Source organism: Lepeophtheirus salmonis, chromosome 6 (assembly GCF_016086655.4).
Source record: "Lepeophtheirus salmonis chromosome 6, UVic_Lsal_1.4, whole genome shotgun sequence".
NCBI classification, from domain to species: Eukaryota; Metazoa; Arthropoda; class Copepoda; order Siphonostomatoida; family Caligidae; genus Lepeophtheirus; species Lepeophtheirus salmonis.
The window spans coordinates 39,983,400-40,127,578 of NC_052136.2; the positions used below are offsets into that span (position 1 = coordinate 39,983,400).

The 144,179-nt window shown below is 31.1% G+C and overlaps 3 protein-coding genes and 1 long non-coding RNA gene across 6 annotated transcripts in view; 3 read left to right on the top strand and 1 right to left on the bottom strand.

Annotated features, from left to right (window-relative positions):
- LOC121120517 (uncharacterized) overlaps positions 1–366 on the top strand; it is a 3,464-nt gene extending 3,098 nt beyond the window's left edge. For both annotated transcript variants that reach the window (XM_040715400.2, XM_071889426.1), the window contains exon 3: positions 1–366. This exon is cut by the window's left edge and continues 553 nt beyond it. The gene's annotated coding sequence lies outside the window, so the exon portion shown is untranslated.
- Positions 367–58,570: 58,204 nt separating this feature from the next.
- Positions 58,571–88,829, top strand: LOC121120311 (uncharacterized). The gene is made up of 3 exons (XR_005865003.2): positions 58,571–58,780; positions 66,312–66,615; positions 88,636–88,829. It is a non-coding gene; the product is annotated as an uncharacterized lncRNA (long non-coding RNA).
- Positions 88,830–89,258: 429 nt separating this feature from the next.
- LOC121120314 (uncharacterized) lies at positions 89,259–89,791 on the top strand. Its single transcript, XM_040715169.2, has 2 exons — positions 89,259–89,571; positions 89,632–89,791. The coding sequence occupies exons 1-2, from the start codon at positions 89,284–89,286 to the stop codon at positions 89,701–89,703; spliced, it is 360 nt and encodes a 119-aa protein (XP_040571103.1). The 5' UTR covers positions 89,259–89,283; the 3' UTR covers positions 89,704–89,791.
- On the bottom strand, positions 89,720–110,594 carry LOC121120313 (UDP-glucosyltransferase 2). 2 transcript variants are annotated; one of them, XR_011780796.1, is made up of 5 exons: positions 109,541–110,585; positions 97,435–97,666; positions 97,079–97,325; positions 96,430–96,649; positions 89,720–90,264 (listed from the first exon to the last, which is right to left on the bottom strand). XR_011780796.1 is itself a non-coding variant. In XM_040715167.2 (4 exons), exons 1-4 carry the CDS (start codon positions 110,420–110,422, stop codon positions 89,958–89,960), a joined length of 1,641 nt encoding a protein of 546 aa, XP_040571101.1. In that variant the 5' UTR covers positions 110,423–110,594; the 3' UTR covers positions 89,720–89,957. The 2 variants fall into 2 exon arrangements, 1 of the variants encoding a protein (XP_040571101.1); XM_040715167.2 differs by lacking the exon at positions 97,079–97,325 and having other exon boundaries at positions 109,541–110,594.
- Positions 110,595–144,179: the final 33,585 nt, after the last annotated feature.

Sequence of the window (144,179 nt, forward strand, 5' to 3'; positions counted from 1 at the left end):
TTTTTTAAATGGATCCTGATATTTATTTTTTTTTAAATCCATTCTGTTTCTTAATATTTGTTGCAATACCCACTTAATATTTCACAAGCTTTAATACTTTAGCTTCCAATGTAAGTCATTAGAATAGTATCTGTGAGTTAAAATAACTTACTGTGGCCGAATATTACATAAATGATCTAAGCGTCAACTCTTTCGTAATTTCTTTATTATATATATGTTTTGTCAGTGTTTTTTTTAAGCAATATATTAAATAGTATTCTTTGTAAATGAAAGAGTTGAGACGTTTTATTCAATACACGTCATATTATATAATGATATATATCTATATTTATATTGATTTTTCGTCAAATAAAAATGTTGAACGTACATAGACTTAGACTTATTCTTTTAAAATTTGGTTTGCGACTAATATCCCATTTTTCACAACTAGCATATCTGTAGGTCGCTAGGAACATACATATTGAGACTTTTAATGTAACATCAGAATTTTCCATGTCAGGCATTTTTTCGGGGTCTAAAAAATAAAATTTACAAGAATAAAAACCTATTAAAATTTAAGAAAATGTTGAATTACTGTCATATATCTGAATGTTAAATGGGATCCGCAAATATAATTTAAGAAACATAAACCTTAATTATCTATCAAAAATCTATTTATCTAATGTCTAATTAACTATATATAAGACCCTTAAATGTATGTTATTATATCTTTATATAATCTTATTTACATAATATATCCAATTAGTTAACTGTTAAATTTGCAAGGATATGACAGTTTTAGTTAATTAATTATTCTACTTTTCTCGTCTCTAACCAATCAAAAAAAAAAATCTAGTAATTTTGTATGGATTTAAGTACCTATTAATTTGATTTAATCCAAATATCTCTGTCTATCATTAACATCATGCTGAGTCATTCCTAGGTGTTTTTTGTTGGTGTTTTTTTTTGAGAGGGTTTGATGTGTAAAAAACTTTTAAATATGGTTGAAATTATATCATATACTGTTGTGTAAGAAAATAAGACATATTTTTTTACTTTTATTAATAAAAAGGACATATTTTCGACATCCTTTCACTAATAAAGACTTTTTTGTAGTTACGTATTTTAAATTTTGAAGACAACTCCTGTCTTTTGCACAAAATATAACTAATTTTACATACAATAAATCTAATTCCCCGACTGATATGCCCTGAATATAGGGATTAAGACATTAATACATTCGTAGAGACATTTGATGAATTTTACTCAAGACACTTCTTGTTTTTTAAAGAAATTATATATGTAGAAAATTGACAATACTCATATAACGGGACCTTTAATGAATTAATAATAATGTTCCCAAGCAGAAGGTAAAAAAAAGAACACCTCTCGCTAAAAGAGGACTGTTGTTCATCCTAAATATCCAATCTTTGCTAGGCCCTAAACATGGCTTCGTTTTGTTTTATGTTGCAATATGTAAAGGCCAATATTTCTTTGATATCCCTTATTGGCTTTATATTCAAATTTGTGGGATAAAGTAAGATATCCAAGAGTTTTAAATATAGTTTAAAACTTTTATTGGATTTAAGAGGCATAAATATAATATGGCATTTTAAATTTAAAAAAAAAAAAATCAATTTCTCATTCTTTTATTGGGATTTGGAGCCATTCATTTTGGCTATTTTGAGTGCAATTTGCGGGTTCTCCCACATGTTGAATAAGAATAATTCGAAGATAGAAATTGACGATAAGGTGTTGAAGAATACAATTGTAATGTACACTCCATTTTGAGAAAACCATTTTAGCTTACTTTTGTGTTGACGGGCCACAGATACTAAGTTGCTCTACAGTCTACACTACTACAGGAAGGGATTTACCTAATTGTATTTTACTCTTTCCTTGCTTACTGCTTAATTAAAATATTGTTAATCACTAGCTCAGGTAGGTAATCATTATTAAAGCTCTTTCCGTAGAGCAATATTATTATTGTAGATCCACCTCATCACTAATTACTATACAACCTGGTAATGAAAAGTTTTTATTGTACTTATTCAGTAATTTATTATTCAGTGTCATAAATTGCGCCACCTTCTGTTGAAACACAAAAATAAAAAGGAAATTTATAACTTCCACTGAAGAATAATCATACGGGAGGGTTGAAGATTCAAGAAGCATTTCTACCACAAATCAAATGGTTGTCTAATATAATATTAGAACACGGTTATACCGATATTAAGATTTCATCGCTGTATATATACATCTAGATTCGTATTTATAGAGTCAATAAGTTAATAGACGAACGCGGGAGGACAACACAAATCTGTCAAATTGGACTATAAAGAATTAGATGAAATTTTTAATCCCTTGTCGGCTGACTTTATAAATAATTAATTCATTTATAGAACAAACACGAGAAATAATTTTACTTTAAGATGACCATATTTAGATTTCTAAAAAAGAGAACAACACGTGGCTCCATCAGTGACATTTTTAGGGGTTTAGGGGGAGGATGTTAATATTTCATTGTTCTTATTTATTTTGGATCTTGTTTTGTTTTTTCTTGAGTTTTTTAAAACCTATATCATTAATAAATACAGGAACATTCAAGCTTTTAAAAGCCCTTTTGGAACACTTATTGTTTTTGAAGTAAACCCGACAGTATCACCAGACACCCTATGAAAAGTAGTATCGAAACTTTGCCAGAAAAAAACGCAAGACAAGGCAGTAATTACATCAACCAAGTTGAATCCCTCAGTAATTACCGAAAACCAACTTGGAGCTCATTGAACAAAGCAACAATTTAATATACGTTATTGGAGCTGGAATTACCACAGCGGTTGGCATCAATACCCTTCAATTGTTTCTCGTTAAACGATTTAAAGTGTTATCATTCCGATAATTGGGCTTCTAACGAGTCCGGCTTTGTTTTTGATTTGTATAGTAAAGTATGTACTAGTTTCTCTCCCCTCGAGATCCTGTTTTACTAAATATACTAAATATATTTATATAAGTAATTATGTAACAGTGTAAAATCTTTTGGGGCTAAGCCTCACTCCCCCTCCCAATTATGAAAGCTAGCAACTGTGCACTCTTAGTGATAATGATAAACATACATTAATGGCGAGCTTATATTTGATTATTTCTTCTTCAAAAAATATATGAAGAAATAGTCTTAAATTTCAACACTCCAAAAAATCCACTTAACCCACAAAAAAACCGGAGATATCTTAAATGTACAAAAAAAAAAGTCCTCGAACACTCAAGAAAAGAGGACGGGTTTATAACAAAATACGCAAGATATCTTCATCACCTTTATAATTTTAAGTTGTACATAGAATCCATTATTAAAGAAATGTCTTTATTCAAGTATTCATATTCCTACCATGAAATCATTATATTGCTCCTACCAACTACCTATGTAGGCTTATAAATGTATTTAATTCGCTCTAGGCCATCCGTGTTTTAATGACTGCATGAGTATATTGTGTTAATATTTGATATAAAATATTATGTATTCATATATTAACATGTTATATAGCATTAAATTAGCCACGAATAAATTTTAAGTACTTAATTGTTGTAATCACAATGATATGCACTAAACACAAATCAAGTTTACCAATTGTAAACTGTCATCAGGATTTTCTAATAAAGTACATAGTTGTGCTGCCACGATACCAATACTTTAGTACCTTTTCCTGCACAAGAGTGAGCATCTTTGAAACTTAGTCAACGGAAAATATAAATTTTGTTAAATGGCATAGGACATGAGTGTATTATACTAGTTTGTAAGCAAAGACAAAATAGCACTGTCAAGCGGCAAATACACCTACTTCCTGAATGACAATCCTGTTTAATATAAAATTTAGGTATATGTTACTTACATACAGACTCAAGACTCAAAACTAAGAGTGGCATGACTAAATTATTTTTATGGAATTAAGAAGAGACAACTCAATTCTGATATGTTTAGTTCATTAAATTCTAGACACATGGAATCCTAACTCATTTTCCATGTTTAAAATACTATATTTTTTTATTCAATGTGTCCTCCTTCAGAAGCAATATCAGCCTTCACACGTCGGCGAACAGATTGGCAGCTCTAAACAATGAAGGTCTTGGCCATGTCGTACCACGCTGTCATGACGGCTGATTAGAGCGAATCCTTATTTAGATGAAAGCTGAAGCACCATTCTTCTCTAAGACGCTCTGAGCTGCAAGGTCGAGGAAGGTCACAACGTGGCAGGCCAGAAGTCTGCTATATCTTTTTGGTATAATAGGAGGGGGCGCTCCTTAATAGACTTTCTTGATTTTGTTGGCAGTACGAATGGAGATGCGAACGGTACCTGAAGAAATCGCACACACGTTACACCGATATTTTTATATTTAGAGACATAGGATAAAACAAAACTAGTTTATTTTAGTTTCAAATGCCGCTTGGTTACATAATAAAATTTCGTAATAAAACATAACGGGAATATAATCATATTTAATGGCTAATCCAATTTTTGGGGTACACTCTGTAGGAGGCACTGTGAAAATTATTTTCAGCTTGCACTATTTTTGAAAATCAATAAGTTTGAGCAACAGGCTACAGACTGTTGCATATAATACATTTTTTTGTTTTGCTCATGCCTTATTAACATTAACTTACAGGGGCGCCCGTAGGGTAGGGGACTAACTTAGAAACTAGAAGACGCAATAATACACTAAAACAAACATTGACTATGTATTTTCTTCTCAGCTGTAGATGCGTCTGTCTCCAATGAGTGTTCTTAACATTGATTGTTTGAATTCGAATGAACTGTTATTGAGCTTTGAACAATTTTGAACAATTATGGGATGGTAATTCCATAGTTTGGAAGAATTGGCAATCTATTACGCAATGATTTTGGGCCTTTTTTCTGTTTCTTTTCGGAGGAAAGGCTGCGAGATACAATAGAGGTAACCACATAATAAAATATCATTTTCATTCTTGCTTTGTGTTATAAACTACAATTTTTTGTTAACTCAGAAATTGGGGAGGGGTGAATTTATTTTTTGCCTTTTTAAAAACGTCTGTAGCCCCGTATCACTATATTACCGGACTAGAATTGTACTTACATACTGTAAGTTGCCTGAACAATTATGATTTTTAACTTCAAAATAATATTAAACTAACTCGTAGGTATCCCCACCTCGTTAAAAAAAAAAAGAAGATAATAGATGTTTGATGACAATTATTTCGAAGGGTTCCACAATTAAGTAGATAATAATATTACTAATAATATTTGCCTTATTATATGTAATTATCATAAATGTAATTATTTTTGTTTTATAAATTATAAAGAGGACATGAAGAAAGAAAAATTTCATAATAATGGATATTATGATCCAGAAAATCTTAGTTTCATCTCCACTTGACGGATCAGAGTTAGTTTTAAAATATGATGGATCCTTGTTTTATTATCGAGATGACATTTTATAATAATTGAATGACTTTATTTATTACTTTTTTTAAGAATAAAATACACTCTTGATTTTTCCCCATTGACATTTCTGTATTTTTGAAATTTTTCCCGATGATAATTTACAATGTACAATACCCTTATAATATTTCTTGAATGAAGGGTAGGGCCTAAGGAATGTTCCCTCAGAGCTCCTTCCCATAAAACGAATATTGACCAGAGTTGTCATAGAAGGAGATTGCTTACATAGGCCCCGAGCCCATATGATTTATGTAGAAGATTGAAAATTGTTAGCTGCACGACGGAGCACTTCATAATATTCTGAAACCGTCTATCCCTTGGACCCCGGATTTATTTTTTATTACGGAAATGCGTCGGACCTAGGGCAACTGTAACAATGTCCTACTTTAAAACCGGCAATTCAAGGAGCAAGACTTTGAAAAATCAAAATCAAAACAAGACGCAAAGCTGTCAAAAAAATTCACTGCGTATAATTTAAAAAAAATACTTCATAAATAATATTTTCAAATGTAACCCTAAGGATTTATGATTAATTTTTCAAAATAAATACATTAATGTCTTAGGGCCTTTCCACAGAATCAAAAGGATATTTCATTTGAATAATATGTACAGACACGTGGCTGTGGTTCACATGACATCACAATCCATAATTCATATTCAAGGATTATGATTCATAAACACATGGATAAGAATACGATCCTCTCTTAATCTGAATATTTGGAATAACATTGAGTAAACTTGACTCTCACTTCCTCCCTCCCTCCGATCCCATTTGACTCATTTAATCCGAATGATCCACACACGTCAATTACACAATATGGCATTATGATAAGTTGAATATCAAGAAGGTATTTGTTATTTTGCCGAATTCTATAGAGGATTTTTTTTACTAAATAACAGATGGGAGTATGTGCGTGTATAAAAAATGGGTTGTTTATACTACCTAAAGGGATCTTTCTCTCTCATTGAATACCCAAAAAATTCAAGTTTTACATTAACGACGACAAGGTGGATCTGAGAATGTTCTCAGAGGACACAGGATATAATATATTATTATTAGTTGTACTTATTATTATGATGTGGTAATTTTCATTAGTGGTGAATCATATAAAATAATATCTCCTCACGTAATTTGACGCGTTTTTAATTTAAATTTTATGGCACGAATGATGGTTTGTTCATCAATATAATGTATGTTTTATTACAATTACGTTGCAGTATTTGATACATCTTCAATGCCTTCTAAAAGAGTCTGGAAATTTTTTCTTCATAAAATTGAATTATGTACATATGTACCCCGTCAACATAAAGAACAAATATAGATCATTTGTCTCAAAAATAACTATAGAACTAATTAAATATTTTCCATTTATATTAATAAATTATTCTAATTAATCCATAGGGGCTGGAACAGTAAGGACGTCCGCAGGGAAGGGTTGGAGAGATTGTGGGACCTTCTCGAGAATAATTATGGATTTTTGAGAAAAAATATCCAAAAAACTTAATCTTTTGATAGAAGCTACGGCTTTTTGATTTTTTTTTTCCAAAAAACTTAATGTTTTGTTAGCAGTTGTAAATTTTTGAAATTATTTTTTCAAAAATTTAATATTTTAAATTTAATTTTTGAGAGAATAGGTATGGATTTTGGAATTTTTTTGCCAAAAAAATTAATTTTCAAATTTTAATTTTTGGATTTTCTTAAAAAAAGATTCAAAAAACTAAGCCTAACCTCCCTCAAAAAAAAAAATGCTCTTGCGAACGCCTTTCAACAGGGAAGAAGCAAAAAACCATTGGCCCACTACTTTTTGAAAGACAATAGTGCGTTTTAACGTGACGTCGCAATTTTGATGTCGTCCATTTTGGGAGACTAAACAGCTAAGTTTTATAACAAGGTATGGCAAACTAGGACCCACAAATAAAATGACATAAACCTTACTGTTAATATAAATGTTATTGCATATTTGCCTTGTTTTATTATATATATGACCCTAAAATATATTAAAAATATTTTATGACATCGTTATACAATCTTATTTCTATATTGTAGATAAAAATCCACTATTACTATTGAAATAATTATACAGTTTTCTCTAATTAGCCATCTTTTCTTGTCTCTAATTGATCAAATTGTACAAATCTTGCCATTTTTATTTATTTTTAGTATATCATATTTTGATTTAATGCAATCATCATTGTGATCCTTTGCATCCAGTAGTATTTAATGCAGTTATTAAGTCTATTTTTATTCTTAAAGCCATTTGATGTAGTTCAATCCAGATTTATTTTAAATTTGTCTATTTTATTCGGTAAAAAAAAAGGATTCTAAATATTTTTTTTTTTTGAAGAAAGATATATTCGAAATTTGTTTTCTAAATAAATAAAAAACAAATTAATTCATTTAATAAAGCTCACTACAATAGCCTTGGATTCATTGTCACAATTGAAGGTAAATAATATCAAAGATTATAGTTGAACGGTCATATCAGAGCTAAATAAAGTATCATATTTTACAGAAAGGTTATTAGCTACATCTAATAGTCCTGAGCAGAGATGCCAATCCTTGGGATTTATAACAAGATCTTGGCTTATTGACGTTACGTTATTTATGTCAACTGTGGAAATCTTTTGAATTTATACATGCAACAATAATTGATTAATTTCGTTTGTTTATATTAATTATATATTCAAATTGTGTTTATCTAAAGCGTAAAAAGTTTAGTACTCGTTTAGTCTTATTCAACTCTTTCTCATTTTCTTTGATTTTAACTACAATAAAATAACCTCATAAAAATGACGATGTAGAAACTGACAGTCTCCTACATCCATAATAATAAAACATGCACAAGATTATATGCTTGAACTGTGCAAAGATAGGCTTAAGAAGCATAAAAAGATTTATACACTTATCAGCGGATATTATTAAAGATAAAGAAATATGATTTTGGTGTCAAATTATGATATGAGGGTGATGAGCTTGAGTTTGATGGTATAATCAGTGTAAAACTAAGTGACAGTGATTCTCAATGTTTTTATGATAAATTAAAATTAAATTTGTATGGTCAAATTAAAGTTGAAGGAAGCAACTAACCTAAATTCATTTTTTTAGTAGAATATGGAACTCTCGAAGAAATCAAAACTATTTCAATTTTTTTTGCTATCCTTCATCCTCAAATTGGGCCCCAAAGAATATTGAAAATAATTGTTTTCCTTTAGTTTTACACTGATTATAGATTCAAGCCACTTTCCCCAAAAACATATAATTTGATAACAAAATCATACATTTATCATAAGTATGACCTCTAAAATTAGTGATTAAAGTTTTTCAAAATGTGAACGCCATCTAGTGATTAAGATTTTAAAAAGGGCCATATCTCACTAACTGGTTGGCCAATTTTAAAATTATTTTTTTAGGTAGTCATATTTAATGACATTCTATGCAACAGTGTAGTTGAAATAAATTTTCATTGTAGTGGGAATAAAATTGTTTGAAATATAATGGAGCTACCCATAACTGATTCAAGGTGAGAGTCAAATTATATTGATATTCTGTAAACTATAATTATTTTCTTGGAATTTTAGTGTTGATTCTTGGGATTTTAGGGGGGAATCTAGGGATATTATAAAGTTATGAGTGACATCCTTGGTTCTGGAAATCCCAACCCATTCCAGAAATTTGAATATAAAGCATGAAATTGACCAATATTTATAGATTTGTAAATATTGCCATGTTTTTATTCATGAAGTTTTATAAAAGGATTTGGGTATATTTTCTCATTTTCTTTATTTTTGCACAAGATTGTTTTTGTGTTGACGAAGATCATCCATGTTCGAAGTAAGTGAGATTTAAATAAGAACCGTTAGAGAATGGATGACTGAGAATGGAAGGGGGAAAAAATTCCATAAAGGCTTAGTAAATGCAAAAACAGCTTATTGAAACCCTATTATTTTTTATTGTTTGTACGTTTTTTACCCATCCCAACAAATTGCGGTTAGTATTTTCTTCAAAATATACAATGACAGTTTTGTTTCTTATGCGAGTGGTTATTTGAATTTTATATTTTATTATAGGTATGGGTGGAAATGTAAATTAATTATTAATCGCAAAATATCATTCGTAATGTTTTTTTTATTTATATTTTTTAAAAACCATTAAATTATCACAAGTATTGCAGAAATTCAGAAATAGTCATACATTGTATGACTATTGACTAGTTAATAAATCTATTTACATACTTCAAAAATGTTCCTCTTGATAAATAATGGAAAAAAAAAAAAGTTTGCGCCTTATTTGGAAGTTGTAATTGAAAAAAATAGAATTCATATCTAAAATTTGTGAAATGAGAGAATCTCATTAATAATAACTATTGTAGATATATAAACCATCTTTTAAAAGTTAACTTATATTTTGTACCAAAAAAAACTTATTTTTTATACAAAAATGATAAATAAAGTATTCCTATACCACGTATGCGCGTACTATTTTTGGTCTTTTTTCGTAAATAATATTAGGATTTAAGCATTTTTTCAAAAGTGTTTCTCTAACAGTAAAAAAACTGTTTAAATTATATATATTGTGTACAAGTTGCAACCGAAAATTGAGATGCCTCATTTTAAATGAAGGATTTACAGTGCTTGAGGTTGGAGAATTATGCAATAATTAAATATTTCATAGATGGTCGATATATTAGTCATCTAAATTTTGACTATTTTAACACAAAGGACTAAAATATAAGTATTTTGTGGGGCATCATAAAGTGCCAATGCCAACACAGCTATATTAATCATAAATACATAACAGCCCTGTAATTTTAATAGATCAAAATGAAACGATAGGTTGAATTAATAGTAGGTAATTAGAATGAATGATGTTGTAATTAAATGTTGGATTTTAAGATGAAAAAATTGCTTATACAAGTTGTAACATGTATAGACATCGAAACTTGTTCACAACATATAGATAAAAACGTTAAAATACTAATATTGAAGGACTTGCAACAATGGGGAAGGACTTGCATTATAAGGTATAAGGTACCCACCTCTATGATAATGATTGGTCTAAACACAAATTGATTATTAGTTACAAATTATTATATGTATATATTTTTCATATGCGTTACAATCCCTTTGTTCATATTGTGGAAATCCGGATATAGTTGTCATAAAATATACGTTATACCAAATTTTAATTTGATTAAACTATTTTTGCTTTCCGGTCATAATTTTTGTCTTCATTAAGTCATATTGTATTGTAGGTAACACAACTATTATATAAGCATGAATTTTTATGATCCCCAGGGTAGTGAGTAATGTTCTACTCATATTTATGTTACACAGGATATACTTGTTATTACAATATAAAAACTTATTAAAATCCGGGGAAGAGGGTTAAACGTCATAAATTTGTTATGTAGTAGGGAATAAAAGGACCCATGCACGTAAAACGTGTCAAACCTTACAATCCCTTGACGTCCACATTCCATATCAACTCCCCATTGTTCTTTTTGAACAATCATCTTCTCTTATCCCAATACGATTTCGCGGTTTTCATTTGACAAAAAAGAATTCTATTATGAAACACAAATGAGATGGAAAGTGGATACCAATTTTTTTTAGGTATTGTTATTATTAAGGCTACCTATGATTTGGTTTTGGTTCAAAGAATTTTATTTACATACACAAAATCCTTTTTTTTTTTTTTTTGTTCAACATGAAATTCCATTCTATGACTGTTTTCTATTTGAATTAAAATTATGATCTTACATGTTGTAAGCTGATGGGTTTTTTAGACTTATCTACCTTGTATCTTGTTCCATGACATCCTTTGTTGAATACAATTAGAGAAAAATAGTAGACGAATAATTTCCTATTTGCGGTACGTCAACCCAAAAACGATATTAGACGCAAATAAGGGCAATAAAAAACCCCAACTTATTGTTTTACATTTTAAATATGAGCAAAGAAACACCCCATAATTTAATAGACTTATTTTGGTAAATTTCTGGGATGGATTGAAATATCCAAGAGTATTGGCTATAATTTAATGCATTTATTCTATATTAAAAACTTTGTTTAGCTCCAATATAACCTCTTTAAATATAATCATTTTTCTATAACTGTTCAGGGAATATTTATGAACTTTATGTTGAATTTCGTAAGTATCTATCAAAATAACTTATCAACTTAAGTACAATATAACTGCACTCAGAATACCAATGTAATACAGATTCACTTTTGAAGAAAAATATAATCATACAAGCTTGTATTTGTGTTGACAGGCTACAAATATAAATTATTAAATAAAAAATGACGGAAAAATATTTAGTTTCATATTCTGCATAGAGTAGTAATGTTGTAATATACAGAACTATTTGAAACTTCAAGAAATCTTATTTTTACTAATGGATCCAACTTCTATTTTTTTCTTCCTTTTTTTTACTAAGAAAAGATCAGAGGTTAAAAATACTTGAGAACTAAATCATTTTAAGGTCTCCCACGCATATTCTAATACGATATACATAAAATGTTTATTCAATCATATTTGCCATTTTTGAATATATATTTGGGCATAGTTAGTAGAAACTATTTTAAGATTTAAAAACATTTATGTGAAGGAGGAAAAAAATAATATTATTTTTATTGTGTACACCACATAAATTAAATATTGACATTTTTTGAAACTATAATTCACTTTTTTGCTGCCATTTTTCGCAAAAATATGATTTTTATATTTTCTAACCAATATTTGTTAATCTATAAAATATATTTTTACACGCATTCAAGAAGTCAAAAATATGTTTAACACATTTTTTAATACGATTTTGTATGCAAGGTAAGTATTAATAAACTTGAATGAAATTACACAGATATGTTCAGAAGGTTGAAAAAGGTTAAGCGATATTCGACAAAGTTTAGGAATTTTTTGTTGGTAGGATTGTGAATAAGATTTTTCTTTAAAGAGGGAGGGGACCCAAAATCTTAGTCGATTTCTTCCTTTTTTTATCAAGGTAATATTTATAATTTTTTTCTTTTGTCATTTGGAATGATTTTTTTTTTAATTTACAAATAGACAAAATTAATTAAGTTTGACAAAGTTTAAAAAAAAAAATATATATAAATATTGATTCAACAAAAAAACAGGAATGAAAATCATCTTTAATAAAAAAAAATATCATCAAGTTTTTCAATCCTTCTAGTGTTGTGTTAGTTCTTATTTATTCAATCTAGTCATAGGATCGGTCCAATTAGTTCTTGAGACTGTCAATGCTAGAACTGATTAAAATAAGAAGAAATAAAATCGAATGGCGTCATCAGAGACAGAACTTTATAGGTTTTAGGACTGAACTGCAACCAAACAAAAATCCTCCGGTTGTTCCTATAAATGCATCCCCTAAACGCCCTTAACGGCATTTTTATATATTTTAAGTCAAAAGAGTATCAAAATAACCCATACCAATTTGAGTACGGGCACCAAAAACAAACAAAAAAAACACTAATTTTTAGAATTTTTTTTCATTATTAGTTTTTTTACGAATGAAAAACGTTTTCTGAAACCAGAAACTAATGGTCTGGTGCTCGTATTTGTAATAAAAACTATGGAATTTTTATTAGGATTATTAGAAGAGAACCAGGTGAAAGAGTTGAGTAATATGAATATTATTGCCTTATGAATGATTAACTAGTGGCCTCCGGAGTTGTATGTCGTTGTAATAAAGATATTGGTCCCTGACTGAATCATAATGGTAATAATCATAATATTAACCTTCTATAGAAAGAAGGAAGGAAGGAAAGAACGAAACTTTGAATAGAACAATAAATGAATATTTATTGTTCCTATTAACATAAGACAACGATGGGAAATAATGGAGTACGTAGTACAATATTGTCTTTGGTAGTAGTCGCGGTGGTATGGACCTTGGTATTATTATTACTTAACGAATGTCTCAATACGTGGGAGTGTGTAGAACTTACATTTGTATTCATTTTACGATTTCTAAGAACCTTTTCATTCAATTATATTATTATATCTATACATAATAATATATTATGTATAGATATTGACAAACATTGATGAATACGATAGTTCCTTATTGCTAGAACTGTGTCCCTCTTTATTTAGAACTGAAGATTGCAGTCCCTTCCGTTTCAGTCTCGTCCCGGTCTAGTTCAGTTCTATAAACTTATCAAGTTAAGTCCATGATACCCCACTGAATTTTATTTCTTCTTTGTTTAATCCGTTCGAGTACAAACAGTCTTAAGGACTAGTTAAAAAGACCGATAGGATCAGTCCTAAGACTGGATTGAGTGCATAAGAACAAACACAGCAATACTTATACCTAGTTTTGATTCAGATAACATTCTATCGTATAAAAAGTTAAATGGTACTTAATTGATATTAAAGGTAATATTTAAAATAAATGTTTTTTTGTATTTTGAAAGTAGGAATGCCCAATCTTGGGCTCGTAGGCTCCTTAATGTTTTTTTGGGTCCCACTGCTAATCTAGGCTTCACGCACTGTTTATGAAGTGGGGAGCCAGTAACTATAGTTTCAAAGAACACACATTTTTTTCCTACTAAATGGGGAACTTGATCCTCTGGACCGGTTGTTGCTCGATCCCTATTGCTCAACTTATATTTATGTATACGTACATATATTTTCATTTTATGAGTCAAATTATCAATTTTTGTTTTCGAAGTAATACACCAAAAAGTTTCAGTAATTTAAATCTTGTTTAAAGCGGATTTTTTTTAGATTGTGGGTGTTAAAAATTCACATGTATTTCTTTTTGCATGTAAATGGTGAATTTTATCAAAAGGACCGTACAATGAAAATATCTAACGTAGGCAAAGCAGCACTGATCAGATCCGTATTAAACCGAGTATTGATGTGAATTTTCATTCAAAATTTAGACAACTTTTCAAAATTTGAAAAAAAAATTATAATTTGTCCTATTGCGAAAAAAATATCGGATATTCCTGGTCTATGTAAAGTCTCTTGGTTTATTAAGAAAAGTCCGCAGAAATATATAGGGGGTCAGTTTTAAATAAAAATTTTACCTCGGCCCTAAATTTGATCAAATTATCTTTTTTTTAATCAGTCCTGTTTTCCAATTATTTTTTACAAACCTAAAAATTCTGTCGTGATCTTTAATCTGTGGACGCCATGAGAATGCATTGAGTAGTAGAACTTTTTATTCAATGTTAATCTTGGCCTAGTCTATTAAACTTTATGACTGATGTATATGTACCATACAATCAATTAGTCACATAGGGACATATTTTGATTCAATGAACTGAAAACTTCCTTCTGCACATATACTCTAATTAAAAGTACTACCAATCATTTGATTTGATTTTTTAAATCAACATCAACATACAGATGCGAGTCTTGTTTCTTTTTTCATTTACATTTGTTTAAAACGTATTTGATTTTATTACCTCTTTGTCACATTATCATGTATTGTATTCATTCATGTGTCGTTGTCGTCACTCGTCTCTATCTTGTCACGTAGAATGAAACTTTTGATATCAAATAATTATCTAGATAATACAATAAAAATTATGGTAATAATAAGAAAACCGTTGAAGATGCATGTATTTGGAAATCCCGTAATATCTCGGGGTTTTACACCTTCGAGAAATTCCTGAGGCATATCAAGCGTGTCTGTAAAGAGAGAGCTGGATAGAATTTTTTTAATTTTTGAAATTTTTTTTTCCAAAAATATTTCTTTCTGTGAAAACTATAGATTTTTGAAAAATTTTATCATGTTCGAAATTTAAAAAAAAATTCTAAAAAGTTTAGTTTTTTTGTGAACAGCTGTAGATCAAGGGAATTTTTTGTCTATAAATTTAATATCAAAAATTTAATTTTAAAATATTTTCTTGTTTGAAAAAATATTTGAGTTTTTGAAATTTTTTCCGAAAAAATCAAAAACCAAGCCTTTCCAAAAATATAATACTGCGGACGCCTCTAGATATCTGGTATTTTATTTTTCCATGCTCCATTTAATTATACATACTCCATAAATAAGATGTTAATCTTACATCGGAAATTCAACTTCGGTATAGGATCAACGTTCTTTTCACTTTTTTAACAAATTTAGGGTCAAGTCAGGATTGGAAATGGATCAATCGAAAACCCCCATCCTTTCCTTTGGGTCTTGAAATTTCATGGATGATCGATGATATAATCATGGTGTCATTTTTGGCTATTTTAATACAAATGACTAAAATACAAGTATTATGTGGCACATTATAAAGTTCAAATGTCCACAATTTTTCTACTTATAAATACATAATAACCATGTAATTGGAACATATATAGATGAATTGATGGTATCAAAGAATAATTGGTAATTAGAATGACTAATGTGTAATTAAATAAATTGCAACTTGTTCACAATATATAGATCGAAAATAAAGGATGCTGAAGGAAGCACCAGAATGTTTCGAATGATGGAACTTTACTAAAAGAACAAATCTTATTTGAAAAATGTTTGAGAGGAGAGTAGTAGCTTTGCTATCATGATTTTTCATTAGACTAGCTACTCGTAGTAGCTACGAAAGTATGGAAATAAATATAAATCCCGCTTCGTATCTAGCAAGGACATACAAAAGAATCACTCGGATGTCGATCCTTAATTCTACTCTGAGTTCAAAAAAGACTTTAAAAACAAGAACCACATAAGCCTCAGAGGCGTTTGCATGGGGGTAGGATAGAGGGGCTTCATAATTTTGTCGTTAACACGTTAAAATGATCATTTTCTTCAAAAAATAATTGAAATGCTGGCGGAAATATATTTTCCTAATAAAAGGTCATTTGGACAAATTCAGGGCCGACCCAAAAATTTTAAGATTAAACTTTTCAAAACATTAAACCCTTCCCCTCAAAAAAAATAATATTGTGTATGCCCCTGGGCCTGTACTATGCCAAAAATGATCTGAGAGGCCTCACACAGTGCCAAAGTCAGGATTTGATTGTTTCTTTCAGAAAAGGAATTTGTGTGGAGAAAAAAAGTATGAATCCAGAAACGGAACAGTCTACTATAGAGTGTAGGTATATGGGAATGACCACCCTTACTTCTTTATTGTTCCCATCATCATAAATCCTTATCTAGCTATTCGAAATACTTATTATTATGTATAATATGTACGAGTACAAAAGTACATTGAATATACATACATCATATTCGTGGATGTTGTTAAGTTATCATTTGTGAAGTGGGTTCGTAAAATTTTCTTGAAAATCGAGATGTTGTTTGTTCTTTTTTTATTTGGTTGTTGTATTCAAAGTAACGTTATAGTCAAGGATTAGAGAAAATATTTCAAAGAGTTATCTTTATTTATCAAGATTGTTTTATTGGGGAGGGAAAGGTTGTTTGTTAAAGGAATCAAAGAGTAGAGAGCAACTCTTGAGTCCTCTTATCCCTAAAAGGAACGAATGAAGGGAAAAAGTGTGGAAGACAAAAGTATCTTAGGAAAAACTTCATTCAACATACAAACGGAAAATCTATTTGGTGTTTTTATTTCGAAAAAAATAAATTAACACAAAAACAAATTGAATACAACAATGTTCGAAAAGGTCTGAACTATTCATTGGTTCCGGGGATATACAAACTGTTTGTAGGGGGAGTCCACAGGATTATGGTTTAGGAGGGGGGCTTGGTTTTTGGATTTTTTTTCCAGAAAAAATTAAATTTTTTGTAAAACAAATTTTTTAAATCCACAGCTGCTCACAAAAAAATTGAAAAATTAAATTTCAAATACAACATTTTCTGGGTACAAGCAAAAATGCCTTAGTTATTGGGAAGGGGGCTATAACCCCTATAGCCCACCCCCTGCGGACACCCCTGATTTGACACTTTTATATTATTGTACATAAAAAAAAAAGAGGTGTCATGACCAAGATTAATCTCAAAAACCAAATCTCTACAGATCCAATCCTGACTAAGCAATACTTCATTAAAATTCAATATTAGCTTTATTCAAGATTGAAGCAGGGTTATCGGAATCGATTCATAAACAGATGAACAGGGAGGAGGGTGCAGGGGAGGGGGTGATAAAAATGTTTATTATATTTAGATGATATCATAATCAAGCCAATTTTCTTGGTTGGTGTTCTTCAAAAATAGAGTTATGTATTTGAATTTATCTGACTTACTAATTAGATTATATACTCGTCGCTAAAACTGTCGAAAACTAAGAATACGGAGAGGCTCAGTGAGAAACTTAAATTGAGGCTGGAACAAGAAGCAAAGGACTACAGAGAAATTAAGATGTTAAAATAAGTTCCAAAGGCAAGTCCCTAGCATTTTAATTCGGTGGAATTATACACTTTTAAAAATTCTGTTGATTTTTTTTTTGTGGAATATACTTTTTTTTTTTATAACCCTTCTTTTTTGAAGAAATTTTTAGGCATAAAATACATTGCATTTTTTTCCCCCAGTGAATAAATATTCTAAATTTTGAACCACAACTGTGATTTTTTTCCAAATAATATTACATACATTCCAACTGATTTTCTACTTTTTGCGGAATGGGATATCTAGGGGCGTGGTGGGGGGCGGGGGTATCACAATACCTCTCAGATTTCCGTTGCAATGAGCCTAAATAAACCAATAAACGTATCTTTTTTTTTAATTGTAATGGAATTTGCTTTAATTTTTGTTTCCCTGACAGATGTAATACTATATATTTTTGATTGCATTTCATGTACATTGCAGGCAAGTTAAAATATTCAGCAATCTTAATTTATTCATTCTATATAATATATAATAGGAAGTAGAAAGTGAGTAATTCGTTGTAAAATTAACATTTATTACAATTACAACTTCCGGAAATTAGGTTCATTAGAAAAGAGAAAAAAATTTTTTGCTCAACTTATTAAATAAATATAGGATTTTGTTCAATACTCATAAGTAAGTTTTAGGATCTTTTTCATTAAAATGTTTAGCAGGAAATAAATTACTCCTATAAAGAGAAAACCCCTTTATTTTTAAAATAACATTAATGCATTAAAAATTATAATTATATTTAGTTTGTTATGCTTTCTAAAAACAATATACATCAAATTATGGAATGAATTCTCTTCTGTTTTGGGAGGGGGAAGGGCTTATTTTTTGGAATATTTTTGGAAAAAAATAATTGATATATTGGGAAAAAATTTAAAATATTAAATTTTTTTCGAAAAAAAATTCAAATTTTTGGGAATAAAAATTCACTAATCTACCGATGTTCACAAAAAAATTACTTTTTCCCTACAAATTTCAAAAATTAATTAATTTTTTTTGGGAAAAAAATTATACCTTATTTTGCGTATTACAGCAACATCTACAGAAAATTCCTACAAATGGCTAGATTTGTACATTTTGCTATAGATCAATTAGAAACGAGAAAAGTAGCATAATTAATTCACGGGAGATATTTTATTATTTCCATTGTAATAGTTAGTTTATTGTTTATACTATGGAAATAAGATTGTATAACGATGTTTTAACTTAGTTTTTATATATTTATTTTAGGGTCATATACATATAATCAAACTAGGCAAAAGGGGGAAATATTTTTGAGAGAGTGTGAATGTAAAAGTTCTTTTTTTTATTGCTCCGATTTTGACATCCAATAGTTGACTATTTTTCTTAATATCAATGTTGTATGTTCTTAGTTTTTTAGGCCCAAAAATGGTTGAGGCTAACAATAGTGACGTCACATGAAACGCTCTTTGAGATACATGATAGTACAATTCAATTATGTTATGTGAGTACTTAAAAACAAGCCCCGACAACTCACTCAATAATAACTGCTTTGTTGTTTCCTATATGACAAAATAAATCATTGATGAATCATAATTATGACAATTCATTTTCTTCCTTTAAAAGCAGGAAAGCCATTCATGTTGTACACATTTTATTGTTATTTTTCGCCAATCAATAAAAGATAATTGTATCCTTGACAGTAACTATCATTGTTTGTAAGTACATAATATATTTACGACACTTTTCCTATAATACTCAAGGGTTGGATTTCGCTCAACACATGACGTTCGTTTTTATACACAATGTATAAAGGGAGAAATGGTTAATGGCTATAAATTAGCTGCAGTAATAGAGCGTTTCCACAAACGTCATAAACTGCATCATAATTGAAGGTGATGACGTCATTATTGTTGATGTCAGCCATTTTGGAGCCTCAAAAATCAAGTTTTATAACAATCAAAGCGCTCTTTTGATATATAAATCAAGGAAAAAAGTGAACTATTAGATGTCAAAATGATACCAACAAATAAACGGAATAATAAGACTGTCTCATGTCCGTTATTTAAATTGCACTACACAGAAATGGAGGAGAAAGACGGAAAATAAAAACTCTTAAATATTTTTTGATCTTTAAAAAGTATTTAGGACGTAGTAGGTAGAGTTTTATTGGAAAAACCAAGGAGGAAAGGCTGTGTTCCTTTAAATGTGGTGGAATCAACACGCAACTTCAAATATTTATACAAAGTGTGAAATGAAGAAATCTTGCATCTGAAATCCTCGCGAATTTTCGGACCAATGTAAGGAAGCAAAGAGGCGGCCATAGCAAGAAACTTATTAGTTTTATTAAAAAATCATTAATGATTGACAAAAGGGATGTATGTACTAAGCCTTTGGAGCCGTTGAATATCGCCTGGCTTTTTATCCCATATCAATTGGATATTTTAATGAAGGAATATGGCTTCTACTTAACAAATCGTTCTTACAAAGCTTCTTAAAAAACTGATAATTTTGTTCAAAGAATTACAGAACAAGCAGAGAATCATCCCAATGAGGAAGTTTGAAAGCTTCTTGTTTTGTTTAAAGCTATTTTATGTGCCATTAATTATTAATCATTTGTTTGTTTGCTTTCTTTTGTTAAATTTATATATTTCTTGGCTGAAACATTGGGGTGAAAAATAAAAAAAAACGAAAATAACACAAAAATAAAAGGACCTAAATCTTACAATTTAAATACATTTCATCCTAATTTTGCTTAGTTTTATTATACTATCTGACTCTAAAATGTTTTAAAAATATACTATTAGATCGTTATAGAATATTGTTTCCATATTGCAGATAAAAATTAAATATTAGAATGCAAAAAGTAAGACACTTTTCTCTAATTATTATACTTTTACAATTAGCCATTTCTAGATATATTTAGTACATATTAATTTGACATAAGTTAAATATAAGTGTTTATCCTTGGCATCAAGTAGTATTAAATGCAAGTCTATTATTAAACTAATATTTCATCAAGATCTATTGGAAATGTGACCATTTTATGTTGTAAAAATATCAACTTTGAACCCCAAAATGTTGCTATTCTCAAAAAAAAAAAAAAAAAAAAAATTGAAATATACTTGGCTGGAACGTCCATCAAAGGCAAGCTTGTGAGATTAATTCTAACTGAATGTCAAAAAATGGAAAGGCGATGCATTATAAAAAATATTGAGTTTAATTACTTCTTTATTGCTTTAAGTATAGAGTTGTCACTAATACGCTTACGACGGGAAGTATTTATGGAAATTGCCAGGAAGAAAGACTTTGTTTTTATTGTAACGCCCGTTTAGAGACACCGGTTTATTTTTTGTCAGAATGTGAAGGCAACAGAGATATAAGAAACAAGATATCTCCCATTATTTTATATCAAACGATACTTTTCTTTCATATAATTGGGTCACCATCAAGATGAAATTAATGTTTTTATTACGAAAGTTTTCATCATTTTTGTACAAACTTAGATGTACTCGACCTCCAATAACATATAATTTTACTCAATATATAGAAGCAATTTTTACACCACCGAAGACAAACACAAACGACGATTAGTTCAAGGATGATTCAATGTTTATGTCTAATTTTTTGAGTATGACCTTTATTAATTGTTTAGAGTTTGATACTGTATTGTATTATGGTTTTATTTTTTCTTTCAAATTGTTTTTAGGATGACCTACATGTAGGTAAAATAGATTGTAAATTAAGTAGTACGCGTGTACAAAAAAAAAAAATAGAGTTATTTGTATAATGCGTCATTTAATTAGGCTCTTAGGTCATAATTATAGTTTAAAATCTCAATCATCGTCGTGCCGGACGTTAAAAAATCCCTATACAGTGGCGTCCGAATAATTATATTTCGAGGGGGCTTGGTTTTTAGATTTATTTTTGAAAAAAAATCAAATAATGAAATTTTGGGAAAAAATTTGAAAAATTAAATTTCACATATTAATTTTTAATTCAATTTCAAGTCTTAAATTTTTTGGAATTTTTTTTTCAAAGATTTATTTCTAACCTCCAGCACCACTTGGTTGTAGATGCAGAGTGTTAATATTGGAGTAAAAAAAAACTTCGATAGAATTCTATATGATATTTATATCTGAAAATATTATGAAACTTTAGCAATCCGAGCTCAAAGCAACGATTATATCAGAAGAAAATGATGCCACAAAGTCATTTAAATTTTTTGACTTCCTCTTAGTGATTAAAATTAGAGATCCTGTCAGGTTTTAATTAGATAGAAGGCGCCCTATTGACATTTCATGTTCATCAAACAGTTTTTCTAAGGACTTCCTTTCCTTGACGTACACCGATTTTATGTATACTGTTGATGATAAATATATATTCAAAGAATCATAATACCTAACAAATAACGATAGATTTTGAAGGTATTTTTCTTCAAAAATTCAACAAGTCATTACCCTCCTTCACACTCCCATCCGCCTAGTTTAACCCTCTGTTGCTCTTCGTGGAAAACGACAACACACACACAGATTGAAAATAATAATAACAGCAAAAAGGGAGTAAGGATGAAAATAAGGATTTTTTTTACCTGCTGCATTTGGAGAATGCAGCAATGGAATATACACTACTATATCCTACACGAGGTCTATTAATTCCAATGATGGAACAAATACATAAGTATACATAGACTGAAGAGGAATTGTCATTTTTTTGACAGTTTTTGTTGTCCCGAGATTTCGTGGGGAAAAGGATTTTTACATCAGGATCCTGGGAGAACCTCGAGAAAGCATAACTATCTTAACAAACGATGGTTTTTGTATGAAAAATGGCATATTATCCCATGGTAATAGGCTGTGACACAGATTATTAGACATAGGTGAATAATATATCTACAAATTAAATACATAATAAATATATAGATCTAAATAATTTTGAATAAAAAAGCTATTTTTACAAAATAAACGTATAATAACTTTTGTGTGTGTGTTCCTTTAATTTTTAAGATGGAGCTGCACTGATTAGTTATAAGTAAATATTATAGTATTGTATTTACTCCATCATCTTTGAATTACATATCCATTAAGTATATTTCCTTTTCGATGAACGGCCGAGACGCTAACCTACGCACATAGACTTCATTAGAATAATTTTCCCCGAGCGCGTTGTTCATTGATCTTTGTTGCTCCATATGTAATCATTTTGAAATCAAGTGTTGCAAAATTCTTGATAGATCTAAAAATATTAGGTATATCACATCCTATTTAGACAAAAAATAAACCCTTAAAAAGATTGAATGATCAACACTTTTATCGGTTGAACGAGTTATCATTCTCAAGATAAATACACTGAACAAGCTCTCTCTGATTCCACAAATCAAGGCCGTAGAAACAAGGGCACACGCTCACGTTAAAAATTCAATGATATAATATTATAACTAAAGAAGGGATCAGTGTAAAGAAAAAACTAAGATTAGAAAAGGAAAAACGGTTGCTGCATGCGCTCTTTTTTCTTTTTTGTCCATTGTCCAGTTGTAGAGGTTTTAATATTTCCCTCTAAAAGATTAATTCTCGCTATCTTTGGTTTAAATTGATTGAAAAATGCAAAATAATGAAATTTCATATATTTGAATTTAAAGGAATTATAATATTTTCCCTACACTACTAATGCTATTTTAAATGAGAATGGTTCTCTTCTTTATAGAACTAATTAACTTTCTTTCTCAAAAATCATATAGCAGGCAGCTGATATTAAGAAGGATCTTAATTCAGTAATATCATATATCTTGCTCCCGCCTGCTCCTCGCACTCTTACACAAATCCCATCTCTTAACATGATTATAGTCACACCTCAGACCAAAAAAATTGTATAATCCCAACCTCTGCACAAGATTTTTGCACCTCCCCCCCTCCTAGCTAAAACTAGCTTCCCTACGGCCCTAATTAAAGGAATATTTATTGTTTATAATTAGGTAAAGGTAAATATTAGTTTTAATATATAAAAAAGTAAAAATATTTCATCTTTAATAAATCGGGATTTCCAGGATAAAAATAAATTATTTAGAATTTTCTTGCTAGATGTTAGGATCCTTAGCAAGGAGTACATTGATATAGCTACAGAACATACGGTTGATCACTGACCAATCGTTTTCTTTTCCCCTGATATACCTTTTTTTACATCCTGTTGAAGTCGTTTTAAAGTATTTTTTTATACATTCATGATATGTCCAGTTTTTGTTAGTTACGTCAATTTTCATTTGAATTAAAATAAAATAAGGAAAGACGCAAGTGCCAATTGGTACATCTTAAATACCTTAAATAATTACAGAAGCAATCAGTTTAATAATAACAACGTGACGATGGCAGCACTCGTCAATAAAACTCGTCACATCTATATAGCATCATTTTGCTTGTTATTCACCAAAGTTTCAGCATTTTGCCTCGCATTTGCTATAGAACAGTCGTTTGAGTGAGTTTTAAGGACGGGACGGATGACAGAGATGGGACATCGCTGGGATAAGTGTGTAGAGTTACAAGGATACGCTGTCAATAGATGTGACTAACTTTTATGCAGCTATATTTCACATTATGTTCAGAAACTTTTCAGTTTGATATAATAATTTACTTAGCTATTGTGTATTTAGGAGTAATATAACTATGAGTATTTTAATTTTATAATTTATCACGGAATAGTAAGTTGAAATTATCATACAAAAGTCCAAAATTTGACCATTCATATATTAACTATAATATTCAATTATTGTACTAGCCTCATCACAAATATACTGTAATTTTTGTATCTCATTTTTTAGGTTTTATTTGATTAATATATTTATACAAATTGCAACATGTACACTACATATACACATGTATTTTTATTGATAAAGCAAAGATGATCGGTATGAATGTCTGACGTTAAGGAAAACAGTCCCAGAGGGAATTGTATATAGTGCTCCCTGATGTATATATTATACCAATACAGTATAAAGAAAGAAAAGGGAGTATAATATAAAGGGAGCACTGTATAAAATGAATTAAGTTTTGCAGGTGTTTAGTTCCACTCATGTAAAAAAAAAAAAAAAAAAGGGATGTACTTTATATAAATTTAAAAAAAAATAATGGTCCTTTGGTGAGACTTAAAAATGAACCTAAGTACTCCCCCCCCCCCTCCTTGGCTCATCAAATCATATGAAGAAAAAAAAAATCTCTAGCTAATATTATTGTTTTTTTATTCATGAGGAGAGAACGTTTAAGATCTGAGCAGGTAATGCCGGGCACTACCGCTATTTTATTATAAAGTATTTTTTGTTACTCTGCTAATAACCCATGAGGAATCTTACATTATTGAGTATAGTTAATTAACATATGGATTATAGGCAGTTGATTAAATTACTACGGAACTTTATAAGTAATAGATTCTGTATAGACCCAAAAGCTTAGATCCGCTGAAAAAAATATACTTCTTCAATCCAACATTGTATTTTCACCAAAGGATATTTTTTTCGGGAATCATTAAGAACATAATAATTTCCGCTTTTTGAAATTATACATAGTGAGTCCATTGACCTTTGCAGTCTTTAAACTGTAGTCTATGTTTGTAAATATATGACTATTATTATTGTGGAGAGATACTAAAGTCCTGTTATATAAAACCAGTACTTTGTTTTGATCTATTTGCTGAGGATAAACAGAGAGTTAGTTGTACAATGTACATAACAAGGGGGAAAGATATAGGTTTTTTACCTTCATACATAGGTACAGATTCGGGTTATAATATTTTCTTGTTATTTTTGTGATTATTTTACCTGAGATTGTTGTTGCATTTTATAGAATGCAAGAGAACAGAAAATATATATTTTATGGAGTAAGAAACAAATAATACATAGCCTCATAGGTATATATTAGTGATGGGGTTGGGTATGAAAATCCTAGAACCCTCCGAGTTATTTTTGTTGGACTCAATCAATTCTACAAATAAGTTCAATCTGCACATGGTCGGTCTTAAGCCAATGCAACCACTGCAGTGAAATGCAGCCGGAATATTTTTGCAAGTGTGTACCACATTATATAATGATGACGTCATCAGGGAGGATGCATGATTTTCTTTGGATGGGGAGGGAGGTGGGGAAGGAATATTGTCTTTTTTTTTGTCAATTTTGAGAGGATGTTTTTTTATAAATGCCAAATTTGACAAGCAACATTTAGGGTTAAAATTTCTACTAACCATTAAAAAAAAGAAAAAAAAAGAAACAATGGCAAATTATTTACCAGAATTATGGCACTTAAATTTATTGTCATAACTATAAAGTTCTGCAAAAGTGAGGGGAGAGGGGTCTAAATGGTCTGTGTGTCCCACATTTTGGAAATAAGATTCGAACTTAAATTCATTTATTTCTCCAAGAAATGATACCCGCACATTTATTTTTACCGCCGTTTACGCCGTACAGTACATATCTTAGACCACTGCAATCACTACAGCGTGGTCTATATTTCCAATAGCGCAGGAAGTTTATGAAAAAAAAATAATAAGATTCGAAATTTAGTTCGTTTTTTTTTGAAGAGACCACATTCATCTTTGTCCCAGCTCACGCTAACAATACGTACCTGACCTCAATTGTTATCTATATCCCTAGTCAGATATGGATTTGGGCAGCTATTTGGATACTATAGGCCTTTATAATAGTTAAAATTATTTAGCATCCCAAAATTGGCTCAAGATTGACCTCATTTAAAATTGTTTTGAATTGTTGATAACATCATGCTTACTATTTGTAAATATCGGTACATCAAAGACGTTATACAAGGGTGTTATGAAGGGGGTGGGATTTTCGTTAGGAAATTTAATTTATATTTTACATTTTACTTTTTGTGAATAGCTATAGATTTTTGGGGGAAAAAATATATTTGAAGGGTAATTTTTGAATTTTTTTCCCCAAAAAATTTAATTTTTCAAATTTTTTCAATTTTTTTTGAATAACCAAGAAAAATATTTATATAATCCTATTGACACCCCTGTCATAAGAAGTTTAAAATGTTTCATCTTATGTGTACAACATGTATAATTGGGCCGATGCATGTGCATAAAATTGGTACATAGAGGGAGACTGAAAAATTTGGTCCACGATTTGGAAATAATTAAATTTCAGTTCACGGTATGAAACACCGATCCCCACCAAAATATCGGTTCAAATTGGTATAGAAAAAACAACTTAACACCGAATTGCAAAAAGTCGGTTTCGGACCGGGTCTCAACACTAGTTTAAATCAATGTATGTATTATTTCTATTCCTTGTTGTTTGTGCTTCGTTTTACCTTTTTTCCCCTTCAATCTTGCTAGCATATCCTTGTTTGTTGCACTGCTCCTCTGGAAGGCGTAACAGGCGATTCTATGCTTTTCAAAAATAGGACACAGTCAAATCCCTTCATTTTTTCATAAAAAAAAAAAAAAAAAGAAAGATCAGAAGAAAAAGTAAACAAAATTGTTATTTGTTGAATGTTGAATAAATATAGGAGTGAAGAAATTACTGGTTATTTTCATTTTTTCTTCCAGGAGAGATAAACGGTAAATAATTCAATATGTAAGGCATTGAGCAAGATTTGAAGAGTTCATGTTAAGGGATGAGATTCACTACTCGAGCTTGGTTCATTTAAAAAATATATATGTTTATGTATCGCAAGCATATTTCACTTATATATAATCTATACTGTATATTTTCTCTTCTCCTTATCCGTGTTATGAAAGTTGATTTGTTTCTTTATTTAATTAGCCTCTGGATAAGCTGTCAATACTTACCAGCGATTATTTAATATTAATTCAATATTGGGGAAGAATTGGCTAATTACGAGTTAATTTTTGCCGCATATGGTTACGGCGCAGCTGATTACATGCCCATAGAGTTGCTTTTTGGAGTGGGGACTAACTCAGAAATTTGATGACTTTTTAAAATGATTTCTATGAAGAAACAATATTTTTTTGCCTGAGTGAGATACTTTTCAAAATTTGAGGGATTACATCATCGGCAAGCCAATTTATTTATGACGCAGTGTAGCTGCAAGTGCTCATTCCAGTATCACTTACATATATTTACGTTTTATATGTGTTATTAGGTGGGTACTACTATAGTATTGGTCATGGAATTCTAGAGACTTTGAATAATTACAAATAATTTTAATTCCCACATGAAGGAAAATAAAAGGAGTGGTCGTATGAATAAAAGAAAAAAAAAGTAGAAGTCATCTATTACTCCCTTGCAAAAAAGAATCAAAGCTGCATACGGGATTCATCGACATGTCTAGAATTCCATGGTGCTAGGTACTTTTGCCTTTAACAATTTTTCCCTCAGGATATTTTTCCTTAAACCATTTGCCTTAAAACAATTCGCCTTAAAGTCATTTTGCCAAAACGATATTTCGCCTTAAAATATAAATAAATGAGGTTTATACGTTATTATTGTTTATTTATGTCCCTTTGAATTTTTTTAATCAAAATATGGTACTATAAAATGCATTAGATGGTTGTTTTCTAATGGAATTATGTTCTTTCCTCATATTATGCTTGTTCGTGAATCCATGAGTCTTTTCATAATAATCAATCATGTTTAATGATAATTAATAGCGGAGTATTGATTATTTCTTCTTCCGTTAGAATCATTATCCTGTTTGTTTACTTTTCTTTTTCTTATGATACTAATTTTATAAACTATATTTTGTCTCTGGTCATATTGCAATTTCGATAGTATCCATATATTGAAATTTAGGGTCTTAATTATTTCATTATTTATTTATACTTTAAGGCAAGGTGTCCTAAGGCAAAATAGTTAAAGTCGAATGTACCTAGTACACATTCCATGTTTTGGTATAGCGAACAACACTAGTCCATGGTGACAAGGGTTGATAACCACTGATCTAAAATGTAGTTCCTTCTATTAATAAAGTAAATGAATATATATAATTCTTTATTTGATCCGTTTAAAAGTACAAATTTACAAAACAAACCTTTGGAGACGTTTGTTTTGTTTTTTTAACTAAAGTTTTTACAATCATATTTTTTTTTTTTTTTTTACAAAGGATTGAACTTATTTTTATACCAACGTACACACTTTTTTGTTTATCTTATTAACTTCTTATCGGGCAATAAATACTTTCTTAAGTACCTACAAATAGTTATTTGTCTCAAAATAAATTGATAACCCCCTTTTCAGGCTTGGAGATTGAGGGGACACTGAACATTCTTCATTATTGAGCACCTAAATTGGAAAAAATTAAACGAGTAAGGAAAAAAATATTTCAACGAATATTCATTTAGCTGTTGATTTCTTGATAGTTATACAGAGATATATTTTATCCTCGAGTAAATCAAGTGGTGAATCCACGATCACGTAATCTAGTTTTGTCAAATTTGTTTGGCTCAGGTAATACTTTTGATCCGTAAGGTGTGTTGAGAGTGTCAGAATAAACAGAATATTAGCCACAATAGTTTCGTACTGATTCCTGGTGACTCGGTATTTCAGTACTTTTCAATACTTTTTGACCAAAAATATACTTATACCATATTGGATTATTTTTTATACACCACAATTTACCGTAATATTTATTGTTTTGTTAGTAAATAACATAATCATTTTGTGCAATAATATATTCTGTGTGTCTGCTTCAGGACAATAATAATAATGGTTTGAAGAAAGGAGGAATCCTCTTCTTCTTATCCTCTAACCCTCTTCGTTAGCTTCTTCCCTCCCCCCTTGCTTCTTTTGCTTCCTCCTCTTTCTTCGCTATTAAGCTGAGGAAAGAAACAGTTATACCAATCGAGACGTCATGAACATAATAAGAATAATAAAAACTATTGAAGGATTGTTGCATGAAAATAATTTTTCTTTTCTGGGTCGCGGTCATTTACCCTAATTTTTTTACCACAACTACTGTACACATAATGATATCTATAATGTTAAATGTATTTTCCTACCTATGGTTATTTTTCTCCCTTAGTTTTTGAACAAAAAATCATGATAAAAATATTGTTATTCTGTACCTACATATGTAGGATCCATCCAATTATGGAATAACCTCTTAGGAGTACATACAAATAGTTATATCTACTATCTCTGAAAACACACACATCCTCATGGGCCTCCACAAGATGATATTTTGCAGGGACTTGAAAAATTAAATTTTCTGGAAAAAAACATTTGAAAAATTTAATTTCATATAATGAATTTTTTGAAAAAAAAATTTCAAATATCAATTTTTTTCAAAAATCCACAGCCATTCACAAAAAGTATATTTTTTCGTCTTGCACTTGAAATATTATTTTTTTGGAAAACAAATCAAAACCCCACAGCTATAAATTAAAAAATTAACTTTTTTGAAAAAAATCTATATTCTCAATATAAATTGGGGGCTACATAATTTTTGTCGAAAAAATTTAATGTCTCAATTTCATTTTTTGAAATTATTTTCCTTAAAATAATTTTTGGAAAAAATATTTTATATTTAATTTTTTGCGAACAGCTGTGGATTTTTAAAATTTTGTTTTTGGATTTAAAAGTTCCAAAAATCAAGTCCCCCAAAATATATTCCTGTGTGCGCCCCTGACTTCATTTTATTTTTTAGCATGTCGTTATTTTTATTGAATCTTGCAACCCCTTCAATAAACAGAAACCGAGAAAACCCAATATTAGTTGGAAACAGTTAGTCAATTCTTCCCAACAACGACACAATTCTTTTCAATAATTGTTCAAAATTGTTGAGAGCTTAAAATGAGGTAATTTTAATATCTGCATGCCCAAGCTCAGAAAATTCATTAGAAGAAAAGAAATGGAAACATCGACAGCTGACAACAAAATAAAGTTTTTATACTAGAGCCGTGTAATATGAATGACGTCACATATGACATAAATAAATAACTAATACGTAATCGGAGCTTGGCGGTATAGTAATCCGTTAATTTCTGAACACGTTCTAGTTGAGAAATTAATGAGTAATTCTAGAGGAGTTTCATTATTGTAACGTCATCATTATTGATATTGGCCGTTTGAAAAAGTGTTAAACTGCCATTTTGAGTATTTTTTGAGATAATTAAGAAAATAAAAATTAATTGAGAACCATCCCTCTAGCAAAATACACCTGATAACATAATATAGTGTGAATTCTTATTTTAGCAGGGTAACGTGTGCTAGACAAAAAAAAAAAAAAAAAAAAAATATTTTTGTTCCATAAACCTGGGATACTTGGATGGATGGATGAAAAATCCTCTGATTGTAAATCTATATTATATGTTATTTTAATACACCAATAATTGTCATATTCCTATATAAATACCATATCTGCAAAGATCTCTTGTTGTTGAAAAAGTAAGGTTTATAAATACAGATGTCACATCTGAATTGCATTATTCACCATAAGAGTTGAACACTTATATCAGACCAATAAATCTACTATATAAAACAATATTTATATGAACCATTTCACTTAAAACAATAACTAGAGCATAAAGTGAACTTTATAATAGTTACAAATCCTTTCACAGGACCTCTCAATCTCTCTTTTGTTCAATAATTATATGATTAATTCATTCTCTAGGGAGGAGGTGGCTATAAAAGGTTCATCTCTATTTGAATCAGTTGGATTATCTAAGATTGATCGAATGTATGGGAAATCATTCTATGTACTGTGAACGGTATTCTCATTGATGGAGAAAAAACATCAATAGTTAACATAAAGGGTAAATTTTATTATGTACTTTTGATGGTTTCACAATAAAATAAGGAGCATCAAAAAGTGTTATTCAAGTCTAGGGAAATGAGAAAAACGAATTAACGATCAGAAAACTTTTTTTTTTCTGTACATATACAATATTTAACCTAAAAAGAAATATGATAATAGAAGAATTGAGAGTATCCCGCAGTTTCCCGAGACTCTTTTCACATGATTTTGATGATAAAAACCATTAAAATATAAGGTTATCATGCAATTATATTGAGCTTATTTGAATTTAGAAAAAATGGCTCACGGTTGGACGCAACGCATTGACGAACTATTTTTCTTTTTCCCTTCCCCGTTAGCTATTAGATAATAAATAAATATATCTTTCCTTGTATGAATGGTTTATTTTTACACGAACACACAACTAAATAATAATATTAAGGGAGGCGTTTTAACTATTATTACGGTTGAGAGGAACCACGATGGATTACGCAATGGTATAGTAAAAGGTTGTGTGTCTTATAAATAAAAATTGTTCCGTTTTAGCGGTGAACAGACTACTTCCTGGCTTATAAAAACAAGGTTGTGTGTCCGATAAATAAATAAAAAGTTCCGTTATTTTATAGAAAAGTCCACTTATACGATTATCATTTGAAATAAACAAGGAGGTTGTTTATCATTGCCATTGGATATAAAATATTGGGAGTGGTATTAGCTCTAACTATGCAACCTCATCGGTTGGATATTTTTTATTTATTCAGTGCTGTATTTGATTGTATTTAAGGAGTTATCCACAAATCCTATCCGAGATATTTATTATAATATGATATACAGGCTCCTTCGAAAATCGATCCCAACCCTCATGTTGTCTTTACTTTTTCTGCACACCCGTTCTCCTAAGATTATTTAGAAATCTTTATTGAAGATTATGTGCCATGCATAGGTCGAAACAATCAGTATCTATAATTAATTGATTATTTTAATATTTTTGATTAAAATTTTTGATAGTTTGGTGTAGATACACGTTATGACACGTGAATTATAAATTATGTTTGCAAGAAAAAAAACTGATGAGGTCGCACAGTTACAGCTGGTGCCACTCCAGATATATATAGAGTTCATTGTATGAATGTATTTTTCTATATTCTTGGTTTTGATTAATTGAGTCTCGTATGATTTAAAGTAGTGGGTTTTACTAAATATAATTCAAAAAATGCAGAATTACTTACATAAATTCTATATTTATAAGAGGGTGTATTAAATTTAAAATAAATAATATCATATGATGTAAATGCTATGGCTTTAACATTTTGTATAACTCAAGTTGATATAAAAATTATTATTGCAAACTTTGGTTTTTTATTTTTATTTTAAGATAAATCAAGAAGCTTCGTTTAGAATTCTCGTGATTTCATACGCAGTCATTGATTTTTATACAAATAAAATTAACTATTTTATTTGTATATATTGATTAATATCTTAATAATTAATACCTGATAACAAGAAATATACATGAATAGATAAAAAAGCTCGTGTTCCAAATAAACTAAAAACAAGGTTGCGTGTTTGATAAAAAATATATTCCGTCCTTTCCATGGACAGTCCACTTCCTGATTAATTAAGATCCCTTATTTGTGACCTATGTCCCCAATTAGGAACAAGATAAAAATATTTTTCACCAAAATATATCTTTTCGGGAATATATTATAACATCATGTAAATATTTCTTAAAAACCAATCCCTAAAACCATCCTAAATATAATCACTTAAAACTCATTGCTTAGCTAATTATTTTTCATGTAGAATAATCTAAAAATACTTAGTAAAGATTATATACAGGGGCATTTGCAGAGTGTTGGCTGGAGGGGCTGTAGCTCTCTCAAAAAAAATTATTTAGTGTCAACACAATAAATTAACTATTGTATTCCATAAAAATATTTAAATGTTAAAAATCTCTTTAAAAAATTCTAAAAAAAATTGTCCCCTCTTACAAAACAACAATCCATAAATAAATTCCTACAGATCTAGATCAGGCAAATTATCCATTTTAATTCAAAAATATACTTATTTCAGTATGAAATTTTTGGATATATGTGCAGATACGAGGTTGTTAACCGTTCAACTTTTTCCTTTCAATCGTTCATTTTGTAAAAATTATCCGTTCCCCGTTCAATCGACCATTTTTGAATTTTTATTTATACTTTTACTATTTATCTAGTATAAAAAGTCCGAGCTAAAAAAATACTCATTAATATATTCTGTCCTTTTTGTTTCGTAATACATAAAAATGAGCCTGGAGGGCGTAGCTTACTAAAATCAAAATAGGCAATCCTAGGGGTCCTAAAATTATACTCTCAATTTTTATAAAGTGGTATCCAATTTCTTCAAATTGTTTTTCTAATAGCCTCAAACTAGAGGTAGTACTTTAATTCGGTAATAGGTAACTTCGTATAAAACATATTCGTATTAGGATCATTTCTATAAAACATTTTCTTAACATTGCTCTTAGTAGTTATTTAAGTATCACCGGTAACCGAAAACAACCCCAACATTTGGGGGTATAAAATGACAATTCATAAAGTCTTTGACCCGTTTCCTCATAAATTTATACGAAATTTTTTTTGTACGAAATGTCCTTATATGAAAATGTTTTATACGAAGTTACTGTACACCCTTTTATTCATACCAACCTCCAATGTATTTTTCAACATCCTTTACATTCCTTTAAAAAATAGCTGAACCGATATATTTTTTCTGAGTTACCTTATTTACTGGAAAGGTTTACCCGTGGCATAGACATTGTAGGCAAATGCTAAATCTGCTGTTCATTCAGTGGGGGCCATAATGGGTGCGAAAAAAAGGTGCCCCTGAACCTAACCCGAATTTTGGGCCGGGCTCAATTTTTCCAACATTATAGTTGGGCCAAGTTGCGCCCATAAAATGAGGGTGAGGTGGGTCTTTAATTATCGAGCCCAGTCAGGTTTCATTTTTTTATTTTCTGGCTGATTTTTTAGGGAGAGGCTTCCGATTGGTTTTGAACTGCTTTGCTGATTTTTTCAAAAGATTGTAAATTCCTACTGTGAATCATCTCTGATATACTCAGAGTGGTCTTAGTTTGTCTATAGTGTTAACCTCTCCAGACAGGTGGGTTCTGTTTTATTATTATTATTGTTAGAGTAGCGTCAAACTTCATCTATTCGACTCTTTTTGATGTTTCATCTGGCTTGGACTGAGGCCCACAAATGAGTAACTAAATCTAACCAACTCGAAGATAAAGCTATAAAATCGAATAGAATTATGTACTCAAAGACTCGCAACTGCGAATTATAGTTTAAGACAAATTATTTGAATGTAATATTGCAATAATAAATCCTCCGCGGCTGGCTAGGCCCATTCATTAAGCTGTGTATGCTACCAGGCCTTACAAACATATGTCTCTCTCTATGTTTGTTAAATAATTATTGTTGGACAACTTCTCAAATATGTAAAGGTTTGATTTAATAGTGTTTTGGAGCTTCAGTAAATTATTAACCTTGGATTGGAGTTCACGATCAAATCTATATGTAAGAGTAAGTTAGCTTTCCCATAAATAGAGCAAAAAAATTAAGTATGTTACAAAATGCCAATTTACGGAGAGAAAATTCATACACCAAAATCTGTGATGTAATAAAATACTTTTTAAATATCAATAGAATTGAATTACATTTTCAGGAATTACAGTAATGTGCAAAAGTTGATATTTTAAATACCTTCAATTGATTTTGTATAATATGAAATTCGAGTATACGAATATCTTCCCACACTCCTCAGACAATTAATGATAGATATTGGAAAAAAAGGAGAGGTTAAAAAATTAAGACAAAGTACATACTTTCACATTGCACAGTAATAAAGATTGAAAGTGTTAATGTAGGGTTAAAATTTATGTACTTTGCATGGACAGATTAGATAAATAAATGCATTAACGTCCATTATACCTTTTATTTTTATTTAATTCGTAACACCCTATTTGTGAGTTTGAAGGCTATCTTGAATGGACTCATTGAATGGTGTAATTAAACGAAGCAACGGATTGAAAATAAAATAAAAAAAATAGTCTAAATTAACCATATTTTTTTGCAACATCAAATATAATAATTATAATTATACCCATAATCAAGAAAAGAAGATGTAGTAATCTTCGAAATAAATAGTCAAGAGCCATCTATTATGGATAATAAAAAAATGAACGTTAAAATGAACGCCGTTTATATTTTTTCCCCGTTCATTGTCCTTTTTTTTTCGTTCGTCGTTCATTCGTTCAAAAAATGAACGGAAAGAGTGAACGCTGTTCGTTTTTCTGTTCCATGTCCAAGCCTAGGAGATACACATTATGCCACGTGGCTTAAAGATATAGGTGAGACAATAATGTATTGAAGAACAAAATATATTGTACATAATGATTAAGAACCTGCCACTTTTTTCCCCTTTAAAATGGTATTAAACCCACTGATGAGGTTGTACAGTAGATTTGGCACCACTCCAGATATTTATAGAACTAATTGAAAATATAATACATCTTTAATAAGATTTACCCCTTGATAGACGCCCGCACACACCTATGTCAAGTCTGGTTGCTGCCATGATGGAGTACTTTGCATTTATGCCTAGGGACCTCGTCATCAAGCCCTGTTTCCACTCTAGAGATTTTATCTAGTCGGTGATCGACACTCAAGGCAATTAAATCAAGTAAGCCTAGAGACACATGACCTACAATGACTTTTTTTTTTAAATAACTAATTTGATGTCGTTTTTTGTAAATAAGAGACAGGACTTGAATTTCATCTTGGAGCCCTGTACATAAGATCGTAGTAAACGTTCATTCTAGGGTTATAAATATATAATTTTTTTCAGCATTATTATATTCCATATGTCAAATGTTTTGAACATTTACCTATGAAAATGTAAATAGAATTTGAAGTGCCGAATGAAAGAAGTGAGCAACAGAAAAGAGAAGAAGAAATTAAATTATGAAATTAAGATTCACTCCTTTAATAGATCATGGACTCGCATAAAAAACATCAAACTGACATTGGGAGAGATCGTAGCATGACGTGTTTTTTAATAGTAGGATTTGGTTGTAGATACATAAACAGAGTGGGTACCTAAAACTTGGAGTAGCACAACTAAATTACAAAAATGGGATTTTTATGAAATCAAGATTAGATAACTCAAAATCAATATGTTAAACATGTAAATATGCTACAACATCTATCGTAAGTATACGTGTATATAAAATTTATTTCTAAAAAAAACCGTTGCAAATTATAATCTTCCGATCTAAAAAACTCACCTTATTAAAATGAAGAGGTTGTCTGATTTGAAATGTATCTTCTTTGTAGTAGTGAAGTTAAAATGATTAATTAAATTTATAAAGCACAAAAATTAATAACGAGCATTTTAAATCACATAACATTTTATATTCTTGTTGAGGTTTGAAGATTAAAATGTGGAAAGTCTTAAAAACAATTCAGGTGATAGGTGTGTTAACCCAAAGGGAACAGAAATTCAAAATAGTCTTGCCTTACATATGTCAAATTATTTCACGCATAACTGGTGATGGAGTTATCGGAATCGGTATTATAATTAATTCCAATTTAAGTTTTTTGGTTTCAGCCATGAAATCAAAACAAACTTCATTAACAACATATATTCCAAATTTCCCTTTAATAAAAAACAAAAACAATCAGTTTCTTCTTTTTATGAATATTCAAAGTCTTATTCTTGGATGATTCCGCTAAAATATCCATAACTTTTTTTAATTAAGTTCCAACGATAATCTGTGAATTAACAAGCTTGGACCCTTTCATATTTTCTCCGTTCAGTCGTTCATTTTTTTTAAACAAAAAAACAGTCGTCTGATCAATTTTTGTAGAATTCTCTTGGCTATAAAGAAAACATTTTGAGATACCACACATGACGTCACATCTCATTTTTCCTCGTAATGTTTCCAATTTTGACGTGATTCATGATACTCTCTTAGCGCACAAATTATTTTTTTTAACGTAGTTGTCATTTCGCCACTTGGTTTTAGCTTTGTCTCGGTCCATTTAAATTCGTTATCCAAAAAAAAAAATACACCAATTTTTCTCCTTTGATAACGATTCTTAGACAAGTTAGGAAAATATCAATCTTTTGTTTTAACTTAACTGCAGCATCAAGTTATGAGTCAGACGTTTCTTTTAGTAGAGTTATCTAACGAAACTTTTACTCCTTCATATGGATCAACGATTGGAAATATAAACTGAGCTGGGTTAACGTCATTTACCCCCACCACTTTTGTTTTGTAATCAGGCTGTCTCTATCTGTACCAAGAACTTCTCTTGTAACCATCTCTTTGATTATATCACCTGCATCACACCCCTTAGGACTGAAAAAAAAGAAATATATATATACATATATTCTGTGCCCTACTGCTTAGGAAAATGTACTCTGTTACCAATGACGAAAATAATTACATAATGGAAGAGGGCCGCCTGTTTGTAGTTACTACATGAATATATCTTCTTCTTTTTTTCTAAATCTGTTCTCATTATTTTTTCATTCTTGAGGAGATAATGAATATATACTTATCAATTGTATCTACGAATATTTTTGTTTATGAATGACAAAAAGTAACGCTGAGGAGTTGTATGTGTAAGTCCTTGCTGGACTCAGAAGAGAATTGCGGATCCACATTCAAGTATTTCCTGCCTATGTTATTGCGTTATACTGAGTAGGATTTGTCTTTATTTCCATTATCTCATGGCTGGATGCAGCTAATTTAATAAAACGCCATGACAGCTAAACTGCTCTCCACCATGACTTTTTTTTTAAATTATCGGGTGACCAATGACCACGTTAATTTACCAGTGGATTGTATTATTTTCATCTATGATCATTACTAGCGATGAAAATCCAGTGTATTTTACGCGCAAACTAAAATGGATTTTTTTCTTAACTGCACTGATTGTTATTTAATTTCTGAGTAGTGAGCTTCCTTTTCTAGTACATTCAATTACATTTAAAACATGATTGAACATTTGTGTGTGCTCATAAAGGAAGGAGAGTAACCTTGAGGATTTGTTGCGTAGTTATACTTGGTAAAAACCTTGTTAGGCTCCAAGTAGAATACAGGATCGAGATTGGAGTCATTCTTGCCTATGCCCTTTTTTATATCCTTCCCCTCTCCCCCTTCGTTACACCTGCTTGTAGCTTATCTAATAATTCATTCTTGACAGCTAAGCCGCTCTTCTCTAAAACATTATTCAAATTGTCAGGCTTAACATGTTGATTTTTTTTTTTTTTAACATGCCCAAATTAAACACCATTTCCATCACGAATCATTACCATCTTAACAAAAGTTTGTTTGTGAAAATCAAACAATCTAATAATATGTTAATAGCATGTGGCCTATGTTATAAAAATTATATTTTTATTTTAATATATGTAAAAAAATATACACAAAATCTAATAAATAGATAAATCATATTAATTATTAAATATAATACCAACTATAAAAAAATATAATCATTCTTCTATCAAGTATTATATGCCAGATTATATCAAGTATATCAGATATACATATGAATAGCTACTGATTTTTGATTTTTTTTTTCCAAAAATATAATATGTGATTTTTTTGTAAATAGCTGTGGATTTTTCAAGTTTTTCTCGAAAAAAATTAATATTTATTTTATTTTTTTAAAATTAAATTAAGAATTCAAAAAAAAAAATCTATATTTTTTTTTGTCTAAAAATTAATATCGAATATTTCATTTTTTAAATTTTTTCGAAAAATTTAATATTTGAAATTCTTTTTCAAAAAATTTAATTTTTTGTAAAGCGCTGTGGATTTTCGAAATTTTTTGTGAATCAGTATGAATTTTGAAATTTTTTTCTAACAAATTAAATATTTTATTCACAGCAATGGATTTTTGAATTTTTTGTTCAAAAAAAAAAATCCAAAAACTAATATTATTTTGAAGACGCCCTTGAACTGCCGAATAAGATCTTTCGGAATCCACAGATGTTGAGGGTAGAATAAAATTGCAAATTCTGACAAAATTGATAACTTGGTCGTCGTTTCGTCACTTGATTTAGCTTTGGTCTTGGGTTAAAATATGACTTTGGATACAAAGGAAGCCAAGATTTATTTTATTAATTGTTGATCACTCATGTTCTTCTTAATCTTTAAGTCTGCCATTAACTTTCATTTTTGCCGTCTCTAAGTGAGTTTCAATCATATATTCAGTTTTTTTAAATGCTCCTCTAATTGTTAAGATGGAGTTGCATTGATTAAGAATAGGTAAACATTATAGTATTACATTTACTCCATTTGAACTAGTAATCTTTTGGTTAAGTCCATATACATAAAGTATATACAGGGAGCGGGGATCAAATTATCGCCTACTTTAACCCTTGATAACTTGAAGACGACATTATCAAATAAAAAACCGGTTACCAAATAGGAAAGCTATTCTCGTCAGCTGACAATACGTAGTTCAGTTAGCATCATGCCGTCATCATATGAGGCGATAAAGAGCTATAAGTGGAACGAGGAGCTTTCGAAGTCCGCCGTAGTCATGGCCTTGGTTAATAATGTAGGTGAAATCTCCAATTCAACGATTGCTTCAACCTTAGGAGTGAATTTACGGACTGTTCAGCATATCCGTAAGAAGCTAGAGGACACCTGGATGTTGATGCCACCATAAAGAGGGCACCCAAGGAGGAGGGCGCCGACAGGAAGGTCAGGGACACCGACTTTGTCGACAAGGTGAAGAAGATGGTTGAAGATGACCCTACCAGGTCCATGAAGGCCATGGCGAGGGATCTGGGCTGCCATGAGAAAACAATAAGGGACTGTGTATCTGAGGATTTAAGGTGCAGGAGCTACAAGATGCAGGTGGGCCAGATCTTGACCCAGAAGGCAAAGGACAACAGGCTAATGAAGTCAACAAAATTGATCAACTAGCTCAAGCACCCAAAGCAGCCCGAGATGCTGTGGTTTTTCTCTGATGAAAAGAATTTCTGTCAAGATCAGAAGGTCAACAAACAGAACAACAGGTGGATAGCCACCTGCACCAGCTATGTGAGGAAGGTAATGAAGACCAAGTTCCCTGCAATGGTCATGGTGTTCGGGGTAGTCAGCAGTGAAGGTCATGCTATGCCTCCCCACATGTTTGAAACGGATCTAAAGGTCAATACAGAGGTCTACCTGGATCTTATGGAGAAGGTGGTTCTGCCCTGGATCCAAGGGGTGGCCGGAGACAGGTCCTTGGTGTGGCAACAGGACTCAGCACCCTGCCATGTGTCCAAAATCTCCATGCAGTGGTTAACCGAGAACTGTTATGACGTCGTAAACAAGGATTTGTGGCCCCCTAACTCTCCCGACCTTAATCCTTTGGACTATTTTGTCTGAGGCTATGTCGAGAGACATACCAACAGACATCCCCATAGCACCAAGGTCAGCCTGATGGACTCCATCAAGGAAGTATTCTGCAAAATGGATAATGAGATGGTCAGAAGAGCCTGCAGCCGGTTCAGAGGCCGTATTGAGGCCGTTATTGATGCCAACGGTGATTATATGGAATGAATGGCTACTCTATACCTATATGTTCGTCATAGTTTTGATTTTCAATAAAAAAGTTAAAAAAGGTATATTTTGTGTTGTTTTTTGTAGAAAAATATTTTGGCAAAAATTTGATCCCCGCTCCCTGTATAATCTTTCTCTAGGAATCGCCTAGGCACAAACGCACATTAAATTCAAGAGAATAACTTCTCCTGAGCGCGTTGTCCATGAGCTATGGCGATTCATATTCAATTTTAAGTTAAATATTTTTCAAAATTGAGTGGGAATTATATTAGTATTCTTTAAAGCTTCCAAAATTGATCGTCAAAATAGAAGAAATTCGAAATGAATAGGTTTGCTCTGAAAGACTACATGAGTTTCTTAAATCAAATATAGGTTTTAAATTATAACTAAAGTTATTTGGTATCTTAATACGTTCCACGAATTTGAAAATGAGACATTAATTGGTATGTTTTTTGTTACTTGATTTTTGTTCAAGATTGTCTCCATATTGACGCAACATACCTGTAATATTACAACATTATATTTGTATTACAAAAAAAAAATAATTGTTAATTAATTATCGTGTAGAAGTTAAAATTGAAATAGCGTAAATTAATGTTTTACTAGTAAATGCACAAAATGTATTATTGTAGTGTTCATTTTATGCTATTTCCATTCAAACGAGTGCTTTAAAACAAAAACAAAAAATCCCAATTTTTAGTTTGTATCGGACTTTTGTTTGTGGTGTATTAAAAAATAGTTCCATATATTAGAGTCCATATTGATGATACTATAAACAAATTCGGAGATTGAGCGAGAAATGAGCGCCGTTCACACTTTCCGTTCCCTTTGAGCAAGACCAAGTGGCAAAGCAAGAATCATCTTATCAATTGTTGTTCAAATATAGTAGGGTACAAAAATACTAGTGGATGCTGAAGGTAGCATGAATTTTTTTATAAACTCCATGAAATCACAAGGTTAATTCTGTGAATGGGAAGAAAAAACGAGGAAAAATAATAACATGATGTTATCTATGATACCTCAAAAGAGACATCTCTTGATGAAAAAATGTCATGATGTCATTCTTCCAGGCTCTCAAATTTCTGACAAATTAAAAATAATACATAAAAAATGTATTTACAACAGATAAAACATTTAACGGAACTTGTGGCTTGTTTTGATGCCTTTATGACAGGGCTGGGTGGTTTCCATTAATAAATCTTTTTTTGATATCATGATTTATTTTGCTGCTACCATTTTAATCGCCTACATTTTTTGAAATTTGGAATCAAGGAGATTTGGCCACATGACATATTCGCCGCCTTCTTATGTTTTTTTCTATTATCGGTTCGAACTTTACTGTTGTATCTCCATCAGATTAGCTATATAGCTAACATGTCGTTACCTTTATTGTATCATACAATTTTTCCTCCAAAAAGAAACAAAAAAAAAGCCCGAAATCATCAGGCCCAATTAGTCAATCACTCCAACTCCTATTTATTTCTTATATACTTCAAGACAATTACTGTCATATTATTTCTTCATCATTTTTAAAATGAATTACATATGATTAAAATGCGCATAGTATTTTAATCAATACTTTATTATAATATTGCTTAGTAATATTTTATTTAAAGTGAAGTTATACATTAGTAATTTTGTATGATGGCCAAACTTTCTTCATAGAAATAATAAAATGTCCAATATATATATTATAAACGACGACGGATCAACTAGAAATTGTGTTCATGTTCTCTTGGAAAAGCAGAATAAGTATCGAATAACTTATTATTTTGTGTATTTATCGCAATTGCGTGTTTATTCGAATAAATTATGACAAATCGAGGGACAAGAGGAAATCGACGACTGACAACAAAATACATAGTGTATTTTTGTGTTAGCTTGGTAACACCGTGCTAAGATAAGAAAAGAAAAAAGGAAAATAGTGATTAAATTATTTAATAATAATGGTGAAAAAGTAATCTGTAATCATGTACTGTTTAATCCTTTTCTGGAGAAAGGAATCATGGACCTGGAATGATGAGTCTATTTCGAAAGGACTCATTGACTTGTGGCACGTTAACGAATCATAGTCGTGGTATTAGTTGAGGCTTGAAGAAAAAAAAAAAAAAAAAGGAAATTTATTGATGAATCATAGCTCTGGCCCGTAGATCTTTCCTTCATGGCGAGTAACCTCTTATTTATCTACTGTAGTTTAACTATCAACGAGATTAAATAGCTCAAGAAGCTGCATCTCTTTTCTTGATTCATATCTCATTGTGGTATATTATTTATATCTTATTCATATTAGTTTTTAGAATATTATTACTGATTCTTTAATTCTTTGTAGACATCGCCTCGACTTCCCTCTTAAGCTGGAAATCCCAAAGGAATCTCCTAGGGAAAAACTAAATTAAACTATCTCTATTCCAGATGGTTGGTCAAATCCTCAAACTGGACTATCTCTTAATAGGTATATTAACAAAAAATCAAGAAATCCTAATTTTGTGTTTTTTATATAATACCTATATAAATGTTAACTGTAAAATGCAATGATGCCAAAAACATGTTACCTGGTTCGATATTGACGGAGTAATTGCAATCATTCTTTACAAAAAATAAAACTTTTTATCACCCGCAATCATCACACTTTTTATGAAAATTTGTTTGCTAAGTCTATTTCAATATTAGATGACACATCAAATTTGGAAATATCGTCGTAACAAACATGACAACGCATACTTATTAATATTAAATAATTTATCTTGCACTTGAAATTATGATTATTACCATTAATTGTAGCATGATAAAATTTGAATTCTGAATAGATAAAAGACTATGGTTTACATCAGATATATTCAAATATTCCTCAGATCAACCAAAGAGACTAAGAATTAGTACTCTGGAGCAGGGTTTCATCCAAATATATATATATGAATTGTAATTGATATCTCTAATTAAAACAGATCTTGAATGAAGATCGACTGTGTATAATTATACTATATATTATTGAACTATGCTTTGCTCTGACCTATGGAACAGTCTTTTGGAGTCTATTTTTTAAACTTGGGCAACTTTACAAAGAATTATAGCATGCGAATCATGTCTTTGATAATACATAAACAGTGGATATCGTGAGACAAAATGAATGCAAAATATATTTTTAGAATATATAAAATCCTAGGGACTTACAATTGGAAACAGTAAATGATAATGTAATTACTCTTCATGAGCTGAACCCCACCACAAACTCCGTGTTAAATAATGGAATATATCGGTTCCTTTTAACAAATTCTGCAAGAAATCATTAACATCCAGGGCCTGGTACTTAAAGATGAGAATTTTGCCATCATGATATGTCAAAATTTCGTAAGAAAATTGAAACTGCCGGAGTTTTGCTAACAAGATAGGGAATTCTTTGTGTGGAGTTGTGAAAGCAAAAAAAAAAAAAAAAAAAAAAAAAAAAAAAAAAAAAAAATGGAGTTGATGCGCATCGGAAGTAAAAAAACCGTACTAATTCGATTTTAAATGTATAAATAAGCCTATTAAATGCCATGTTTTTTTTTGGAAATGTATTAAGCACTAAGCAAGAAGATGCAATTTCTAAATGTGATGAAAAACTTTATTTTAAACCCCTTTCAAAATCGTTTTTCAATTTTTTGAAGCTTCTGATCGCCATATGATTATATATTTTTTCAAATATTATGATCTTATCTTATAGATATCACTCTCGGCTCTCAGAGTTGATATAAAAACAAACATTTAGTATGATTTTCACACACTCAGATATATGGATCAATAAACTATCTCTTGCAATTTTATGCTGAGTGCTCAATTTTATTATCGTTTCTATTATCCTTATTTTTATGTTATAACTTTTAACAAATTTTAAACATATTGGGAATATTTTATTTTTACTGAGTATCCTAAAACTATTGATTACAAATATTTAATGACTAGTAGAAACATCTTAACAGATTCTGGCTGTTGTACTTTGCTTTTATAAACCCTATTCAAGTATTCCGAGTGACCTTCCTCTCTCTTAACTCTGCTGAAGATGTGAGTGAATGCATCATGAGATGACTCACAAGCCTGTTCACCGAAGTAGCCGAGCCCCTTCCCTTCTTCACACAGAAATCACCAACATGGCTCAAGATCATATGGATTTTTGGAGTGATATCCAGTCCAAGCTGTGTGTAGCCTCTCCCAAAACTCTTAATATCCTTCCGAAAGGTGGGGAGGAGTCTTTATCTAAAGTAAGAGCTTGTCACGGCATTCAGGAGTGCCATGGCCTCAGCATAACCATTCAGGCTATCAAGCAGCTCTGAAGTCATAAATGAAGCCTTTTTCAACAGCTTCTTGACCTGGGTTCCTTCCATACTGTCACCTTGATAACTGACCCTAACAACTCCGTGCTTGCCAGGGAGTACTTCTCCTCAAGCCATTTTCAGTGCATCAAGCAACTTGTTTCCCGCACCCAGAAGGAGGTAAAGCTCTCGAAGAACAAGGACATCCTCTGTTAGAGTATCAGAGGGAAGATCAAAGAGAGGCTCATGGACGCAGTTCTTGAAGTCTTTGGCTTTAGAGAGAACAGAACCTCGCTCCTTGAACTTCATTACCAGCTCCTTGATACGACCATGAGTCCTTGGAAGCTCGGTATTTTTGAAAGGATTGGAAGCCTCACAGACTTTGCAAGAATGCTAGGAACGGCAAGGCTGAAGCCAAGGACCATGTTGCACAGGTTCAAGTCCATTGAGGAAATTAAGTCCAAATAAGAGAGGCTTAAGGCAGAAATGAGGGTATGGACTTCTTTGTAAGTTTCTACGGGGTAGGGGAGTACCACAATGAAAAACAAGCGCTTCATTCCCAAGTCTTTGAAGCCCCTGGATGGCCCTGCTGGAGAATTGTATTTCTGTATTACATTGAAGCAAACCTTGAGGAAACTTCCCCCTCCATCTAGTCCCAGCTTGATGTATAGTCTCCATTAATGTTCCTAATACTGACAATGACCTGAATGTCGCTATTGACATCCTTGCAGATTGGAACAAGCCTTTTCACAAGCTCAGTAGATCCATCCTTCAGGAAGAAACAGCAGGAATTGCAGATCGTTGATGGAAGACAATCCTGATGTTCCATGAAGCCACTAAAAACGAAATCGTTGGCTTTTATCTTTTGTTCCTCTGAGAGATACTTCAAGATAGCTTTTCTCCAATATGCCACACAAACCTTGGCACAATGTGCCTTGTGATCTCCTCTTGAAGACAACTTCTTGCTTAGTCCTTTCTACGTTTACAAAAAACAAAACCAATAACATGTGGTGTAATACACCTATTTACGTATTTAAAACTGAGTTAGCACGTTCTTTTACTTCGGGTACGCATCAACCATGCAATTACATGGGTGAAGATGACATTGTTAATTAATAACGTAATAACAAAGGAACTAAATATGCAGATTAAGTATCCCTTGTTTTGTTTTGTTTTGAATTGATATAGAACCCAGTATGTGAAATTTTAGTCCGACCATAGAAGATAAGAATGGATCTTTAGGAGAGTGTTCTCAAAAGTATCTAAGATGACCTTAATGAGACAAGCACCCATTAAAACTCCTGAAACTTCCAAGCAAGCCAAACTTTTACGAGCTGATTGGGTTGAAGTCTTTGCCCATTTAAGAGACAGTCATTGAACGAAATTCTGCGATGATGAGGAACAAAATACTGAGGACCATTTATAAATTCTTGAAGTTCTTCGTGAGTGGCCTTCCTGGAAAATTCCAACTCCTCTAAGGGTGCCAAACACATTTCACATCGTGGGCCACATACGAGCGTTATGTTTTCGTTCAGGGCCGGGCTATTAAAATTATAGGATACTTGGTTCTAAATAACAAAAACATCATGTATTTTCTTTTTTCTTTTGTAAAAAAGAGAAGGTACACTGTTAATTTAACTAAAATTTTATCTAATATCACTTTTACGATAAATTTTACTTAATTTGATAAAATTTTAATTGAAAAAGTAAAAAAATTAAAAAAACACTTTACATGAGATTTTATAAAGATAAGGAAAAAATAAGGACATTAAATTACACATTTTAATGAATTAAACAATTAGTAGATATTCTTAAAGAGCTGCAATCTTTTTATCTGAACATTATCTGCAAATTCAAATAGCAAGGCATGATTTTAAAAACTTGAATCTATTCTGGACTAGTTTTTGCTCCTGTAACTTGGCATATTTTTGCCTGAACGAGTGTATCAACATTAGGTGTAATGTTCCGACTGGCTGTAACTTTTATAATGTCATTTAAGTGCTTAGTGTTTATCTTAGAACGTAATTTTGTTTTATTGATATTCATAACTGAGAAGATTTGTTGAAAGAGGTTAGTTGTTCTACACATGCATATAATTTTAATAGCAAGAGCTGTTAATTTAGGGTACCCTGGTATTAGATACTGATAAAAAAGATCCAGACCAACTGTGTTAAATTTGTCTTTCAAATCTGCGTCACATTGCAGATCAATTATTTCTAGCTGGATGGGGACCGGAAGATTAGTGGCTTTAACTGTGAAAGGTGGCTAAAAACTAAAAATTCTGTCTCAAGTTCACCTAATACCTGAAATCGTTTGTTAAAATCCGCCAGTAATCCTGCAATCTTGTCTCTATATAGCTTTGTCCCTTTTTCCTTTTTTCTCCTCAAATGACGGATATCCTCTCATAGATTATAGAAATGCATCAACACAGCGCCTCAGCTTAACCATCTCACTTCACATTGATATAGCAGGCTGTGTGTAATGTTCCTGTCACGAAAAAAGGTATCAAACTGACGATGGTTTAGTCCTCTGGCTGGGATAAAATTTACAGTTCGAACAACCACCTCAAAAACGTGGTCAATTTTCAAGGACTTACAACACAATGCGTCCAGGTGGAAAACACAATGGAATGCTCAGAAGCGATCTCCTCCATTGTGTACTTGCACTTTCGCTTTGAACTTTGTCACGACCCCGGCCTTTTTTCCGATCATGAATGGTGCACCGTTTGTAGCAATACTAACAGTGTGTGACCAGTCCACTCCCACTCGTTCAGTGCTGCTACGACAGACACAAAAATGTCTTCAGCTTCTGTTGTGCCCAACAAATTCTTCAGTTACTGTCAATGTATTATCAAAATCACGTATAAATATCGTCAATTGAGCCACATCCGTGATGTAAGTGATCTCGTCAATTGCAACGCAAAATGCGATGAATACTCTTTGCTTCAATTAACTGGTCAAATCTTCCGTTAGTTCCGAAATCCTTTCTTGTCAGGCGGATATTGAAAAAGGCATGTTGCTTCTCGAGGCATAAGATTTCCGACGGCTTCATCATGCATCTTTTAACAAAATCACCGCCAGACTATGTCTTTGATGCTAATACTATTTCATTGCCAATTAGGTAGCTGGCCTTTCAAGAGAAATCAATTTTGATTTAATATGCTCATAATCTGATTTTAACGTCGGAACAATATTTTTAAAATGCAAAGCAACCTCATATCTACCCTTTCTAAAAGAAAATAAATGATTGAAACGATCTTCTTACACAAGAGCTAATTCATAATCTAAAATGTCAATCGATTAGTCAGACCAGAATTTGCCTACTACTCTAGTATATTTTTTTATATCTTCAGCTTAAGATGTCCTCAAGTTCTGTTGATGCAGAGGGCACTTGTGTTGAGATTATATCTTGCCTTTGATCATGGAAGCTCTTGTCCATCATAGTTGATACCCATATTGATACTATACGATAAGCCATAGAGAAGTTATAGTCAAAGGAATACAAACGATCTCTTTTTTTTTTATTGCCTTTTTTTAGAGCTACCAAGAATAAATTTTCAAGGCCCATGTGGCAGGCATAGCCGCAGTCCAAAGTCCAAATGATAGGTATATTTAGATTTTATAGGCCTTGGAGAACGGGAAAAGTTAAATATTAAAATGTTTGAAAAAAATTTAAAATTTGAACAGGTCTAACGTACATGTATACGTTGGTCTTTAGAATCAATCAGATCAAGTAATATTGAAGGAATAACCTGAGTGACACGAAGTATATTGCCGATGAAAGAATATGAGTCGAATTGTAGATTAACAATCGTAAATGGACCCGATTGTTCATTTTGTAATTTATTATTGGTGTTAGAAGTCTCAAAACGCATTTACGAATGATGAATCTTTAATCAACATTCATTTCACATTAGGATTATGATCATCCACACATCTAAAACACAAATTAAATTTATTTGCCAGATTCCAACAAGAGGAAGAGGACTCCTGAGAAAAGTGTAAACATTCCTTTAAGGTATGATTTGAAATTCAACATAATTTCAACAGGTAGGTTGAATGGAAGTTGTAGTGAACAAGCTACATCACCAAATATTCTTATCCTCCCTTCTTTTTCTTTATTAATTGAACCTTTTATTATTAAGATAGAGGATTTTAAAGTACTGTGTATATAAAAGAATTACTATAAAAGGTCGAACATGAACGGAAATAAATAACAATATTAAAGTGAGATATATTGGTTTATTTAACTCGTTCTCACACGTACTACAAATTGATGACTACTACTACTACGTAACACAAGTATTGGAAGATTGCGAATGAATTATTTTATGTAATCCCTTGATGAATTTCAAGGTGAAAGCGAAGCTTCTCGAGCAGATATTTCCTTTGAAAACAAAAGTTTGTATTTTTCGATTGAAGGGAACTTCTCTTCGTGTTTAATTAGTTATCTCTTCCAGGACAGCTTAAGCTCAGAGGAAAGCTTTGATTATACAAGGGGAACTATCATGACGTCCAAAGGATCTATAGTGTCCTTCACATAACTTTTCAAAGTATGAAGGCGACCAGATGTTAAATCTAAATATTCCTTCATTTGTTTCGGATCTGCGGAACTCATCGGTTTTAATTCCTTAAAAACATGAACTGTGGTTCTTAGTTGTCCGAAGCGATTTTTAACATACTGAATAGTATCTTCATAATTTGCTTTAAAGGGAGAAAGAATCCAAACAATGTGAGGCTAGCCTGAAGGGATTGATATAGGTAGCAATATTTATAAAAAGTAATGAACTTGGAGTTCGAATGAATTAAGGTATCGAAATCCTCCCACCGTACTGGAAATTGAGCAATATTTCCATAGAAGAGAGGTGGAGTAATCGATGAGGGTAGAGATAAGTCCTTAAGATTTCCTTTCAATGATTACATTTTATGAAGGACATTGGAGAAGAGTGTAAAAAATCGATCCTCAGAAATAGTATCATCTTCACAACAATAATATATAGGAAATGCTTGGATTATTCTTTCTTGTAATTCATTTCTTATTCTTGTTTTAGGGAGCTGATGGTCTAATTCACTAATCTCACTAACTTCTAACAATTTATAATCTTTCAAGTTTTCCCGACATTACATCATGCAAATTCAAAATGAATTTAAACAGACAATGAAAAAATAAATAACGAGGACGACACAACTTAACGATGACGAAGGATGACATCAGACGAACGATAAGCGTGTAATCGAAAGATTACACGAAAAATTTAATGACGAATAATATTTTGAATAATAAATAAATTTACCAAAAGCCTTTGTTTCATATCATTCGTCTTTCCCGAAATAACGGGTTTAATTTATAAGGGGATTTTGTGCAACTGCTGCCACATTCAGAATGTTATAGTAGACATCACTTTCTTTCGTTAATAAGTGATGTTATCAAAAGGAACATGAAGTAAACTATAGATAAAAAGAAGGAACGTCACGGCACAAGGGGGTTCAGATGAAGTTACTGGCTGACCAGCAGTAACAGGGTCAATACACTTTTCTTCTTTCAAATGACCAACTTTATACCTACTACTACTAAACAAACGAAGAGACTCTAATGTACAAATGAAACTTGATATAGCCTTACTTGTACCTCTAAATAAATACTTTTTTTTTGTGTATATATTTCTATATTTATACTTAAATATATTCACTCTTATTGAGCGTTGGTTTCATCAAATTACCCTCATTAATGGTAATATATTGTACAGTTTCGTCCCATGGAATTGTGCAAAATATGTCAATGAGTATCGTGAGAAATAAATAAATACCCTTGAAATAGTTTAATAAAACATACACATATAAATGCGCTTTAATGACGAAATTTGTTAAGGTCAAACTATATTATAATGTAAGGAATATATAAGTGGACTAATAGGGCATAAGTGTACTATGTATTCAACCGTGAATATTTAATACTGTTTAAGATGCAATAAAAATAATTTTCACCTTTATTATTTAATTTTGTAACAAATTATACCCAATTACCATTTGACTACTACTTAAGGTGTATTTTGTACATATGTTAATGGTATAGACATAAAGTATGTACATGTATATCTTAATTTCTACTTGATAAATAATTTTATGGTAGATATTCTTAGTCGAAACAATTACGTGGTTAAAGGGAAGTACTATCGACCATTGTATATGGTGGTATATGTGTTTACCATGGTGAAAGAAAAACATAGATGTTCGGTATACCTGTACTACATTGAGAGGTACCAAGATTATGATGTTTTTCAAACGGAACTCTACTAAATTCATATTGGATCCCGTTCGTCTGCGCCATTATCATAAATAAATCCCCCCCTCCCCCAATGACATAACCCCCAAACATTTCTGAGCAAGGTAATTGTACTTTATAACAAAAAATTCTGAGATGCTCCAAACTCAAACAAAGAATCTGCAGACAGGCCCCAGCATGTGCAGTGAATTCCCCTTATCGACATTTTTATCACCGCTAACAAAGTTGAGCGGAGATTATGTTTTAGCCTCTGTTTGTCTAGGGGTCAACGGGATTACAGTAAAAGTGACAGAATGATTTTGATCTAACTTGGTACGAAAATTATAGATGGTTACTGTAAAATGCCTTTAACTTTTGAGGGACCAAGGTCAAAAGTCAATGTAGCAACAAAGGCTAAAATACATAATTGACAATAACTTTGGAACATATTAAGGTACAGAGCTGAAATTGGTATCATTAAGTAGTTTTAATACGATGCTTCATATGGCAAAAACTAAAAGTTGAAGATGAAGTATCGAAGGTCAAAAATGCATAATGGACCATCATTTTTGAGGTAATTGAGATACAGAGTTGAAATCATATTTTTGTGGGACACATATATAACATCTTAAAGTATAAATATATTAAATTAAAAATGTATATCAATGCATGTTTTTGACTTCCACATAGAGGGGGAATTGATATTTCATTTAGGTGAAGTGACCATAGACGGAGGTTTGCGCTTTACCGAGTGCCCATTCCAGTCATTACATATTTTTAATAGAAGGAGTACTAAAATACCGATACTAACTGTGGGACCGAAACCCTGTACGAAAATATTGGTATCGTGACAACACTAGAAGAGAATAAGTCTGTAAATTGCAGAAGACTGAGCTAGTGAGATGTAAAAAAGAGTTCTTCTCCGCATGCGTCAATCACTCTAAAATTATGTTATTATTTATTAAAGCTGCTATCCTTCTTTCTGAATTATCGTAGAGAAATTATCGTAGAGAATATCGATTAAATATAAACTGTTAATATTATAAATATGTAGGGTTTTATCTGCTCTTAATATGGGACTTAAAATTGGTCCAGTCCCGTCCCTGTTATAATTCCTTCAAAAACAGACCAAATTTTAAAGCGTCCTCCACTGTATATCATTTTACTAATATTATTATATTAAAATACTTTATTTTACCAATGGAATTAGTTGAATAAACTTAAAAGGTATTTCATCCAAAATAGTAGTATAACATTGTTTTTAATTTAGGCCTCATCAAGGTATTTATTAATCTTATAAATATTGGGTATCAGATGGTAGAGAATGATGTCACTGGATAATATCTATGATGGCACCATTTAGAAACAAAATATTTATGAGGTGAGTTTTACGTTCTATTCAGATGCCTTCTCAAGATTTAAGACAGAAATCAAAATTATAGAACTGTTAGATCTCTTCCAAAAGACTTAAATATATGATTTAAGATATCTAAATCATAGCTTTTGCAGTAAAAAAAATGTTGCAAAACACACATTTTATAACTTATTATTTTGTTCTGATAGCAATATACTAGATCAAATAAATTAAACAAAAGATGATTTGGGATTAAACTACAGAATAGCAAAAAATTATTCATTCCTTTCCTCACCAAATATCGGACATGGTTTGTCTCAAAGTTACCACATCTCTTCTTTTTTTTATTTAAAAAAATATACGTGTGACCATTGTTAGACATTGTGTTGCCACACACTTTTTTGTACATGTTATACTTATTGAAAATTTGTTTTGTAAGAACAAACGGAGGAGGCGGAAGCCAAGCATATGGTTCACTTGAATTAAGAGCCTTGTAAATATCAGCTTCCTGTTGTAGGATTTTGAGGGGAGAAAATGAATTGCTTCTATAAATAGAAAAACCTTCTAGATTTAAAACAACATTATTGCAGGGAAAATATTATAATTATATTTAAATTCATATGTATTTATTTTATTATACATTTTTAAAACAATTTACAGCAAAAATAGGCGAGAATTCTTCTTTTAGAGGGAGATGTTAACACAAACACGAATTATTAAATATTGAAGAAAAAATAAATAAATAAAAGAGGACACGCATCAACTGTTTTTCCTTTTGCAATCGCTATGCTTAGTTGTTTCTTTACATAGATCCCCTTTTTAATACTATATCTATATATTGGTGTAAGGCACATATGTGAGTGGAAAAAAAGGACAAGGAGAAAAAAATGAAAAAGTGAGACAGTGCAAAAAATGGCAATATTCTTTTAAACTGATATAATACCTATAACCAATATAATTTTATTAAGATAAAAGAAAAAGAAATTTACATAACAGCAATTCAAATGGAAGAAGTGCTAATCACTTAATTCTCTGTTATCAATTATAATATACTTAGACGGGATGGATTGGACAAAACTCATGGATTGAAGAACAAGCATTGACTTATATTGAGAAACTTAAGGTACCTGAAATTTTTGAGGGCCTGAAACCTTCTCATAGACTTGGCTTCAACCATAGGTACCACAATTAATTCAATTAGATAATTACATGAGTGTCGATTAAATATTTTCAGAAATATAAAATATAAATATATATATAAATTTATATTGACATTTATTCAATAAATACATTAATTAATGTAATTAAACATTGAAAAAAGAATTTACATTAATATTTGTTAAACAAGTTAATGAAATTGGATTCCCATTCTTAATTGAAATAAATGAATATATAAAGTTTTAACATTCATACTATTTGATAAATATAACTAAATACCATTATAACAAACGTAGTTACAAATTCTAATGTCATTGTATCATACTAGAAAAATACACAAAAATTCGTTCAATGTGCCTACCCATTGGAATGATTATAATTCACAGTACAAGATATACAACTTCAAAAATTCGAGTCATTTGAAGAAATACGTAGTCCAGCATATTTCGTTCTCTTTGGACAAGAAATAAGGTTTATGAAATAAGGAATCACTGAGAGAATTCGGGAAGGCAGTCAAAGGTCATGTCGTTGGAGATCGCAAGGAAAAAAAAAATTAGATTGCTCAAACTGTACTGAGCTTTACAGTTTTCCTTGCGCTCTCAAACAACCCAAACTTTGACTACCTTCCCGAATGCTCTCAGTGATTTGTCCCAGCACTCTTCTCCTGACACATCCTGGATCATAACGAAGTAGAAATAACTGCTCTTTTCTAATATTATAGTTACGCTTGTTCGTCAATCCATGAGTTTTGTCAAATAATTCATCATGTCAAATGATATCATAATTGATAACAGATAATTAAGTGATTAGCACTTCGTCCATTCGAACCGCTGTCGTGTTTGTTTATTTTTCTTTTATCTTACTATCTATTGTATTGGTGATAACTGATAATTATTTATCAGATCATAAGAATCTTGCCATTTCTTCCAGTTTTTCAATTTTCCTTCCCCCCTTAAATCCTATAAATAGGAAGAATAACGAGTTGATTCATTTACAAATTTTGAGACTCGTAGATCCATTTTTTAATTAGATTATAAAAAACTAGCATGTACAAATTGCTTGGACGGTATTTTTCTCTTATGCATGCAATAGAGATAAAATACATTAAATGATGATACTGAGCAATAGCGAGTGAAATTCTTTTACATTGCCGGAGCAGATGGGAGAAAAAAGATAGTTGACTATAACAATAAAAAACATAGTATTTCGACTATAAGCCCCAACAATTTTATAGTATAAGTAGATCAGCTGTAAATAATATCGATTTTAACAAAAAAAAATCGTCTTTTAATCAATTCTTTATCATGTTTTTAATTCCTATTCTGAATGAAAACATACATTTTTACTAATTAAATCTATTTCAAAATGTTATTATGCAAGCCATTTGGGGAAACGTAAAAGTGAGAGAATTCAAGGGGCCAAAAATTGGAGAATAATCACGAATCATATTCAATTTATGAATAAATAATTATTCATTTTTAAATTGAATTATGGTCAAATTAATCTCCCGAATCCATCATTAATATTTTGAAAGACTAAATAAATTACATTTAAATTTAAAAATTGGAATAAAATATGAATATACTTCATTAAATTATATGTTCAAAATACTTTATTAATCTATTGACATCTCTAAACTCATATAATTATGGTAATAAATTATTGTATTACAAATTCAATAGACATTTAAAAAATATATATATATTTAAAGGCCCCTCTATATTTTTAACATATCTAGCTATTACAATTGGAATGTTATCGTCAAATATTTCTTCTTTTCTGACGCTGTCAAATACTTCTTCACATCATCACATTATCATATTTTCTTTTTGCTAATAAGTACATTTCTATGTACTTATTAACGCCTTAGAATGAGTAGAATAGAGTATATTCTACTTTCTAAACTTGTGACCCAACTTTACATATTAGCTACACGAATATGTTCAGGTTTATAGTTAAAGTTGTTATTTTCTTGAAGGTAGAAATAATAATAAAATACTACCTCTGGTGGACAAAAGAAGTAAATTCTGACCAAGAAATTTTTCCCCTTGTCCTCATTCCGTTTTTATTGATCAACACAAAAAAAACTGAGCTATGTAGTTTCTAATCCTAAAAAAGTACGCGGTACGGACTAGATTTGGAATATATGATATGTTGTAACGTCCATATAATTTTTTTTCATACGGATCTGCATCTGTATGTCCGTACCATTTTTACCCTGCTCTTGATTTTAGTTCGACTAATAAGAAGACATGCAGCAGCAATTATCTCAAATTTGGCTTCATCTGTACTAGGAATGTAGCATCCCTTCTCCCTTTGCTCAAAACCCTCTCTTGCATGAACAATTTCATTCCACAAACATAATCTTATTATTAGTTTAAGTTCGTATTATGCTCTGTTAATTATTGCCTCATCTAAATAAACAGGACATTTGCATTTATACTAAGCAGTGTCATTTTTATCATTAAAATCTGAACATTTGAATTTTAAAGTTCAACATAATATATTTTATTAATTAACAATAGAATTTCAACAAAATTAGTAATACATGTGTGTGTGTGTGTGTCTAAAACTGAACACTCTGAAATTTTAAAAAATAGTTAAATAATTCTGAAAGTGGTCAACGAATTAATTTATTTAACATGAAACTTGCTGCATGACTTGGCGATGAAGCTCTGGTCGAGGTTGGCTCAGGCATTCTTGAGGGCACACTTCAGCTGGTCCTTGAACTTGTATTGGACTCCCAACAGCATCCCCTTTAAACACCCAAACACTGCGAAGTCAAGCGGCGAACAATCAGGCTGTTCGGTTGGCTTTTTCTTAAGCTTGTTGAGAAGAATCTTCGACCTTGCGAGGTGTTTCTCCTTGTTTAAAGGCTTGAGGGCTTGACGAGGGGTTCTCTTGTAGACCCGTAAGGCCAACATCTTTCATAACTAGCCGGTCCATGGTCCTTCTGCTGACGTTGAGCTCCCTGGAGAAACCGCTGACGGTGACTTTGCCTCTCTTGTCCTCGACATACTTTTTCACGAGAGCAACCATTTCGGCCGACCTTCGAGGCCTTGACTTAGATCTCGTGGTCACCTCAGGAGTCCCTTTAGCTACCACACTATAAACGGTGGTGCAGCTGCAGTTCAGAACCTTGGCCATTTCAGTGGGAGTTTTTCCCCGCGCAGAAAGTTCCAAAATTGCCACTCGACGTCTCTCCATATTATCGGTTGTTGTTTCACTGATAATATTTAGATTTTGCTGGAGTTTTGTTTATAACTAGTCAAGACCCTTGCCTCAAAGTATAAACCGGGTTCAATTCAATAAAATCACGAATATGTGCATGGTGTAAAATTTTAAGGAGAGTTCAATTTTAGACGCGCACACCTGTATAAAGACATGTGTATCTGAGCTCTTTTAATCATTCCTATAACCGCCCTTAACGGTAATGATGGCTGGCAGGTGGTGGCAGAAATCGTGGCAAGCGCTTTATTAATCTGACATGGCGTTCCAGTGTTGGCTAAAAGTGGCAGTGATGGCTTTAGTGTCTAGATCGTGGACACTGCAGGCCCTTCCCTCGACATACACACAGAATGTGTATTCGATGGGATTTACCTGGGCTGTTTTTTTAACTCCTCCAAGTCCAGTTTGGTCATGTCAACAGAGCCCTCCTTCCTCACCTACGTTTTGTACTTGCTAACGGCGTAGACAGTCGTCTGGGAGACCCCAACTGCTTGGAGTGCGTGAATGGAAATTCGTTGATCACGTTCAAATGTCATTTTGTCAACTTGTACGTAAGTTAAAGAGCTCAGGTATATTTTATTTTTTAACTTATTGTTCATGCTTTAATACATTAGAATATGAATTAATTTCATGTCCTCAACCTTCCTTTATTAAAACTTCAACTATTGAATTAGTATGTGTTTAAATTTTAATGGATCACCCGGTTTTACACAATGAGATTTTATGCACTTTCAAAGGTAACCTGATTGAAAAAAGTTTTAGAAACGCTGAATTTCTCTATAACTAACTACGCAACCACCATGAATTCATCAGGTTGATAATATAAAAGACTACATATGTCACGAGGAGAAATTATTTAGTGGTGTCATTTCTGGTACCTTAAAATGGAAATCTCGCGAGGATTTTTTTACTTTAGAGTCAACTAAATTTGTTACTCTTGATTTAGGATACATATTCCTGCTGAAGATGCATAAATTAATTAAGTGGTAAGATATGCTTGAACCTTTCTTAAGCAAAATTAAATTTCATTTGAGCCTTTTCCTTAATATCTCCTTAACTGACTCTTGTCTTTAACACTTAATACAAACAATCATTTCCTGTATCCAGCTAATAAAATTACCCCTATAAATAATTTTTGTTTGATAGTAGGAGGAACTTACACATAAGAGGGTCCCTCACTGCAAAAACCACAAATTAAATACATAGAGAAATGAAATGTACATACATACTTTTAAAAAAGTGAAAACACTTATTCAGTGTTCTGTTGATACTTGAAGTGCACTTGCTCTTGTGTATTGAGAAATCGTAGTAGACTATACGGAGATTCCTACTCCACCTTTCGATTAAATATCTATCTAGTAATTCGAATGAAAAACTGTTTTGCATTATTTTCCAGAAACATGGTGTTGACAAAATGTTATATTTTATGAGGAGAAACCCCAGGATGGCTTACTTACTTGCCTGACATTTGAGAAGGTTCGACAGGTAAATAGTTATTTATCCATCAATTAAGTAATTAATTATTCACATATGCAAATCCCTGGGCATGTTAATTCCAATCAAATATATAAAATTGAGTCACTTTAGATTCCTCCATGTAAGAATTATGTAGATTTACAAAATAATACATACTTTAAGGGTTGTAGGCAAGACTGTCACCTTGGGTGTATAAGGAGGTGTCCCATGGACATAGACGTACTGAAAGGTATGTCAGGGACCTCGCGTGACGCCCCTGGCGTTGGTTTCATTTCAAAACGGAAAAAGGGAAGGGGAAAAAAAAAAAACGGGAAATAAAAATGAGGAAAAAAAGAGAGAGAAATAATTATGTACCGGGTGATTAAAAACTTGTTTTTTTAAATCACCCGCTACGTGTATTGTCGTACTTAACTGGTTGTTGGGTTTAAAGTAAGTTGTGATGTCCCTAATGTGAGAGCTCCTGTCTATGTTCATGGATTATTTGAGTGGGGGAAAATGAGTTTTCAGTCGGAAGAAAAATATTATTTATGTTATGACAGGAGAACAATAATCTAAAAATAAAACATTTTGTTTCATATTTCAAGTTTGATGTTATATGTTTTTTTTGAAAAAGTTTATTTGAACGTATTTTCAAAAGAACAGGTCATTTATTGAGGGATGTGTGTTTCATCTATGATCAACGAGCATTAAATCAGGCATGAACAATCTTTAGACAACAAAGGATCACATTTTATTATTTCCAGGTGACTAGAGGTCATATATATATATATATATAACAGTTTAAATAGAATGTATGTATATAAAAACAACACTGGCTGAAACCGATGGCTTTGTTCGACTAAGTTATTTTGAATTACAAAAATAGATCTCAGTGATCTTTTGGATGTCTTTAAATTTAATTTTTGTTCCAATTTCTGCATATTCTTGGAATTTTTATGAGGATTACATAACTTTTATTTTACGATAAGCCCGTATCTATTGCTTTGTTTTTGAGTAAATATTTGACTTCTCTTACAGCATAAGTTGATTTTTTTATACAACAGGCACCAGGAAATCGGCAAATTCAATTATGTGTTCAATTTTATTCTATATACCATAAGCTTTAATTTCAGACAAGAGCTAATATTTCAAAACAGGTAGATGGATTGAGCTTTTTTTTTTTTTTTACATGTGACCCCCTAAAGATACTGTGATTTTGTGTAGAATGAGTTTTTAATTTGAAAAAAACTTTTTTAATTACCCTTCTACATACTGTTGTGTTAGTTCTGATTTATTCTCTCAAGTCCTGTCTTAGGACCGGTCCTATCAGTTCTTGGACTAGTCCTTCAGACTATCAGTACTAGAACTAATTAAAAAAGAAAGAAAAAACACGTTGATTGATGTAATCAACGACCAAACTTTAGGACTGATCTGCATGATTGGAACGGATCGAACATAGAATGAACTGGACGGGACTGCATTCTTCAGTCCTAAATAAGGACCAACAGAAAACTACTTCCACTTTTCTTTTTAAACCCAAATAAGTTAAAAAAATTGGATAAAATATCTTACAATTTATTTATTTGACATAGTTTCAGGATTGTAGATTTAAAAAATAAGTCCTAATCCTATATCCAAAGGAATTACACGCATTTTTTTTTTTTTTAATTCAACCAACTTTTTGTTTCATAAATAACTAAAGAATCTACTTTGGAATATATATCTATTCCATGCAGATTATATTAACTAACTAAAAAAAGGGTTATCCGGCGTTGTTCGGGCCAAGGAGGGAGCGGGAAATCACAATGACAATGGTCAATATTATTTCTTCTTAATGTTAAGACCCCTTTCGCCAGGGTAGTATTATAAAATTTATATTATAATAAATTGAAAAAATAATATTATAAACTTTACATAACTTACTAATATATATGCATCAAAACAATTATCCAGATGAGAAGTCCAATTTTTAATTTAGTCAGATCAAAATTCGCGAAGAAAATAGCAGAAAAACATTTTAACATAAATTTTTCAAAAAAAGTATTTTTAAGCCTTTATTGGAAATGTAAAGAAAAAAAACACAGACCTATGTAGATTTTTTTTGTACTTGCAAAAATAACGAAGGGAGAATAAAGTCGTCGAAAAAATAACTCTCGATAACTGGTTCATTTTTGCAAATATCAAAAACATCATTTTATATAATGTTCTGGAAAGTATAAATTCTCCATTTACATGTTTAATATTTTATGTCAAAATGCATCGTTTTGTGGAATTTCTGCCTAAGAATTACTGTTGACGTTTTCTGAAAAAATGAGAAAAAATATTAAAAAAATATGTAGAAAATGATAGATATTTCAGTTAAACACTATTTTTATATCATTTTTTTTCATGCCAATAGGCGAATTTACAAACAAAATTATACAAACTGTATTTTATCTACGAATTCAATATTGGTAGAGGAATCCATTTTTTGCACCTGAAAAAAACGAAACTACAATTTTTATCCATTTCTTTTTTTTTACTAATAACTTTTTTGATTTTTATTAATTTAGAAAACTTTCTTATTCGTATGGTTGCTTTTTGAGACGCCAGTCACTTTTTGATTTATAAATCAATCCCCTATTAAGTCTCATAAGAGGCACCAATGCAAAAACTTTAGCCTCCAAGGTTTTAAGGTGGGGGCACCCGTAGAGGACCCAAATAGAATATTACTTAAATTTTCTTTCAAAGGACATATTAATTTGCTATTATTCTTAACTATCATTACGTCATAATGTTTAAGAAGCCAATATACTCTTTGGTATCTAGTTTCAGAAAGAGAAATACTATTTTTACAAACTTTTACTTTTGACAATTCATGGTAAAAGCGTTGTTGCATGTCAGCCTGGAGTTGCTCATGCTCTAGCATTACAATATCTTCCAACATACGGGTACTAGAAATCACGGGGAAATGTTGAGAAAATACTTTTTCAATAAATGATGAAAATAATTATATTGCGTAAGTTTCAGATAAACAGGGCTGGGGGGAGTAGTATTAAATCCATTTTTACACCCAATACTATATCAATTATCTAGTTCTTTTGTCTTATTTTTTTTTTGATACACCAAACAAAAGAAACCTTTATTTATACTTGATGCGTAATTTCTATTAATAAAAAATGTTACCCTACTATCGCAATGATACCCATGATTTTAAAATTCATAAAATATTACTTTATTACTATTACGTAATCAAAAGTTATCCTCATAAGTTATAACTTATAAGGAAATATAGCAGATTCGAGCTGGAATTACCTAGGTTTGCCATATAAAATTTCTTGCATCTTGGAATATATTTAGATCTTAAGGTTTGGGGCAATTATTATTATATTTGAAAGAAATCCCCCTTTGTCCATTTCAACTGTTTTAGTTCATCCAGCTCGATAAGTAGGTAATCGAAATATGTTGTTGATTACAGGTAATAAGTTAACGCGCACAAAGCCCAAGTACCTATACACTAGCTTGACTTTGTATTGTTATTTACAGTATGTAAGGTATAAGTATTATATACTTTGCCGACGACATTATATATAATGCCTAGGTGACGTTTATTATATAATGCCTGGCATTATATATAATGCCTAGGTAATGTATAAAATGACGTTTATTATATAATGCCTGAGACCATTTGGACATAATCGGCCATGTTTTTATTAATAAATAATCTACCTATTATATATAATTAAAAAATAATTAAAAAACCATACTATATTTATCAATAAAACCCTGAAAATAAGCAAAACCCAACTTAAAAATTTTGCATAGCGGCCTCCTGCCTTTGATAAAAAAAAGTTTTAGTTTGTTCTGAACAGGTATTGTCTACGGCGATACTCCCCCAGTTACGCCTGCTTTGAAGATGACCAAACAAATTTGCACTTACACGCGAACCAATTTAAAAGTGAAAATCCCAAGATACAAATTGCTAAAATTTGGTAAATCAAAAAGTCAGTAACAGTAAACAATCAACGATTGCTACGTAACAATCCTCTCCGTATGTTGATAAACCAAATTTATGATTAATAATTTATTTGACTTTTTGACGATTTTTCTTTTTTTTAAATTACAATTAAAAAGTTTATTTTATTACAATATATTATAATAACCTTTGTTTACTAATTTTATTTAAATTAAACCCTGTTCAATCTAATGTTACTAAAGTAACTTAACTTTATTGAACAGGTTGAATTCTCATAAATGTTGATTGAAATCTGTTCGACCACCTTTCATATGATTTGAGCAATCCCTAACACATTAACAGGCTAATGCAATCTTGCGATATAATTTTTAATAGTAGAGTGTAGAACAAAAAACTACCTGAAAAATGGCACAGTAGCAGGAGGAGGAAGATTTAAAAGTTGATTTTTGTATTTATAAAATTTTTAATGATGCCAATAAATAAAGTCAAATGTTTTGTTGCAATCTTCTACTTTAAAATTACTCGACCAATGCTACCTAAAGGAAACAAATCCTCTCATTTGCTTATTTTGAATTTAAATCAAGCTGTAAGCCTTCCTTATTGCAAAACATTTCAACAATTATGAAAAAAATTGAGCTTTTAATCCCAATTTAAAAATTATATTTTGAAATGCAGGAAAATCCAATTCTGTAGTAGATTTGAAATATTTGCAAAAGTAATCTTTTCTGATTTCATTAGAGGTATGAAGAGGCTGAGGAAAACATTGATGATTACATGCTTTAACTAAGTTTAGGTGCTGGTTGTGGAGTACAAATGATACATATAAATGGGCTGTAAATCGCATTATAATTAGGGTTGGGTGTCGAAGGGGAAAGAAACCAATAAAAGACCGGTATGTACTTTTTCTCTCAGGCTTGTCTAGTTCTGATATTACGGAAATTACTCGGATGATCTTCTAAAAAAAAAAGTATATCCGAACTATATAAGAAAAACCACAGTTTACAAGTAATTTTGGAACTCCTTCATTTAGTGCCCCCCACTATTTGATTAGGTACTGTTTTTGACAGATCATCTATGATTTTTAGCTTATTATTCAGTAAAAGTGTTTTTCGGGGGGCACTCATAAGAATATGTATTTGTTTTGGTAGAAAATCAATGTGAAATGAATATTAAAGAAACATACAGTAAAAAAAAAAATGTTGGCGCCAGTTCCCGATTTGGATCTATAAAAATAAAAATAAATTATTCATTCTCATGAATTACTATGAATTTGATATCTAAAACAGGTTAGAGAAAGTGGACTTAATGCTGATTTTTTACTTAATGTTTCTTCTATACAAAGTATTTCATATCGTTAAAAATTAGTATCAGACAGAATGTAGACTACAAACGTACTTTTATTCAATCCGAATTTGACTATATCTCCTTTTTCTCAATTCACCTTTTTTTGGGAAATAAAAGTTTTTAATTTATTTTCTTATCAATCGTGAGGTTTATAGGACAACCAGAACCACTGTGACCGCACTGGTGGATGTGGCGAAAGGATGGCCCTGAATCCATTCAGCCATTCTGGAGGAACAGCTTGTAGTCTACAAATATAGAAGATATATACATACTTAGGGGCGTTACAAGCTTTTATCATTGGGTGCGGGGTGGGGGCTTAGCCCCAAAAATTATCAATACCATAATTTAATTATGTTTTTTATTTATTTATATGTACATACATATATATGGAGGGGTGGAAATGGGGCCCCCCAAAAAATGTGCTAACAATGCCACTGAATACAGCCATTTAATACTTCGGAGGATGCAGGTTACCTGGTCATGCCTACCTATAATGGAACATGTGTGCTGTTTACTTATATTCGTATTTAAACACATCACCAGTGAGTAGTGCCACATTGTAGAAAAATAATAAACCTCCCTGAATAATAATTATGATTATCCGACCAAATTATACTAGCTAGATTAAGAATTCAGACGAAGTTGAGTCAACTATTGTAGAAAGTCCTTTAATTTTATTATCATGGTTGTTTGAGACTTTATCAAAGTGATTTTATTAAGTGATAATTAAATATAAAGTATTCTTGACTCAAAGTGGTTCTTCCAAAGATGAGTTGGACATCCCAAAAAGTTAATTTCAAGAATTTACTCCTTTCAAGAAATACGAAACGTTGAAGTCCTTCTCGCAAGTACTCCTTGAATTACAATTTGGATTTATATCCATTAAAACCAATCCATAAATTAATCAATGTTACTATTACAAGTTTAGGCAATAAGAAAATGATTGGCAAACTTTGTCTTGTGTCGGAGTTAAACTACCCTAGTTGGTGTTCTTAGTCTGTACCTCCTCCCCTAACACATCCGAGTATTGATCAGGAGTCATGATCATGCTGTTGTCATTGCTTTAATTATGTTACCCTTCTATAAAAAAGAATGGGCTTATAAATTAAAATTTCTTAGGAAGAAATAAAAACCTGAAACTTCCCCCATTGATCAAACAAAAAATTTCCCTCAACTAGATTTTTACTTATTTGTGACCAAGAAAAAGAGATGAGACTGCATCTTGTTTCAAATGCCGATATGTTTTTCCTCCAAAAAAAGCTAGAGTTTGCCTCGACACTCGAATATCTTCTGGCATGAAGTGTTTTTCACAGAGTATGGTGATGGCCTCCAGAGTGAACCATTATCGTATTTTCATCTCAGGGCAATCCGCCATTTAAGACATGTACCTTCATTTGAAGGGAATCTAAATGATCATCCTCTCGAGCATCCAGGCACAACAAAAGACTATGAGATATGTATAAATTATAATAATAATTAATAACTAACTTACAATATACAAATACCGCAATATTGCAATTTTTAAAGATGAATTATTATTAATTAATAAGTAATACTAATACAAGTATAACTATTATTACTAATAACTATAAATCTAATTATTAACTATTATTTATTAATAAATAATAGCTAAACAATACATCGGCGTCAATTAACACTTTTAAGTAATCCATCCTTATATCAGCCCAAGCGACAATGAGTAACACCCCTTGCGGATAATATATATATACTTTAGTTTGCTCGTGCCCTATTGATGACTTGCAGTTGTGAATTACACAAGCAAATGTACTACAAATAAATATATATCAATGATAATGCAAATATTTATGGAAGAGCTTCGATATTCATTATAATTATACACAAAGTTGAAGTATGTTTCTTTGTAGAAGTCATTTTAATTGCAAAGTAGCTGTTGATTCTAAATGAATTACTCATATGCAAATTTCAAAGATATTTCATTTTACCTTTGCATAAGCCGAAAATGAGGGTATCAAAGTAAATTAATTTGTGTATAAAGTGGTAAAATTTTATTTCTTTATAAACTAGTATTAAAAAGAAATAAAAAGTATAAAATTCAATTTTATTGTTATTTTATTAATTAATACTTTTATTTTAAAAATGATGTTAGTCGTCCTGAATCCTAAGTTGCCTTGATTCCTCTATTCCATTTTCTTGTTTTTAAAGAAACATTATTTTTTCCTTCCTTTACCTACACGCTTAAAATGGGGAAAAGAATTTTCATTTTTTTAATATTTTTTTTAGAACAAGAACCAAAGGACAAGGACTAACTTGATTATTCTTCAACGACTTCTCAGGAAATTCCACTCCTATTTTCGTCCATGAATTTCTATAGAACTTCATCATGACTTTTATACATTGGAGAATCTCCAATGTTGCATATATTTTAATATTTCTATTAATATTAGTGTGTGAACTGTTTGTCTGTGAATCATGTGAATGTTATCCTGAATCAAGTAGAAGACGGCGAAGAAGTGGAGCAGTTATGAGGATGGTTGAGAATTTTTCGGGGTCTACATTTAATGTAGCTCATCGGGATGCTCTTTATGTAAGTATTCATTGTCTAAGCGTCTATCAAAATGTAACATCACAAATATCATTGTATCCAAAAATAATTAATTTTATAATTACATTCGTAATTAGGGGTAATCTGTTGGATTATATATATATATATATTTTTTTTTTTGAGGGGGGGCTGTTTTCGAATTAAATTTTCGTGAAATAAAATTCCAAAAATTGAATTGCAAATATTCAATTTTTTAGAAATTGTAGCTATTCACAAAAAATTAACCTTAAAAAAAAATGAAATTTCAAACAAAAAAAAATTAAATATTTAATTTAAAACAAAAATCAAAAATCTATAGCTATTCACAAAAAAATTAAATTTATTGGAAAAATTTCAAATATTATTCTTTTTTTTTTTTTAAATCAAAAATCCACAGCTGTTCACAAAAAATTAAAAAAATCCAAAGCTATTCACAGAAAGTTATTTCTTTTTTTGTTGAAAAAATTTCAACCATTACATTTTTTCGAACAAAAAATCAAAAATCTATAGCTTAATTTGAAAAATTAATTTTTCGGAAAAAATTTCAAATATCAACTTTTTTCATCCATACTCAAAAAATTATAGTAATAAACAAAATTCCTTAATTTGGGCTGGAGGGTATACAGCTTCTCCAGCCCACACCCTGCGGAATAGGAATACAGTAAAAAAATAATATATGATCATTTTCGAAGAATCATACATATACAAAACTAGTGTTGTGTTGGTTCTTATTTAGGACTGAGGACCGCGGTCCAGTCCAGTCCAGTTCACTTGTCGTTCATTAAAGAAGGTATGCTCGATCCCTACTGACGTCATTCAGGGTTTTTTTTTCTTTTTTTTTTTTAATTATTCCGTTATATAACACGTTATTACCTTTATTGGATCACGCAACCTTTCCCAGGAAAAGAAACATAAAAATTGCCCCAAATCATCTAGTAGTTAGCCAAATAAGCTAATCATAACAACTGCCATATATATCTTTTGTTCTCACAGACTGTCAAAGTATTATTAATTCAATTTTTAAAATGAATGACATATATATATTATATAATATTAAAATCTACAAAGTATTTTATTCGATACTTTATTATAATATTGCTTAGTGATATTCTTTTAAGAGCGTAGCTATAAATTTTTATTTCTATATGATAGTCAAAATTTCTTTTTATAAATAGTAAAATGGGACAATATATACAATACATATATTATATAAACAAAAAGAGATCAAACTGAAATTGTATTCCTGTTATTTTGGAAACGGGCATAAGTATAGAATAACTTATTACTTTGTATATTTATCAAAAATAATAAATGATGAAATAGTCATGACGTATCAAGCGAGAGGAGGGAATCGACAGCTGACAACAAAATCCATAGGATATTTTTTGTTAGCAAAGTAACGCCATGATAAAAGAATCAATTACCTATATATCTGAGTAACAATATAATATAATTGTATCATAATGAAATAAATAATATTTTTGGAAGATATGTGCTATAATCTTAAACATCTTATTTGGCCTAATAAAATATTGAACTTTTTGTCAAATATTCCACGGACCGAAAGTTCAGTACAGATACCAAGGAACAACAGTTTTAAGGGCCATTCTCAATGATTGACAGTCCTAAGTACCGATAGAACTGGTTCTAAGACTATACTGAGCTACTAGACCGAAGATATAAGGACCGACACAACACAATAAAAACCAAGGACAAATCATAGCAGTCCTCGTAAAAAAAAAACTACCAAATATTAAGGGAAACTGTTTATGAAGTAAGAGATGATATAAAAAATTAATGTCGTAGAAAAATCATTCAATATTGCGGAAGAGTATCAATCTTCCATGCAAATACCAGAACGAGTATTTTTAAGATTTTTATTTTTAACGAGTTTTGGATATTTTTGTATTGATATGCAATTTATAAATTCATTTTCCAGATTAATAATGAGTGATGATATATATTGTACATATATATACGGTCAAAAACCCCATTTCATTGTACAATACAATTCTGACTTATTTAATCGATACTTATTTTTTTAAAGAACCCATATTCACCATTGGAATTAAATAGCTTACTATTTCTTAAAATATAACACTTCGAGCATGATTCAGAATGATTGATTGGTTCCAGTTAATTTACTTCATCTATTAACTTTTAGGAGAAGGTTTATAATACCAAACAAGTTGTCATTTAATTATAGTTTAACTTCCTATGGCAATTACCATTTGAACTTGTATTTATTGATGCTCTCATTACTTTGTCTAAGAAATCATTTGATACATTTATGAATGTTTTTGGTTAGATATGATCAATCTTCTGATCATATCAAAATCTTCAAATCCAAAGACAAACATTCTCTGTTGATGTTAAACATTTGGTTACATCAAGAAAAGCAATTATTTATACAATTGTGCTTGAATTAATTGTAAGACTGTCTGTCTGGGAAATGTCTCGGATATCTCACAGATTTATTGTTTTCATTAAAGACAAAGTTACTTCATTTAAAGTTCTAAGTTTTGTATCAAACATTTCTAATCGGAGAAAAGTACAGTGGCTCTGATCGTTTGAGTATCCAAAATATTTCGTTGGGCTACAATTTGCTTTTCTTCTAAATGAAAAATAAGGATATTATGCATCACCTGAGAAAATGAACTTAAATAAAGCTTTTTTAAGGTAACTTTAAAATTCAAAGTTATGGAATTCAGCCATCTAACTTTAAAGTTGAAACTTCTAAATCCCTTTACAATTAGAGAATGTCGCTAAAAAAGTAATTTTCAAAATGGCTATAGAAATAAAAAAAAAACGCCCTTTGAAAACGGATACTTTAAAAACATAATTTTTGTATTAAAATACAACAGAAGATTGAATTAACAGGTCACCCTAAAAATTGGACACACAAATACACACGCTAAAATAATTTTTTTCAAAAAAGTTTACCTTCTTTGTAACCTTTCACCTTTTTTATTACGTTAGAATTGTACTATATAAACATAAAATTTTATATAACTATTGCTTTATGCAAAAAAAATGCTTTAATGATCAGGACATTCGCAAGTTTGTTCAAATTACTTTGAAAAAATATTAAAAATATACGAATTCATGGGAGGAAAAGTAAGTTTGGGGATAGAGGGGGTTGAATTTGATTTTAACACGTCTGAGAGAAGAGGAATGCCATGTAGTTCTGCAAAAAAATGCCACTTCGGAAATCAAACTTAGGGTCTTAAAATGTAAAAATGGTTCTTACATTATCCATATACAATACATTATTCAATGTGCTAAGGCAATAAAGTGCATGTATAGGTTCATAACAGAGGTTGATTTACATTCTTTGATCAAACCAAAATGCTGAAAGGGCTGTGAAACTAATGGAGGAGCCACATAGAAGTTCAAAAACAGAAAAAAAAAATGAATTTGAAGATCATAGGAAAAATATGTATACTTGAATAATATAATTTTTGTTCAAAATCATTTACTTCTATTATTTATTAAAAAAATCTTTCTATTAAAAAAATGAAACGAAATACTCGTATAGAAGTACATATATTTTTAAAAATTCAAGATTTATATAAATCTTTACTTTACAGGATAGGGGAAGTTTTATTTCTAAATTTAAGAAATAGTGCAAATATTCTTAATAAAAGTTCCTTATTTGTGTGTGATAATTAATCTTGATTAAAGGACTTACATTTACTTAGAGCCATTATCCAATTACTCTATTATAATTTCAAATAGTGGGACATTGAAATTAAATTAAACAAACCTAAGGTAGAATTTTATGTCTGGAAGCTATTGCTATAGCAAACTTATTTCAAGAATAACAGGCAAATATATATATATATTGATCAAGATATAATATTTTTTACTTAATAAGGTGATTTGTGGCTTGTCAACACAAATTGATCCTGAATTACGTTTGTATTCTTCGACGAATGATCGACAATTTCTATCAACAAATTATTCTGAATCTATTAAGGCCAAAATTATACCCCCAAGCGAATTAGCCATAGACAGTAACAAGTGGTAGTCACTTGTTACCAGATCTAGAATGTAGGGTGGATCCATAATAACTTCCCATCCGAGCTCCCGAGCTTATTGCGTGTTATCAAAGATTTGTGAGGCCTGCGTTGTCTTGATGATGTCTTACTGTCTTCTATTCGCCAATGCTGGCTGCTTCTGTTCGATTGCCAGCTTCAAGTTCGAGTTGCTCACAGTAGAGGGCAGAATTTAGAGGAAAAAATAGCTCGAACCACTCTTTTGCAACACGAACTGTTACCTATACTTCGCAAATTTTCTTGGTAGTTTTTGACGCGTTTTTCCCTTTCAGGTAGTAAAAATGTAAGATACGGCGAAGTTCTTCTCTTGAGACCTCCATACTCGACGCAGATAATTCACAATTGAATCGGTCAAGCGAAATACTGTCTAAAAGCGTTTGTAGTATACATTCACTCTTTTACAACGCCTTATCTTATGATCCGGTGTAACCAATAATGAACAAGATATATTTATTTAAAAAAAAAGAGTGGTAAATAGGAAATTACTTTTACCCCAACCTAATATGTTGTAAAAAATAAATGTGACTTTGTTTATTTTTGTTTAAGATTGTTTTGTTATTAACTCATCACATTTATGTATAGTTCAATCATACAAATTTAAAGTATACTCAGTGTGTTTTAATATGTTAAGACGTACAATTTAAGACACAATCAATCCGATAGTAATATTAATACAAAAATTACACATTGCGAATACGAAAAACGAATTCTTATTGGCTGAATACTTTTATTAATTGTATGACTAATAAACGTTTATATAATTTTATGTCCTTACGACTGGATATACTTTATATACCCTTTCTTACAGAGAAAAATTATTCATTTTGAGTAAATAAAAAAGCTCTTGTAACAAAATTTACTTTATAACTCAGTACCATAATAGCAATTATTGTATAAAAATCAATCCAACTTATTAACTTTTCTTGGAGATATTGGATATAAGCTGATATTGAGAAGTAAAAATAAATTATTTTGAATAAATAATAATATATTTAAATGTTTTTGTAATAAATTTTATCATAAGGATTGTTGAATCTTTTGCTTTCAGTTCTTGACAAAATTCAATCATTCAAGAGAAATGTGATATATTGGAATACTCTGTACATAGGGTTTAGTCATCAGTGCCGTTACTACGGGGGATATATTATTGTGGGACGAGTCTGCCCTACCAAAATATAAATATAAGCACAATTTAAACTTTATTATTACTAAAAATAATTCAAGAATAAATAAATTATAATTGTAATCTCAAGATCTTCAACTTAAAAACGAAAAAACCGTTTTCACTACCCTGGACCTTCTTTTCATATAAGTAGAGCTGGGATTTATGTAAGAGCGTAATGAGAAGTAGGGAAGGTATTTTTTTAAAATGAATTAATTAAACTTAACCATTCACCCACTTTACCCGCGCTATGAATTGGATAGTGGGCCACTGAGTGAAAAAGAACATAAAATTTAAGTTTTTTAGCCTAAATACTACTTATCTAGTTGGAGAAAGTTGGTGTGCTCTTATTACCGCTAGTGCGAATTCACACTGATTCGATTATAAGGAGGCTAAAATAAAATAAAAGCACAAGTTTGGGTATAGTAAGTTTTTGTTAAAATATGTATAGATAATTGGCTCTTGTCCCTAGCTATAAAATTATATTTACAAAACTGTGCTAAAATTTACCTTTATTTTTCTTCCTCCCATCACATTTACACTAGTGTGCTGGGTGAGAGCTAAAATTAATAACCCCCGCTTGAGAATACATAAATTCCACTTTAAAAACAGAACATATAGAAAAAAAATATATATATATTTTGTAACTTTACTATAACTTAATTTGAAATATTAGTTACTTGTTCACCTAACTCCCTTCTCTACCCGCTTGTAAATTGGAGGAAAAGGGAAGGGGAACTAAATGTACGTAAATCAGTAATTCTAAAACACTGGCCTCTGTATCATATTACGATCCATGCTGTATAGAGCATGCGAGGTTATTAGGACTTTTAGTTGGATCCATTTAATGAACATTGGAGGGATACCCAGAGCCTTATTAGGTCAGTATAGGTCTGTTTAGACATTACCCCTCTCTAATTTATTACTACATGTATTACAATTATATCATTTAATTCATACTTGTCACCCAGTTCAAGATGCGCAAGTATTGATTCTTTGAACTCGACCATCCCGTACTTATCTCTTTTTCTCCATCCCCAAGTTAACACGCATCAGATACAATGGTCGGATCCACCACATAAACCTTGTCAATATTAAAAATTATAATATCTGGCTTCAAGCACGATCCCTCATGCTGCACAACGTTACCTTCCTGGGCTTTCATTCCCCTCTGGCTCAAGGAGCTCACAATCAATCTTTGAATCAGATGGTGTCTTTCTGTCCTCGCATTTTTTAATTTTGGACATGTTTGGAGAATATGAGCCAGGTTTTTTACTTTTCACAGCCATAACTTGCATTTATGGCCCCCTTCCAGTATCTTGAATCTGGACTGTTTTGCTTTAGTGCTAACGGACCCGGTCATTATTTGCACAACAGGGGTAAATTCTATGTCTGAAACATTCATATCCCGTGTCTGCAAGAAAGATAAGTTTTGATGTTCTAGCTGACTTAACTGTAACCCCTTTGGGTCTACTTTTGAATAAAGTGCGTTTCTGTACAACTCGGGGGTCTAATCACTGGAGGAGCATGATAACCCTCCTATCTGGGCCTTCTTTAACTCCCTCCAAAACACCTCAGGCATTTTATTATCTTTCAGGTGGGATGCAACCTTTCCATCTACCGCTGCTGACTTGGTTTTCCCAAAGTATTTTTTGAGTGAGTTGTCAAGGGCCTTCTTGGTGTAAAAATTCTACCTTGTATTATTGCTCACCTCGTTTGTAGACTTCTGTTACTTATATTTTTGATTTTCATTCTTCTCTCTACTATTGTCCTTGGACTTTCTATCCTGGTAACCTCAGCCCCCCCCCTCCCCACCGAATCCCAGATTAATATATTAATAATTTTGTTAAATCTGGGGCTTACCTCCAGGGCTGACAATACATCAATCGCAATTTCATCCTCTATCCTATACAAATATCTCGCTGACAAGAGGCTTCTCGCCTTCATGGGGAGGGTTTTAGAGGGAAGGGCAATCTTATTTTTAGCAAATACCAGGTGGTGTAGGTAGGAGTAGAGTACATAGGGCATCAGCCCTTCTCTACTCTTTGTAAGGTCTTCAAATAAATCGACAAGCCTTAGGCTAATCGTTTCGGACAACAGAGAGTCATGGTCTTTAAGGATCACTTTCTGGTGTTTGACAGTGAAGGAGTAAATAAGTGCCTCCCTCTTTTTGAGGTTCACTGTCTGAGTTGGCTGAATCCGGACATTGGGGTTTTCTTCTGATTCCTTAACCTTGTCTTTTACTTTGCCTGGTCCTGTTGCGCAGACGACGGCAGCCACAGATCTGAAATCAAAGAGTCCAAATCAGTTCCTCTGGCTGCGTCTTCTAGAGCAATGAGTTACCCGGCTTCTCCTTATATGTTGGGGGGACCTAGTAATTTGGATCTGTTCCCCAGTCAAGTCGTCATTAGTTGTTAGAAGCGAGTCCGTTATGGCAATGAGAAGATATTCATTCAAAATTTGGTTTTACACGGTCGTTTCGAGGGAAGGGAGCATAGTTATGAATTATAAGCTTATTTATTTCAACATTTGTAGGTTCTTGTGCTAATTGTTCTCATCACTGAATGAGAGTATTTGCTCATGATTCACTACCTAAATAACTAAAATTCAGCTCTAGATGTATTAAAAGATATTGGAAATTAGTCGATTTACTATGATTGCGTTTGATTTTTCTGAAATTAGTCGAAAAAAAAAAAAAATTAAAAGCCTTTAAAACGATTAAACGAATTCAAGGTGAAAGATTAATTAACTAAACGAATTCGAAAAAGTGAGATAAACGATTAAAAAAGATGATCAACAACAAACCTGGATTTTAGTCATATCTAGATAAACTATATCCCCAAATTTATTTCTAACTATCCCTTAAAAAATATTTCTTTTAAAGGGTTAAGACCACCAGTTTAAACATGCTTCATATTCAAAATAACTGATTAATATTAGCCAGTAATATAATCGACTTAAATATATTAAATTTCGGAATATTGTTGTAATTATATACAACGCAACCTCACCAAGGATATTTGAGTTCCTCTTTCATAAGAAAAGTGGAAATTGAATTTAAAATAATCAATCAAAATCTACTTTATCTTGTCTGATTTTACCTTTTTTAAATATTTGTTATTTTAAGTCTATTCTATCATTTTAATTAGAACTTTGAGCCGAAATAAAAAATATATTATTTTCATAACTTAAGGAAGAGAAGACGTGTATTATATTATTGTAAATAAGAGTAGATTGTAGTGAATTTATTAATTTATTCAATATAAATACAATTAGACTTGCGACATTTTATACAGATTGAAGAGCATAATCTCTGTAATTTTATTAACTTTTTTTTATATAAGTTATTTTTATATCTTTTTGAATAGCTTCATTTACTTCAGAAACTAATTGTTTTCCCATGCATTTCAAAATTTGATCAAAATTATGCTCATTATTACATTGAATGTCAAAAATTTCCAGCAAATTTAGATTTTTTACTATTGGCATTAAAATATTATAAAAAATGAAAATATTCTTTTGGATTTTTTTGTTGAATATATACCTGTTGTTTTTAATTTATGAAAATATTGAATAACAAAACTAATACACTAATCATAGTTTGCACTTAACTAATTTTTTTAGACATTGATGTCTTATAACTACTACAACATTCTGGAACGAAGCATTAAACCCAATATGGATGGATTTTAATGCAAAGACATTTATGAATAAACCTTTAACCAATGAGAGTAGCCAATACAAATCTTACATTTTTACATAACTAGATATTTAGAATTATATAATTGTAATAAGTGTAATTCGAAGTAAATTAATCAATTATCAAATATATTATGAGGCTAAGCAATTAGGAAAAAATATAAATTTAAATCAATTATGCATATAAATAAATATATATTTTCATTACAAATTATTAAAATTACAAAAAAAATTCAAGTGTTAATGTCATATTAAAAGCTTTACAATTGTCGAGGAACATAATCTATTATTTAATGTCAATGAATACTGAAATAATTGTCCTTAAATACAGTTTTGTCACATCGTAAGGACTTAGTGTAATTTGTAATTTATTTAATGAATATGGATGTAGAGATCCTAAATCCTCACGAGAGTGATATTTAAATATGATGACACGTAATTTTGTAATTTAAATAATGACTCCCAACTCAATAACTTTGGAAATATGTTAAGCGAAATTCATATTTTCTATCATAAGTCTACTGAAATGATAAGATTACGTAAGAATTTATTTACATATTTAAGACGTAAGAACTATTTATGCATTATATAGGTAAAAGGAGAGTTGAAAATGTTTTGTGGCTAAGTTGATATTTTAAGATATCTAGAAAAGAGTGCCAAATGAAATTCACGTTCCAGGAAAGTCTTCTACTTTTTTTTCCAATTACAAAAGAGACTCTCAAGTAATAAGGGAATCGGAAGCGAGAATGAAGTATCTAGAATTACAAAAATAATACAACCTTACATATGGATTCAGTGTCATAGATATGAGTTGTTTGTTTGTTATGTACGTCAATGGCACTTAAGGACTCTAATAAATAAAAAAGTTTTCTAAGAAGAGTTGCAGAGGAAAGATGATAAGTCTCTTTTTTCTCACTGTAAACTTCATTCCAGTAATATTCATTTTGATTAAACATATCTTCAGTTCTTATCGAAGTACACTAAGATTATCTAGAGCAATAAAAGGGTATTTGAACCAAGGGATCATGAAAAGACAGATTTGTACGTTAACAGATATTTGCAAAATGAATGATGCATCCATTAAATGAGATTACATCCACCGAGTCAGGCATAAGAACCTTTTTCTAAAGCGTTGAGATCCTTGAACATCATGGATATCATAATGTCATAACACATGTAAATTCAATGGAACTATAAGCTGACTCAGATCCATATATCCGGATGTTCCAAGAAAAAGATGCATCTAAATCATCCTTATTGTCTTAGAAGTAATTAATTTGATATATATATATCACTATTCTGACTAAAATTTATCTCATGAACTGTTATCACAAAAAGTCCTAAATAATTTTATTTATTCCCCATTCACCCCCCTATGAAGTTGTTGGAAATGTAGGATGTTTCGTGGCGCATCTTATTCTGCTTAGATATTTTTGGATTATTAAATCTACTTGATTTAAATTTTGGTTAGAAACCTCTTTTAGGAATTGTAATCAGAATAAAAGTAAATAGTTTATTTTACAAATTAATATTTACATCAATTTTATTACTTCTGATTTCCATTTAGGTATATAGTTTTATATAAGAATCGTAATTGTGAACTAAAAACTGGTTTTTAATCAATAGGAATTTCAGATCTGGGTGAACTTTGTAACACGGTGAAATCATATAATCCCTGTACCTTTCCCTTCAAATCCTAAAGTGAGGACTTTCCTTAGGATTTTTCAACACAATAGTATGTTTATTATTTAATCTATTATCTTTAAATTAACCCTTTTTATAATTAAAAAATATAATGATAACCCACGAAGAATTTCCAAAAAATAAATTCCAAATTTCTGTAGAGGTTTTTCTTAAAATTTCATATTGTTGTGGCTATTTCTGAGCGATGGTTTTTGTGGAAAAAATATAGCGTATTGCATTTAAGTTAGAGTTGTAAATCCTTAGTATGCTTTAGCATGCTATGTTTTTTTTAATACCTGACAACTGAAGCAATGTATTTTATTTTATATTTTATTATTAAACACGTAGGAAGAACATTAAGCACTAAAAACAAAACAAAACAACAAAAAAGCTTAGGATTTACAATGCTAGTGTAAATAATAATGAATAAATAATATTATGTAAGGTTAGAGCATTCTCAGTGTAAGGACTAAGGAGTGAAGGCGTATTAAATCTGAGCTCAAGGAATTAAAAATAAAAGAAAATTAGGATAAATGTGTGCGTATGTACGCAAAAGAAGGAATTCTGAAAAATGAATTTGAAAATCTGTGTGTCCGCTGGATTATTTTTCGGGGGATGATTTTTGACAAAAAATCGAAAAATTAAACTTTTTTAACAATTCTTAACTATTGTCCAAAAATTAAATTTTTTGGAAAGCAGTATAATATTAAATTTTATATTAAAAAGAATGCTATACCGGGTGGTGGCCCATTGAAATCCGAAGAATTACTAATTCAATAATTAATGAAGGTTGAGTGATTGAAAGTAGTTTATATTTTGATATATTAAGCAAAAATAATTAATTACAAGACGAAACAAACTTGAGCTCTTTAGCAGACGTACAAGTAGAGAAAATGACACTTGGATGTCAATGACGAATTTTCACCCCCCTAGAGCCCTGATGCCAACCCTCTTGACTACACCTTTTGAGTGCATGTCAAGAGGAAGACTTGCAGTGTCCGTTCGTCAAACACCGAGGCCCTCAAAGCTACTGTCAGCCAGCACTTGGACGCCATGACGGAGAACTACATCTGCAGTGGGTTCCAGCCCTTTCACCGCCGCCTTGAAGCCATTATTGCCACTAAGGGCGTCTACATTAATGATTAAGAGAGATGAGACTACTATTTGTAGTATTAATTTTGTTGAAAGTATATTGTAAGTTAATAAATTAAATTTTTTGAAGTTCAAATTTCAAAGTGTTCAGATTTTAATGAAACACTCGGTACTCCTTAGTAAAAACAACGGATTTTAAAAGAAGCTAGGAAAACTGTATTTAGAAATAATAATGAGGATAAATCTGGAATTTAAGAACACTAATAAATATGTAAGAGCAAAAATAAGAAAACAAACTCTTTTAAATAAAATTGGGGTAGACTCCAGGAAAATAACAGTATTAACCATTTATATAACGTCCATCATTTTATAGGTAAGTGATTCTTAAAACATTATTAATGACATACACGAGTATGTTTATTTTTAGATAACTTAATAAATACTTTTTAATAGGATATTTTTTTAATAAAAAACAGTTCTTTATGTAGTTTTTTTAAAGTAATTATTTTAGAATTAGATGAATAGGACCATAATTCTCGTTCTACAGATTATTTTCCACAACAAAATGGCCAAATTTGCATTGATTTAATAAGTTTTTTAAGGAAAAAAGAGTGTTATTTTACCTCAAGGAACTTTAATTGTACATAATTAAAAAATTGCGAAAAATTGTTACCCCTTCACCGTATAGTTAAAATTTGTAATAGGGAACAGTTGCAGAGTGGAATGGAGGGCCACGAGGTCCATAAACCCCCATCCCTCCATGAATATTTAATAGGATGCCAAATAATTTTGAAAAAACAAGCTTCGTGTTTTTTTTTTTGTTTTTTTTCAATAAAAAATACAAAAGTACTCTGTGATTATTCAATATTTTACTTTACAATTTCTTGTCAGTTATATAAAAGAAACTCAAACTCAAATATAAAGTAACTTATATATTATATATAACTTTGTTATATGAAAACAAAGAAATTATACACATTGGTTTAAAAAAATTAAACATTTTGTCAGTAGTGTAAAAAAATTAAACATTTTGTCAGTAGTGTAAAAAAATATATTGATATGGATCTTTTCAATATAATGACTAGATATTTTTTCTATTATTTGAAAATAACTTTTGAACTTAACAGAAAACTTTTCTATTGCGCCTAAATTTTGGAAAAGATTGGAAAATTTTGTTCGCCTTGGTATGTTAGTATATCTTGCAAAAATCCATCAATACTTTACGGACTTAAGAGATTAAAACTAAGTTAGAGGTTCTCTTTTTTGGACATTTAAGTATGTCGAACGCGACACTGGAAATCTAAAGGGTTCGAGACGTTAAGAAATATCGAGAAGAGGTCCCCAAATCAAAAGAGGATCTGAACTCTTTTATTTCAAAACGATACAAGATACATAATTCTAATAACTATCTTTTTTAGCCAATCAAATCAAAAAAATATTTTCTTTTTCTTTTTTTACCTGGGAGAGTAGTACCTGTCTGTTCTATTTACACTTAATGTTATAGGTTTAAAAAATATGACAATGGAAGACGGAGCTCTTTTTGTAATTGCAACCTGAACAGGATTATCTTATTTCCCAAAACTTTAAAAATTATTCTTTTATTTTCGAGGAGATAATATGTATATAAGCATAAAGTCATCACTAGTGCGTGAAAAGACGTATAGTAGCACTGAAGATTTGTTCCTCTCTAATACATCCTCGATGGATTTAGAGTAGAATTCAAGTATTTACATCGAAGTAATTCCTACATAAAGTTTTATACCAAGTTGCCAAACGAGGACCCTAGTTATCAATAGTAGAAAAATATTTTGGTGCACATAATTTTTTTTGTACGCTGGGGGCACTGTTACGTTATTATTTGGAGATATAATAAGGAGTTATGATGTAATCTAATAGATTTTACTTTTAAGAAGATGCTCGAATGATAATAAATAAATAATTTAAATAATATATCGATATTTGGCAATTTAAATTTATTTCTTAAATGATTTACTACTAATACCGTTTTTATTAACTTGGATAACTCATGTATCACTATTTAGTATTTATTATATACCTATATTTGAAATATTTGAATATTAAAATATAATAAGCTCATATCATGTATCCCGAGCTATTGGTCCAATTTAAGGTCTAATTTCCCTGGAAAAAATCTTTATACATATGTAGTATGTAAGGAAAACTTCGAGTACACCCCAAATAAAATTCCATGGGAAGACATGGTGCTAGAAACAAAGATCAAGAAGATAACGGGTGTGAGTAAACTACTTCAATGAAACATGGTGATCATAATTCACTCATCTAAGGAAATACGAAGGAATATACCTTGCCATAACGATATTGAAGCGGTCTCTTCAACCCAACCAAAAGATCTAAGTCCATAGACGTGGTTATGAATTTTCCAAATCCTCTATTCTATCAAACATAAAATCCATATTTTTATGAAGGTTACAAGAAAATAGGAAAAGACAGAAGATTACGTGTTAACAATAAATTAACTATCCTCGTTTGTAAGAAAAAAAAAAAAAAATGTAATAAATTTCAAATTTATTCGCAAAAATTCAACTTTTTGGAAATAGCTGTGGATTTGTGACATTTTTTCCAAAAAAATTAATATTTAAAATTAATTTTTTGTAAACAGCTGTGTATTGTTGAAATTTATTTCTAAAAAGGTAGATTTTTAGATTTTTTTAACTTCCAAATACAAAGTACCCAAAAAAAAAAAAATATATATATATTTATATATAATCCTGCAGACGACCATGATGTTTATATTCTAATATCGTGTGAGTCTACAAAATATTAGAGAAGAATAAACCGTAGGAAGGTTATTTGGAGTTGCTACAACTGTCTTCTTAGAACGGAACGTTACAATATGTCTCAAATTTTGCGGCAACAAATGAGTTTTGAATTTGGGTCAACAGATAGTAAAGGAATCAATAATTCAAATGATTTAAGTTTCTAGAGAAACTGATAGTAATATTACCAAAATATTTCTTTGACATTAGTGGAGTTAATTGTAAATACATAACTAAATATTTGAGAATGGAAAAGTGCCAACATTTCACAAGGCTAAACAAATATTTACAAAAATTTGTAATGTATTTACATAGTTATATAAATATTAGAAGTGTTATTAAGAAATTGAGTTTTCATTTAGCTGACTTCTTTCTCCCTCACCCACCCAAAATATGATCCACAGTCCCTACGTGTATATCTGTCAGGGATTTCGAATTGTAAAATTTATGACTGGAAACAAGAACTTTTTGTAGTTGCAACCTGAAAAGGGTTTTTATTTTCCAAACTGTTAACATTATTCTTTAAGTCTTGAGAAGGGAGCATCTATGTACAAACTACGTGTGTGACTAACGCTTAGGTGATAGTGGGGGTAGGGGGTGGGTGGAGTCTTTTTGACAAATCTTAGACAACATTGACATAATGTTTTTTTCCTTATTTGTAAATGCTAAATTTAATAAAATAATTTTTTGGAAAAAGTGACATCAAAAAATTTAACAATTTTTTTTTTTGTCAAAAGTAAATTTTTGAAGAATTGAGCAAAAAAAGACAACTAAATTTAACCATTGATGAATCAACAAAAAGTAATTGGCAATTTTTTTTTTCAAAAATTTGACAAACTACTAGTGGAGAAGTCTACAAATTCTCCGTAGTCATGGATCTGGTAACATTTTGAATTTTTTGAGAAGTTATAAGTAGGAATCTTAAGGAAAACATCTACATACTGTAGATCATATTTATTACAACCCTACCTAACTTAATTTAAATCTTTTGTGCACAAATAACAAATATATATAAATAATCTAAACTCAAGGGAATCTCAATTGAAAAACTTAATACTACTCTATCTCTTTTTTGATTTCTGTAATTTTTTTTTTTTTTTCATTAGTATGAAGAATTATGATAAGTTTCTAAAACTAACTAAAGTAAATATTATTTTAATTAAGAATATAAGGCATTTGACAAAATGGTATTATTTCTATTTTGTCCTATATAATATTTACTATTCATCCATCAGATGAAGTATTTTCATTGGTGCACAAAATGTACTCTGTTTGGATTATTCAAATGCTAATTATAGATAAGAAATTTAACAAATAGGAAGACGAATGACGACCTTAAACATTGTAATGGATTGACAAATGATACATATATATTGATTATAATGATAAGATATAAATTAGCACAATTTAAGAGTGCTAATTCATCTTGAATTGATATTTCAACAACATGCCATAAGAGATACTCTACATTTAGTGGTGAATCGGTCTAAAAAGACAGCAGTCTTAGGAATGGTCCTTATCGGTCTTTTATGGAAAGTAAATCAGCTGTAATGTAGTTACTAACTATGTCCTTCAGTTGTTCAACATTGCTTTTTTCAAGAGACAAATTAGCTTAAATTTAAAGTAGGAAGTGTATGGCTAGAACATATTATTATAGGTTCTAGCTACCATTTATTATTATAGGTTCTAGCTACCAAATATTATTATATTCTTTTTTATATTATTTAATCCCAGCTATGAGTGAAGAATAGCTATAAAAATAGATAGGACTGTTGGATTGAAACACCGATCGATGTTGAATGTTAAAAAAGATCGGACACACATACTTAAAAAAAACAACTGAAAAGGGTTGGGAGTAGACTGATTAGGCAATCAGTCCTATTACTGATCCAAGACTACCTGTATCCTATCATCCATAAGTTGTATTCACGGTACGGTGTTCACATCGTTACCTTTATTGTATCACGCAACCTTTTTCGCAAAAAGAAAAAGAAAAGAAGCCGAAAATCATCTGGCAGTTACCCAAGTAAGTCAATCACACCAACTGCTATGAATCTCTTAAAAACTCCCAAACTATCATTGTCATACTATTTATTCACAATTTTTATTAAAATCCTACATAGTATACTATTCGATACCGTGTAATAATATTACTTAGTAACCTTATATTAAAAGCGTAGCTATACATTTTTATTGCTGTATGATCGCCAAAATATATTCATATAAATAATAAAAATATATTTATATACGACTGGGAATAAACAAGAAATTGTATTCCTGTCTTTTTGGAAACGTTGCATAAGTATAGAATAACTTATTATTATCAAACATAATAAATGATCAAACAATCATGCAGTATCAAGTGACATTAGTGAATCGACAGCAGACAACAAAATGCATAGGACATTTTTGTGTTAGCAAGGTAACACCGTGCGATATAAAATTGCCAGCTTTAAATATTTTCTATATAGATACTCGTACTGAAATACCGTAATTGAATGTAGATATATAAAGTCGGTTTTAGAGGTAGAATAGCACCTGTCCCAGCAGGCTGTGTTCATAGTTCAAAGGCAGGTAGGAAGGGATTTTGAAATTGCTTACATTATAAGGAAAGGAAACTAAAGAAATAAGTAGCAAATGCAAACATGAGAGGAGGGGCCAAAAACTTGTGCACATACGTTGTACATGTCCCCTTGCCTTGCACTTTAATAATTATAAAAATAGAGGGGCTCCGAACTTCTCAAAAATGACTTTCATCAAAAAAAGTCATACTTTTTTGTTGGCTTTTAGAAACACAAAAAGCCATTCAAAACTTTTCGAGAAAAAGATTACAGAAATTTCATCTCTATTGCGAATTAAAGAAGTACTGAGAGACTATTACTATATAGATAAATACATTGAGTGTTTACGCCGAGAAAGATCATGGGAAATCCAGCAACATAGCTTCAAAATTGAAACTTGTGAATCCCTTTACTAATAGAGAATGTCGAAAAAAAAGACAATTTCCAAGCTAGTAAGACTCCTTTTGACGACTGAAACTTTTCCATCATAACTTTTTCCGTTAAAATACAACAGAAAATTGAATTAATGGATCACCCTACTACACACCCTAAAATAGTTTTGTACCTTTGAACTCTAGGTTTACCTTAAAACTATACTTTATTAATTTCAAATATTATAAAGCTATTCTTTTAAGTATAAAAGGGCTTTATTGATCACGACATTTTTGATTTTTTTCTTATTATAGCGAAACAGGCCAATTTTAATTAATTTTTTTCTCACCAAGATATGAGGTCAATAGAAAAATTGGGTTAAAATAGAATTTGCTCATTTTCATTTCATTCTTCGTTATAACACAATTTATCTTTCCTTTTTATTATATATCAGACCCAAATATGTATTAAAAATATTCTATTGCTGGGACATTATCCAATGAGTAGGTTTGTTTTTGAACTTTTTTCGAATTCGACAACGGCTATTTTGTAAAAGTGGGGATATAGTAAGAAAATCACCCATGCAAAATTGTATGGTACTATCATGTCATTTTTAAGTAGCACATGCAGTTCAAAGTTTGAAAGGAGACATAATTTCTTTACATCGTCAATAAAGATTAAAATACAGCATTAATCCTAATTTTACAGAAATTAACGATAATAGACATTATTCTAACCTATAAAAAATAAGTTTTTTTTTTTGTAAAGCTACCTTAAAGAGCAAAAAAAGATATGAACATTTTGATCTTTACTTTCAGAAAATGTTAAAAAAAAAAAGGGGTTCGTCCTATTCGTGGATCATGAAATTTCCTAACTTTTTTTTCTCTTTTTTTGCTCAATAAAATAAATTTGAGTTTTGTATACTTATACTAGGTTAGAAAAATGTCTATCAAATCTATTCTTAGTATCTACATATATCAAACGAAATAAAGAGTTGTTTTTTTTATAATTTAATTGAGATGTGCAACCTTAAAATTACTTCGTATGACAATGCAATTTTTCATAGATCATTTTGATACCATATGACAACTTTTTGCACTACCTGTAATCGAAATTCGATAAAAGTTGAAAATCAAACCGCTGTATTATACAATTTTATTTCCATATTGTAGATAAAAATTAATTATGTAATACAATGGAAAGAATAAGATATTTTTTTCTAATTCTACTTTTTTCGTACCTAATAGGTAAATAGAAAAAAAATTATGCGTATTTAGACATTTTAATGGGATTTTCATTAAATATTACTTAGATTAATTCAAATTATACTGTCTATCTATTGTGCATCAATTAGTATTCAATGCAAAAGATAAGTTTATTTTTTTCTAAAAGCCATTTTATGGGGTTTACTCAAGATTAATTAGATTTTTTAAATGTACCTTTAATTGGTCAGATAGAGTTGTGCATATTAAGTATAAGTAAACATTATAATATTATATTTACTCCATCTGCCCTAGGAATCTTCTTTTAAGTCCATATACATGAAGGAACGCCCGGGCGCAACCCTACGAACATTAAATTTACATTATTAGGCTAGGGATGGCTTTATTAGTTTGAAATCTATACCCCTTAAAGATAAGATTTATTCCTTTAGGGATTTCTTGAATTAGATTATAGCTGGGATAATAATTAGTATTTACCCTTTATTTTGAATAGGCTGAAGGTAAAATTGTATTTGTTCGTATATCGGTGGGGTGCGAGGAGTTCCCCAAGCAATCTCTTATGAGGTAGTTTGAACAATTTTGTAATTTATACTCGTAGCAATAAAGGGGGGTTAAGTTAAGTCGGGAGGATGCTGTTCAAGGGATATTTTTGGATTTATTTTCAGAGTCCTTTAATTATTTACTTGTTGTTCATAACAGGTCTTGCCGAAACTAATTGCTCCTCTTCAAATGAATTACTTAATTCAGCATCGAAGTCACTAATATACTTTTAATGGCAGCTCTAAATAAATTTTGCGCTGTTATTCCTAAGCAAATAAATTTAGCAAAATAAATGGTTATCGCTAAAACTCTTTATTCTAGTAAATAAACTATCACAGCTAAACTCAGTTCTTATTGTCTTCGAGAAGCATGGCAGCGTTTTTACCAACAACTAAGGTTCAATTTATAGAGAAGAAACATTTTTATCCATATAGGTTTACAATTAATAAACTAATTATTGCACTACATTAAACCCATATTTTCTTTTATTAGACTATAATTTATCCAGAGGGTGTTGTTAAATAAGCTACATCGTTCCATTGGAAATTTAGACTATTTTATGTAATAAAAATAACAGCAATGAAGCCCTAAAAGGGTGTCGTTTTCAATTGTGATGCAATTTATGACGTCAGTGAAAACGCACTAAAGTGTTGTTTTTTTTCGACATTTTCAGAACGGAAAGCCGAAAATATAAATTCAAAATTTCCTTACATTATTTTCTCTTTTGGTTCCATAGCATGACTTTAGAAAACAACTTTAACATACTTGAAAATAATGTTGAATTTGTGATTCATACAATGGTTATTTTTAGTGAAAATAATGTTGAATTTGGGAAAATAATGTTGAATTTGTGATTCCGATTCTTATGTATTATTATTTGCTACTGGTATTTAACTATTTATTAATTTTCTAAGTTATGAAAAAAATATATAATTTATTTAATATATCCGTCAATATTTAAAACGACCCTGTAAATTTGTTACTTGAGTCTTATAGTTTTATAAATACTCTAACTTCATAATTTATGATTAAAAATGCTCGAAAACTGAGAAGAAACAAATTGAAAACAAACTAAATGTGAACAAAAGTGTTAGAAACATATGCAATCGGTGCAGATATTGTTATTTTTGGGAAATCGTTTTATTTTTTAAAGGGATCTGGGAAGGCTAGTCTTTGCCATGGTTAATAGAAATACAAGGTTAGACCATCATGTAATCGGGCTTGCTAGAATTTTCAATCTCATGTATTGTACAGACTGCTGGGCAATACAGGCAGATTTTGAAAAAAAAAACACGCGACCACTCATAGTTTATGACGTAACTGATATTATTTTCAATTTGATGTATCGTATAGACTGCTGGTCGAGAAAAACAGATTTTGACAAAACATGCAACAACTCATATACTATGACGTCAATATTAAAAGCGTGGTGGAAGTCAAACATCAGTCGTACACGCGTTATGGTATTTCTGTTAACCTTGGTCTTCACAAAATTTTCCTTTACAAAGTTTACCTTGGGATTACTCTCCCTCGGAAGAAGATCGCCGGGCAGAGGAATCTCCTTCCTTTGTTGAATGTAAATAATATTTACATTCAACAAAGGAACGGGATTTGTTTTTACAATTGTTATTTTCAGCAATTTATAGCAAAATGATATTTCTTCAACTATTTTTTAAAATACTAAAGAATTGAAGTCGGGAATATTTACTAGAATCGCATTGAATTTTTTTTTTAATCGTCCCATCACTAGTTATTTTCTTACCAATGACAACTTTTCCGTACCATAGATTTGGAAAAAGTTGATAAACAGAATGCCCGTATAACACATATTTTGTCAGTCCTTATTTATGACCGAGGACCGGGGTCCAGTCCAGTACCATCTAATCCCGCTTGTATGTTCTTCAAAAGATAAAAAAAACGATCTTTCGTGACTTCATTATAGGCATTTTTCCTTTTTGTATTATTAAGTAATTATTTAAATCATGTAAATGAAGTAAAAATATAATATGTCTGTATTATATTCATACCTCGACGGTCAATAAAATTAGCCACTAGCCAATAGGATATATTTGATTGGCTTAGATTCGAAGGAAAACCCCTTTACAATACTGTTATGTTCAGTCAAAAACAAGGAAATAATGCGCCTTACAGAATATGTTTAATTGATAGGTTGGTTCTGATATTGATATTCGGATCCGCGCTTAGAACTATGAGTTTTGTTAAAAAACATTCCCAATCTACACAGAAAGTGAAATATTGCGAAATTTGTATTATAAAAGTTTATTTGACTAAAAATCACCTGTAATAATTGTTTAAAAAAATATTTTATTTGAACCCGAAATTGCCTGTATATATACAGTATTTAAAGTACGGCATTACATAGTCATAAGAGCTATATACAGATCACTCTGGATAAGCCCGACTGATATTTTACTAGCCATGGACTGAAGTGTCTGCCGAGCCCTGATTATATTGCATTATAATTGAAACATTAATATTTTTTTCCAAATCGGCGGAATGTTATTAATAAATATCGTATAAATCTTATTTGGCTCAATAAAGCATCGATATTATTAGTAAAAATCCCAAGGATCGACAGTTAAAGGCCGGTTCCAAGGACTGACAGTATTAACGGCCTGTTCTAAAACTGGATTGGACAGAATAAATAAAGACCGGCACAACATTACTTTTAACCATATTTAGCCATTCATGGTATAACTAATTAATTTATCTTCACAAAAATAAACCAAATTATTATTACTTAAAATTTTGTCTTAATTTTTAAGACTTAATACCAAATAATAAATCCCTTACTAGTACTCTTTTTTATTTTAGGATGGGCTGGTCAAATTATTGGAATGGATCGGATTTCTAATCACCGAGGCACTCTTTAATACTTTTATACAACTATGATTGGATGTTATTCGAATATTTAATTTGTCTATTTCAAGCCTTGTATTTGCTCTTATAATAATAATTGAAGTCAGTACTTTTAAGGATAATATTTGTAATAATAAATCTTGGTTATGATAAAAAAAATGTTTATTTTATTTTGTTTTTTAGGAGGGAGGGAAAAATAATGTATTTATTGCAATCGGTTATTTTAGGACAATTTACCTGGAATACTGTTATTTTCATTATTAGGGATGGATAAATAAATAATTTATCCGATATTTTAACCAATATTTCCTAAGGAATATATTTTGAAGAGGCCTCGTAAATGGTTATTACTTGACTTATTATTATTTGAAATGATTATTCCTTTAATTAAATAAAACCCTATTCAACGCGGGTTCTCCATCACTAATATCAACGGATGTTGATGAAATCGAAAGGACAACACAAACAACAAACAAAATTGAAAGTATTTTGTTGTTGTTGAGAAAAATATCCCAGCCCCTCAAAACATCCCCATATATAAACCCTTCCCCAAAGACATCCATATCACATTCGTTTTCCATCCCTCAGAACAAGCAAATCAACATGAATAAGCTATTTCTCTCTGCATCCCTTCTCCTTGCTGCTTCTCTCCTATTCTCTTCATCCAATGCCAAATACACCTCCCCTCCGCAATCCGGACACTACCAACATAACACTCATAATAACGGAGGAGGTATTCAGCATCGACAAGGAGGCGTTTACTACGAGGATCCCTCTTTCAGAACATCCTTGATTGATGTGATGGCTGATGGACTTATGCCCTGGTTCTCTACACGTGGAGCAAAATCTGCATTTTCTGCTCTTGGAGTCACTACCAATGATGCCATGAAGGTAAATTCCGAATTAAAAATAATATGTTTGAGTAGCTACTTATTTTATTTCATATTTCAGTCTCTCTTGGTCAAAATCCTGGAATGGGTTGCTTCTCTTATTGGCGAATTCGTCTACAGTAATAACTTTTAAGGAATATTCGACTCAATTTAACATTAAAATTCATTATATATTTATCATATGTAGAGCTTAAGAATATATATATACATACATAACAATACTGACAAGCGTAAATATATATTGATTAGTTTAATTTAAAACTCATTTAGTATTATTGACTAAGTGTATAAATTAATTAATAAAATTAGAAGCTGATAAAACATAATAACATGGTTGAAAAATACATTTGTTAGTAATTTCACATTACTAATAACTATAAAAAATAATTAATTCACTTTGATTATCTTCCTCTTTGTACCATTATTATAAGTATCATGAACAAAGAAACACTTTCCAAATATATTATAAATAATGAATCCTAAAACCAAAGTAGTCGAAATAAATAGAATGGAGAGAAAAAGTATAACGTCCAAAGAAAAATACTGAAATAAAGAAATATTGACACCCTTGATTTTGAGATGATCTAAATGACCATATTTAATAAGGAGTTCAATCCAGTATGCAGTTTCTTCCTGTGATGAACAAAATTCATCCTTCCATAGGCTTTGATGAAATTTTGATTTCTCAGAGTATCTGTAAAAATAAGTATACAAAGATGAAATCATTATTTTTCCCCTGATTCTAAATTAGTATTATTAATAGGTTTTGTAAAAAAATATAACATGCAGGGGCTTTTGAAAAAAAAATAATAACTAAAAATTAATGTCCCTGATTAGAGCTGTGAAAATTGTCGAAATTCATGTGAGAATACATTTAAACAAAATGTATGTATATATTGGTAACCTGCAAGATATTAGCAGTCTTATAAATAGTTTCTCCCCATTTTGAAAATCCAAATATATGAGGGAGTTCTAAGTTTTTCTTGTGATTTCTTTTAGAAAATATGTTGTTTATCAAATTTGCCAGCGTATACTTTTGGATTTAGACCATTTTTACTTCTCTAACTCTGACAACTTGAAAAAATACACACAAATCCCACACTTTATCTTAATGCATAGACGGAAAAATTTTGATGTCGATCCTCAATCTACCCTGAGTCCAACAAGGACTTACACTTATAACTCCGTAACCAATCTTTTGTGTGACTCTCAGTCTTTCGTGAGCACATGCATACGAAGTCACTTTTTACTTAAATGTTCTCTCCCCAAAAATAAAAGTATAACAATAAAATTAATTAAAAAAACACACAATTTTTTCAGATTGTAACTACAGAAAGCCTTGTGCTCGTCTAAGGTGATCATTTTTACAAATCTAACTATTCACCTTCAACGAAATTTTTTTTACTAAAATGAAAGAGAAAAAAGGACTCAGAATAGATTGGTAACCTAGTAATTCAGCCATATCTTCTTGCTTGATACGAAGTGGAACTAGTCTTATTTTCCTTCTATCAATAACTGTTTGCTACTAATTTAATGAAACGCCAGGACAGCTACGCTGCTCTCAAAACCTTCTTCAAATTGTGAGAGTTACCATGTTACTTTTCTGTTTGTTTGTCTTTTACATATCAAAAATGCTTATTACACTTTACAACTCTAACAATAAAAATATATGATTGAGAAGGTTACTGATGCTGAGGTAATCAAGTACTTAGAATTATGAATCAATCAACATTTAAAATAATAAATAAGTAATAAATTTACGTGACATCCTATTATTATTAATGCACACTTGAAAAACATGAAATTGCAAAAAAATTCTTGCAAATTACAAATATTACAAAAATTGTGTTGCAATCTAATATCATGTATCTAACAAGACATATATATATAGTATCAAAACGCATCCTCAGTCCTGAGCATTGGAAGAGCCACTAGAGACGAATATAGAAATCAGGATAAGGGGAGAATATCGGTTGAGAGTCAAGCAGGTCCAGTTCTACGGGAATGCATAAAAGTATGCCTTGCACCCCCAAAAAAATTGTTCGCCCCCTCAATTGAAAAAAATAAATATATATAATAAAAAAGATTTTTCTTAATATAAATATGATAAAAATAATAAAATACTTGCTCACAAAACAAATTGTAATTAAACTTGTGATAATTTCCATAAAATACCGTTGAGATATACACATCCACATCACTCGACTGTTCGCCAAACTAACAAAATCACTACGTATTCATGTATGGTGTTTTATATGAATGTTTCTTGACAACAGTCCGCTCAGTGGAGATCTATTTTTGTTGCCGGAAGCAATTTCATTCGTTTATAAAATTAATTAAACAAACAAATCATAATCTATTGTAAGTTGTTATTATTAATATTACATTTTACTAGTATATATTCTGCTTTATACTGTCGTTTAAAGCAATATCACACTTGAGGTTGCTATGTTGTCGCTCTATATCAGCGCTGCTGTGATTGGCTTCCGGGTGGCATCGTGTATCATGCCGGCGTCGTTTGCAGAATGCATAACTTATAATATACCTATGGCGTGCACGGTAGTGATGTTGAACTTCTTCGGCAGCAACAGTTATATATCCGTTGGATATCCATTAAGTAATAGATATCAGAAAATGGCTAAAAAAAGAACACAGCAGAAGACATAAACCAGAGCAGGAAGGAGGATGGAGACAATGTGGGTCACATGGCAGCCGGAACAGTTGATGTTATTTTGGCTTTTGTCAACGTCAGCTATGCCTGCAGAAACATTGGGACAATAAATAACAGCACCGATGCTTTCACCATGACTGGTTACAACAACTGGCGCTATGCTCTTGTACATGGAAAGAGGCAGGGAAGACACAAGTCCAGCAAAGAGCACATGAAGTCAATGGCATTGTGAAAGGAGAAGCGTACAAGGAGTGTGACTGGTACAGATATTTCTACACTTGTAAATATAGCACAACTGGAGAGGAACCGCAACTATGTAGGAACTAAATTTATAGCTTTAAACCAGCTGCCTTTTTGTAGCTCAGTTGATGCTTTGGATCCAAGAGGCGAGTTGGGCATTTTTCTTGCATTGATGGACTACACCCTTAAAAAGGACAAGGACCTTGCTAAGATTTTTAGTACCATCCCTGCAAATCCCACATAAGCATCGCATGATATACAAAATAAAATAATGAGTACAATCATCACAGAGGAAATAGTGAAAGATATAGGAGAGGCTTGATACACATTTAAGGTTGTTAGCCCCAAAGATCCCACTAGCTGCAAAAATATATCCATAATGCTTTGCTACGTGGATACGAGCAACATTGTAAGGGAGCGACTTGTCTTAAGGGCTACTACTAAACAATGTGATGCCCAGTCTCTGACTCAGCTGGTTTTGGCACAGTTGAGAAGTATTGGGCTAAATACAGCGAAGGTGCTCAGTAATGTTACGATGAGGCAAGTGTCATGTCTGGGATACTCGGGGGGATACAGAAAATCGTTCAGGAAGAATTGCAGAGAGGTACCATACGTATACTGTTTTAATCATCAGTTGCATTTGCTTGTAATGCACGCCATGCCTTCTGGTTCTGCACTAGAAAACAGAGGCTCAGAGGCTGCAGTAAACCCGGGAAAGAAGTTAAAGAGGTTGTTTGAGCAACGGTGGACAGGCCACGTGGCCCCAAGGACGGTGATCCTGAAATCAATTGACAACATTGTCTACTTACTCATCGAAAGCACTCAAACCAGTGCAGCAGAAGTGCCGTTGGAGACCACAGGGCTTTCGAAGGCCATTACAAATCCCTTCTTCTTGTTCATTGTCTGCATGACACAACAAATATTGAGTTTGCTTGATCTTCTCAACACTGCACTCCAAGCCAAATCCACAGACCTCTACACTGGTGTCAGACTGGTCCTAAGTGCCTTGAGAATATAATAATGTAGATAGTTTAACCTTTGACTGTCCGACAAGGATCATATGCCCCTGGTGGATCAAGTGTCCTCCTTTCTTGGAACCTGGTACAGTTTGAGAAAATGTCTGCTGACAGTCTGATGTCTAAATACTGGAAGTTGTTACAATATGAATTAGATTGTAAATTTATTTGTTCAAATATGTCAACAACAGCTTATTTTATTAATATACTATGTTCATAAGAGCCTATATTTCTTTTTGTTATATTTATTTACTGTTATGTAAACTTAAAGAATTGTACTGATTACTTTTTGGAAAAAGTTCACAGTCTCAAAGTGTTCTTTCTTTGTTCAGCTAAAGTCAGTTTTATTTTGAAGTGGCTTTATAAAATTGTTTGTTTTGTCAAATATCCTGTCCCAATTTAAATAAAATAAATGTTATTTTTGAATTGCAGTGACATATTATTTTTAGTATAAAATGATGTACTTTTTTACACCTCACACATAATACATATCAAAAATCTACCTTATATTAAAAAATATTTGAGATATCAATAAGCTAATGCTGTAGCTGAAATATTATCCACATCACAAGAAATGATGTGATACCATCTATTAAGCACAGTAATTGTTTGTTGTCCCAACATGTCAGTAGAACTATGCAGAAGAGCTTGTCTATGGCACAAAGGCCTGTGTATAAAAAGCGAAGTCTGAACTGAAGCTGGGTAACTGTTTCTAGTATAGTACTGGTGCATCCCCTGTTATCTTAGATGAACCCCAAGGCTTTCTGTTCTGAAACAGGGCCGCCGCACCAACGTTTACAGCGTGGTAGCCAAAGGGACTCCTGAGGCAACCACAAGATCTAAGTCAAGGCCTGGAAGGTCGGACGAAATAGTTGCTGCCGTGAAAAAGTCTCTCGAGGACAAGAGAGGCAAGGTCACCGTCAGCGGTTTCTCCAGGGAGTTCAACGTCAGCAGAAGGACCATGGACCGGATATTTAAGAATGATCTTGTCCTTAAAGTCTACAAGAGAACCCCTCGTCAAGCCCTCAAGCCTGTGGACAAGGACAAACGCCTCGTAAGGTCGAAGATTCGTCTCAACAAGCTTAAAAAAAGACAACAGATGCCGTTGTTTTGTTCAGTGATGAGACGCCCTTCAGCCTAGGTGAGATGGTGGTCAACGACACCGGATTTTATCTGGCGGAGTCTCTCGGTGCCAGGGATGATGACGTGGTGCATGTGGTAAGGAACAGCACTTCACCAACCTCCAAGTCCTGGCTGTTGTTGCGTCCGAAGGTCAGAAATGTGATCTCATCTTCTTGGAGAACCACGAGAGGCTTAAGTCCGAGACATACTGCCAATACTTTAAGAACAGAGTGTTCCCTTGGGCCAGGGCTACTTACAGGGGAGAGGTGGGGGTGGCAGCAGGACGATGCCAGCTGCCACACTAGCAACTTTACCCAAGAGTTCCATCAGATCGAGACCCCAGCCTTATTTGATCGGAATTCTTGGCTGCATCCCTCGCCTGATTGTTCGCCGCTTGACTTCGCAGTGTTTGGGCGTTTAAAGGGGATACTGTCGGGAGTCCGATACAAGTCCAAGGACCAGCTGAAGTCTGCCCTCAAGGATGCCTGAGCCAACCTCGACCAGAGCTTCATCGCCAAGTCATGCAGCAAGTTCCGGTCCAGGCTGGAGTTGGTAGTGGAGAACATGGGCGGCCATAATGAATATGCATGTGTCTAAGACTCTCATCTTTCATATTAAATAAATTAATTCGTCGACCATATAAAATTACAGAATTATTTAACTATTTAAAAATTTTTTAGAGTGTTCAGTTTTAGACACGCACACCTGTAGAAGCAAAGAATGAAGGTAGAAGAAAAGAAAAAAAGACAGAGGGATGAACAAAAAAGAGACAAAGCTAAAATATAAAAGTAAAGACACAAAGAAAATAGAAGGGGAGATAAATTGAAAAATAGATGGGAAATATGATTTTATCTTGGTCAAAAATAGGCTAATGACCTCAGAGGCCCAAAAAATATCATAGGATATCATTGGGCTTAAATTTTTCTACAATTTATTTTGATATTTAACATTAATTCAATTAGTATTTTTTGTTTTTTGTTACAGGTTCGATCGGGTTACGGAATCCCAAAAAAAGGGACCCAAGTACTCTACAAAAACAATTTGTGTACGGTTAGTGATAATGGTAAAATGGGAATTGAGAATATATGAGTAAAACAAGCATTTTTTCCAAAACTATATAAATAAATTATTATACTTCCCAGTAAATAATTAATATTAAAAAATTAATTAACCGGGATCCAACTTAAAGACAATTTCCTAGAAAATAAGAAACACTACTATTTACTAAATTTTCTTCCTACACCATACTTTTTCATACATGATAAATTTATGAAATATTCATTTTTATACTGGCAGTCAATTTTTAGTTTGAATAAAATTCTAACTAAATTTTTATTTGAACTAGCTTGAAAAAACAATTATACACTATCTAATTATTCTTTTTGTAATTTTAAATTAATGTTTAATTTTCTAAAAACTTTTTTAGTTTACTGTAGGCTACCTCATTGAAAAAGATTTTTATTCTAAAATTTGGACATAAAGTACGACATAATTACACAAAGGGAAGAGTGTATCAATCACAAATTCAATAAAGTAAATGGAAAATATGGCAATAGAGTATAAGCAAAGTGGAACTATGATTCCATAGTTCTTCTTTGCCTTTTCGGTCGATATTCCATCATAAATCAGCCTATTATTTTTATTTCATTCAACTATAAATTATAAAATATATTACTGGATATTTGGCTTCTTATTTTTACAATAAATGTATATTTACATATTTTTAATATCAATACTAACTTTATAAATATATCGTAAAACCCCTAAGATTATTCCAATATTTAAAACTAAATAAACAATAAACACTCACTTATCATTAAAAAGAACTTCATGGATTGCGAATCTCAAATTATCATAATTTAATCGAGATTTTACTACATATAACCCCAATTCATAATGTTGTATTCGAGCAGCATTGTCGTTCTGATCACCAAAGATGGGAATAATCACCATAGGGACTCCATAGTATACCGATTCTTGGATCCCACCCATGCCTCCATGGTTTATAAACAATTTTACAGCTGAATGTGCTAGAATAGTTGGAAAAATAAATTCAAATATTCAATGATTTCAAGGAGTTTATAAAAAATAAAGTTATTCACTATAAATACATGAACAAGTTCAAAAAATCTCAAAAATAGATTATAGTTCCGTAATCAAAGATTTGTTATTGGGAAGATGGTAGGAGTTATATGACTGTAGATTTGTCACCATTAATAGGAACAATAAATACTGTTAATGAAAAAATTATTCGGGCCATTTATTTTCTAAAAATGATCACTTAAAAAAAAAGTGACACGCATTTTCAATTATTCTTGTCCATACCCAGACAAGGATTTAGGCCTCGTGCAAAACGTTTAGCATAAACTCTAACCGCAATTAAGACCCTGGCTCCTTGTGATTACGGCACCAAATTAAGAAGATATACTGAACATGATCTACAAAATATATAGTCTTACAGCTAATGAATAATTTCAATTAATTTGTAGCTGATAAATCTGGTTAGTTGATATAATTGAATTAGTGTCATCGAAGAGATAAATATAATTGTTGAAAGAATGAAGAAAATGGTAAAAAGGAAGATAATTGATAGGAGGAGAAGAAATATTCCAAATTTTGTAAACTTCTCAGTCACATGGGACAAAGAATTGTTGCTGAAGTTTTCTGTCACTTTTTTCCATATCATAACAATAATTATACTCATGACTGAAATTATTAAGAACAATTGAAAAGATAGATACATATATATATAAAAGATTAGACGAATATACGAATACTACATAGATGTTGTATAATAGCTGAAAATGACTCCAACCTAGTAGGTCCTGTTGAGGTAGCCATTTTAGAACAAGTACATTCTCTGGTAGTGGAGATGAAATGACGTCCTTATCAAATCTCATTATCAACCGATATCCTTCCAATTTTTCAATGATGTGTAGAAGATCCCTTATAAAGGAAAGGGGAACATTGTCCGAACTATAGCCTGTAAATCCAAGACTAAAGATAATCACTCCCTTTTTAGCCCCTTCTACAAATTCTTTCAACTCCTACAATAGGCAAAAAAATAATCACATTATAAAATATATACTAAGTTTCAAATCCCCATACACAAATTTACACGCTCGCTCACAAATGACTCACATTGTACAATCAACTTGATGAATAAAATAAAAATTATCACTTGTCACAAAGTCTTCAGGCCCTTGAATAATAACTATCCCTTTTACTTATATAATTTTTATAAGTACAACTAAGTGATTTTCTCTCAACTAGAAGGTCCTTCACAGAGACATCAAATCATTATCAATTTTTAACATTCACCACTCTCCTTTCAACCTTTATAAATCTCTCATCTGAGCACGTAATTCTTCTGTACTAGAAATATATTTTTTTCCTTCTCAAACCCTCATTAATAACTTCATAATTTTACGATCCGTGCAAAAGTGCGACATACTACAATGTAATGACAGAACAAAAATAAATGTACCATAACATTTCATATGAAAATAAATACAGATTTAACATATGTTGAACAAAATAACAATACTTGGGAACATTAATTTCACTCACTCAAATATGTTTTCTCTCACCTTATGGTCAGAACTTCAAAATATGTAGTTCAAACATATGAGTATCGGTTCAAATAATATGAACTGCCGGTATGTTAAAAAAAAATAAACCGAAAACTAAAAGTTTGAAAAATGCTTTGGAGGAGAGCAACTGTCATGAATTTTCATTAAATTAGCTACATACAGATATGATGTAAAGGAAATAAGTCCAATCCCCAATTTGTGTCTAGCAATGGTATAGGTAAGAATGGATCCAATGTCGATCCTCAATTCTATTCTACAAGTCGGTCTATTAAAATCTTATACACATAATAGATGTGTGTCAAGCTCTATTAATGATTAATGTAGCCGCCTTTAGCGGCAATGATGGCTTCCGGCCGTGTCAGAAAGCCTGGCACCCTTTACGGATGTAGTCTTCTGTCATGACGTCCCAGTGCTGACTCACAGTAGTTTTGATGGGGTCGGTGTTTGACGGACACTGCAGTTCTTGCTCTTAACATGCACTCAAAAGGTGTTGTCGAGTAAGTTGGCATAGGGGCAGTAGGGAGCCAAACGTGTTTGGGACAGAAGGGAATTTTGTTGCCCAACCATTTCTGGCCATTTTTGTAGGTGTGTGCAGGTGCACAATCTTGCTAGAAAACTATATTTCCATCATGATAGTTTCTTTGCGGCCACGGAAAAAGATTCTCCTCTAGAGCAGTCACATAGTCGGACCCGATGCCCTTTACCCGACTGGGAACCAGACCAGAAGAGTGGCCTTGCCGTCAGAGGCAACAAATCCCAAGGAAATGGTGGAGGCAGGGCGCTTTGCATTACTAATTGTCCTCATTGATTTATCAATGTCTCCAAAGTACCTGTCATTCTGCATGTTCCTCACGGAGTCGATGGTCTAGGTCATCATGCCGCTGAAGATGATGATCCATGTCGCTTTGGCCTTCTTAAAGTTATTCGAAAGAGTCTTGTAACAGAGGAAATGGGATTTTTTTATCGCTGGTGTGAAAAGTATTCTCTACACCCACACAAGGTTCTTTCTACCCAGTTTTTTTATGTCTCTCTGAACCACTATGATCAATTGGAACGGAACGCTAAAATCTCATTTTTAGCGTTCAAAAAAAAAAAAAAAAAATCCGTTCCGTTCATTGAATACAAATTCAATGAAACGTCGTTCAATTTTGCGTTCCGTTCATAAGCCTGCCTTGAACTTTAGTAGGTCATAACTCAACTCACAGTCAACTGATTTCAAATGTGTTAACTTCAAACAATTATCAAGTGTAAGAGCATTAATTAAATTATATTAAAAATAGCATTTTTGCAAAAATACCAAGAACAATTTATTGCAAAATATATTTCAAAAATAGGTGTTTTAGCCAAGCTGCAGTTTCGATTTTGCCTATTTTTTGTAAGAGCTTTAACATAGTTATACCCTATAAATCTGCATAAAGTTAGAGTAAAATCTTACAGAAATCACCTTAATTTAAATCTATAATTGGAGGGAGTCATATTTCCTTTTGTTCTCCCCTACTAAATAAACAAGATTACATCTTGTTTTCCTAAATATAATATATTATTTTAATATGTCAATTTAAGTTCATACGAGTGGTAAATTATTTTAAAGGTTCTTATCATTTCAACAATGTAAAATGTCATTTTACATTGTTGAAATACATCGTTTATAGGTTCTTTGATTCTGCAGGGGTTCGGAAAAATAAAAGGGTAATAAAAAGATAATATCATACCTACAAATGTGCATAAGCCAAAGAATCATTCAAATTTACTACAGGGCTTTTCAGATAAATTAGGAAATTTTCAAATTACTATATCTTGGCTCCCACTTTGAATTTCGTGCTAAAAATTTCTTTGCTGTGACTAGCTGAAATCTCTCTTTCATATAATACTTTGTTGAATTTGTGCAAGTGATGAGTAACTAGCATCGAAAAAACAAAAAAAATCTATTCAGTACCTTTAATAAATCTACAAATGGATATTTAATTATCACTTGACATTTTAAAGCAAAGTGTTTCGAAACAAATTTTTACACTATAACTCTAACAAGAACAACAGGTCTTGGAGAATAAATAAACCCTATCATCTTTTTTCAATTTTTTTCATGCTTCAAAAACATGTTGTCCTCCAATAAGTTATGGACCACTTTTGGGGTGTAAGCTTGACCTAAGATATTTTTTTATGGTTCTGGACACAGTCATTTTGTATACATTGAAGTTATTTGCTTAGTCCAGTGGCGCAGTAACCATAATCGGAATCTCGCTATTTAAAGGTGGGTTTCCAGAGATCTTGTTAAAGGGCGTTTTCATGGGGAATGAGAAACACATGCACAGTGATTATCACTCTTTTCATCACTATAAATCTATGATTTATAAGTAATTGAATGTGATTAGTGACTATATCTTCAGAAAGGTGATTTGCCAACATTTTATTACTTAGTTATACCATCAAATAAACTAATTCTAATTATTTGCAACACATTCAAACTTCTTATGCAACTTCCTGTTTCTTGAATGATTTTTTTTCTCAAAACAAAGACAAATCTTCATATTATTTAAAGCCTCTTAAAAAAAAATTTGAAATAACTATCATCATTTTCATGATGATTAAAATGGTACCCTCACTGTAAAAGGCTTTATTTATACTAATATAATACAGAATTGTCATACATATTACAGTCTCATCAATATTTTGAACCTATTTCTCGATTTCTAATCGTCCTCCATCATATTGTGCAAAATGCCCTCAACGAGAAAAAAATCACTTCACTTCTGTTCCGTAATCCCGATGGGGTTAAAAAAACAATTAGGATAACGACTTGGACTTCCTAAGAGCTTGGGCATGGTCATGAATCGAGAAAGTATTTTTAGGAACTCTATTCTACTTTCAACATCAGTTCTTCCCACAATGGCAATTGGTATGATTGTGCTTTCAATTTGCTTCTTCTTGGTCTGACTTTGCCATGTAGGGTATGGTGAAAATGAAGATCAATCCTGTTCCAAGTGTCAAAGGATCAGCATATAGGAGCTACAGAGGCTGCTTGGCTATAAAATTCGGCAAAGAAAATGTGCAGGTCAGTTGTAAAAGCTTAATGTATTGGTCTGTGCCAAAGAGGGAAATGTCGAGTTCATTCTAAATATGTATACTATAATCATATTTATGTTATTACACACTCATTTATAAAGGGTGCAGAAACATAAGTTCCTTTTTGTTAAAAGAAAATTTCTATAAGAATTAATAAAATGAACATACCATACTTCGATATTTTCATACCTCGTAATTGTTTCTCTTGAAATAACTTTTCATAATGAGATTTTAAAGGGATATTTTTCATACACAAAGATGCAAAATTTAATTGGGATCATATGTTATTTTATAACTATGGTAATTATTAATTGGCAATATTTAAAAGAGCTTAAAAATAAACCTGTTCAAATTAACAAACATAGACCACGTTAACCCCCCACCTCTTTACTTATTCTAGAGCCTGATTGTCACACATTATAAAAAGGAGTCATGTTGCTGCACACTGTATAACTCTTATTCCAGAGCAGGTATGATTCAATTTTAATGGGAAGGTCATTTATAAACACTCTGTAGTAAATAACTTTCAGGTACAACAATTTATAAATAATGACGACAAAATAAAGTAGGACCTCCAATATTTTCAAATTCAGACAATCTTAAAACCAATACCAACTCCTTAGAAGAGAAGCTCAAGAATCTTCCCAATAAATAAATCAATTAATAATTTTATTGCTGATCATGGAAGGGTACCTGTGAGATTTGATCATATAATTTTTTAGTTACACACACAAAGTACTACGTGACAAAAAATCCATAAGACATGCAATTTTATAATTTCAAGTCGTTCAAACAAATCCTTTGCAGTGACCATTACAAATTGTGAAACTCTTTTATATTTAGTTCATAATTAATTAGACTGCAATGCCACCAAATTTTTATACAGGAGCTGTAATTGTTGTTTATGTTTCCTTTTACGGGTATTTTAATCTAGACAATACCTTTTTGTATAAGTTAATAGATTGATTTAAAAAAAAATAAAAATAGCACGAATCATTTTTATTTGCATTTTTTTTCTTTGAAGAAAATTGGTAGATAACTATAAATCATAGAGAAAGATGTAAAAACTTAGGTGACAAATAGTTGAAATTCTATTAATAAAAGATAAATTACATCACTGTTGAGGTTCTGTGGACTATAAAAATTTAAAAAAATCCGAGGAATTTTCAGCATTCAAACATAGAAGATAAGGATAAATTATGTTAATATAGTTTAAACCTGAATGCTACAAAATTCTAAAACCATTTTTAAGATGTCTCCAACATACTTTTAACTCGAATTATCTTTGTTTAAAGTTGAAAATAGGTGCTTTTTGTTCAGAGGCTCATAGCTTTAAGACGAATAGATTCAAAAACCTTAAAAGTACTGCATTTGATAGCAAAAAGTATGAACTTTAATTTTTTAAAAAGAGCCTCCCCGAAAACGCTCTATATCGTTTTCAATTTAAGATGAGGCCACGACAATATTTCAAGGAAAAAACTCATTTTAGAATTGATCTCCTAATAAAAGTCAATAAGTATTCGTATGCCCCAGCTAGAAGAGATATAAACAAAGACAGAGAAGAAGAAAGGAGATATATACAAAGAGAGAGAAAATGAAAAAGAAGAAAAAGAAAAGATATATGATAAAATTTGTAATAACATTAAGCCTCATGTTTCAAACTGTATAAATAAATTATTTCAAGCTTCATGGACACATCAGGACTCATTGCATAACCGTAGTGAGTAAGGCAAAAAACGATTCCAAAACATTCCAAAAAACGGACATTCAAGGGAGTCCTCGGAGCAAATGCTTTTTCCTTTCTCTCTCTTAAATAGAGCATATAATATTTTTGTACCATTTTTGCTCTTGGACAGTGTTATATTTGAATGTTCATAGATATTTTTTACATTAATACAAAACAAAAGTGTCAACCAATCTATTCTTAAAATATCTAAAAACATATTTAAGGATTCAATATCCCTAATAACTCTTTTAATCCTAATTTATAACTTAATCATGGATAAATATGGGAAAAATTAGATATCCAATCCCTAATATAATTAATAACTTAATCCAGGGATGTCGCCAAGGGGGGTTCTGACCACCAGGGTATTATTTGAGTCGTAAATAATTGGTGACAGTCGGAAAAATTAAAATCCCTAATTAACGGTATGATCTTTTATTGATCCTTATTTAAAAAAGAGAGTACATACTATTTTCTAAAAAAAAAAGTCATTAAATGAAATATGGGCTTTTTATAAAGAAAAGTTTATTATAAAAAGAAAAACAAACAAACTAGGATTACGGCCACATCCGGATAAACTATTCATTTTTAAAATCCCACAGCCTCTCATACGAAATGAAACTGTGAAAAAAGACAAAAAATCAGTTCTTCCCAACTATGGAATTATTATTCGATAGTTGTTCAGAGTTGTTTACAGCTGAAAAAAAGTTCATTCACATTCAACCGATCACCTTTTGCAAACTATTTTGAGAGGATTCATTGACTAATGGAACCTTAATGCTTCATAATAGTCAAATAGTCATGATTATATTGGAGTCTTGAAGAAATATAAGAAACTCCAATTATAGTCATGTAGTTTAATAATTAAGATAAATTTAATAAAATTGTCTTCTATAGTAATTAATATATTAATTTCAAATTTTGGACTTGAATAAAAAAAAGTTCTTTAAATATTTTAGGAATAAATAAATACAAACTTCATCTAAAGCTTGTCAATGCCAAAAGAAAATTTAACCATAGTCCCATCTTATAATAAGAATACCCCCTTAAATTAAGCTTTGTTACAAGACTGACAATAATATTGTCTTTCTCCAACTAAAGCCCCTAGGACAAAGGGGAAAAACTCCGAAAGTACAAAGTGAAAAAAATAAAATGAAATGCATATTTTTTTATGGTTTAATAAAATATTTAAAATTTCTATAATATAAACTATGATATTCCTCATAACTATAAATGATGTATAAATTATGAAAGTATAAAACAAAGCATTGTTTTTTTCCTGTTTCTATCTTCAAAAATAACTATTTTGATGTCTGAGCAAGATGGAGAAACAGTCAAATCTTTTTTGAAAAGATTTAACATCACTTTCAACAATTGTATTTATAATTTTCTGATTTTATCAAATGAAAAATTACTCAGAAATATATAAGTACAAAATCACCACAAATCCAGATTACACAGAAACTAATGTTGTGGACAAACTAAGATCAGTATTGGATTATGTACTCAAAGAAAAATTCAATCCAAGTATCTAGGTATGTATAATTTTTTAATGGCTGATTTTAATATGTTATATCACCAACGAGATCGTAGATTGTGGAGGGAACAGTTATGCATTATCTTTCTCTCCTGATGATTGGTGGATTAAATGAAATACATATATACATAACAAATAATCGACAATACAGAAAACTTTTTATACAAAAGTAACAAAAAATATTTCAAAAAGTATTTTTGTTAACCCACTCCCTCCCTGGCAAGAAACTCAAACCGTGTCTATGTTTCGGCAACTCATTCGATAAATAAATTTTTGAATATATTGAATGTCCTGAAGAATATGATTGATGTAATAAATTTTACGAATAAATTCAAACATTGCTTATCTTTACAAACAAGATAGGGTAAACATGGATTACCACATCTATCATGTGTGTAAATACAATTGGTTTCTAGGAACTTTCCATATTTTAATCTTCAAACCTCAAGAACTCTCCCTTTGCGAATGAAGAGGTTCTGTGATTAAAACTAAGTAATTTTCATATTTCGAATATCTAATTCCTTATTATATTTCACTCCTACAAACAAGACACATTTTAAATCACAAAACTCTTAAAATTAAATTTTCTATACACGTAGTAAGTGTACACTCCTGATAGATAAGGTACCCACCTTAACATTCAATAAAGTATTAGCATTGTTTACTAATTAAAAGTTTGTTTACATATTTAATAATGGCGGACCCGTCTTACGGCTACGAAATTGAAATAAAATACACAAAAAAAGTTTGTTTTTTTGGTTTATTAGTGACTTTTTTATATCACTTAATAATTAAGTACCGTATCCGGTGGTCCATTGAAATCTGAACACTTACTAATCCAATAATTAATGAAGGTAGACCAATTTTAATTAATCCGTATTTCGATATATTAAACCATAATCAAATTATTTAAAAAACAAAACAAACTCGTGCTCTCTAGCCTACAAACAAGTCGAGAAAATGAAACTTGAGCGTGATCGACGAATTTCCATTTCCGCATTCCAAGTAGTTGGGCGTCTTTTGAACGCCCTTCTACACCGACAGAAAGTCCAAAACGTTGGAGAAGAAGAACTCTCTCAAAAAGGCCAAACTGGATCCAGAGTAGTTAAAGAAAACAGCCCGGACTAATCCCTTCGAGTCCATGAAGGCCCATGCATGAGATCTCGGAGGTTCACACCAGAGTGTCCTGAGAGCTATTAAAAAAGGGGGTAGAAAAAGTATTGTGAGGGTCAAGAGGCCACTTCTGACACAAGCAATGGAATAATCCCATCTACTTTTTTTTCAAACTCACTTCAATGAGTATTTTGAACTCTTTTTTGATATTTTTGCTCCCCCCCTATAGCCCTGACGCTACCCCCCTCGACCACTCCTTTTGGATTCATGTTGAGGAGAAGACCTGTAGTGTCTGTCATCAAAACATCGAGGCCCTCAATGCCACTGTCAGCCAGCACTGGGATACCATACCAGAGAACTACATCTACAGCGGGTGCCAGGCCTTCCGCGGCCGCCGACAAACCATCATTGCTGCTAAAGGTGGCTATATATATAGTATTAATTTTTGTGGAAATTTTATTGTTAATTAACAAATTATATCTTGTTGAAGTTAAAAATTCAAAATGAAGAAAAATATGAACTATGAATATAGGAAAGTTTGACGTAGGGAAAATTTTCCATCGTTTTTTAATATGAATATTTACAAAAGATTAAGATCAGCACTATTTAATAATTTTATTTATATCATCAGAATTTGTGGGAATTATTTTTTAAAAGTGAAATAAATATAGATATTTATATTCAGATAAAATAAATGACGCTTTAAAAATTGCTTATAACCTGCAAATGTATGGGAAAGATTTTTGATAAACAATATTTTGCGTGTAACATTAGAAAGAGGAGTATTAGGAACACAGTTATAAACCAACTTATAATATAATCAATATGATGATTATTTTTTAAGTAACTTTTGGCAAATGCATCTTTTATGGTTGTAGGAAAACATTTAATAAATTTGTTTTCAAGTATTATCCTAATACACACTAAATAATCCCATCGGATCAGCGTTATTATATCAAGATATAGATATTCAAATTAAATTGTAGCAAAATGATCTAGAAATGCTCAATAATAAGAATAATTAAAACCCTATTATTTATAGGGAATAAAAGAAAGCGAATTTTCTCCACTTTAAACTTTTCCTTCGACGAAATTTTCTGCCACTATAATCTGTATTATGTTGTTATCTCTCAATGTTTCTGCTTTTTTATCATTCCATTACTCTAAACTTTAATTGATTGAATTCAAATAGGCTTTTGTTACGCTATGAGTAATTCCAAGCTACTTTGTACGTTTTGGAGGTAGCTTTAATAACTTTATACAAGGGTCATAAAATCCTAAATATTTTTAATGTACTATTTCTGTTGCCGTAATCAACCTTAGCAATATTTTTTTTATTTTCTAAGCTGTTATTCTTTAATTCTTGAGGAGAAAAGACTTAATTATTAAGTGTAACAAAGAACATGACTATTAGGATGACGGGAAGGGAGGAGTGAACTACACCCCCTGACTAATAGTGTATGTCAAATTTTTTGGGAGAAAAAGTTTAAATTTTTTCTCTCGTGCCATTGTTCGAAAAAGTGTCGTCTTTATTCAACAATTTTATCAGTCAAATTTTTGATTTTTTTTTATAGAATTGACGGAAAGTAACACTGAGGAGCTATTGGGGAATTACTTATGTAAGACTGAGAGTAGAATTGAGGATCGAAATTGGAGTAATTACGACCTTTATCATTACTAGATACGAAGTGGGGAATATGTTTGTTTACTTCATTTGATAAGGTGCATGCAGCTTACATATCATAAGTGCTTGCGATTTGCAATTACTATTTATTGGGTATGTACCCATACAAAATTTCAGCCACTCCTGATACCATCTTTATACACAACTCCAATTTCTTATTAATATTATGTATAAAGGAATTGCATAAAAAAATAAGAAAATGATTTACTTTTTTAATGGTTAAGTTTTTATTTATTAGGGCTTGACGAGAAAAGACATCGATATATCAATCATAATTATTATTATAAATAGTTGTAAATCATTTGAAATTAAAATTATTTAAGAAAATTAGTCCCTCTTTGAGGTCGGGAGTCAATTTATTTCTGGTTGGCTCATATATATTGTCCATACTACAGAATAATCCTTCATTTTCAATGGATGGATCTGAATTTTGTTATACAGGTCTTTTATTATTGCAGTTATTATATGTTAAAATAAATAATTTTATCTTGGGCCCCTACAGGTAGGAGCCCCTAGTCTTAAATTTAAGTTAGTCCAGGGTTAACCTTGAGCTAGTCTATAATATGGTCATCACTTCCGTTTATTCATTGACCAATCAAAAAAATAAAATTAGATTTTTTTGTTGCTTAATTATTATAATTAAGTAAGCACCGGGTATAGGTGGAATTGGCACTATTGAGCCGATTCAGATACTTCCAAATATGCCGATTCTTGCCAATTCCTGTGCCCCCTACTATTTAAAAAAACGGAAGACTATAACTAAGAACACTTAGTTGAAGAGATAAACATATAATTGAATTGGATTTTACAATTTGACTCCATATAGATTGAAAAGCGTATTTTGTTAAAAATAAAATCGTATTTTATTTTATATGATGGAATTCTTTAATGAAAAGTCTCTAAAGTTTAGGGTGAGCTTTTTGGAGAAAAGGTAGCATCCTAGAATACGTGGTGTATGTTACTCATATAGAGACAATGTGAAAATTCTTTTCAGCATGCGTCATTCATTTTACAAGAAGCTACAGACTCTGACACCACTATGCGGAAAATATATATTTTTTAGTTTGCTCATGCCCTATAGTTGAATCGGTAAAAAAATATTGATATCATGATAACTGTTGTACAATGTGTTGACCTTTCTTTTAAATAATTGAGTACAGTTTATTTTTACCTCAAATAGAAAAAGGAGCAAAAAAAATAAATATATATATATGGCATCAAATGAGTATTAGTTCATTTATATATGAATTATACATATTTATGAACGCATATCTTTCAAAGGTTAGACAGATATAAAATACAACACAAAGATATATTAATTATTTTCTACAAAGTTGAGTGTGGATTACACCAAATAGTCATAACTAAAAAAAAATAGTCCTATTGCATATATGTTATCATAGAAGTCTAATATTTAATGCTATTACTAAAATACAGAGAAATTCAGACTGTTGAAATGAATTTCTCAGATCCATTTTATTGTACAAAATTGGAAATTACCACTATTCATGATAAAAGAATGAAGTTTCTCAGCTTAGTTCTGTAAAGTAAATATTGGAGTCATGACAATTTGGCTCTTAGCCCACGATTTGTAATGTTAGACAAATTTTCCTCAATTTCTATCACAAATTATTTTGATTAATCCTTTCGAGGCGTCGCAAATGGCATTACTTAAAGTAGCAAAAATGCATCTTCACAATTGAAGAATGAAAAATGTACATACTTTATTTGAAAGACCTTATCGGGAGTCAGTATTTCCTATAAAATATCTAAAGGTTCTTTACTACAGTTAAGATTCTCATGATTTATAAATGATCGAAATATGTAAATGAAATATAAGGTTCTAAGTTAAAGCATATTTTTTTTTATGCTTGTTCAATATTGCTTTTGTGTTGACCTATCGCATTTGGAAATCAACTTTTCATTGCGTAAATATTCAATTACCGTTTTACTACCATACTTCTGTCAACTAAGGATAAAGTGTTTCTAGAATATTCCTACATTTAGTCTAAATAGATTTATCGTCGTCCCGAAGATTGCTAAAGAGACTCAAGTGTCTCTTACTTCCACATGAGTTTCTTTTATCCATGTACAAATGATAGTTAACGGTAATTGAGTATTTACCCTAATTGAATAAAATAAAGGTGAATGCTTCCTCTTCCATGACTATACTAAAATATATTAATGAGCTATTATAGATATTACCTTTCGTAATTTTCTTGGGGATCGAATATGAAGACCACCGACATACTTTGAATTAGGAGCAATAAGTTTCGGACTATCCACTAGAAAATTTGTGTGAATAAATGTAAAATCTAGATCAAAGAAGAGATCTCGAACGGGAGGTAGATTAGGATAGCGCTCTTTGATAAAGTCATTAGCAATAGACTCTTGGATAGCGAGTAGTGCACGATGTGTTAAATGCACAATAAAGTTATAGACTCTTTCGAGGAAATTCCATTTTTTGGGTGGAAGACTTGACAGAAATGATGGAACTATACTCGGGGGATTAAAAACAGGTGATCTTAGGGTCTCACCCCCCTGAAATGAGAACATCCAAAATCCCACAACAGGAATTCCTAGAGATTTAGCCATAGCTAACCCACATTCGTTGGCAATTATGTCAACAATCGCTAAATCAAAGTTTCCACTATCCAATACTTTCTTCATCTTGGCACTGTGAACAGTGAATAGGGTATGACAATGAGCTCTGGTCACACAAAATATATCCGAAGGAACTTTATAGACGGATTCCCCATCTTTCCATAAAAGTTTCGTAGCAGATATATTTATGTCAATTTCACCATCATCATTAATATAGTCAATACATTCATTGTCAGTAAAACGTGATATAGGGAGATCGATGACGGATATATTAGAGTTTTTTATCTGAGGAGGTTGGGACGGATTTCTATCCTTAAAACGTATTTGTGTTACAGAGTGTCCTCGGCTGCTTAAATACTCTCCAAATTCCTTTAGAATCATGATGTGTGAGCCTCCATACAGAGGATGAAATATGATAATGTTGCCACTCTGAGTACCAATTATGCAAATCAGATAAAAAACAAAAGCCACTTTCCACAACATAGTCACTTCTTTCAAAGATTAAACGAATCCTGCAACACTCTTATCCAATATATTCTACTCCCAGTCGGTGATGTATTCAAATCCACGCAGACACTAAAATTATATTGTTAAGCTCATCCTTTTCTAGCAATAAATCAAAAACATGCTTCTTTCGTATGTACTGATTAACAAGGAAAGAAAATGTTATTATCTTGAAGATTCAAGGAACGTACAAAAGGACATAACTCACATGAGACATCCCATTATAAAGAATTGGTGATCCTATGAATTCAAATTAACTTAATTTTCTTAAAAGTAATTAATCGAAATGGGTACGTACCCGGATCATAAATATACATACATGACCTGCATATTTCTTGTAAAATTTGTGTCCTACGGGTAAATTGATAAAATGTAATAAGATCCGCATAAAAATATAAAAATATGTGGTGAGTCAACTAGAAATGGCGCTTGAGTAAAAATCAAGGTATTGAGAAATTCCACTTTTATTTATTTACTTAATAAATATTAATAGCCAAATAGTTTATAGGCATATTTGTTCCATTATAGGATATATGTTCAAATTTGAGCGATGTAATAAGATAGTCAAGAATATTAACTATAATTTAGAGCCTTCCATTAATTAATGTGACTCCAATTAGCCCCATTACGACCTTTTGAATATAATTAGTCATATTTATACCCCCAAGCTATTTGTTAATATTTATTAAAACGGAACTGCATAAAAATAAAGCGAGTTGATCCAATCAAGCTTTACTCCCAGAGGAACAATATTATTATTATCTCTGTATTATAGACTATTATAGTATGATTTATACAATTAAACTATCTAATTGTATAATTTAGACTAATTTGTCAAATTTAGACACCATTAGTATTAAGTTTCCAAACGTTATACATTATTTCCGACCATATTTTTATCACCTCCTATTCATATATTCGACCTTTTCATCATCACGTGACACCTCGTTGTGTGGACAAGGAAGAGCAAAAGATTGTTTCCCCATTTTTGCAAAATGTGATGCAATTATTGTAAATTACTAATTACGGCCTCAAGAATCCTGTGAAAAAAGAGGTCCATGCTCTAATTGTTTTTTCCCCCAAGAAGTACATTTTGTAGGGATCAGTCCTAGGAAATGGCGACAATTTCCAAAGATTCTCTCAAAATCTCTTGTACATTTTTCTTGGATGGGTAAAAAAAGAAGACAGGATGAAGCTCTTTATTGAAGAGAAGCTTCTCAAAAATGTGTGCCAGTCACTTTTTCTTGCTAGATGGGAATTTCCAAAAGTACCATTAGTCGTTTACATACTCATTATCTGGAAAATGACCTTACTTTGAAAACAAATAGATCTATTGAGAATCCATCGAACAACCCTTACAATATGAGCGACGGGAAGGTATCAAGATATTTCTTGAAAATCTCATCATGAGCATGGTGTTTTATTCCTCGAAGGGAACCTTCTGATTCAGACTTCAAAGCTGTTGGTTTTCCAAGTCATTGGAGTAAATTCATCTTATACTAGAAATATGTTCAATCATGCCAGGATTTTTGTTATGAAAGATATGGTTGAAAATATACATTTATAAAGTAGTGAAAGAAAGCATGCCCACAAATAAGAACTATGGGAAGGCGAAGTGACGTTTGCCATATATGTTAAGATCATTTGGAAACTTTAGCTTCCTTATTTAGGGAGTCCATCATAAAAAGATCCTTTAGACAATTAGAGATTAAAATTGTGAAATGTTGTAATTGTACTGTATTACTTGTATGCTATGAAATAATGCATTAAAATTTTGCTTCTCGACCTGAAATTCAATGTGACAACCATGGTGGGTGATTTCTTTCAATAATATTTTTATTAGTCAGCTATTTTTTTACTGCATTTCAGAGGTCAGAACAAGAACTTCATTATTATGGACCTTTTAGCATACATTGTAATGCAGGGAAAAGTGGATAAAATCTATGTTCCTTTTCTAGTGAAAAGTTTTTCCAAATTTTCTGCCGATCACAGCTTTGGAATGATTTCTAAACCTTTTAAAAATCAGCAATGCATCGATTGCATTGATTACTTAATTGAAGTAATAAATAATACGTCCCCAAAATTGTCTGCAATACAAGATGGAGTTAAATGGTTCAATCGGGAAAAAATTATATCTTAATACTTTAGTAAGATAAAGGGAATAAAAGAATATCACGTATATATGTTCTCCTCTGATCATCCTCGAATTGTAAGAATGAATGAGTGGTCCAACAGTAAAGAAATTAAATCGTAAAGGCATTTGAAGAATAGCATTTTATCAAAGGAATTAACAATTTTGATTCCTGAAGATTATTTATTTGAAGAAGATTTTTGAACAGAAGAAAGGAAATAATATCTAGAAAAAAATATGGCTCCTCTGATCAATTGTGAAAAAAGAGGAAACATTTCTATTTAAGAACTTATGGAGCACTCTTCAAGTCTTACCTACATCAATCTCGTTTACCTCAAGTCCTCTTTCTACCCCATACTCTCCTTCAACCTTGAATCCGTTTGTTACCTCAACCCCCCTCCTATATTTAATCAGCTTCCTTCCTCAAGTCTTCTTCCTATCTCATCGTCATCAAGAGTTAAAGAAAGGTGCTTCAATTGTATTGGCTGTTCCTTATATAAACGATATCTAAAAAAGAAAAGACCGAAAATGTAGATGGTGTAAATTTTGCATTAACAAAAATTTAAAACAGTTGTGTAAAAAAAATCATTTGTAAAAACATTAATAAATAGTTGAATCACAGTTATCTCGATCCTGATGTGGTCATTTTACGTTCATTAACATTGTCAAATAAAATGATTGTGGTTAATTTTATTATTAAACAATTCAAGGCTAAATAATTTGATCGTTAGGATTGCCACTAAGTATAATACCAAAAAAACTTCAAAAGTTCTGCGAATAACGACCCACCTTTTGGACAAGCGGTTCACTTGCACAACCCATTGGCTGTGGTGTATTATAGGATATTGAAAGGGATCCTTAATTATCAGGGAAGCGGTGGGGGTAATTAATGATCCACTTTTTGAAACTGCAATTATTTTGCACAAACTATGGGTGGGGGTGTATTATAAGATATCAAAAAGGGTCCTTGATGATCAGGGAAGTGGTGGGTAATGATCCACTTTTTGGACAAGTGGTTAACTTGTAAAACCGGTGTGCATTATAATATTTTCGAAGGGGTTCGTGATACTAGGGATAGTGATGGAGATAGGGTTTGATCCCTCTGAGGGACCAGATATCCACCTGCACACCCTGTTAGCCGAGGTATATTTTGCAAAATAGAGTTGAGTCTCTCCCGAGAATTTCTTATAACACAATAGTTTGATTATGTGAACACTATATCTAATTCAATGAAAATATACCAGAGTATCAAACTGATAGAAATCAAATTGTATCATAATCCAATCCTTTGCAGAATGCCCACATTGATGGGAATTTTGCTAATTGCCCACTCTGACGTGCATTTTCCACATTCCGGGTAACACATATATACAAATTACACAGACACTTAATCATTAATTAAATTTAATACACTCTAAGTAAAGTTTTGTGTTTGTTTTAAGACCATGTGGGCATGTTGCATGAACCATCAGCATCAGTAATTGCATTGATTTTTTTGGGTATGTAATCGTAAGTCATTATTTTTTGTCAGAGTTTTGTCACTTTCATAATATAATCTTCGTGAGACATCGTCATTGTTTCGTCGTAGTTATCTTTTATTTCGTCTTCGTCAGTTTCGTCTTTATCATGATTTTTGTCAGGTTTTTGTCTTCGTCATGATTTTGGTTAGATTTTCGTCTTCAACTCGCCTTCGTCATGAAAAAAAGTTTCCTTAACGAAATGATTTCGTCTTGTCAGGCTTGACGAAGTTAACACTGTCTATACCGTATAAGATAACTTATTGTTGTCTCTTGACGAGGTTGTTAGACACAATCTATATCAATAAGAGGAATCCAAGACGACCGAGAGATAATGAGGAGGAACTTGGAGAAATAAGACAATGATAAATTACTAGGAACACATATATATATTCTTATTAAATATATATTACTCTGGTTTGATGTGTGGTTTGCAAACCTAAGAGTTCTTTAAAGTGAACGACGGGAGCTGGCTCCCCACCAATCAGGAGCCGACTCACCCCAAGATGATGTATTTATTTCCTTTTTATTAGCATGGAATTTGAAGCTAAAAGAGGAGGAACAACAAATTTATAAAACTAATTGTATTAATACACCATACAATTTATTTTTTTATCAGAAATTATATTCGTGTAAATATTTACTCTCCGACCATTAGAGAACTTAAATTAATTTCAAAAATAGATTAAAAGTTGTTTGGAATAAAAAAAAAAATAGTTCAGAACTTACATTTTCAAATTAATATATGTAATATAGCGAAGAAATCAATAATATATTTAGAATAACTGGAGATTATGCACTAAATATGAAACACTCATTTAACCAACATAAATTAGCAATAAGATCTTAATTTATCATTTATTTTCTATATATATATATAAATAATGTAATTATCTTGTTAATATAACCGAATATGATGCCTTGAATGAGCCTCTTTTGCCTTGTGATTCTTACTCTTCTCTCTAGAGATATATAAATATTTTAATAAAACTAGGGAAATCAAGTTTTCTAAAGCATCCCGACTTTTATATAGCATGGGATAATTAGTATACAAATCTATAATGGTTATTTAACTAATAATAGGAATGCTTTTGAAGTCTCTACTCCCCTGAGAATAATCTTAATAACGAAATAGCATTTGCAAGTCCAAAATAAAAACGAATTAATAAAATAATCGTAATATAATTATTGTCTTCTTTATTTTAGAATATTTTCACCTTCACTATATAAGTTCGAAAGGACGAAGATACTCTTCTGAATGTTTATGAATTTCAATTCTTTGGCACAATACAAGCTCAGTTCTATATAATCAAATTAGAGAATCTGGAATTATTTACTTGCCATCTGAACCGCGTATAAGAAGCATAATAAGTGTGTTCTCAGTTCAAAGAGTGCCAGTCTCAACAATTTATTATTTAAAATCTAGAATTAAATTATTGGATGAAAAAGACAAGTATGTTTCTATAATCATTGACGAAGTCTATTCCTCACAGAGAGTTGAATTTAGTGCTGACTATTTTTTTGGATGTGATAGGAATGGAAACTATTCTAAAACCATACTTCGGTTTATGGTGAGAAGTGCCCTTGGGAAATACAGTGGCATGGTAGCTATGGTACTAATCAAAAATTTTAAATCTTCCATAGTAAAACAATATTATATGATAGTTCTTGAAGTAGTTACCAAAGTTGGCATTGAACCCGTTGCAACGGTTACGGATGCGCATGCTCAAACGGAAAGTTCTATGTGGATGGACTATGAAATGGAATTTTTCCTAGATATCCCTATACTGAATCCTTTTTTCCACTTCCGAAAGAAAAGTATTTATGTTATTCGATTCGGTACATATCTTCAAAAAAATTATAACAACTTTACTAGCAGACGAGAATTATCATATTCATCTTTTGAATAGTTGGATGTTATTCTTCAAGCCGAATTTTGGCATGCGAGCCAAATCTACTACATGGAGCTAGGCGAGGGATTGAAATTAGCTCACAAATTTAATCATAAAGTAATTAGGGAAGAGTGAGGATACTTGTTACGGAGGAAACATGTTACACTGTTCTTATACAATTGAATGTCCTCCTTTGTTCATCAAATCAACATAAAACCAGGATTGCCTAATGCTAACAGATAAAGCAAATTTCGACATTGAAATTTTTGACACTAAAGGTAAGTGTTTATTGATATATATTTCTATTATAAAACATGAGATTTTAATTTTATTTTATTAAAAAGTATAAGCTAGCATGCTGTTCAATTAATTAAGATACTTGTAATATATTAATTGTTTTAATATTCAGTTCACATCATTTATTCTGGTTTAAACACTATGGAGAAGACTTGTTACACTCCATTTTTATTATATATACTCGTACTATATAATTAAATATATTATATTTAATTATATATTTTTTTTTGTGAAATTTCATGATATACTTTAATTATCAATCCCAGTAAATAGTAAAAAAAAATATTTTTTTAATTTTATTATTAACTATGCTCTGTTTCTGTAAATGTTTTATTTGTTTATCTTATATATGAAAGTATTTATTTTATGCTGACAAACTGTAATAAGAATTAAAATAAATACTTGAATATAATAAATTACAGTTTTTACATGTTTCCTCCCGTTGTTTCATGTGTAACCCTACACTGTACCATATCTTCTCCTATCTTGTATCATGTCTCCTCCTGGTGTATCAAATATCCTACTTTTGGTTGGTTTCTTAAACACTAATAAACTATTATTAATTATTGCACTACATAAAAAAATACTCTTGAATGATTTGTCTTAAGTAATTACCTATGACATGTTGCCCGGGCGTTGAATTATCTTTTAAATTGTGAAACTTATGGCAGTTTAAAAAAATATATGATTTTTTGTAACATGTATCCTCACTCTCCCCTACTCCTCAACCAATTGAAAGGTGTAATCTATATATTTATTTAAGGTTTTTTCACGAGTCTACTCTGAATGCACACTTAACCATTATGTGTCAAAAGATGATCAATTCAGAAGCTTCAAAGAAACAGCACAAGTTATGGATATGCTTAAGCGTTTTAGAATGGCATAAATGTGGTTCTAATAGTATGTACGTCCAAAAGAGAGATGATTCATTCAAACCAATTTCTATAAATGAGCAGGAACAAATTGATTTCTTGATTAAGTTTGCAGATTGGATTAAAAAATGGGAGACACTCTCAAAGAAACATGGAAGTGGTTTATCTTCCAAGACATTTCATGCCGCCTATCAAACATCTATAAGACTAGCCCATTTAGCCATATATTTACTTGATAAAAAAAAGTTAAGTTTATTTTTCTTCGTAAAATTATTTCGGACCCAATAGAAAGGTGTTTCGGGGGGTCTGGAAAAGTTGCTTGTAGAAATTACTATATCAGCGGTCGACAGTTTTTTGAGGCTGAAAAACATAATTCCGAGGTACCCTACTTTTAAAATCAATATCATCAATTTTAGTCATACAAAAGAGTCTAACTATACAAGTTAATAAGATGTTTTTATATTTATCAGCCTTATATCTTCCAATTCTGCAATGGAATTAGATTCACTTAAAGGAGCCGCTCATTTATTTTGTATGGGGATATGTTACCCATTCTATTTTAAAACCGTTAAATCGGGAGAACTGGACCAAGTTCATATCTTCGGATGGAGATATTACTTTCTCAATGAATAAATTGGGAAAATATCAAGAATTCGACTCCTTTGTTAATTAAATTAATGGAGGTGGTATAAAAAACCCTTTGATGTAATCTATCTTCTTGGAGAACACCTCTATATATGTTACAACATATTTTTTCAAATAATGAAAGACGAAATATTATTTTATGTATGGCTACCCCAAGAAGTGATTTTGTAAAATGTGTACGAAGATTCCTTACTTCTAATCAAACAACAGCATGGTTTGAAAAATCTTCATGCCGTAATCATCATCTTCTCAGTATCACTTTCTTTAATCAAATTGCATCAAAAATGTTTTATATGTTTGCAAAAAAAAAAAAAAATGTGTCTGAAGCAAACAACCATCTTTATGTAAAAAAAAAAAGTGGCTGCAAATATTCTTCTAATAGTAAAAAAATTTCAAAGCTGAAATCAGATTGAATAGTGAATTAACTCCTTTTTTTCTTCATTCCCATTGGTATGTATAATAATACATATCATATTTTTTTCATTAGACAATTAAGTTCAATTAAAACTATTTGTTAGTTTTCAATAAAAAAATTCAATTTAGTAGTTCAAAAAGGGTAAGTTATGACTTAAGAGCTGTTAAAGTTTTAATTGACTGCATTTGTTTTATTAATATGATAAATTTTAAATCCATTTGCACTCTAGTAAAAAAAGCACTTATCAAAAGAAGATATCGTTCCATATTCATTTTAGTGTTCCCTCATAATTATTAATCAACGCTTATCAGTGTTGAATAACACTGAACTTGGGTCCGTTGTGACGTCATCAAAAAGTTGTCAGATAGAGTCAACCAGACGGGGTTGCAAGTTTCTCATCGATAGACCTTATACAAGGACCGTTCTAGAGAAGCAGGATGCACTTTCTTTTGATATTTACATGTTGTTAAAGAAAAAAAAAAAAAAATGAATTAGAAGGAGATAATATTATACATATGTACTTCTATAAATTATCAATTAAGGAACCTTATATTAAAAATCCTTTTTAAATTATGGGTGCGGGAATATTCACATTTGACCTAGTGCATATTTTAACAAATGCCCATAATAATTTTTTATGCCTTCGAAATTTCGTCTTCCCATCTTTTGAAAATAAAAAAATTACTTTTACTGCAAAATTAGACGGTATTAAACCTATCTTTGAAAAGGAAATTAGTATGGACATCAAATATGTGCATAAACTAACTAATGAAGTAATTCATCAATATCCTATAGAAAAAAAAAAGTTATCTTATCACTATAAAATGTATGAATCAACAATAGAGGCTTTAAATCATTATGGTAAAAATAACGGCGAATTGCTAAGTTACATAGAAACATTTTCATAAAAAGTTAAGGGATGGAAGTAGAAAACAAATTTATAACGATAAAAGAATACTATTATAGTGTCTAATTTTATTCGGAAAATAGTTATCTAAATGGAAAACAATATCTGGTAAGCTTAACAATTTATCAAATCAAAAATTCCACACTGCAATTCACACAGTTAAAGGATCTCCTACACATAAAACACATTCAGTTTATAATAATTAGAAAAATAAATTATGACCTCCATTGAAATGAGATTCGGATGGTGTCGCCATCTTGGTTGTTGTATTTACTTTTTGAGTTTCAGCTATTTTTTAAAGAGTAAAAAAAATTGAATTAGCTCCTTATTGAAAATGAACATTAGGTCCTTAATTAATTAAAAGAAATTTTCCCATTCAAACTCTTTTTCATAAAACGTTGAAGATGATTCATAAACATTTTTGTGAAGGATTTTTCATATAGATATCACAGACTTAGATGATATTACCAAAATATAAAATGTAATTTATTACATCAGCGGATTTTTAGCCTTTAGAATAAAAAATGTTACAAACAAAAAAATTACGTTGAATCGGTCTGTTTATCAGAAAATAATCTTATTTATGTCCATGAAACTGGAATAAATTATATCTTCTATTCATTTTTGGATGCCATGGATAGAGATGGACTCAAAACACCAATGGATGTCATGCACTTGACTACAATTTTTCTTTATCAAATATTACATTTTTTTTTCAAGTAGATACTATAAGAAACACATTATTTATATTTAAAAATTCAAGACATGTATTTGCTGTTACTCTAAAAACTTTAATTAAAAAAAAAGAACATTTGTCTTGGATAATGAGAGCAAAATGTAAAATAATCACAAATTTAATAAATTTTTAGTTAAAATATCATGTACAATATGTACAATTTGTTTGTATTTTTTTTCTTATGAAATGAATGGTCAAAATCATTCTGCTAGAAAAAGAAAGAATTTATCAGATAAAAGTAAGTCTGCTAAATGAATTAATAAGACTCCATCATTAAATTAATAAATTTCGATTGAGTTCCTATTTACAAATAAATAAATAAATATGCCAAGTAAAGTTGTAAAAAATCTATTCTTTTCCTTTATTTTTTACTACACGTTTTGTATCAATCATACAATTTTATTAATCATGTAACTATTATAAATATTCACATAACATTATACATAACAATAGTTGTGTTCTCCGATTGATTTCTAGAAATAGAGAGCTGATTTGTTGATTATAGAAATATTCAGAAGTTGATGATTGAGTCACACCCATATCTAATTAATCTCTTGGATTCTAAAATTGAAACAGTTTTTATAAGATTAATATAGTGTAATACTAAAAGTAATAGAAAACTACTTTCCTAGACATCGTCATGGATAGATAATCATAATCTGGACGCAACTCAAACATGATCCAACGACCTTTGAAAGTTAAACATTATCGCGTTGATGTTACTCCGTCTCTGTTAATTATTATATTTAATAGGGAATTATAAATTATAATAATAATTGAAAAATGACCTACGGAGGAGAATGGATGACTTGCCGATATTGTAAGTTTACCCACAGTCAAAGAAAAGAACGCTTTATAATTTTAATGGTAAGTTTATTTTAACAGTAAGGGATATTTCATTATATGAACAAAACAAAAGTGTCTGGAGGAAGAAAAATCCCCGTCGTCAAGCATGGGGGTGGAAACATTATATATTGGGAGTGTTTCTCTACGAAGGGGAGATGTCAACTTCGCCACATCGAAGGGAGGATGGACTATCCTCGAGGAAATCTTGGGTGACAACCTCCTTACCTCAGGGCAGATAACTGAAAATGGATAACCGGAAACTTACGACCATGACAATAAAGAATTGACTAAAAAAGAAGAAGCATATTAAGGACATGGAGTGGCCTGCCCAATCTCCAGACCTCAATCTTATTGAAAATCTTTATTAGGGGACAAACTTACAAAATCGAGAAGAGATCAAATGATTATTTCTCTACACTCACACTGTAGATTTATATTAATAGTTATGGTGAATACGACCTATTATATTCAAACATAGAATGATAAGAATTGAGTTTTTCTGACCAGTCAAAATTATTCTTGTTCGAAGTAATATTCTATTTATTTAAAAAATTTCTGCCAAAATTTTAATAACTAACAATAAATTAAATATTCTCACACAAATAAAATAATCAATATACTTAATAAAAAAGTGTAACGCAACTTTTTGAATATTAGGGCGTGTAAAATATAATGCAGACTCAAGTACTAAAGTACTCCCTGTCTTATATATAGTCACCTTGGTGTAATACGTGAAGTCAGTTGATTTAAATAATAACATAGTCGACTCATTAAAACAGCTTAAAAGAAAAAGAAACATTTTATCTTTGTTTATTTAAAAAGATGATCGTAAATTTGTTAAATAGATCTCTCAGCTTAACTATAAATGTACGTCATATGTAGATAATAGTATTTCGAGTCTTTCCCTTCGTGTATAAGTCCTTGAGATAAAACACATAGAGTGATGATGCGAAAAAGTAGTTGAAGTTGTCAAAAAAGAAGACCAAATTAAATGTTTAATGTAATAATTATAATATATAACCATAATTATATAAATTTAGAGATGCCAATAGGTTAATAAAGTATTTTTGAACAGATTATTTTATGAAGTATATTAATATTTTATTCTAATTTTTAAATTTAAATATAATTTTATTTAGCCTTTTAAAATATCATTAATGTATTTATGAGATTATTCTTACTCAAATTCTGTTGTGCCTTGACGAGGTTGATATACACAAACCAATTAATGAAAGGAATCCTGACCGAGCGAAACGAAGACAAACGTGGAAGAATAATACAAGGAAGAATTATAAGGGGTTCATCCTCAATATAATTATCTAAATGCATTAAAAAAAAGATGTAGCCGCAATTAAAAGTAAGATCATGATATATGTACCTTAAGACGATTGATGGTGATCGTTCATCTAATTGTCCTACTTATGTAGATGTAGAAAATCTAATCTTTGGGACTTTTAAGCCGGATCATTCTATACTTCAGGGAATTCATGTTTGGCCGGGAGCTAGAAATATCATTGTTATTGTTCTTAACAAAGATTTGAACATTGGCGTTGCCTTTGCTCACGTTGAAGATGAGTTTGCCATCAGGAAAGTAGCAGAAAAAGACGGAGGAATCAAATGAATAGTAAGGAGTTTCAAAACTCATCGTAAAAACTCTTCAGGAAATCCTATTATTTTTTAGAAGAAAGTTATAATTCACTCCCCACATGAAGATGTTGTCAATGAAGAAATTAATTTATTACTAGAGAAATATGGAACGATTTATCAATCGTTCTAAACCATGTGTTTTTCAAGAAGGGAGATTAAAGGGTCTAAATAATGGTAACATCGTTTTCAGCATAACCCCTAGGTTTGACACACCAGGATTTCTTCCATTCAAAAATTTCAAAACAAGAATTAGCTATTTAGGCCAACCTAAGACATGTGCAAAATGTTATGAAATATGTAATTTTGCTAAAAGCTGTCCCAAAAAGTATCAAAAGTGATTCGATTATCTAAAAATTCTAGAAGAGGATTTCCTCATGAAAGTGCTGAATGTAATAATTCTAATGAACCAAAAAAGAGTGACGAGAAAGTTCAAAAGAATCCTGCAAATATGGAAAGATGTTGAGAATAATCAAGAAGGAAGTTACTCATCAGGGAAAGATGACAAAGTCGAAGAAGAAGAATCAGAAGATAAACCGACAAATGATGATGGATACAGGAAAATAGGAGGAAAATAGTTATTTTGGAAAATGTTGATGCATTGAATGAGATATTTATAGCAGAAAAAAGTCAATGCCAGGTGCCTTCACTTTCAGTAGATGATAAAAAAGCTACGTAACGTATAACTACACCTGTAACAGGAAATGATGACAACAATACGGAACCATTGGAAGATATTTCATTAGATTCGAATGAAAATATGAAACCAACTAAGAAAAAGAAACATCTAATTAATGTATAATACACTATGACCTCACGTACAAGGTTACAGAAAGGTCTCTTCCAGGTACTAGTCTTTCCACACAGGAAAGTAAAAATCCCAAGAAAATACAGATAAATTAATATTTTTAATCATGGAAACATTCAAAATACTTTCACTAAACACAAGAGGCGGAAGAGACAGAAAGATCAGATATGCTTTAATTAAAAGACTTACAAAGCTTAATCCTACTATAATTTGTTTACAAGACGTAAGAACCAAGGTTTCTTCAACCTGTAGAAGTTCTTGTGGGTTCTGTCTTCCACATAATTTCGATTCTTTTTTTGTACTGAAAAATTGGGCCTGACTCTTCTAGGGGCATTTTATCACTGGTTTCTTAGAAACTGGAGTGCTCTTCTTTGTCCAAAGAGTACTCATCCAAGAGTCAATGGAACATAATGGATGTTAATAACATTTGCTTAAAGTTTTCTTTAATCAATGCTTATGAACCAAATATAAGATCTTATGCTTTCTACCAATCAATGTTGGACAATCTTAAGTGTGATTCCCTTCCATGAATCCTTATAGGTGTCCTGAATGTAGATATAGATAAAAGATTCGGACACGCTAACTTACACTTCTTACTTGAGCTTATAAGGGAAATCAATCTCATTGATACTGTTAAAAACTCCTGATGACATATTTTCATGAAGAAATGGAAATCCAACATCAAGAGTAGTTTCTCCAAGTATTTTCAAAAACATTAAAAAAATCCTTTTATTGTCGAGAACCCTTTTCTGATCACAAGATCATGCAAGTGGAATTTCGATCAAGTCCTTCGATTCGGCAGTATAGTCTATCCAGGTGGGTTATAGAACAGGAAGACTTTTTATATAAAAAACAGAGACTGGACGTGCTTTTTGACCCCTTCAACATCCAACCAACCCGTTAGTTTGTCGTCATATAAAAATATTAAAATTACTGCCAATATGTTTAGTAGGGCAAAAAGGAGGGAATCGATACTCTTCGACAAAAGTGTTGAGGAGATACTAGAGAAGAGCTCTGTATTTCATGATTTTTTTTTGCTGCTGAGACTCTTAATGCGTATAAAATATCGGATATTGAAGAGGGAGAGAAAGCGTGACAAAGAGTGTATGTTCAATATTCGAAGAATGATCCTGCATTTCAAAAACGTAAATTCGAAAGCTAATGTTAAGAAGATTGTTTTGGAAGAAAAGGTCTTAGACAAAACTAAGGACTCTCAATTTCAGAGTATTCTTGGAGACCAACGCAGACATTTTCATAGAAAACGGAAATCATATGACACAATTCTTGTTTTTACATCAAAAAATATTTTGTGCTATGTGAAAAATAGTTATAAAAGTAATAAAGTACTGGGAAATAGGAAAATAACTGACATACCTAGAAATATTAAAGCATGTGTTGATTCTTTGCAGGAGAATAAACAATTTGGGGCAATCATTAAGGTAGATTTCTACAAGGCATTTGATTCTATTAAACACAGTCATATACTTTGGGGTGTTAGAAAGCTATTGCCTAAGCGCTTTTTCAATCTCATAAGAGCCTTGCTGTATAATGGATCATCTACAACCTTGATCGATAGTTGTGTAAGTGATCCTATTCTTCTCAAAAGGAGCTGCAGGCAAGGATGTCCAGCAGCGCCTCTGTTATTTATTGCCGCAATTGAAGAATTTTGTATATCTCACCTAAAGAGATATTGGGATTTTGGAATTTCCTTAAGCAATTCTAAACATTTACTTGACACCTCTGCAGATGTGTCACATTATTTGTCGAAGCCAACACTGAATTTCAGTTAGTTAGAAGAATTGAAGTCATTTTAAAGTCTTTTGAAAAATATTCCCACAGGTCTGGCTTGAATTAATAAAAGTAAAACTCTAGTTCTTCCAGCAGGAATATGGAAGCCACACTCTTCGACTACACTTTTAGATTGTAATACCAAAAATAAGGTTGAAATTTTAGGCATAGAATGGCAAAGACACGGTGAAACTTAGAGAAATTGGACAATATTGTGTAATTTGGAGTATACAAAAGTAAGAGAATTAAGGAAAAACAATCTCCTGACAAGAATTGAATTGTATAGTGCTGAAATAGTTCCCCAGGTTTTATATAAAGCACATTCTTTGCCTTTTTTAGCTGAGAAGACAATTAATGAAGAAAATTCGTAGCTAAAGCCCCTTTTTTATTCAAGGTACCTTCCTTCTCTCTAAAGGTAAAAAAAAATTTATAGGAGATGGGCTAAATCTACTATCTTCTATTATCCCCAAAATATACCGGAAGATTTTTATTGACATAACGAAAAATCCCCACTTGGAATGGAGAGCTACTGAATCAGGTACTCCTCTATACATGCTTCTGATGATGGGTACTATTTTATCAAACGGATCAGTCGAGAAAATCTCATTTTCATGGGGTGCTGCTCATCGTATTTTATGGTATGGAGTGCCAACGTATGAGTCGAATACTACCATAGATATAATTCATCAAAACATACCAAAGAAACATTTTTTCAACAATACAGAAGATCCGAGCTGCCTAGAAAGGATGGCTGTTATAAATCTATTTTGACTCAACCAACACATTTAGCGAAGATAGTTATAGAATTACTATCATTTAATCGATTTCGTATCAATTGGTTAATTTTTTTCACATAAAATAAAAATATTAAAATTTAAACTTGGAATATTTAAAATAATATATTAGAAATAATATACAGATTAATAAATTTATACATACATAGCTAGCAGTCATTGATTTACACTAAAATATCGGAATATTTTCTGCGTACAGAATTGCAACCTCGCATAAATTCATAAGTAAACTATGAACAAAGTGATTTTTTTTAAACGAAACTGTTTTACAGTAAATATCAAAATGGACCAATTCAATTTATATTATTTACAGTGGGTGTTTTTGACTGACATTGATTGATCCACCCCTTTTCTCGAACCAAAAGCATCTGTACCTTGTCAGTTTTGGATCTTATAGGACTTGCACTTTCATATCTGCTTTCTTATGTCTTCTCGAATTGAAGTGCTCTCTTCAAAAATTTATGGAAATATCTCATGTGATCAGTTACAGGATCATTCAATCTTCTTTTGATTTGACATACATATCGCTAGTTTAAACATTTGGTACAACTGATCACATACACCAAATGTGTGGAATTGAATTTAATCGCATGAGACAGTTCCTGAGTAACACTTGATGCCGATGATTTGATAGTCGAACCTGGTTAAACATATGAAAAGGCTCTAGATCCATTTTCTAAACACTTTTTCAAACCCACTTCATCAACACTTAGTGACGACATATTTGGAGCTCTAGAAAATCTTTTGCAGGACAAAGTAGATCCTTGAGATTTTTTCTTTTGACACTGATTATGATACAATATTTACCAAAATGTTTCTAAATAGTTGCCCCTTTTTTAAAAAATACATAGAAGTGGCTTATCAGATGAATGAAATAGTTGAGATTTTTTTAAAACAAATCTTGAGAATTATGGAAAATGTACTTTGGTACAATGCGAAAGTTATTATACAAAAGTTTAATCAAATTAAATGGGCTTTATGAAAGGATAATTTAATTTCCCCCTACCTCTCATCTAAAAAAGAAAGAATTGATTTGACCTATTTTTCTCTGTGTATTTTATCATAATATATCATGTATATTATACATAATATAATCATTGTTACTTGTATACAAGTACAACTGTACTTAATATCTTAAATTTACATATCTATGTATATATATATACATAATACAATTTTTGTGTTTGTGAGTGTTTTTGATGTGCTTACAAGATTGTTCCTTCCTAGAAAGTTGAAAGTTGGATGGGTGCCTCTCAATCAGGGTACCAACTTTCCAAGGGGGGTCGAATATTCTTTGACCAAAACACAAAAGTTGTTTTTTGTGCTCAAGGCTAACTAGTTTGGGGTGAACTATAAATAAAAAAAATATTGTTATCTCAAAAAAAAAACTCTTCGAATAATAACATTTTTTAAATTTACTCAAAATCAAAAAAGTTATGGGCAAAAAACCAAATTTGTGAAAATATACTTCGTTTTTGTTTCAGGTAAAACAATAAAATTTAAAGAGCATTTATAGGAGCATTATATTTCATTGGAAATATTGGATTCCTATTAAAAATAAAGTCGCAAAAATTATAGATGTTATTTTCTGAATAATTTTCTCTTTTTTTTCATCAAACTTCATTTTTCAATTTTTAAGAAGAAATTCCACAAAAGGATGCAAAATTTCTAATTTAAGCAATACTATTAATAGTATTTTCGAATGTCAGAATATTTTATTACATAGTTTTTAAATATTTGCAAAATTATACCAGTTATCCACAGCATTATTTTCTATTGTTTTTTGGTCTTGCAACTACGAATTTTTTTAGTAGGTTTGTGTTCCTCTTTACAATGCCAATCAATGATATTTCCAACTTTTTTGTTACAAAATTAGTGCAAAACAGTTTTTTGCAATTTTCTTCTCGAATTTGAAATTTGAAATTTTTTTGACAAAAAAAAACAACAAAGATTGACGTCTTATTTAGACATTTTGGATATGCATATGCTATTTTCATTTCCTTATCAATATTATTTAATTTCTGAGTTTGATGATTTGTTGTCGAGTTATTATTGTAAGTCCTTGTTGGACTCAGAGTAGAATTGGGGATTGACATCGGAGTAATTCTAGCACGTTCGTTACTTATATCCTATTCTCCTCCCTCTCTTGTCGTCACAGATGATTGTAGCTGATCTAATGAAACGTCATGAACATTATTATTTATCTTATCGAAAACATTCTTCAAATTGTCAGAGTTACGATGTTGAATTTCAGGTTTTTTTTTTTAGCATGCCGATTCTACACTGGATTTTCATCCCTGATAATACATTTCACATAGTATATAGGAGCTATTTTATAATGCACTACAGAATACCTACATACTCGCCCGCACATAAAGATTAAGAAAATTGCATTGACCATTATCAATATGATTTCCAATTTTATACTTGGCCCAATCAACGGTTTATATATATATATAATGTACCCAAGGTTAATAGAAAGCAAGATTAAACCATCAAGGAATCGGTCTTGCTAGAATTTTCAATCTGATGTATTGTGCTGACTGCTGGACAAGACATGCAGATTTTGACAAAACACCCAACCCCTCATAGTATATGAGGTCACTATACATAGAATTTTCAATTAAATGTATCATAGCGACTGCTGGGCAAGAAATACAGATTTTGACAAAATACGTAACTACTCATTTACTATGACCTCAATAATAAAAGCGTGGTGGAAGTCAAGCATCAGTCGTACATGCGTTATGGTATAACTTGTATTTCTATTAACCTTGTATTGTACCTATATAATAATAGAAATAGAATAAATGGGTATGCGATTTTGCATTTTCTGTTCACATATTGCAAAAGATAAATGAATGATACACAAAACTATAAGTTATGGGTGTATTTGCTCATGATATGTACTGAGAAGTACAAACTTCTAAATGAAGCTTAAACTGTTTTGAAAAAGGAAAACTTTGTTTATTTCCCACTTTTGAAAACATAAAAATTGTCATAGAGTTCTCAGCTGTTAGCATTACATGAATAATTTATCAAGCGAATTGTTGATTTCCATACAATGTAAAATCAGTTGAATAAGCTCACTTTTACCTGTTATATTAAAATACATATTCAAATGAAGCACTGTTGTTAACGCTGATTGATTTGTATGTTGATGTGATGACTCTTTTAAGCAAATGATTGCAAATAAATCACTGATTACATTTTATGACTTTCTTAAAAATCTAAGGAAACCTAAAAATGTTAATTAGTTTATTTTAGAGGAAGAACATCATAAAATTTGGTGAATAACCAGTTTGATGAAATTACTAATAGAAAATTTTAACTTGATTTTCAAAAGTTCTTGGTAGAGCCATGTAATCAAATATGAAAGAGCTTTAATTTTTATAAGAATGAGATAATTGCAAAGCTAAGATTACTAGATCCTAAGGTATTCCAAAACGCCACCATTTCATCAGCATCTATTGCTCCATTATCTATTGACTTCCCTTTATTCGTACCGAAACAACCAGAAAATTATCTTGATGACCAATACAGGCTTTACCCTTTTATCTGCAGCCGACCATTTGCAAATATCTACAGAATTTTTTTGAATAAGGATAATAAAATAAATCATTGTCATTAATATTCTTGCAGCCTAGATTTTTTTAAATCTTAGGTTTGAAATAAGAGTCTTGTTGAAAAGTTCATTGACACCCCTGGTAGGGATACTTTTTAAGTTTATTATTTTTGTATGACATACTTGTTTTTATCTAGTTACATTTTTATTAGAGTAGTTAGGGAGTATGTGTACAAAATTTATTTTGAGACAAATGGATCAACTTTTTATTTTATAAAATATCATTTTAGTAGAATAAGACGTTATCTAATTTAGACAAAATAATTTTTTTTGTTTTTTTTCGGGGACATAGTATTTTGATGTTACCTACTACCTTAAGAACATTCGGGGAATATGCGTACAAATTACGAGAAATATACCGGGCCAGCCATTATTATTTATCAATTTTGACACACAATGTGTCTTATCAACAGAGACCGCAGAATATGCCGTAGAGACTTTCCTCCTGCCTTTTTTAGAGCCCTGCCCACCGCCGTTGGGAACTTGTTTATCTTCCTAGTCATATCAGCAATTGAGGAATTCGGCAATTCTTTTCCGACCTTCAATCTCATGTATACATTGTAACTCATCTTCTTCGAGGCTCAGGCTGCTTCTAAATGACTACCTTACAACAACAGACACATGTTGAAAGATACTGACGGATTTTAAACTTTCTCAAAAATCATAAAATACCAAACATCGTTGTATTTGGAGATGAGAAGATGTTTGTCGTTGATAAGGTTGTCAATTCGTAAGAATTTTTCATTCTATCAATTAATGAGGTTAACCATCGACTGTCCGCAGCAGAATCAGCGGAGACGGTTCGCCCTTCCGGGAAATTACATCTATGCACTCTTTACATAGATACTGCATTTGTTTGGAGTATAATGCAAGATTCTCTAGAACATTTTTAACTTGATAAAATCTCTTGACAATTTCCTCATTATTCTTCTGACAAACCTCATTCCCCACCCAAACTCCAAGTAGTTTGATGTTTCTTGTGGTACGGAAACTTGGCCATCCTTTTCTATCAGTCCTCCATTAGTGTCATCAACATCTCTGTTTTTCCTGAATTAATATTTAATCCGGAAGTTAAAGAGAACATTCTGAGTAAGGTCATAACCCTTCTGTTTTACTTCATTTTTTCGAAACGGCTCCAACCCAAGACTAAAGTTAAATCTTTGGCATGGCATAGGTATTCTGGATGTGTTGGGACTGCCAAAAATCCGAGAATTTGGTCATCTTGCTGAATATTTTGAAGAAATCTGTCAATCCCTAAGTTGAACAGCAATGTAGACACGGGGTCCCCCTAGCTTTCTCCTCTTCTAATCTCAAAAAATGATTCTTGATTCCTATACTTTACAATTGTTCGGGACCTGTTACGATTACTCCAACCATTCTAATTATACAATTTCCGAATTCTTTCTGATATATCGTACGAATGATGAACTCATGAGGTATCGTGTCATAGGCTTCGACAAAATCCAGAATGATCACAGAGGTGTTACTCGATGATTGGAGAAAGGTTTGTACAGAGAAGGGAATGTTGTCATTAAGTTTACCCTTCAGGAAACCGTATTGGGATGGGCTCATATTTGTGTCTGTCAAACTACTTATTCTGTTAGTCAAAACATAGGATAAAATGAATTAAGGGTTGATAGTTTTTCAGATATCCAGGATCCTTGTTAGCTTTTGCAAGACAATCCGTCCTTCGGATGCAAATTCAGTAAAAAAATTACTCTTTCGTAAAAAGAGAGCTGAACAGGGATTAAGAGGTCAACGTTGTTGTTTTTTTGTAAAATTCTAACGTAAAGCCAAATGGCCCCGGGAATTTATAAAGATTAGCATTTTTGACAATGGCATTTTTAATCTCAAAGTGCGTCAAAAAAATTATGTTAGATGTTTACCTGATTTTGATATTCTACCATCATCACTCAGTTCACACCTCAAGTCTTCACAAAAGGAAGTTGTATTCATCTGACATCTCCTGCATGTATTATCTCTCTGGCAATCATAACATGAGTAGAGTTTAGAGTAGAACTTATTGATCTTACTGCAGATGTATTTCGGATCATTTGTTTTCACGCCATTATTATCTAATAGCCTAATGTCGTTTTGTTCTATTTCTATTATTCTCTTGCAGCATACACTGCAGTCTGGAATGTGACAGGTCATCAATATTATTCATTTTCATTCGGACTCTATACTTCTGGAAACTGCATTGATTATTGTTATTTAAGCCGAAGAACACAAAAATGACCATTTAAACTCTCAACCTCTACAGGTTTGACCTTTAAAGCCCTTTTTCAAAAATCAAGTTTTTAGGTCATACCTATGATTCACTACCATATTTCGACATGAAATAATTATTTAGATTAAAATAAAATTTAAAATAAATTGATGCAAAAATTTGGGCATTCGAAAAATGAATTATTCATTACTGTATTTTGATTATAATTAAGAAAAAATAAAAATAGGTTGCGTGAATATATATTACAATAATATTTTGGGGATGGTATGAATCGCTTATGAGGATAACTAATCAATTATTTTGAATATAAAACATCTATAAACTTGTTTTAATCCCCTTACATCTTAATTTTTTTTTCAAAAAATTATATTAAACCATTCAAATCTTTACCCCAGAATATTATTGTAATCTATATTCAAGCAGCCTGACCAGCTTATTATAATTAAATGTATTAATAAATATTAAAAACTAAATTGAACAAAAATCAATCATATGAACCTTTTTATATAAAATTTTTTTACAAATTGAAATGTAAGGTTTATTCTATAACTACACCTAGGATATAAAGAAAATGAATAAAAAATAAAAATTATATTCGCTTCTAATTAAGGTTCTTCATTATACAAGATTTATTGATGGTATTATACATTTTTATTAATTCTAATCAATTTAAAGTACTGTATAATTCATTTTTCAAATGCTGTATATCTATATATGTCATGCACAAGTTGAAACTTGCATAAACAAATAGTGAAAGTTATAATTTGTATGCATCAAAACAATTTGTTCAATTCTAACATCAACCAATTTATTTATCAACTATACAATCATGCTATGATTTCAGTCCTATGAAGGTAATTATACGATATTTGTTCCAAGGTAAGAAAGAAAAGATGAAATGACAAAACGAACTGAGAGAGATAAATAAAGAAAAGCTACTTTGGACAAAAAAAAAAAGAAAAATCGAAACAATAAAATTACATTGTTGCTAATAATTGAAGCAATTCGGATGATTATGATTCAATTATGCCAACCAGCAGTACAGAGAAACAGTACCAACTCCAAGAATCTAGACAAATTCTTATTAGGTATGGTCTTTTAGTTCGTTCTGCAGCAGCATATGGAAATGTATCATTAAGAGATCTGAAGCGAGCTACTCCCCAAAATTTACTTTCAACATCGAAAGTGGCTTGACAAGCAAATAAATATCAAAATAGTATTAATCAAATTGCTGAAGAAAACAAAGAATTCATTTGCATCAAGTTAGATGGTTCTAAGGATCTTACAAAACCATGAAGAGTTCTCAAAGATATAAATATTTGAGGAACATATAACAGTAATTGTGGAACCTGAACGTAAATATATCAGTCAGTTTCCCCCTATTTCTGGAAAAGCAGAACAGATTGCAAAAGAATTATTTTTGTTAATTTCTGAATCTGGAAGTCCTTATTCTATCAGAGCCATTGGATGTGATGGAACTGCAATACATACAGGGCACAAAGGTGGCATCATTAGTATTTTTAAGCAAAAGTTAGACACTCCTTTATAGTGGGTTATTTGCATGCTCCATTTTAATGAGTTACCCTTCAAAAAACTATATGAATGTTATCATGGAAGATCAACAAAGCCCAACACATTTAGGGAAGAATTCGGAATGTTATATCAAACTTTTCATACCTATCGGATCCAATAAAGAATGAAGCTACCTAAAGATGTGTTCCAGACGTCGATGATCCTTTAAAAACAAACTCAGTAGGGATCAAAAGTAATTAATCAAAATTTTCAAAAAATTTCTAAATGGACCACATTCAATCACAAAGCCTTTTCTAAAAAAAAATCCAGGAACTGTCCACAATACTAGATGGATTACTATAGCATCCACTCTTCTGAGATTCTCTATTTTTTCTTTATTTGATTTGGACTAAAATACCTGAAGTACAGTGGCCAATATAATCATGAAAGACAGAGAAAAAATAAATACTGGATCAGTTAAGCAATATATTAGCCCAACTGATTACTAAGTATTAACTTATTTTGGAAACAGGTTTTGGATTGGTAAAAATTGGTTTCATAAGACACACTCTATCATGACCAGGTTTCTTTTCAGATGGTCGACTGAACTAGCTAAAATAATACATTGCCAGTTAATTGCTATTGGGATTACCATAAACGAGGTTGTCAAAGGCATTTTAAGAAAATCAAGAACAAGATTTTCGTATCATTAGTGAGGGTTTTAGATTTTTCAGATATTAACTAGATATAAAAAACTGAAGAGATATCCTCTCAAAAACGTTCTATGTTTGGATATAGGTTCCTTTTCAAAGATGATACATTAGAACATATATAAATTAAGGGAATATATATTTTTGGAACTTGCAAGAGCTACATTTCTACGTCGAGGATTAATGCACCAACAACATGCTGGGGTCTTGGTTCTACGCAAATAGAAGGTATGTGGAAAGCGGTGAATCTCTTGTGGTTAAAACAACTCAGTAGCTAAGGTAATTTTATGGCAATTCAAATAATGATAAAAAATAGAAGGGCAAAATGTCGAATGAAAAAAAAGTAGAAAGGACAATTTAATATAACGATATTTCATAACAAAAAATAATTATGGAACAAAGAACCTGTAAAAACAAAAAAATCTGAGGGCATGCCTTTTGGTGATGCTGATTGAATGGTTGTTTTTAATTGCTCTGCTCCTTCATGCTCCTCTTTTATCAGATTTCCTATAGATGGCATTGTAATTTTCATTATTAAGTAATCATTATGCAAAAGTATCCCCCCCCCCTATTTGCGTCTTTTTTCATGATAGTTTGAAGTCGCAATACAGTAAAACATGAAAATTATAGTTATATAACTGAATCTGAAACTATTAATAAACTAAAATTTCTAATACAATTTACTACAAATATTGTATATTGCAAACCATTGAGCTTTTTAATGCGTAAATATACATTAATTGCCTGCAATTTCGTCATCACCTCAGGATTCAACGTTTTATCCTTCTACGTTTTGTCTTTCGAAGCTATGTTGGAACACTGATCAATCAATTTTTTTATAAAAATAACAGTGAGACTTACAACTTTGTTATTAAATTATGAAAGATTTTGCGAAATATAATTAGAGACACGAAATTTGAAAAGTATTCGAATATGGAAATAAAATGAAGTTAAATGCGAAAAAAACAATTTCAAATATTTAATTTTTTACAAAAAATTTTTTCTTAAATCCACAGCTATTAACCAAAAGGTTCAAATATTACATTTTTTGGAGAAAACTTTAAAAAGGAATTATAAGAGAAACAAATATTATAATGTATCTTTTCCTATTTAATAATTTGGAATATGAATCATGACTAAATGATAGATACATTTGATACAAAGAAGAGTCTTGCCTATAATCCGGTCATCCCCCCTCTGGAATGGGATCCTCTACCCATAAAATGAATTGTGTTTCATGGCTGGGATTTGAAAGTTAAATTTGACTTATTTAAATCCCATCCTCATTTCAGTTGAAATAAAGATAGTGGAATCCACTAAGCTTTCCCGTCTTCGTATGTGTAATCTTCTAGAGTATTTTAGTATAAAAACAACAGTATACGAGTTTCCAAGGTCCAAAAAACATACACAATTTCATAAGTAACTTTCAAAAAGTAAATCGGAATAATTTGTTGATAGAAGTGGACGATACAAATTTCCATTTCCATCAAAATCTGTAGTGTTTTCTTTTATGTTGACGAACCACATATGTATATATCATTTTATAAGCGTATTATTTCCTTGTTTTCTCATTTAGAAAATTGCTTGTATTGTATATGAATATAATATCTTATTCTTAGGCATAGAGTAATGGGTTTATCATTCTTTTCGCTTCATGTAGGAGTACACTATAAAACTAAAGGCCTGAGTTTTGATGATTAAGATAGAGTCTTCATATTTTGTAATGATTATATTATCCAAAAGATATAGTACTACCACTCTTTTCAACATAATGTAATTTCTTCATCATCTTCATCACGACAAACGTGGAAAGATATAATCATTCATCACATACCTTTCATGAAATTATTGAAGGTAGAAAAGGATGAAAAAAGGAGTTAAAAAAAGTAGACTTGTGTATACTAATATCATAGAGAATATATAGAGTGACGAAATTTTAGTTGATGGCGCTGCAGTAGTGGATTATGAGTCAGCTGTTGTCGGGGGCAAAGTTATGTTATGAATTGAATCTTGTTAGCTACTAATATTGATCGCTTATTAGTTATCAGTAACAACTAAAATGTTTAAATATCGCATGAATGGTATGCCATGCTGATGCAATTTTGTCAATTTATAGATGAAACATTTTTGATCAATAATTTACGTTCTAAGACCAACGCTAGAAGTACAGTTTCGAGAATGAATACGGTTATTTGAGAATTAAATAATACTTACATAATATTATTTATTTTTGTATTTTAAAAAATACGTAGAAAAAAAAATTAAAATTAAAAAAAAAAAAAATTAATAAAAGATGTAGCACATACATAAAAATACAATTTAAAATAAACACACATATTTTTATGCAGTCGTAGAGAAGAATTTAAGATATTTTTGAATGAAAAAAGATCCTATTATTATGTCCATAGAAATAAAGGATTAAATATTGCATAGATGGTTAATGTTATCTTTATAGAATTTCGTCAAATGATGAAGTATTTTTGTTTAGTAACTTATGTTTCAAAAAAGAAATTGAATTTTATACTTATTAGTTATTTTAACCTTGAAAAATATCACCCTTATTAAAAAAAAAAAAGGCAAAAGTAGTACAAATATAATCCATTTTGGACACTAATTTGAATTATTTAATTCAATCACGGATGGATAAAGGAATTCTTATATAATATCTGGACAATACAAAATTAAATATTTAATAGATAAGAATATTAAACTTAAATGGTAATTGGATAATTTATAACACGTTATAACTCATAAATACGTAATCCATAAAGTTATTGTGTTATTATAAAAGTATCAAGTATTGTATGATCACTTCATGTTTTCTTTCCTTATAATAATAAATTTGATTGATTTACTACCCCCGACAATAGCTGACATGAAATGCTGCAACAACAACGTCATTCAGCAATCTATAGTTATCTATGACTAATATACAGTCTCATCTAGTTTTGCATTGGTCATAATTTATTTGGTCCAGTCCAGTCTTAAATATGCAGTTTAATAATAATATATCATATTTTACTTAGTTTTATAATTATTCTATTATTTATCAGAGTATTTAAAAAAAGGGAAAACACACTCCATGACGTCACAAGGAAGTGATTTAACCCTATTTAAGCAAGGGAGTGGGCAGAAGGTAAGTATGAGGGGCTGTAGCCTCGCCCAAAATTAAGAAATTTTTGTTTTTTATTAGAAAATTTAATATTTGAATTTTTTGTTCAAATAGGTTTTTCAATTTATTTTCCAAAAACATCTAGTTGAATTTTTTCTGAAAAATATAATTTTTTGTGAATATATATGGTTGTTATTGGTTGTTACAGTATCAGAACTATCTCCATAATTCCCATTTTCAGCCGCCTGGCTTGCGGATTCGCTCTTGTTGAAGAAGAAAAACTATAAAATATGGCGTATTTTATGTTTGCTTGTGTCCATATTTGACCATGGCCTAGACAATACCGAGTCAACCAATCACATAACTATTGGTAAAGGTTTCTTGTAGGAAAACTTATATTTCTGATAACATCATATGATCGCATTCATTTAACGCGATATACAAATTAATAAAGACATCAATTGGAAAATTAATATTATTTGTTTTACTACAACTATTATGCCCATGTTTGGTAAAGAACATGATTAATTGGATTACAAGACTATTCGCCGTAGCATAATTTGGGTTATTTAAAATAAAAAATATTATCTAATATATTGATATAATATGTTATGATTATAATTGAGAAGTTTATAATTAGAAAAACACCCTTTAAAAAAATAGCTTGTTGTCTGTGATCTTTCTTCTTTTGGTTCATTATTTAATGGGTTGTCGTGGTGTTACATCTTCCTCTGAGAGACGTATTGAACATCATCTTTGATGTAAATTGCTTTAAAACTCATACTATATTATGGGTTGGGAGAAAAGTATGCTTTATAGAAGTGTCACAATCATCCCATTTAAGCCAAGTATGCTTGTCGTGTTCGATTATTTGTTGCCGACGGGAATCCAATTTTATAATGCCGTTTCGTTATAAGCTTTTGTCCTATTGGCAAAAACTCGGAGAACCAATTTTCATAGGCCCCTGGTGAAATTTGTACCCCCAAGAGCGTTGGTCATAGACATGAATAGGTTGCTTGGTGTTAGGTTCGGACACTTGGGTGGATGCATAAGAACTTCCTATCCGAGATCCCAGAGTTTCTGGCGCATCATCAAAGATGTGTGCGGCCTGGGGGTGTCCCTTTGAAACAAGATTCCTCTCCTAATAAACAAAGCTGGCCACTTGTTTCGCCAGCTTCAAACGGTCGATTGCTTCATTTTTTCAAGCCCAATGAGAAAATCGGGGCTGAATCCTACTTTAAGGTCCTGTGGTGTAACTATTGTCCTGGCTGAAGGCTAACTATAATGAGAACAACTATGTGTGGACCCAAGACAGTCCGCTCAGACATACAAACTGGAAGACATATAACTTTTGCATGGACTACTTTACTGACTTCTTGGAAAAGAACTTCTGGCCTTCTTCAGTCATAATATAAATCCTCTCGACTTCAGTTTGTGGAGTGTTTTAGAGAGAAAAGGTTAGAAAGACATCACAGAAAGGTGCAGGAGCTCAAGGGCATTACTAAGAAGTAATGGGCCAACATGTCCACCAATTATATTGGGGCAACCTCGTGTGGAGCCTGTGATAGAAAGTTTGGAGGTAGCCATATAAAATAATTTTTGCCAAGATTGATCGCTAAAAGTTTATTCAATAACATTTTTCATTTTACTTTTATAATAAAAGTTACAAAGATTTTCGTTTTACTTCTTGATTGCAAAAAATTTCCCTGTCGCATTCTGTACACCACAACGAAATCGCTCAAATCAATGTTGTGCAACACAAAATGAATGATTATTGGTCCTGTATACATCACAAATTTTCATCGTCGCTTTAGACGTGTATTTCCCTTTTACCCTTTCAGGTAGTAAAAATGGAAAAAATGAAGAATTTCTTCCTTTGAGACGTCGATACTTGACTCACGATGATTCACAGCTGAAGTGGCCAAGCACTATATGGTCCGAAAAATCTTTTGTGGTATACAATTACACCTTCACAGGACCTTATCGTATAATCTGATGTGACAAATAATGAAAAAGATCCGCCTTCTAAAAATACAGTTTTAAATAGGTATTAATTAAATAATAAAATTTCGATTATTTTTGAATATGTTAGATTCTAAGCCTTTAATTGATGTACATGTTGTAAACAAAAATTATGTATATGTCGCGATGGAGGCAAAAAGAGCCCCCATACCCAATTTAATATGTGTCGGGAGGACTACCTCAGATGTGATGAAGGGCCTAAACGTCAGCAAGACCATAGTCTGTCGGGTGAGAAATCGTTTGGCTGAAGGGAACAACCTTAAGGACAAACTCAAGAGCGGAAGACCCACCGAAGTGATGTTTGATGACATCATCCAGGCCTTTAAGGTCAACCCAATGATGAAGATGTCGGAGTATGACAATAAGAAAAAGGTACATCGATTTACTGTGGGAAACGCCATCCAAAAGGCTGCAGGAAGGTCGCTTAGAAGAGTTGAAAGGCCACACCTGTCCCAACATAAAAAATAACTTTGTCTTCAGCGATGTCAACATCACTTGAGTGATCTGAAGCACAACATAAACCGAGTAGTTTTTTTCTCTGATAAAAATACCTTCACTGTTCATCTTTTGCTACAACAACCAAAATGATGAGGAGGTATCCTTTGGTAAGGCGGACAACAGGATATCAGGGTAGACATCCGGACGAAACATCCGCCCTCAGTAATGATGTTGGGGTTTGTAGCATCAATTGGAGAAAAAATACCTCTAATTTGGGGTTTCTGAAAGATACCAGTTACCCACAGCCGACAACTTGATGGTGTTCAAGGAAAATGTGGTCCCATAGATCAACAAGACCATAAAGAAGTCAAGCAAGACCACATACGAATTTCCTCAGAATGAGTTTCTGGCCCATACTAGTAATATTGTACAAGAGTGGATGGGTAGCAACATGAACTTCTGGTCCATTAGCCTTTTTCTCCTTCAATGCTAAGATCTGAATCCACCGGATTACTCCATTTGGTGATAAATTGAGAAGAAGGCTGCAAAGTCCGCCACCAAATATTAATTCCCTGAAGATCTCTGTTAACGACAAGTGGAGGATCATGACAAAGGACTAGTTTGCCAATGTGTGCAAGGGGTTCCAGAGGCTGTCATTGAGGCTGATGGTGGCCAGATTCATAATTAATGTGTATTGTTATAGAAAAAATATTATAAAATAAAATTTTCTATGCACAACATCACCTTGATCAATTTTGAATATTTTAATGACTACTTGGAGGCAGGTTTCAGTACTTTTTCTACACTCAATATTTTTTCTCATTTGAGTCATAGAAACGAAGGGGGAATACAAAATTACTTTTTCCCAACTTTATCGTCCTTATATAATATAAATTGCTACAAAATTGCTCACGATAATAATATATTACTATAAAATTACTTTCAATTACCATTATATTGATGTCGCTTCACGATGATATTAGCCACAACAAATTACGTCTCACAACGATAATTTACGCGACAATTTTACGACGAAACGATTTTGTCGACAACCTTTTTACAATAATCATTTCATAATGTTGTACTTAAACAATATTCATTAATGAATATAAAATATTCTTCTGCAAAAGAGCACTCAATAATTTACCTATATGACATAAAGGTATTGCATATGAACATTACTTATTTATCATCCTAAGGTTTTAAATGGAGTTAAAATATGTAATCGTAACTATCAATAAATTTTATTTCATTTTTCGAGCAATTGTTCTAAATATCCCTTCGGTAAATGTCCGTTCAGCAAACTGTTCTTCGGCAAAAAGCACCTTCGACCAATTGTCCTTTTGCCAAATGTTCGTTCGGCAAAAAGTCCACTCACACCAATTTTTTTTTATTGTAAATCAAAATGTATTAATTTTTTATGGATAAATTTGTAATTTTCTAAATATTAACACCCTCCCCCCTTTTAAGCCAAATGTCCTCTGTTTCGAAAATCAAAAATTGGCCACCCCTTATTATCGATCACTAGATATAATATGTACATATAAGTGAGGGATTTTTTTTGAGACACTCAAATATTTGAAGCCATGTAATAAAAATAATGCCCATATTTAGATAACCTAATTCCCTAATGTCAAAATTATATCGTTACATGTGTACATGGAAAAATTAATTGAATTCTGCTTCATTTTATACCAAAGTCAAAACTACAAGTATCCACTTTCAAAAATCCTCAATTATTGAGTATAAGGTGAAAGCTTTCTAATACTTTCATAACAATATGTGTAAAAACATTTTTCCAATAGTATCACTCACTACTGTATTAAATACTATACAAATTAATTCATAAGATAAAAACAAAACTACAATAGTTTATTGATACTTCTCCTCCCTATGGAATAAAAATCTTTTGTTCTCCTAACAATAGAACGTAGTTTAGGAATCGTAGCATGAATGCCATAAAGTTACCATCAGGAGTGAAGGAAGTGCGTCCTTGAAAAACTATATATATATATATATAAATGCGTTGGTGTTACATAGTACCTGCAAGGTGAGAGAGTTACTGTTTACTAATCAAAATAAAGACCAGTTTTTAAATAGTAATATGAACGTAAAAACTACTCTGCCTCACGTGATTACAATATGCAACTAGAATGAGCGCTCGATAGAGTGCAAAACTTCCGCTTAAAATCAAATTGAGTTATTTATCTCAATTATTTACAAAGTTATGGTGGATCATGATTTTTTTTACGTTTTGTGCTACCTTGATATAGGAAAATTAAATGGCCTCTTAATGTGACCTTAAATAATCTTCGTACCAAGTTTGGTTTGAATCGATCTCTAAGTTATTGCCGTAATCCTGGTGACTAACAAATAAACAAACATACAAACAGGGGAAAAACATAGCTTACGTTCAACTTTGTTTGCAATGGTAATTAGATTCCTTTTGCCAAGGGTATTCATTTTCCATTCTCCAAAAAGAGATTATCACCCCAAGTCTTAAGGTGGTAGATGATTACTTAAACTTATAAACTTATCCCTCGTGATCTGACATTTAAAACACTACATTATAAGAAAGGCCAATTGAAACTTGGGAGTTATTAAAAAAAGTTTAAAAAGTCGTGCCCCTTCGTATATACTAAAACTTTATAAACTTTATGTCTTCCCTATTTTAATGTACGGATCTGAGATCTGAATCCTTCAAAACTACTTGATTAAGTCTTCAAAAAGGTGCAAGCCAGGTTTGTATCGTTTTTTCCTTCATTGGGAGATAACGAAAATTATGAATGCAAAATCTAAAGACTGGGCTTCATAACTTTGTCTCATAGACGTGCTATTAAGGATATAATTACAATCCACCGAATTTAAAACAAAAAGATCAACCTACTTTCCCCACCCTGAATATTAAATACTCTTCCACAAAACAGGACTCTCCACTCACACTACCACAATTTTAGTTAATTCTTTTTTTTTGTGTGTAGCAAATCGATGATCTGCTGATGTTGAAGCCTTTATTATTGTTGGTAATACTTTTAAAAGTTTATGCAAGTAGAAATTTTGTATCTCGATCACTTGGATTTGCTTTGTTTATCAATCTAGCCAATACAGGTCTTTTAATACTTCTGATCCTATTGTTTTTGTTGAGTTATGCACTGTATAATCATTATCACTATCTGTCAGTGTACTTTCTTCGTCACTATCATGGCAAACAATCAAATATTTACTTAAGCTCTTGTTGTTTGTTTTTGAAGCCTATTGAATTTCGAATTTTGTTTATTATACATTTTTGTCAGCTGAATCGGATGAACACACTTTAATAACCATAGATTTCAGGGTTGCCAATATATTAAGATCTAAGCTTGTTCTCACTCTAAAATCCCTATTATGTATAGTTGATGACATTTAAAGCTAAAAATAAATTTAATCTGGTCCAACTAGATCCAAGTCAACGATAATAGTTTAGAGCCTTACTCTAAAAGCGAACAAATATAAAATCAGTTTAAAATTAAATATTTTGCAGAGAAGATATTTTATTTAACTTTAAAAATCTAAATTTCTCTTAAAGAATGAAATAATTTTACTAAATCTGTAGCATTTAAAAAAATGCTTAATCTAGTTAAAACAAATCTGTTCAATTTCTTAAAGAATCATAATCTTTCCAGAAACTACATGTCCTTAGGAGATAACGACAGCTATCAATGCAAAATCAAAATATTTGGCCTCATCACTTGTACGATTGATTATTTATTATGGATGTTATAACGCTAAAAAAAGAAGATAAACCCTATCTCCCTCACCCTTGATACTAAATAAGGGCTATCTCTTATACGATACGTTCATAACACAATCTACCTCCCAAAACCAAATATGTACATTTTAAAGTAAGTTTTTTGGATTGGTTAGTCGTTGGAATTCCATACCTTCATGCTTTCGACAGGGAAGTCAGGCTTACCACAAGCAATTTTTAGTTAATTATTTTCTGTGTGATACATTTATGTATATGTTTTTTTCCATTGTTAGTAGTAAAAGTGACCTCTCCGCCTTACAAGACTCTTTTCACCCACTTTTTTGATAGTTCTCTGGACAGTCTGTTGAGAAACACCGTAATATCTTGCATGGGCTTTTATGGAATTGAAGGGATTTGCCTGGTTTTTTTAAAACTCCTCCTGATCCAGATCCTACTTCCTCTCCAACGTTTGAAACATCCTGAGGTTGGTCCTGGAGACACTCAACTGCTGCTTAGAGTAAAGGAATGGAAATTCGTCAATCACATTTAAGTTACATGTTCTCGACGTGTACGTAAGCTAGAGAAGTCAGATTTGTTATGTTTTGTAATTGATTGTTTATTTTTTAATATATCGAAACATAAATTAATTTCAATTACTTTTAAAATACTTTTGATAGAGTTAGCCATCATTTGCACTTTGTCAGAAGAAGCACTGACAGTTTCTTGTGAGATATTGGGTCATTCGTGGATGAGACCAGTCTTCAAAGAGTCTTTTGTGGTATGGTGCTTGGTATAAGCCCTGGGCTGAAAGATGGATTACATAGGAAAAATCATGTGATTCAGAACAGGCCTGCTAGAAGGACACATATTTTTTTTTCAAAAGAATATAGAATTTCACCAGTATTGCACATTTTTTGTAGTGAGAGGAGTGCATCACCATATGCCTCTGTAAAGCGAGGGAAGGATCTTGTCGACCAACATGGCCTTGTCGATATTTTGGTTGATCTTCACATTTTCTGCAATGAAAATTGCGGCTTCTACCGCATGGCGATGATGCAGTGCTCCTAA

Excerpts from the sequence above, each read along its gene's own strand:
- LOC121120314 (XM_040715169.2), top strand. The coding sequence starts at position 89,284 with ATGAATAAGCTATTTCTCTCTGCATCCCTTCTCCTTGCTGCTTCTCTC. Across the intron at positions 89,572-89,631 it reads CTACCAATGATGCCATGAAG|TCTCTCTTGGTCAAAATCCT; the intron begins GTAAATTCCGAA and ends TTCATATTTCAG.
- LOC121120313 (XM_040715167.2), bottom strand. The coding sequence starts at position 110,422 with ATGTTGTGGAAAGTGGCTTTTGTTTTTTATCTGATTTGCATAATTGGT. Across the intron at positions 97,667-109,540 it reads CCCCAAGAAAATTACGAAAG|GAGTTGAAAGAATTTGTAGA; the intron begins GTAATATCTATA and ends TGCCTATTGTAG. Across the intron at positions 90,265-96,429 it reads GAAGTTCTTTTTAATGATAA|ATACTCTGAGAAATCAAAAT; the intron begins GTGAGTGTTTAT and ends TTATTTTTACAG.